The 102,461-nt window shown below is 43.0% G+C and overlaps 3 protein-coding genes and 2 pseudogenes across 6 annotated transcripts; all 5 read right to left on the bottom strand.

The window, feature by feature from the left end:
- Positions 1-5,527: 5,527 nt before the first annotated feature.
- LOC146982275 (C-type isolectin Sp-CL4-like) lies at positions 5,528-8,309 on the bottom strand. The gene is made up of 5 exons (XM_085783320.1): positions 8,198-8,309; positions 7,767-7,900; positions 7,537-7,671; positions 6,461-6,569; positions 5,528-5,689 (listed from the first exon to the last, which is right to left on the bottom strand). The coding sequence occupies exons 1-5, from the start codon at positions 8,262-8,264 to the stop codon at positions 5,622-5,624; spliced, it is 513 nt and encodes a 170-aa protein (XP_085639446.1). The 5' UTR covers positions 8,265-8,309; the 3' UTR covers positions 5,528-5,621.
- Positions 8,310-11,774: 3,465 nt separating this feature from the next.
- Positions 11,775-22,647, bottom strand: LOC146982274 (NLR family CARD domain-containing protein 3-like). 2 transcript variants are annotated; one of them, XM_085783281.1, is made up of 9 exons: positions 21,585-22,647; positions 21,129-21,227; positions 20,769-20,870; positions 20,494-20,577; positions 16,200-18,027; positions 15,025-15,198; positions 14,760-14,933; positions 14,607-14,653; positions 11,775-13,908 (listed from the first exon to the last, which is right to left on the bottom strand). In XM_085783281.1, the coding sequence occupies exons 1-9, from the start codon at positions 21,892-21,894 to the stop codon at positions 13,358-13,360; spliced, it is 3,369 nt and encodes a 1,122-aa protein (XP_085639407.1). In that variant the 5' UTR covers positions 21,895-22,647; the 3' UTR covers positions 11,775-13,357. The 2 variants fall into 2 exon arrangements, with proteins under 2 accessions (XP_085639407.1, XP_085639408.1); XM_085783282.1 differs by lacking the exon at positions 20,494-20,577 and having other exon boundaries at positions 11,776-13,908; positions 21,585-22,646.
- A 4,137-nt stretch (positions 22,648-26,784) lies between these two features.
- LOC146982273 (uncharacterized) lies at positions 26,785-36,471 on the bottom strand (annotated as a pseudogene). The gene is made up of 4 exons (XR_015036371.1): positions 36,386-36,471; positions 28,386-29,124; positions 28,057-28,223; positions 26,785-26,845 (listed from the first exon to the last, which is right to left on the bottom strand). The product of XR_015036371.1 is annotated as an uncharacterized LOC146982273 (transcript).
- A 3,204-nt stretch (positions 36,472-39,675) lies between these two features.
- LOC146982272 (uncharacterized) lies at positions 39,676-51,823 on the bottom strand (annotated as a pseudogene). Its single transcript, XR_015036370.1, has 5 exons — positions 51,744-51,823; positions 48,432-49,176; positions 48,106-48,272; positions 41,425-41,619; positions 39,676-41,247 (listed from the first exon to the last, which is right to left on the bottom strand). The product of XR_015036370.1 is annotated as an uncharacterized LOC146982272 (transcript).
- A 1,451-nt stretch (positions 51,824-53,274) lies between these two features.
- On the bottom strand, positions 53,275-102,189 carry LOC146982271 (serine/threonine-protein kinase WNK4-like). Its single transcript, XM_085785492.1, has 27 exons — positions 102,025-102,189; positions 98,384-98,887; positions 90,797-90,969; positions 82,940-83,160; positions 81,147-81,304; positions 80,967-81,055; positions 77,558-77,777; positions 73,387-73,587; positions 71,041-71,218; positions 69,396-69,580; positions 65,927-66,000; positions 65,662-65,797; positions 63,684-63,800; positions 63,472-63,582; positions 62,607-62,661; positions 62,376-62,483; positions 61,252-61,484; positions 61,033-61,155; positions 59,494-59,545; positions 59,243-59,421; positions 57,718-57,751; positions 57,144-57,621; positions 56,772-56,974; positions 56,550-56,644; positions 55,066-55,170; positions 53,498-53,883; positions 53,275-53,407 (listed from the first exon to the last, which is right to left on the bottom strand). Exons 2-25 carry the CDS (start codon positions 98,795-98,797, stop codon positions 55,168-55,170), a joined length of 3,840 nt encoding a protein of 1,279 aa, XP_085641618.1. The 5' UTR covers positions 98,798-98,887; positions 102,025-102,189; the 3' UTR covers positions 53,275-53,407; positions 53,498-53,883; positions 55,066-55,167.
- Positions 102,190-102,461: the final 272 nt, after the last annotated feature.

The raw sequence follows: 102,461 nt of genomic DNA, 5'->3' as shown, positions 1-102,461 counted from the left end.
TTCACTTTATTACATGATCTCCTCCCCCTCATGTGGACTAAGGGCTGGGAGAAGTTTCAGAGTCCTCCGTGGCTTCTCTGAGTTACAGGGGGTCTCGGCGTAGCAGTGCATGTCCATATAACGGTTGCAAATGGATACCAACTGTCTTCGTAACAAAAAGACACACCAAAAAACATCCAGATACCTCCATGCTGCTCGTATGTAATGTCCCTCTTGTATTGAAGCCCTGACATGAGAAATTGTTCAGAAAAAAATTAAATAAGTCTATATTTCAAGCTTGTTTGTAGCGGAAGCTCCCAGTGTCTCAGTTCACTGCTCTTCCTGTGAGATTTGCACTGACCGGCAGAACAATTTCTCATGTCGGGGCTTCAATACCAGAGGGACATTACAGACGAGCAGCATGGAGGTATCTGGATGTTTTTTGGTGTGTCTTTTTGTTACGAAGACAGTTGGTATCCATTAGCAACCGTCATATGGACAAATACTTACCCCCCTGTAACTCAGAGAAATTTGAATTTTAGGTGAACTATCCCTTTAAGGGATTTCCCGTAAAGTTCATCAAACCTCTTCACTGAACTTCCCATAATGCAACAGGCTGCTCTGTTTACCTGATAAACATACTGACACACACACACACACACACACACACACACACACACACACACACACACTGGAGAGTAACTGTGGGTCAGTGTCGCCCTCTGCTGGAGCTCGTTTCCAGTTTTCATTTTAAAACCATTCAAATATCAATAATCACATGAATACACAATGGGTTTGTAACAAAGAAATAGAAACCATTAAAAAGTATGAAGGGAAAAGTTTTCATTGTCATTTGGTAGTGAACTTGTTACAGGATGGTTGTAAACTCGGTTTTTAGCTAAAAATGTCAGTGACTCAATGCAGTAGTATTGTTCGACCATTATGAATTATTTTCTGTAGTTCTACTGTGATTCTATGATGTTTTTTTTCTATGATGTTCTTGAATGCTGTGATTTCAGAGTTCTGCATTTTTAACAACAAAAAACACGATGTGTCATGTTTATGTTCTGTGTTTTTCATGTCATTTGAATAAAAATTCACTTCATTTTTTTCCCCATTGAAATTACATGTGACAACCAACCCCATAGCGTGTGTGGTCTGATGTGTCAGATAGATAGATAGATAGATAGATAGATAGATAGATAGATAGATAGATAGATAGATAGATAGATAGATAGATAGATAGATAGATAGATAGATAGATAGATAGATAAATACTTTATTAATCCCGAAGGAAATTCATCTGTCAGCTTCTCCAAACATTCCGAAAGAAAGCACTCGGCTAATGTAGACAGATGTAGCAATAATATAAAAGAATAAAATAAAATATAAAATATACCTATATACATATACATATACAAACTATCACCTATATATATGCATACATATATATGTACACATATACACACACACACTCTCATATAAAAGAAATACAGTTCATAAAATGTCAATTAGTGCAGATGTTGTGCCCGTCCCACCATTGTTTTTGATGATTAATAAATAAATGTTGAAATAAGCTGGAGAAATGAGCAGGATACCCATTGAAACCCAAGACTTTAAGCTGCTGCCTTGTAATGTTAGAATGACTACTCCAGGATGTTGTGATGAGGAGATATTCACACAAAACTACAGTAATATGTGTGACAACCAACCCCAGTCTCCCCCAAAGTGAGCAGGAATATCAGTTGTCATTTTTTATTGTTTTGCATTATTTATTTATAACTGCTCTTGCACTATTTATTTATTCAATGTTGTCATTTTAACTAGTGTTGTTTTTTTATTATTACTTGCTTTTTAATGTTGCCGGAGGTATCATCACGGAGTAAGAATTTCATTGTACTGTGTGACGCTGTCTTCAGTATATATGACAATAAAGATTTGAATTGAATTTAGACAGTTCCAGTAAACCTCCAGTAGATGGTAATGTTCCCCTGGTAGTGTTTTTATTCCCCGTGATGAACCTAGGCCAAGTACATGGATGTAGTAGGCCTATTATTTATATTTAAGCAATATATCACGACAGGCCGTGGTCTATGCTCATTATACCACTCTAAGGGGGAACGCCCCTTAGAGTGGTATAATGAGCATAGACCACAGACTGGAGTGATATAGGCTATTGCTTTTATAAAACGGTTACCAATAATGACAACATGAAAGAGGGATACGCAATCAATTTCATGTAGTTTTATTCAACCAGAAATACATATTATCCAATAAAATAGCCTCACTGTGAAAAAAATAGTCCCACCTCTCCAGACGTTAGCTCCTAGTAGCTCTGCATCTGGTCTTTTCCTCCGCTTTTTTTCAGGTGAAAGTCACTGCTCAGTCCCCTCGACCATTGTTAACCCCCTGGAGGTTAAAGTTCACCTTCAACATGTGAATTCAACTACTTTAGTCCATTTTTTAACATTGTAAAAACATCAACTGTCTTTGGCTACGGACTGCAACAGTCCAACTTCCATTCATACCAGTCATACGTGCCTGAGGCGGAGTGATAGCCTACGCTGTGATAAGGCTTTAGAATAGTAGCCGGATTTCACCTTTCCGTTTTATAATATCTAATAATAGACCTGTGGTCAGGTGTTGCGTGTATTGCGTTAAGTCTGCACCTGAGAGCAGACGCCATTTTCCTCTCAGACACGAGGCAGACAGCAGCAGAGCAGCAGACCGAGAGAGTCGGTGGCTAAAACAAAGCAAACACGAAGCAAAGAGAAGCAGAAAGCTGCAGAGTCAGACTGACCCGGTAGTCACCGGAGAATCCAGGTTCAACCCGATAAACCGTGAGCTGAGGAGAAAAAACCTCTGGTGAGATTAAATGCATGAGACTCCAGTGAGTTAGCACACAGTTAGCCATCAGTTAGCCTGCAGTTTGATAGCTGCTCAGACGGGGAAAATGCATTTATTGTGCCATTAACTTGGTTTAAGGTGGTCCATATCGCTTAAAATAAAGCATATGATGACTTTAAATGTTTTTTCTGTGGCTTTTGTGCATTTTCTATCATAGTTTATTGTTTGAAAAAAGATTGTTAGTTAATGCTAATGCTAATAGCAATCGCGACATGCTAATCGCTAGCTCGAAATGCTAATTTGTCTGTTGTTTATGCTTAGTTCATGCTAATCGCTATGCTAATCACTAAGCTAAAGCTAAGTTTCCATGCGGTTTGCAATGAGAAGATGTAGTTTATTTTTTGTTTATGCCATTTGAACTGCTCATTTGTGTTATTAGCCACGTACCATTCAAGGTGTGGTATATTTCGTTTTTTGATAAAGAAATTGCACATTTGTGTATAAAAACTGTAATTCATTTGATTTTTAACAGTTAAATATTAAAAAGGTGAATTAAAATAGTTAAAAACTGATGATATCAGATAAATAGAGGTTAAAAAGGATGCGTAAATTATGTGTGTGTAAAAAATACTATTAACAAAGCCCTTATAGGCTGGGCACCTTAATTGCACGACACGTAAATAAATATAAATTCAATTCAATTCAATTCATTCAATACTATTGTTGATATGATAATTCATGAATAATTGATTACATTTATGGTTAAAAGTAATTGTTTAATTCATAATAATTCATTGATTGTGTGTTAATGTATTTCCTTGATTTCTGGTAATATATTTCACGTTTGAACTGAGAAGATGATGAGATCTCATAAGAAACTGAGACAGAATCAGATTAAGTTCCTTACAACTGTGCACTTTCTGTGTAGGTTGTTTTTTCTGAACTACTGCCTGAGAAACAGAGAGAAAGAGACGGTTGAGACGGCGAGCCCAGCCCAGCGGTTCTGAGAGAGAGTTGGAGACGCGGTGTGGCCAGCTGCAGAACCTTCCTCTACGACTCCACGTCATCTGAATCTCACACTCAGAACACACGAGAACAGATAAGAACAGATAACACACACTCCTCACCTACCCGGGTTGACGTAGTAGTAATTATAGAAATTGGGGACAAAGAAACTGAATTGACATTGATACACAGAACATACACATTGGATCCTTCTTGAACTGAACTTACCAGAATACTGAGTAGGGCTGTCAATCCTCCTCTCATCATATTCGAATTTCTAATGCTTCTTATGTTAAATATTATATAACTTTATATTATATTAATATATATATAATATTTCATCCTGCTCCTTTTCATTCATGGTGAAAATGTGTACACTATGTATATGTGCAACTATGTGAGAACCATGAATGAAATAAATCTAAATGAAATGAAATGAAATATTCAAATTATATACATTTTTTTAAAATGTTTTTTAGTTTTTTAATTCTAACATTATATGCACCGATACCAGCTTATTATTAGGCCTTCGTCCTGCGTCCACTAGAGGGCACTCCAACAAAATCTGTTATTTAACATTTGCAACAAGTTTTACCAAATCAATACAAAGCTTCATGAAGGGAAATCGAAATGTTATAAGGCCAGATGCACATATATATATATATAGATATGGCCAGGAATGGATAATAAATATATATAAAAAGATAAGATATAACCAGCGCTTAATTTGTGCCGGATCCTCCAACTTATCAAAATAAACACAATTGATTTCTGATCATTTATTCCTCAGACTGCCATAACGGTCATATTGCAGCTGCTATAGACCGCCGTGGCCAGCTGTGGTTACAGGTCACATTGTTTCCATTTCGTGACTTATACTGCCGCGCTTCTATTTTTTCCTTCTCTTATTGTTTTTTTCTTTTCTTTTGCAAACGTGCACCGCGGCAGAGGTCTGTTTTGGACTTGGATTTGCGTCGTTGCTGAGGCACAAGTTCGAACGTCAGTTTCCACACTCGAATCTTCTCATTTTTTTTGACAGAGAGCACCCACTTCCTGGTGCAACTCCTACCGGACCCAGAGTGATGTGAGTATCTATCTCTTTTTCAATTCAGTTCAGTTTTATTGGATAGAGAGGGTCAATGTACATCGATACACATTTAAAAATAAAATGCAAATGCACCTAATTCTAGCTACCAAGCTAATTTCCAGTGCCAGTCCCCCTATGCTAAATTGTGTGTTTATCTAATGATAAATTTTATTCTCTTTTATTTATGATCATTCATTTTATATGTTGTTTTTAATTATACACGTTTTACTTATTTATTGTTGAAATGAATGCACTGATCTTGATCTCGAACGGTGGATGTGTGAAACATAATTTCGTTTTTATTTGACACATAAGAATGACAAATAAAACTTATCTATCTATCTATCTATCTATCTATCTATCTATCTATCTATCTATCTATCTATCTATCTATCTATCTATCTATCTATCTATCTATCTATCTATCTATCTATCTATCTATCTATCTCAAAGTCAGGACTAAAGGAGCTACACAGTGGAGTATTGATCTTCGTTCATCGGCCCTGTGGGATGATGTCGTAGTGATCGACAGACGGAGGCGTGGACGTATCAGCTGATGGTTTATTGAAGTGGCATCAGTGTGTGGTGGTGGTGGACATGAACCTGGTCCACCTGCAACTCGGGTACCTCAGGTCCCCACCCACTGATGTGACGACAGCTGATGATGATGATGATGATGATGATGATGATGATGCTGATGACATCACGATCTGCGGGCGCACACGTAGAACTTCTTCCCGGAGCAGACGGCGTTGTTCCAGTATCCCCAGGCTGGAAAACAGGAAACGTCATTAGGGCGCCGAGATAACGAGTTCACCGTGTCTCTGTGACATCACGACTGGACGTCTTTGACACAAACATTCACCTGGACTGAAGGAACGGGTCAAATTTAGTGGGTAAAGGTCAAAGGTCAAAGTCAGGGTGACCTGAAACTGAATTGTTAGCATGTGTTGGCAGTCAGTGTTGGGGAATAACAGATTACATGCATCGGCGTTACGTAATTTAGCTACAGAATTTACATAATTGTAATCCGTTACATTACTGGGGGAAAAGTGTTATTTAATTACAGTTGCTTTCGGAAATTGCCATGATTACAATTTTAGTTACGTTTGAAAAATGCTCAGATTAATCAAATAGCCACAACTTGGATTACGACGCCTCTGATTGCTAGCAGAACCAACGATACTCTGTTACTTTCTAAACCGTCTTTGGCGAAACGATCCGTCAGTCAGCAACCATGTCGGAGGTGGAGAAGAACGCGTTTCTTTGTTGGAAGATAAAAAACACTTTGCGCTATAATGTTCAGACCTTCGTCTTCAGTCTATGCAGTACAAACAGTGATTTTTATTTACACACTATTAGGTCTGAAAATGTGAAATGGGTCAACACTTTAGAGCATTCATTCAAAATTAAGAAAAGTTATCAAAATGTAATCAAATGCAGTTACTTTGAGAAAATAATTGAGATAGTTACACTACTATTACATTGTCAAAGTAATCTTCCCAACACCGGTTAGCAGCTGTTTGCCGACACTGGACTTACTCTCGTAGTTCATCTCCACACACTCCTCTCCAGACTCCTTGTCCGGCTGCAGGAAAGCCCAGCGCTCAAACTCAAACGGAGTCTTGTCGGTCCACTGGAAGCTGTGCCACTGGGAGGGAAACACACAGGTGAAGGTCATCACTGACCATAGCTCTCTGCTTGTCTGTCTGTTTCACGTATCAAAAGCTCTCGGCTACTGTGCATATACATCTGTGTGTTTGTGTGCACAGAGAAGCAAGTTAAAGGGATAGTGTCATTTTTTTAAAGTGGGGTTGTATGATCTCCAAATAGCCCCTAAGTACTTTAATTGCAGTAGAAGACTCTCTGCACTCCTCCCGTTAGCAACGCCAGCCCATAATAGCCCTGCCCAGAGATTTACAACATACAGTGTTGTGAACAGACCCAAAGAAACGGCCTATTTTCGCGGCCTAAAAGAGATTTTACCTGAAAAAAATACACAGTTCCATTGTTCGCTATAATACATTTTTTTCCAGCCCCTCAAAGTGCAGGAAAAACACAGTTTTTATTTGGACCTAACCAACTGCTGATCGGCGGGCGCTAACCCTGGGCGGAGGGATACGTGAGTTGGTTAGGTCCAAATAAAAACTGCGTTTTTCGTGCACTTTGAAGGGCTGGAAAAAATTATATTATAGTGAACAATGGAACTGTGTATTTTTTTTCAGGTAAAACCTCTTTTAGGCTGTGAAAATAGGCCGTAATATACATTTATTGATCTATATTTTGCACCTAATTTTAAACCACAACAGTGATTAGTAAATAATGTTAACTTTTGAATATTCTACAACTGAAAAACTTTTCCCCAACTACTTTTGAAATTTGAAGTTTGGATTTTGAAATTTGAAGTTTGAATTTGAACCACATGGGGAAATTCATAATATTCATAATTTCACTAGATCAGACTGATCCAATCCAACTTTGCTTTGAACAACTGGGATAAAAGTAAAACAGATTACGTGATCCTGGATAGCAAAAAAGGGGATTTCAAAATCCGGATAATTTTTATCCAGATTACACCTTTTGAACAACTGGGTGGCGTTCAGGCCGTTCCCTCTTACCAGGTATTTACTGCGCCCTCCGATCCAGAAGTGATCTTTGCGTTGATTGGCTCTGAAGGCCAAACACAGCACCTGACTGTACTCGACCACGTTGTGCATCGACACCAGGTGACCTCTCAGGCGACGGCAGTCGTTCTGAAATCAGCACAGTCGGCAGTCGTCAGTGTCAGACTGAGTTGGACTGAGTTGACAACCTGTGTGTGTGTGTGTGTGTGTGTGTGTGTCCTCACGTCTGCATCTCTAAATGTTCTGGGAGTCTTGAAGTATTTTGCGCAGCGATACACGTCGATGCGGTACCACCCGTCTCCACATGATTTGGCCGGATACAGAGTTTTACAGTTGTGACGAATCCTCTGTGTAATGTCTGTGGAGCCAGAATAAAGCCATCAGAGTAACAACAGGTCGGTGTCAGCCAATCAGAACAGAGGAGGAGGCTCTGAGCCCCTCTTCTGATTGGCTGGCTGTTTTCTAAAGTGAGCCAATAAAAACTGCAGATTTCAAAATAAAACACTCAAGAGAAATCAACAAACATCTACCTTTATACTTTATGGAGCTTTGTTACAAACGTCTACCTTTATACTTTATGGAGCTTTAACACAGGTGTGTGAACACAGGTCACGTTGTGTAAACAGGAAGTCCGGTCTGTGCTTCGGGGTCTTACCTGCCTGGACGTGAACCAGAACCAGAACCAGGATCAGAACCACAGCTGTGAGCTCAGTGGACCTCATGGCTCTGGATCACTGACGATGTTGATCCTCTGGAAAACCTCCTGAGGTTCAGAGACACAGGATGAAGAGTCAAACTCCAGACACTCATCATCATCATCAGCATCACTATAACGACCAGACGACAGACGAACCAGAACCAGAACCAGAACCAGAACCACAGGATGTTCACTGTTTCATTTCAGGCTCAAATAATCAAATTTCAAATGGATCAAAGAAGAATGTGAAGTGTGTTGAATCAGGTAAGTGTTTTTTCTTGGTTTGTTTTGAGGATTTCCCGTAAAGTTCATCAAACCTCTTCACTGAACTTCCCATGATGCAACAGGCTGCTCTGTTTACCTGGTAAACAAACACACACACACAGACCATCAGCTGGTTTCCTGTCCCTCCTGATCTCTGATGTTCTCTGAGCTGATGTTGGTGCGATTGTCAGGATCAGTTTGGCTCCGGGACATTTTCTGGTCTCCAAGTGTGAACACAGTCTGGTTTGTGATTGGCTGCTGTGAGTGTGATGTCACTGAGCACGGGGTTCCCCTCCACAGGAAACCACCGTGATGAAACCAGACCTCTGACTGTCGCTCCTCAGTGACATCACCAGCAGACCCACCTGCACTCAGCTGTTCACTGTTCTCTGGTTCCCTGTTAAAAGGGTTTTCTATGGAGTTTTTCCTCAGTGGATGTGAGGGTCTAAGGACAGAGGATGTTGTTGTGATGCCATGTAAAGCCCTTTGAGACAAACTGTTTGTAAAAACGGGCTATACAAATAAACTTGCCTTGCCTTGCCTTCCCTCGGCCCTGCTCACCCCCCCAGAGAGCAGAGAGTCCAGTCCTGGTCTCATCGGACCAGAGACTGGTTCCTCTCAGTCTCATGCAGCGTTCGAGACAACTCGGAACTCAGATCTTTCCGACCTCCAACTTGAAAAAATGCAATCGAACGCCACCTCAAGTCGAATCTCCGACTCGGAGAAGTCGGAGAAAAAAAATCTCCCCTGACTTTGCTGAGAATCAGTTGTCTGACATCACACAACAATCTGCAGCGTCAACAGTAAATCATCAATTAAAATGCATTTAAATGCCCAAATACATTAAAGCAGAAGTAAGCGATCCGGTCGTTTTGGCTGACTTTTTGTCAGCCAATGGAGTTAGCAGCCCTTGCCCTCGTCATGGATCTATTGGTCCTCGTCCCTACGTCACTACATTCACGCGCATCCATTGGCTGAACACACAGCCCTTCAGGCCGTTCTCTCTCCTCATTGGATAAAGGTTGTAGGATACAAGGAAGTATACAAGAAGTTTTCTCCTCGGCTTACAGCAGAGCAGAGTGACAGACAGACCCGTGTTTCGGACCAAACACTATATAAGTAATTGCTGTCGGAAAATAGAACTATTTAAGACTTATATTAACACAAACATTCTGCTTACTTCTGCTTTAAAATGTTTTTTTGTCCTTTGTAATGTTTTTATGTCTTAGCTACGTGAAGCATTGAATTCAAAGTTTGTCCCGGTCCAACATGTCTTTGGTTTTTCTGACCTGGTGCAACGCCAAACGCTTCGAAGTCGGAACTCTGAGTTTTCAACTGGTGAATATCCGAGTTCCGACTTGTCTCTGGTCTGGGTCTGATGTGGGTCAGTCCAGGTCCAGGTTTAGAGGAGTCCTGGACCTCTTCATGTCAGCAAATGGACACAGGTGTGTCTGTGACCTTGTACGGACAGGTGTGTGTGCAGCTGAGGGAACCCGAGTCTCAGTCACGTGAACTCATTGATCCTCAGAAACACCTGATCACCTGTCTCTCGGTGCCCAGGTGTGAAGACAAGTCCAGAGACAGACAGAGACACTCACCTGCTCTGTGGCGTCCCGGCTGCTGGTCTGCCCTCGCTCTAGGACGGACGGAGACGCTCTGTCCCTTTTATCCTGCACTCAGCTGTTTACCTGTCGGCTTGGCGGTGGCTAAACCAAACACAGAGGAGTTTAACGTAAGGATTAAAGAGCAGCTCTGGTGTTTACTGTGTTTACAGCTGCAGGTGATGCAGCCTCGGGCTCCCACTCACCTGCTTTCACTGGGACGTTCTCACGCTGCTGCACCTGGCACAGGTGACGCTGGACGCCCTGGAAACTTTACTTAAGTGATACAGCTTGGAAATCCACTGTTTCCACGGAGACTGTGTCCTTGTTAGAGCCTCACCACAATGAAAACACCTGGGCTACACCTGGATGACACCTGTGAAGCTGATGGTGTGGCCTGATCATGAACTGACTGCAGGTCAGATGTGACAACAGGAATTATAAAACGGAAAGGTGAAATCCATCAATCTGATTGGTTGTTAACTGTTTAACGAACGTATACCACAGCTACTATTCTAAAGCCTTATCACAGCGTATCACTCCGCGTCAGGGAAGTATGAAAAGAAAGCCAGTGTTCTGACAACGTTAACAAACAGACTAAATTAGTTGAATTCACATGTTTAAGGTGAACTTTCACCTTAGGGAGGGTTAACAGTGGATGAGTGGATTGAGCAGTGACTTTCTCCTAAAAAAAATAAAAGCTGGGGAAAAGATGACATGCAGAGCTAATGACCGCAGAGGTGGGACTAGTTTTTTTTTCTTTTACAGTGTGGCTATTTTATTATTTTATTTTTTAGATAATATGTATTTCTGAATAAAAACTACATGAAATTGATTTTGTAGGCTATTCCTCTTACATATCACCGTTATTGGTAACTCTTAAGTGCTCTGCTGCACTTTGATGAATACGAGCCCAAACAGGAAATGACCGTCTAATTTGAAGGGGTCCTGGGTCAGGTCACCAGGTAATTGACAGCAGCTGATCGACTGTTTGCTCAGACTTAACAAACTGTTGACACTGTGCTGCATGTTGCTGTGATCCTCAGGCCGTTGAACTGTGACACAATGTGTGTGTACAAACACACCACACACACACACACACACTGTACGGTGGCCCTAAAGGCTCAAACCACCACAGCAGATGAAAAAGACAAAACACAAACAGATTCAGAAAACTTCTTCATCTGTGTCACAACATGTGCCGTGTGATGATGACACGAGGAAAGTTCCACTGAAGGACCTGAACGAGGCACCAACATGAAACAGGAAGTTGCTGTAACTGTTTACATGTTTGATAGGTACTCATCAGTTTGATCACAGCGCCCCTTCGTGGTGACGGGAGGTGTAATGTAATCCCACACAGAAAGAGTGTCAAATATTTTTTATTAGAGCATGTTGTTTATACCGTTACATATTTACAGCATACACGTCTGTGTGTGCAGTGCACATCCATACAGAAATGTGTGCAGTCAGGTCATAGTGCCCTCTTTTTATTTTTTTTTAGAACGTATAACAATAGTAGATGAAAGAACAGATATAAATGTAAGATACAGGATACAAATGAAAAAAAAAACGAAATACCCGCCCCCCCCACTCCACCCCTTCAAAGTATGGGAGTTTATCCATAAGAGTAGGCTATATCTTATTCTTTCTAAGTGGAGTGTATTAGTAAGGTCACTATGCCTCATCTTTGTGGTGGGTGTTTCTTTGTTTTTCCAATGCATGTGCAGTAATTTCTTTTCAATGATGAGACTATAGGAGAGGAAACCTTACTGGGAAGTGTTTAGCTTTTTAACATCATCTGACATTCCCAGAATAATGAGTGGCTCAGGCTCTAACTGTATGTGAAGTACGGTTAGATAATAACTAATAATACTCGCTTGCTCACACTAACCCATAGACTGTATAAAGCATGGACGTAGCACCGTGACATCACTCATTGGTTTGGAGGAGTCTGTTTAGTGATCTTACTACGGGCATTTGAACTGCGCCATCTTAGATTTTAGTGGGAGTATACTTTACATATTTGGAGGAGAGGCGGTAACTCAGCCGGCTGAGAACCCGCCCATTGAACTGGAAGCAACCAGCAAACGACCGGTAACTGTCTGTGAACCTGTCACTCAACATAACCACGTCCCCATTTATGTAAGAATTTTAAGCCTGGTACAGGTTGTGGTACAGAAAAAATCTGGAAACTATCGGTAGAGCTGTAAATTAGGCTATTTTAACATGGAGGTCTCTTCTGGTCCCAGCCCCCTGCGGCCGCCGAGGAACTGCAGTTTTTTTGAACACGGAAGTGGTATTCACCTGTAAAACACACAACTCCCCCCCTTGCACCCCCCCCTTCTGTCGGCAAAGTGACGGTGGCCTCCGAGGACAAAACAACGTGTTTACCAGGACTGTGACGACTGGGTGTATTTCAGGAGCATGGAGCGATGAGGTAAAGATCTAACCCATTTTACCACATGTCTGCTGTTTCTTTACTCCTTCTTCTTCCTTGGTTTATTTATGAACGTGAAACTCTTGAAACGTGCTCTCTGATTGGCTGGATTTTCCCTTCAGGCTGCCGTACAAACATGGCGGCGCAAGATGGCGACTCTCTCTAAAGCAAGACCCTTGTTATGTGTAGATATAAAAGAAGAATTATAAGGTTACGAAAACCAAACTAACTTTATTTTATAGTGATTATACACTTATAATATTTGCCATGAATTGGGTTTTCTGTTAGTTAAGGTTAAGGGTTGTTTTGGTGTTGTTTATTTAGAGTATGATTTAGTTTGTTATTATTATAGTAGTGCGTCATGTCATTATGGGCGGAGTTTAGAAAATATGTTCACCTGTTGCTTTTCCTTTGTTTCAGAGAGAGAGGGGGGTGAGCGTGTGTTGCCGTACTTTTTGTTGACCGCTATATTTTCGCTATTTTTGTTGATTTTCGTTGATCACTGTGATTACTGCGCTTTAGTTTGTACACTTTATTATGAGTTAACCTTTTTTGTTTGGTTAATAAACACTTAGATCTTTAGTTGAGAAATCTCAGTGAGTTTCTCTGGATAGAGCGTCTGATATCCGGGGCCATGCTTAGCCTCTCAGCGGCTCTTTTTGCTGAAGTCGCTACAATTTTCATGGGTAGATATTAGTATATTCAGATTTTAACAATAAACCTTGACAATTATTACACACTGGACCTAACTAACTAAAGAAATTAAACCAAAATCTGTTCATATTTATGTCCATCACTCCGAGACGCTGCCCCCTAGAGACGACACAGAGACATTGAGGACTCAATTACAAAGTGATGAAGTTCAAGGTAAAACCCAAACCCAGGATACAGAGGGTCAGTGAAGGTGGTGTTGAAGGTGTAGATGTGGATCAATGAGTCAGAGGAGACTCTGTAGAAGGACAGAGAGCCAGCAGGACAGTCCACATACACTGCTACTCTGTTAGAGACAGAGGAGAAAGAGGAGGAGAAGATCTGACGATTATTGTGCCAGACAGAGTACTTGCAGTCGTTGCACCTCAGAGTCCAGGACTGATCATTGTGTCCAAACCCACAGTCCAGACTGTCTCCTCTCCTACTGATGTCTCCATAAGCCACTGCGATGTCCACCACTCCTCTCCACTTCACCTCCCAGTAACAGCGACCAGTCAGCTGGTTTCGACACAGCACCTGAAGCCAGACGTTGAACCTGTCCGGATGTTGAGGATACGGCTGCTCCTCCTCCACTGCTGTCACCTCCCTGTTGTTGCTGGACACTTTGAGGTTTTTATGAACAGTGTTTGTGTCCAGCTCCAGTTCACAGGCGTCTATGGAGACAAGAAGACGAGCAGTGTGAGTATGGGCCTGACACCATGTGACCTCCACAGATCATCCATGAGGTTGTTTAGGGTGAAGCTGTAACACAGTTTGTGTTTCTGAGGCTTCAGTACCATGAACATCTACAGGAGTTATCGGGAAGGTTCACTGTCGCTGCATGGCTAACATTATCATTAACAATGTAGAAGAAATACTATGAGATCAGGCTTCTTTTTGTCTAACATGTCTATTCTCTTAACCTACAAGAAAACCCAGGAGAGAGTGAAGGGAAATGATCTGCAGCAAAGGGTGGCGAATTGGAATCAAACCTGGGTTGCTGGACAATCCTTAATGGTCAGCAGAGTACAAAGTGAGCAAATTAGTTATCGTGGTTTGCTCCAATGTCCAAGTTTTTTTTTGCACCACTTTGAAGTCTTTGTATGTTTTCTTTAGCTGCAGTGCATTGAGCTCTCAGGGCCACCGTAGGTTAGCTCGCCAACAGCTAGCGCTTGCCCATTAGCCTATGTCACTTTCCAGGAGCGACTCACTGCAGCATCCAGCCTGAAGACAAAGCCACTCAGAGGATACAAGCTTCACCTGTAGCTTGTACAATCACCTGGACTCACCTGGACAGGGCCTGTTTGAACTCTGGTGTGTGAAATCTGCTGCTCGTGAATCAAATCAAATCAAAGTGAATAAAAACACTCACACTTCTGCAGACCAGGTTTCAGCCTCTGCTCTCCACAAAAGTCCAACCTGCAAGAAGAGGCACAGTCAGTGACACTGAGTTTGACCAGCCAGTCTACATGCGTTATGTGGACATGGAGAAGACTCATTCCATTGTGTGTTCATCTGTCTGTACCTGAGAGAGTCCAGTCTCCAGTCTGGATCCTCCAGCCCAGCAGACAGCAGCTTCACTCCTGAGGCTCCTGGATGATTGTAGCTCAGGTCCAGCTCTCTCAGATGGGAGGGGTTGGAGCTCAGAGCTGAGGCCAGAGAAGCACAGCCTTCCTCTGTGATCAGACATCCTGACAGACTGAACACATACAACAACACACGGGAACCCTCTGTCAACACCTGCTGCTGTGTTCAAGTGGTATCAGATAAATAGCTGGATGGATCCTCACCTGAGAGTCTCCAGTCTACAGTGTGGACTCTCCAGTCCACCACACAGCAGCTTCACTCCTGAGTCATGCAGATCGTTGTTACTCAGGTCCAGGTGTCTCAGACTGGAGGACTGGGAGCTGAGGACTGAGGACAGAGCTTCACAGCTTCTCTCTGAGAGGTTACAGCCGCTCAGGCTGAAGAGATAACAATAAACTCTATTTATATAGCACCTTTCAAAAACAAATGTTACAAAGTGCTGCACAACAAAGTGACAACCAATAAAATGACCAAACAATTAAATAAAATCAGATATAATCAGGAAAATCTCTCCAATAAAAATGAGTTTTAAAGAGAGATTTAAAACATGACACAGATGAAGCAGACCTAATGCCCTTTGGCAGGTCCAAACTGAGGCCTTTGGCAGGCCCAAACTGAGAATGCTTTGTCCCCCTAAGTTATCAGTCGGGCCCCAGGGACAGCTAAAAGACCTGTATCTGAAGATCGCAGATTGTGAGCAGAAGTGTAAAAAGATAAAAGGTCTGCAATACAGGACTAAGACCGTTTGAAAGTAATCAATACGATCTTAAAATCAATCCTAAAACGTACTGGTAGCCAGTGTAGGGAAGCTAAAACAGGCGTTAATATGCTCATGTTTGTTAGTTCTAGTCACTATAAAAGCCTGGCAGCAGAAATCTGCACCAATTGGAGCCGGTCCAAGGATTCATGATTAAGATAAGTTAAAAGACTTTTACAGTAATCCAGTCGTGATTAAATAAAATCATGTAAAATCGTTTCTTTGTCTTTAAAAGATAAAACAAAAAAAATAATCTTTGAAAGGTTTCTAAGATGTTAAAAGCAAGACTGTACAAGTTTTTCGTATGCTGTTCAAAGCTCAGATTGCTATCAAACCAGATGCCAGGGTTTTTCGTGGAGGGATTGATGCCGTAAACTAACTGCCCAGGAGATGACAGAATTTGTTTAGTCATCTGCTGGGACCCAATTACCAAAACCTCAGTTTTGCTGTGATTAAGCTGAAGAAAAATTGATGTGTGACACAGTCTAATAAAGCACTCAACTTCCCAGGGTCAGATGATCGTGAGGAATTAAAGAATACAAGAGTTTATTTTCTGTCCTGTTGAAAACACAGAAGTATCTTTATACAACGATGAATAAATCCAACTATCTCTATACTTACAGAGCTTTGTTGGAGGCTTTGACCACTGGCAGCAGCCTCAGAAGAGCCTCCTCTGAAGCAGAGTATTTCTTCAGGTCAAACTCGTCCAAAACTTCTCCTGATGACAGTAAGATGAAGGCCAGAGCTGATAACTGATCAGGAGACAGTTTATCTGTGGAGAGACGTCCTGATCTCAGGTACTGTTGGATCTCCTCCACTAGAGAACAATCATTCAGTTCATTCAGACAGTGGAACAGAAGGATGGTTCTTTTTGGAGAGGAGTTCTCCCTCATCTTCTTCTTGATGTATTGGACTGTGTTCTGGTTGCAGTAGCAACGTCCTCCTGTCAGTGTCAGGATGCCTTGTAGGAGAGTCTGATTAGTTGGCAGTGACAGACCCAGCAGAAAGCGAAGGAACAGGTCCAGGTGTCCATTCGGACTCTGTAAGGCCTTGTTCACAGCGCTCTTGTGGACGTTGGTTGCAGAGGTGTTGTTGAAACATGTCAGCAGGCTGCGGACCTTCACTCTGCGCCCAGACATTACATTTTTATTGTAGATGAAGAGCGAAATGTTCACGTGAACAGCTGCCAGAAACTCATGGATGCTCAGGTGAGTGAAGCAGAAGACGTTTTTCTGGTCGTCACCCCTCTGCCCACACACCTGTGTGAAGATCTGTGTGAACAGGCCTGAATACTTTGACGCTGCTCTGGTGTTGATGCCTCTGTGTGTCAGGTCGTCCTCGTTGAAGATCGTGCTGCTCTTCAGTAGCTGGTGAAAAGCCAGCTTGGCCAGACACTGAATGTACTGTAAGCACTTCTCTGAGATGTACTTCTCCTTTGCTTTGTTGATCTGAACCACCAGGAAGTGGATGTACATCTCAGTCAGGGTCTTGGGCAGCTCTCCTCCCTCCCTGGTCTTCAACAGCTCCTCCAGAACTGTAGCAGTGATCCAGCAGAAGACTGGGATGTGGCACATGATGTGGAGGCTTCGTGAGGTCTTGATGTGGGAGATGATCTCTCTGGCCTGCTCCTCATCTCTGAACCTCTTCCTGAAGTACTCCTCCTTCTGTGGGTCAGTGAACCCTCTGACCTCTGTCACCATGTCAACACACTGAGGAGGGATCTGATTGGCTGCTGCAGGTCGTGTGGTTATCCAGAGGCGAGCAGAGGGAAGCAGTTTTCCCCTGATGAGGTTGGTCAGCAGCACCTCCACTCGTGTCGCCTTGGTCACGTCAACGGTCTTGTTTGTCCAGAGGTCCAGTTGAAGGTGGCTCTCGTCCAGCCCATCGAACACAAACAGAAGTTTGAAGTCACTTCCTTCAAAGCTGAACTTCTGTACAGTTGTGAAGATGTCATTCAGAGTCTCCTCGTTGATGCACTTGGTTTCTGGGATGCATGTGTGAATCAGCTCTGCCAGTCGAAACCTTTCTTCCCACCATAAGTTTAGCTGCTGGGCAGTGAAAGGAAATACCAGGTGCAAATCTTGACTGGTTTGTTTTTCAGCCCAGTCCAATAAAAACTTTTGTACGAGGAAGGTTTTGCCAATACCTGCGGCCCCACTGGTCAGGACGGTTCTGATGGATGGGTGCTGGAAGATGTTGCTGGGTTGAATTTGTCTCTGTGATTCTGCTGGTTTTCCTGATTGCGTCTCCACCTTCCTGAACTGATGCTGCCCCTTATCCAAACCGTCTTTGACCAGCAGCTCCAGGTTTATATCACACAACAGTCCCTGATGCTGCGTCTCCATCCAGCCTCCCCGCGCACACTTGAACATGCTCTGGAGGTCGGCCTGCACCGCGAGCTGCAGCAAAGTGTTGGGTTGTGGAGGTTGTGATACTGACACCATCAGGTCTGTGGAGAACAAAATGACACACCTGAGAATGTGAAGCATAAAACCAACCCAACCGCTGTGTCAGACCTGCTCCCCGGGGCAAATAGTGAACTGGGGAACCAGAACCAGAGCTGAAATTTCCCCGGGTTTCTTAAAGGTAGGGTTGGAAATCCTATTCTGGAGCATCTTTTACAAAACTGTTTTAAATCCTCTTAACACCCCGATTGCAATCAATTACTTAAATGCTTCTTCACAAAAATGAAAAAAGTCAGTCCCCTGTGGGACAGACAATCCTGTAAAAACACTATCCAATCATCGTGAACGTGTCAATCAAGCTGCCATCTCTCTCCCTCCTCTGCACGTACCACTCTACCGCACTAATCAGAGTTAAGAGTTACGACCGTAGAAAAGACAACAGTGATTGTACCACACTGAAGTCTGGTAGGTGGTGATGTAGCTCTGAGCTGGATGCTGGGTGGTTTATTATGTCAGGTGTTTTCTTTCACCTGAATGAGCCGTGAGAAAAGCTGGTGGAAAGTTAGCGATGCTGTGCAGTGATATGTGACATTATCGTGTTGCTCAAATTGGGATTACACTGGATCGCGCCATGAGCACAATACCATCGCAGCTTCACCTTGATGTGAACCCAACGCTGAAAAAGTGCTGAGTGTTCCTGAGCTTGGTTCCAGTGCGCTATTCCGAATGTTTACTTTAATTATTTGAAAAAGGGGCGCCATTCCGAACCTGAAAAAAGGTTTGCCATTTCAAAAGGTTGGTTAAGTGTGCTGCTGGGTCAAGCTTATTAAGTGCTTGCTGCAATAGTATAGTGGGTAGAGCAGTTGCCTATGGCATGGGTGGCTCGGGATTGAATCCCAGGAGGGGTGCATGCTGGTACTTTTTTGTCATTTGATTATTAGCCAGCCTGGAACACACTGGACGTGGAATCGCCGCAAATAGTCGCGAAGCAGCGGCAGTTTCTTTCCGGTGCCCATAACCGATTGTGTCGTTCACACCAGATGCGCTGTGGCGCGCACCTCCGTGGCCGGCTCACACCCTGCAGCGATCGTTTCAGTGTCTGGTCTATTTGCCGCAAGCGAAGCCAGGCAGGAAGTCAAACAAAGAAACATGAGAGAATCCGGTCAATTTTCAAAATAAAACACTGCGATTGACACCTTTGGAATGGCAGCCCCCCGGAAATTCAGAATGACGGACCTTCGGAAATTTTCGGAATGGCGGTCGCCCCCCGCTGAGCTCTGGAGGCTTCACTTTAGGAAAGTGGATTTTTATCACTTTTTTTAAAAATTTTTTTTTTACATCATCTAAATGCTATTTGTATAGTTTTTCGATGAGAAAAATATAACGAAACGGTCGTCAGGGCGATCCTCTTGTCAGCTCCAAACTCACCCTCAGTCACAGACCACAGCTGGTTTTCCACACAGCATCATTTACAGTAACAAGTGACGAGATCAGCTGGGGCCGCTGCCGTTGTGTTTTTAAAATTACAGAACTACTACAGTAGTGCCGCAGTTTCTCATTCCCCACCTTGTTTGATTGAGAGGATGATTTTCATGAATGAACAGGCAATAGCCTATGTCACTGTCAGACCGGGTACGACGGGGGGGGGGGTCGCACTGCTGTCATGCAGTGATAAAAAGAGCCTATGCAGAGATGAACGGAACGAGCCAAAAGCCGAAAATGTATTCGTGACGTCCGCGGTCGATATAAAGTGGATATGTTTCATTCATCCATGTTTTGACAGACAACACAACAGCCAGTGATAATGAGTTGCGCCGCACCGACAGTCATGTGGCTCAGCAGCCAGGTGATGCACACAGCACAAGAGTCAAGACACAGCGCAGCAACATGTGCAGGCTGTTGCAGCAGTGCACGTCAAAGGGACACCGCCGAAAATAAAATAAATAGGCTACACGTAGTTTTGAAATAGTTTTTGCGCATGTTTTCATCCATAAAATGACAAAAAATGAACACTATAAGCGGATTTCTTGATAACGAATTATTTAAACAGCATTTGTATAGAAATGATTCCGTCCAAAGCCTTTTGATCCATAAGCGGTTTCCACTGTATTTTGATTGGTTAAAACAGCCTTCCACACGTGCATTGCGTCACTTGGTAGCGGATTCCACGGTTGCGTGTGTTTTTATTACACCACTCGTGTGGACGCGGAGCAAAACTCCGGTTTCAAAAATACCCGGGCTCGTGTGGACAAGGCCAGAGAGAAGTTTGAGGAAAGGGGCTTGGACGGGGCCTTTTAGCCGTTTTTCCAGGATCTCCAACCCCACCTTTAACTGATTTTAAAATCATGGGACAGACACACAAGGTCAGTTGGTCCTTGTGTGTAAAAAGGCTGCGACTTGTTTAGGAGCAGTAAAACAATCACGACCCTGAAGGACTGTTACTGGACTGATGAAGCTTCCGTGAGAAACATGAATCTGAAGCTGCCCATTTTCATTTCAGAGCAGGTTACCTGCAATCTGTGGCCCAACAGATGAAGACTCTCCACCATCGTCATCATCGTCCTCATCATCATTGTCTTCATCAGCTGCCTCCTCTGACGGACACAGATCAGCAGGTCACATGGTTGTGTCACATAATTGATGTGTTTATCTGTGCTGTGGAACTTCTGTAGTTCTGCCTCATGCTGGAGACACTGTGATACTGACACAAGTCTGAGTCTAGACTCACAAAAATCAATCAATCAATCAATCAATCAATCAATCAATCACCAGAGGAGCATGTTACCTTCAGAGAGGTCAGGGCGCGGAGCAACCTGTGGCCCAACAGATGAAGACTCTCCATCATCATCATCGCCCTCATCATCATTGTCTTCATCAGCTGCCTCCTCTGACAGACACAGATCAGCAGGTCACATGGTTGTGTGATCAATTATTACTACTATTATTATTGTTTATCTGTGCTGTGGATATTCTGATTAGTTCATCATTCAATAATCTACTAATTAATACAGTTCTGCTTCATGCTGGAGACACTGTGATACTGACACAAGTCTGAGTCTAGACAATCAATCAATCAATCAATCAATCAATCAATCAATCAATCAATCAATCAATCAATCAATCAATCACCAGAGTAGCAGGTTACCTTCAGCGAGGTCAAAGCGCGGAGCAACCTGTGGCCCAACAGATGAAGACTCTCCTCCACCACCACCATCATCATCATCATCTTCCTCAGCTGCCTCCACTGAGACAGAGACACATCAAACTGTTACTGTTCATTGTTTTTGTTGAAAAACTATTTCTGGTTTCTAACTATTATTAGGTGCCATGATGTGTTCAGTGTCTGTGAGATGATGTGTTTAATGTCTAAACAAAGGAACCAGTAAAGAATCAATCTCAACCTGAACTAAAGGATTTGATTTGTGATTTTCGATTATCTTTATGATTAGTTTTCTGATGATTTGCTAGAGCTCCAGTAATTCACTTCAAGCTGTGTCATCAGAGACTAGTTAGTGGTCAATAACATCATTACTGTGTTTAGTTGTGATATGTTTGGAGATGTTCTCGTCACTGTCAGATTAATACTGAGTTGAGCACTCACCTGTTCCAGATGCTGCACCCGCCTCGCCACCTGCAGATGTAAACACTGAGCCGATGTTTGACAAACGCTCCACCAGGTCGTTCCTCCTCATCCTCTTCAACACCCGCGTGGCCACGTCCAGACACTGATGGCTGTAGGTCTCCACCATCACGTCCACTGTGTCTGGCCGGTCTGCCTTCTCCAGCTGGCTCTTCGGGACGGAGGGAACGTCTTTCAGGAAGTCCGGCTGCTGCAGGTACCACTTGAATTTTTTCAGGTCTCTATCTCCCAGATCCTCCAGAGCCTCCAGCAGCTCGATGGCCACCGCCATGATCCTGCTGAGCGTCCTGTAGCCTGGTCTCGACCTCAGTTCTTCAGTGACCTCATGTTTCTGCAGGCGAGAGCTCTGCTGCTGGCTCTCCTGCAGCTCTCAAGCAGCTCACATGAACTAATGTAGAAATACTGTAACCACAGAGACTTTGTCTCATCTGAGCAGGTCATGTCCCACATGAAAAGAAACACAACATCACAACACACACTACACAATGTGTCTGTGAACCACTGTACTGACCCAGTTGAGACGTCAGAGCAGGACTTTGTCCATCAGAGAGACAGAGAGAGAGGTTTCACCCGCTGCTGCTCCTCCATCTTGTTTCAGGAAATTGCAAATGAAAGCAAACCACATCCTGTTGTTACAGCAACACACAGCCAGTGGTGTACTCTTAAGTTTCTAATTGTTCACCATCAGTACAAGTGTTAAAGATTCAGGAGACGTTCAAGTGACTGAGGCTGGACTTGAATCAAAGTTCTGTAAAACCTGCTTTAGAATGAGATGGTCCTGGTTTAAAATGAAGCTGAGCTCTGTTGCACCATTTCACCGGTGGAATAAGAAACAAGAACATTTATTCACAAAACCTCACATTGTTGCTAGCAGCTAAAAGCTAATATGTTGCTAATTTAACAGCAGTAGCAATGACTCAACGGAGTCCTGAGAAAAACAAAACAACTATAAACTAAAGTCCAACACAACACCCAATACAAGCACAACTAACAATACATCACAGAACAAAGGACAGAAAACAGGAGAAAAATAAAGAAAAGTCTCCAACCCTTTCACTCTTACTCCTCTCACCAGAGGCGGGTCTACCGTGGTGGCACGGGGGGGCATGTGCCACCCCTGCAATCTGATTGGCCACCCCGTGTGCCCCCCCAATGGTCATTGTCCTCTCGTAATGTCAATCACTGCCGCCGCTGACAGGTTTCTACAACGTTTTTTATAAATTACCGTAAATCTTAGACTGTTGGCGCAATCAAAAAAAAAGGAAAACAGTTTCTGAAAGCAGACATTCTGCACTTTTCAGTGATATACTGGTCATTACGGTAATCCCAGGCACAGCGTCACAGCAGCCCCGAGAAAGCCGAGCTTTGAATGAGGAAGGAGAGAGTGACTGAATGTGACGGAGCTGTGCTGACAAGTGAGATTCTATCGCACTTTATTATTTATCGCGTGCACCTTAAAACAACGTGTGGGCTGGCTTGACCAAGGATTTCAAAGTGTGGGCTGGCTTGACTTCAGTGCACTTTACATGTATTTTAGTGTGTTTTTCACTGTGTGTTTTATCCATGTGTTCTTGCTGTGTTATTTTCCATGGGTTTGCCTTTTTGAACCGTGTTTTTACCGTGTTTACTTGTTTTTTTCGCCATGTTTTTCTTTTTTTTTTTTTCTCTCACTCCGGACATTTTGAGGAGGTCGTCCGGGAAGATAATAATACCCAGCACGTTCAGAGATGGAGGAAATTCATCAGAATTTGGGTGAGTAGTATGTTTGTTTGTTTTGCTGTTTCAATTTCTGTTTCTTTCTTTGTTTTGTTTTTATAAATATATATATATATATAGGCTATATCTCTGCTGCATCACTAAACACTTAATTTCAATATTCTACTTAGTGGCTGTTGCAATATTATCCTGCTAGTTTCAAACAATGTGGAATAGTAGTTTTGTTTATTTTACTGAAGGTGTCTTACTTTTATCTTTATTGTGGACACTGCTGTCATGTTTATTACTTTTTTTTATTCTACTGCTGATCAAGTATTTTCTTTGAGATGAATCTGATCTTTTTTACTTTCAGGATGTCTTCTGAAGAACAGCCATCAACAACACTACAGGTCTTTGCCAGCTGTCCCTACTTGCACTGGAGAGATGGAGAAAGCAGTAGCCTACAGTGTCTACAAAAGAAACACTCAATGGAAATGTCAGCAGTGCAGTATAGGTCTCTGCTTACAGCTGGACAGGCATTGCTGTTTGCAGTAAGTTACCAGCAGGGCCAAAAATGTCCTGGACCCACTTAGGAAAAATGAGACCTAAAACAAACAACTACTGGTTCAAAATTGACATAATTGTTGTTTCTAGTGTATTTTAGTTCAAAGTTCATTTTGTACATTCAAATTATTTTATCCATGTATATTCTCAGTTCCTTATTGAGTAAAAACCACTAAAAATTCAATTTTGTTTTTTGTGTTTTTCTGTTATTACACCCTGTTATAACACTTATATCACACAGTAGAGAAAAACAACTGCCAGATGTTGAAATAAGAAGTTGTCCTGAAAAAAGGGAGAAAAGCACATACTCATATCAGACTGTATGACACTTTTACAGCTAAAAAAACAAAATAAGTCCAGGTGGACTGGTTAATATTATATAGGAGATAAAGGCACTGCTATGTTTACTGTAGGCTCTTAATCAACTCTGTACAGCAAACATCCTATAGTGTTCTGTATAGTAAATATATAAAATGGTGTAAGATTGTTATTGCTCTCAATTTTCACCATTTGAGTAATGTTCATGCTAAGACTTCATATTTACAAGACAGAGTTGATTATTGATTGACTATCATTTTAATATTGACAAGTGGAAAATGAGAAGGTCACACAGGCATCTTCCTTACAAGTTGAAAGATTTAATGTGGCCAATAAAAGCAAGATGAAGACATGTGTAACTGTACAATATAAACATTCAAGACACGATCAGTGGCAGCCTTAATTTTTGTTACTTTTGGGCGGCCCCCCCAGATTCACTGTTGGTACCCCCTGTGCCACCCCTCAGAAAATATTCTGGACCCGGCCCTGCACAGCGTCAGGTGAGCAGAACCTGCCTCGGTGCTGTTGTGTTCACGGTGCGACACCACCAACCTGTAGATCAGCAGCTCTGTCAAACACTGCTGATCGCTGTGTGGCTGAAACGCTGATGACCAGTGAGTTGAACGAGCCAAACAGCCGCCGACACGGATCACTAACTAAAGAGTCCCTCTATATTCATTTATGAGTGACGGGCCGCGGTTCCTAAATCCTACCCGCTGCTCCTTCAATTTTTTATTTTTCTTATGTTTCTTATTGGCATTCACACAGAGAGAGAGAGAGAGAGAGAAGCACGCATGCATGACAGCAGCCCTCCCTCTCACCCCACACACAGTCGACGATCCGGTCGCAAAATAAACTTCAGTATCAAAGCTTTGTCCTCAGACTGTCCTAACTGTCCCTGAACATCACACAGGAACAACATGGAGCTTTCTTGTGTGATTGGTTACTGAGTTTCATATCAACGTTTACATCAGGTTTATCTGTCAGAGCTTTGTTATGTTGTCATGATAATTAATATGCAACACGCCTGTAAAAAAAAAAAAACCTTCAGGAAAAGACCAACCAATGTTTAATGAATCAAATATTGTGTTGGTCATTATATAGAACAGTTATTGTTTCTGTCTGTTGAATAAGGAAAATAATCGCATATTAAATCGCAATCGCAATATTGGTCCAAAAAATCACAATTAGATTAATTTCCCTACTCCTAACCTAGCCTCGTAAACCAGCCTCTCGCGGAAGTGCATTTCATTTCATTCCGAGGGAGAGTCTGGCCTCATCCCCCCTCTAAGCGTTTGGTGTGGGCGGCAGCAGGGCGGGAGTAGTAGCAAAGACGGTTTAATATCTTTGGTAGTAGCGTTGACAGACAATCCCATTCAGCCAATCAGCAAGTTGGTGTAGTGACGGGGCTTTGCACCAGTCGGTCCCTGATTGGCCAACGTGCTGTGTCAATCACAGCGGGCGACGCTGATTGGCTCGGCCTTCTGAGGGTTTCAGTCCAAACGCTTAGAATGGGGATGAGGCCAGACTCTCCCGAGAAATGAAATGAAATGAAATGCATTTCCGCGAGAGGCTGGTTTACGAGGCTACTCCTAACCCCCCACAACAGAAAAACTTGGCCGTGTTTAACAGTGGTCAAGTCTGCTGTTCAGGCCTGAACCACAGTGTGTTGGCACATCACATAACAACTCAGCTGAGGGTTCAACTGTTCACCTGTTCTCATTTTATTGATGCTCTGACCAAAAGAAGCAACTCCAATCTCACCATATACCTGATGTACATTGGTAATAAACACATTCTGGTCTATTCTCTTGACCTGGTTGAACTAATTTCAGGATGGTGTAGATGATAAAACTGAGCTCAGTCCTTGAGAAAATCGATGGCATATCTGACTTCACAAAATCTTCACAAATACATGAAATGAGGCAGTTTTGAAGAATCATGATACTTTATTAATTTTTTTTTTAAAGATTATTATTAAAATGAAATAATACAAAAACAAGTATTGGCACTGTCACTGATATGATTAAAAATTAAATGATTAATTCATGAAATGATTACATTATATATGATTAAAGATTAAATGATTACTGAAGATTAAATGATAGAGATTAAATGATTAAAGATTAAATTAGATTAAAGACTGGAGTAAAGACTGACAGCTAAGGATGAAATGAAGGCTGTTTGTGGATGTTCTTCTGTTCAGTGTTAACCCAGGGGTTCCAGCTGCTGTGTCCCGTCAGGTCCAGCAGGGGGCAGCACAGTGACACAGTTCAGCCTGTGGCTCTTCCACCTGAGTAGGTCTCATATTCGCTTTCAGCTGAACAGGACTCAGTGTTTCAGTGGTTAGCTAATTACAACATTACAAAAGTGTTTGATTTGTTCTTAAACGTAACTCAGGGGCGGTGCGTGGCGCAGTGGTTAAGACGGCCGCCCCATGTAGAGGCTACAGTCCTCAACGCAGGCGTCCAGGCAAAAAAGCCAAAAAATATACTTAAAAAAATAAAATAAAAATGTGACTCATTACTGTGTTCTTGTGTGTTCATGCAGTGTCGGTCATCTGATGGTGATATCAGAGGAGGTTCTACTGAAGAACATGATGTTCCTCTTCTCATCGTCTTCTGTCCATCTGCTGCAGCATCCTCCTGTGAGACCCACAGAGAAGGAACAGTTAAAGGGATAGTTCACTCAAAATTCAAATTTCACTCATTATCTTTTTTTTTCTTCTTCTTTTTTAAAATTTTTTTTATTTAACCGGGACGATACATACAACATTGTCACAAAAAATGAAAAATGCGATGCATACAAGACGTCTAGCTTCAGCTAATTTGCGGTCTTTGTCCCTGGTCAGGCTAGAGAAGGATAAAAGATACTGAATACACCCTCATGTGGACTAAGGGCTGGGAGAAGTTTCAGAGTCCTCCGTGGCTTCTCTGAGTTACAGCGGGGCTCCGTGCAGCACTGCATGTCCATATGACGGTTGAGAACGGAGCTCACTTTTCTTTGTCCAAAAAGACACACCAAAAAACATCCAAATCACACAAGATTTGCTCTTACACAGGAAGAGCAGTGAACCGAGACACTGGGAGCTTCTGCTACAAACAAGCTTAAAATATAGACTTATTTAATTTTTTTCGGAACAATTTCTCATGTCGGGGCTTCAATACCAGAGGGACATTACAGACGAGCAGCATGGAGGTATTTGGATGTTTTTTGGTGTGAGCTCCGTTCTCAACCGTCAAATGGACATGCAGTGCTGCACGGAGCCCCGCTGTAACTCAGAGAAGCCACGGAGGACTCTGAAACTTCTCCCAGCCCTTAGTCCACATGAGGGGGGGGGGGGATAATGAGGGAAATTTCAATTTATCCCTTTAACAAAACGGAATAAACAAACAGGTTTGTGACAGCTTGATCTATAGAGGAGGATGCAACATCAGTGTATTCTGTCATGATATTACACCTCCAGTGTCAAAAGGTCCAACCCGCACAGGGAAGTTACATAGTGCAGTTTCAGCCGACGCGACCCAACTCAGGCTGCAGCACCATTCATCCTATTAACCATTTTTCTACCATTGCAATGAGTCTGGAAACATTATTTTAAGGACGATAAACTCCACAGTGTTGCTTTAAAAACATTTAGAGCTTTTAAATAAGTTCAATGACCAGAATTTTTTTCTTTTACTGTATATATTAAACATTAAATATAATATTTAATATTAAACTGTAGTATAACCTTAGAGTTCAACAGCACACTGTTTAGCACTTTGTTCATGAATCCAGACTGAAGCTGCTGCTGTCAGACCTACATAAGAGACTCACTGAGACAGAATAAACCCATAACTCCTCACAAACATACCAGATATCGTCAAACTGGTTCTTCACAGCCCTGTTCACCTCTCGGATCTCATCGGCTTTGGCTCGTATTGATCTGCTGGCTTCAGTCTCGTTATTTTTCTTGATCACATCTGTCCAGTTGTCAATCGCCTCACGAAGCGTCAGCACCATTCCAACAGCTGCCGCAATCTGATCACCAATAAGAACAGATAGATAACAATAGATTTGTTATCAGTCCTCCTGACTCACAGTACTTACAGTCATAAATAACAAAGTTGGAATATGTTGTTCAATAAGAATGAGTCTGGATGATTGACTGTTGTTATCTTTAGTATCATTAGTGAATCTCACCTTGGCAGCACTTTTTCCAGCAGTTGAAGACATAGCTCTGCTGAGCTGCTCTGCTCCTCTTCGATACAGATTCATTAATCTGGCCCCACCGAGTTTAAGAGCAAAAACTGCTAAAATGCTGAGTGTTGCTGCACAGATCATTTGGAGGTTTTTGTCATTATAGATACTTCTGACAGTAAAACATGTGAAGTCCAAGTGAGGGCCATATCCTCTTCGTCTTGCGATGCCTCTCACAATTTCTAACACGACGTATTGGTCCAGGTGGTCCAGGTCTGCAGAGGGATTCTTCCTCCTCTGCTCCAGCTTCAGTTTCTCATAGAGTTGCTGGATTTTCTTTTCAATTCCAGCGCTCTTCTCTGCTGCTTCCTTCGCCTCTTTCATGGTGCCACTGGACAAGATCATCTCAATGACCTCAGTTGACAGAGAGATGGCGCCACCTACACCTGCATACACTGCTCCTAAGCCTAACAATGGAGCAGCTGCTCCAGCGGTCAACAGTGTAGCCACACCTCCTGCGATCGTACATGCAGCTCCCACCACAGCCACGCTGCTGCCCACACATTGGCCGGCGTTAGATTTCTCCCTGAGTGACTCCAGTTCCTGGGACAGTTTCCTCAGCTTCTGCTCACAGCGCTCGTTCTTCTCCAACCAGGAGAATATCTGATCCAGCAGCTGGTCAGCAGTAGCCATGATGGAGGTCTGTGTGTCCTCAGTGAACCGTCTCTGAGATCAACCAGAACTGAAACAACAAAGTTGGGATGGATTAGACTCTGTGACAACTGTCCTCGGAGGAGGAAGAACATAACAGTTGAATCTACGTCAGCTGGACTTGGCTGTATCCTTGAAGACGTTTCACATTTCATTAAATTGAATTGAATTGAATTCCTTTATTATTAGGGATCCATGATAACTATCAGGTTCAATAAGTTGTCATTGTTTTTTGTGGAAAATTACAGCATTTTGTATTGCTCCCTAATGAAATTTAATTTGATAAATAGATCTGGTATTCCTGGAAAACAAATCTCAGTTGTCGTGCTCAAAATGCCAGTTGCTTCACCTGAGTACTGTGCCCATGTGTGCAGAGCTGCATGACTTCTCTTGCCTGGTTGTTTTTCTCAGTGGCAGTGGACGACAACAGCAGTGAAAACTGCAAAACCTGTTTGGTGCAGATTCCAAGAGGAGGAAAAAGACGGCACACGTCAACCCTGCTGCAGGTCACAGCTCAGCTCACGGAGACAAAGAGAAGTGAAGTGAAACACAACGCTCAGCTCCAACTTTTATAGAGCTGGAGTTTCCCTCGGCCCTGGTTTTCTTTTTTTTTTTTTTAAAGTATATTTTTCGGCTTTTTGCCTTTATTTGATAGTGATGACAGTAGAGATAGACAGGAAATGGGGAGGCAGAGAGAGGGGGAATGACACGCAGGAAAGGTCTGCCCGACGCGGGATTCGAACCGGGGACGCCTGCGGCGAGGACTGTAGCCTCTACATGGGGCGGCCGCTCTACCCACTGCGCCACGCACCACCCTTCGGCCCTGGTTTTCTATTGGCTGATTCAAACGTAAACAAGGTAAGCAAACATTTGAAGGTGAAAGTGAAAGTAGAGAGGGGAAAACATCTGTCCCCATCCCAAAATCCTTTTTAGTTATTTTTAAACAGAACAGAAATAGCATTGATGAATAATTGTTAAAAGCAATTGTTAAAATAAACGGTGTTACTAACGGCGTTATTTTTTTCAGTAACGAGTAATCTAACTAATTACTATTTCCACCGTTACAACGCCGTTACCGTTACCGACAATTAAATGAGGCGCGTTACAAACTACTCAGTGAAGCCGTTGTCCTCCGACTTGGCCACAGAAGCTGCAAAACTGTTTTTTTTTCCTTCTCTCCTTTGGTGAGGGGAGGGGGGAGGAGGGAGGGACGAGACAACCACATAAGTGATGATGATTGGTTGAGGCAGAGTAAGGTTTCATGCTAAGCCAATCAGAGGCAGTGTTCAGTTTGTACACAAACCACACACGCACGCACGCACGCACGCACAGAAACTAGCGGAGGGAAGCTGCCGAGTTCGGAGGGAAAGTTGGCGTTTTCAAAGTGGAAGTACAGACACTACTTTAATCTCCTTGAGGTAAAAGGCAAGAACATACATGTGAGGTGTAGCTACATTATGTCCCGGAGCGAAGTGTTTGTCCACGTCCGTTGTAAGCAACTCCAATCTACTGAAGCATCTCTCAGCGGCACACGCTTCTACAAAACTAGTGGCCCAAAACACCGTTGTTGACTCTGTACCGCTGACAGAACGGAGCATTTGATCCGCTGCTGTTTACTTTCTCTCTGATGGTACAGACACACCAACTCCGGCAACGGACGTCAAGTCAACGGATCCCATTCATTGTCTATGTAGAGCAGGAGCTCCAGCCGCGCAGTGCATCATGGACACAGCACTGAATTTGCATAAAGTTCGATAGATTGAACTTTATGCAAATGACGTCCGTCCAACGCAATGCGGCCGGCTCAGAAACTCCGTTCAAACTATCAAACTAGGCCGTGTTGATCAGATATGAATCAAGATTCTGTTACTGCACTACACATTTCCCGCCTCAAATGTTTTCAGAAACATACTTTAGTGGGTTGTTTAACTGTAAAATGAGATCGTTTGTGACCCGGCCGCCATGTTGGAAACGGCAGAGCCAAACTCAAGCTCCGCACCACGTCACACAGACCCGCCCACTCCCCGGTGCGCTCGGCGATCCGTTGCGTCGGGATCCGTCGCCGGCGGAGTTGGTGTGTCTGCACCATGAGCGTCTCCGCCTGCAGACGTTCAGCTGAGGGGATACGCTGCTCAGCTGTTGATCCGACTCGCAGACTATAGCCTATATATTTCACTTTTATCACCGCTGAAAGAAGTTGTGCGCTCGCAGCAGGACAGATAATCAGATGGATAATCGGTAAAGTTAATAATTTCACTTAATGTGGCCATGAATAAATTCATTTCGATGTTTCGCCTGTTATATCAGTGTTGCCTAAACGCAAATCTTGAATAGGTCTCCACTGTTTTCACACTTAAAAAGGTCTTAGTTGTCTTTGTACAGAGACAATATGAGATTTGCTTGTAGCTACAGCAAAAAAAACACACTGTAACCTATTTTCATACACACACCAGCCTCGCTTTCAATAAAACACACACTCGCATTTCACAATTGCGATCAGTGAAATATAAGAAAACAATAAAATACAATTTAAAAATTAGGAAAAAAAATCCGAATTCTTCGACATATTTAAACTTAAAAAAAAAAAAAAAAAGGAACGCAATAGTTACTTTCCCTGGTAACTAGTTACTATTATAGTGAAGTAGTGGAGTTACTAACTCAGTTACTAATGTCAGGCTCACCCGCCGCCTATATGTCTAGAGCAGCGTTTCTCAAACTTTTTTCAGTCAGGGCACCTTTCAAAAGTGAATAAAATCTCAGGGCACCCCTGTGTAAAATGTAATTCAAAATAACACTGCATAGCCTAAATGTAAATGTCCTGTTTATTTAGATGAGACAGTATTATTTAACAGAGCATAATACAAACTGTAAATGCAGGGTGTATAGGTGCCTCTGTAGCCTACATATGCACACACACGCACACGCACACAATAATCCGCAATGTGAGAGGAAGAGAGAAAGGTCTACATGCGCGCAGCGCGCAGTCACGCGCTCAAATGAATCCACCGGCGTCTCCGCTCCGTTCTGACTCTCTCAATCAGAGAGTTTCTACCGTGTCACTGCAGAGTGTTTTTATACATCAAACGCACCGGAGTCGGAACAGAGCGGACACAGATCCACTGGAGAGAGGAGGGGGGGTGACTCGTGATGTGTGCCTGTCTGTACGACGCATTTTTTTCATAGCGTCCTGTGTCCGGTGGACACGGCCCCTACTGCTCTGAGCGCCCGTGACCAACGGCTGTGTCCACGGAGCGGTCTCTCTCTCTCTCTCCCTCCCTTTCCCTCTCTCTCTCTGAACGCTGCTGAAACGAGCCGCCTCACGTCCGAGCCGCTTGATAAGTGCGGCGCTGTTCCAAAAGTTGATTATTTCAACTCTGAGCGCTCTGAGCGCCGCGACAAAAAAAGAGAAGCCCCGAGCCGAGAGCTTCTTTTCCGCCGAGGGCGGGTTAAAAGGGCGTCCGGTGGACACGGCCCCTTTGCATAGGCCTATATGTAAAAAGAATGTATTCTATGAAATGTCAGAAGTTTTTTTCACGGCACCCCTGACGCAGTCAGACGGCACCCCAGGGTGCCGCGGCACCCACTTTGAGAAAGGCTGGTCTAGAGAGTATAACAATTTGGCTTGGACTTTCAACTTGGAGTGAATGATTGTGACAGTGGCATTAGGCTAGATAAAAATTAAACATTACAGTCTTGTTCAGTGACACTAAACTCTCCTGTAGCAGTGGATAGTAATTCAATGATGTCACATATTTATTTCAATGACGTCACAGATTTGGTATGTATTTGGCGTCCACCCAGTAAAAAAATCACCACTACACCACTGCATGTTACAATAACATCGGCTGTTTCTCTCTTGTCCTCCTACATTAGTTTATATACAGTGCAATCACAGGGTTATCTGGAGTTCATCCTGTCATCTTCACCTCAGACCGAAGGTTCAACAGATGGGTAAAAAAGGGTAACAATCATTCTAACACACTTCAACAGAATAACACAACACTTTATTTATTGCTGTTTATTATCTTTATTCTATAATTCGTTCACTGTTATCTGCTGCTGTACTGTAACCTTGTAGAAGACTCTCTGGTCTTCCTAAAAAGAGCATGTACAATTTACAATTATAACAGAACGAGGACCAGAGGGCGGGAGCATATTACACCTGTTTTAAAATCGCTGCATTGGCTCCCCGTGCGTTTCAGGATTGATTTTAAGGTTCTTTTACTAGTTTTTAAGTGTCTTAATGGTCTTGGGCCTTCTTATTTATCTGCATTACTTTTACCCTATCAACCCTCGCGGACCCTGAGGTCCTCCAGCGCTGGCCTTTTAACAATACCACAAGTTAGAACTAGAGCACACGGGGAGGCGGCTTTCAGTTATTATGGCCCCGACTGTGGAACAGCCTCCCGGAGAACCTCAGGGCCGCAGAGAATGTTGATGTTTTTAAAAAGAGGCTCAAGACCCATCTTTTTAATCAGGCTTTTAACTGACTCGTTTAACTCTTTATCACTTTTAAGCTCACCCCTATTCTTACATTTTTTATTATTATTCTATTTTATATTAATTTTTAGTTTAGTTTATCCTGTTTTATTATTTTATTGTTTTATTTCAATGTTTTAGTCATTATTTATGGTCTATTTTATACATTCTATTGTTTTATTCCTTCAGTTTGGGCTTCTATACCTTTTATCTTATTTTACTGTTTTAGCCCCTCGATTTTCCAGTGTTTCCTCCTGGGGGCCTACCACACCGGGAGTTGTTTCTGGTCCACCGATGGGGGTGACGACGGCCCAGGAGCCTCATTTATCATTGTGGATACACCTTTTTTTACACCCTTTTTCCCCCGTTTTGTGCGTACGCACTTTTCTCCGCCAAATTTGGGATTTATCAAACCAAAACCTGACGGGAAAAAGTGCGGACATTTACACCCATTTTGACCCTGGCGTACCGTGATTTACGCCTTTTTTGAGGAACAGGAGGAATTGGCGACACCGTTGCTGAGTTAGAGAACTGCAGTGTGAGAGGGAGAGAGGAGCGGAGTACATTTAGAAGAGCACAGAGGATTTTATGAAGTAATTGTGGTAGTGGTGGACCGTTGATGCTGGCAATCCAACCCGCTCTATAATAACACTAGGCTATATGTTCATTGATAAACAGAGCGGATTGAGGATTTTGCTTTTTTGATTAGGCTATATGTGACGTCTGACAAGGATCAAACCATCCAAGTTTAAAAACACACCGGCAGCAGCGCACACTGATCTGCAGCTACTGAGACTGTTATTATTCTGTCACCTGAGTTAACGAGGTGCACGTGTGTTTGGAGCTGACGAGAGAATAAAGAGTGAGACAACGTAACGTTAATGGAAAATGACCTAAACCGAGTCCAGTAGAGCTGTAACTGTGTAGTGGAAAGGCGTTCAAAGTAATGGTAACTATCGTTAATTTAGCCTACATTGTTTTAACATCTAGGTGTAAAAAAAAAAAAAAAAAAAAGATTTTCTGGGATAAAGGGGCAGATTAGGAAGATTCTTCTTCTTTCTGCTCCCTTTTGTTGAGATTTGGGAGGTTTTGGTTTTTATTGTAGCTTATTAAAATGCAAGATCATTTTTCTGACTGAGTTATTGCCCGATATCGCCGTGTATGTGCTTTCGGAGAAGTTCCGCTTCTTTCCCCCGTCCGTTGTCTCCGTTGTCACTTTGTTGTCACTTTGTTGTCACTTTGTAGCCGCTCCACACAGAGCACATGGCTAATTAATATGCACGTGCTGACCATATATGGCGTTCTGGGGGTGGAGTAAGAGGTGTGTTCACGTGTGCACCATTCTTGGGTCCGGTGTGATTTACCAAAGGCAAATTGCGGAGAGTTGTGCGTACGCACAGTTTGATTGATCTGAAAAAGGTGTAAATATTTTGAGTGTATCCAATTTTCGTCTTTTCACCGTACGCAAAAATGTAGTAGCAGTTTTACACCCTCTTTGATAAATGAGGCCCCTGGCCCGGATGGCTAGAGAGCTCTACACCTTGGTGTGGAGCCTCCTGTCTGCCTGGGCTGGGGGGGGGGGGGGGCGGTCCCTGTGGCGGTGCCTCTGCAGTCATGGACCATGATTCCTCTCGGTGTGCGCGGCCCCCAAAGGGAGCTTCTTCCTCACCTCAGATCTCGGTGCCCAGCCACCATGTCTCCTCAGCGACAGATAGTGTACAGTATGTGTGTGGGTGTGTGTATGTTTGTGTGTGTGGGTATGTATGTATGTCCGTATGTCTATGTATGTGCGTGAGTGTGTATGTAATTGTGTATCTGTGTGTATATTTGTGGGGGTGGGAGGTTTGGGGTTTTCACTGTGTTTTGAATTGTTTTGTTTTGTTTTGTTTTTATCCTCTGTGAGGCACTTTGTGTTACATTGTATGAAAAGTGCCATATAAATAAAGTTGATTTGATTTGATTTGATTTGATTTACCCAACGTAAGACAAACAAAAGACTATTGTACCTTATCTGTTATAGGTATGGGCCTCAGAGGCAGTTGGAAGACAGAGAACTTTTATGAACCATGGAAAACAGAGAGCCTTAGAGGGCGGTCCCATCTGAGCTCACTTGTTGTAAGTCATGTGACTTACAGTAAAGGAGGCTCCAGGCTCAGCTATCCTGTCTGTTCCTGCTGAACACAAACCCTGGTCTCTCTGTGCTTCACATGGACCTTTGTAACTGACACACAACTTTTAGAGAAGTCAGTGGAGTGTAAAAGAGAGATGGACCAAAGACCAGAAACAACAGAAAAGACAATGTGGGAACATTACAAGTCTCATCCTCTGTCAGACTGAACATTCAGACCAGAACAGTCCGTCCTCAATGATGCAAACATCAGTTGATATATGATGATGTCAGCAACTTTCAAGAGGGTCTGGCTGCAGACCTCCACTGTCAGGGCGCTTCCTTGCAGACCTCCACTGTGAGGCCACCTCCACTGTGGGGACGGAAGTTGATTGAACACATAAATCATATTTACATTATTAAGCCCCAAGAAATAAAGTATGGTCATATGGGAAACTAGAAAATATATAGGTTCCTCCTGGTATACTCGCTTTTAAATTATATTTACCTACATTATATAAAATAAAGCCCCAAAAAATAAAGTATATTGTTCTGTGCCCTGCCCTGAACGGGATTCGAACCCTGGTCTCCAACACCGCGGGCGACAATGCTAACCATTTTGCCTTAAAATATCAGGTGTTAGTCAGATTAGAGTTTGGAGTCTAAACCCTGACAGTGTGAGCTGGAAATGAAGGTGTGGTCTTACCTGCTGCAGGTCACAGCTCAGCTCACGGAGACAAAGAGAAGTGAAGTGAAGCACAACGCTCAGCTCCAACTTTTATAGAGCTGGAGTTTCCCTCTGCCCTGGTTTTCTACTGGCTGATTAAACAATTCAAGGTGAAAGTGAAAGTAGAGAGGGGGAAACACCTGTTAACCCTAAAGTTGGAGCTGAGACAGTGAAGTGATCAGGTTGTGATGGTGAAACTACACTACACTTATTAGCTACACCCACTCAACTTCCCTGATTCAGTTTGATTGAACCACGGCAAATGAAGAACTCTTGTGTCTATGAACCAAAATAAAATCAACGAGCTGATGTTTCACCTCTGCTGCAGCCAGGGCCGGATTAATACTTTTCTGTGCCCTGGGCAACAAGACTCAAGGGCACCCCCTTAAAGCAATGATCACGAAGTTGTTGTCATCATCAAGAGCATACGTACGTATATTTCTACACTAACAAATCGGGCCTCTGCATCGATCAGTACAGAAGGACGTTTACAGAACAAGGGCCTTGTTATGGACAGATGCACAAATGTTTAACATAGCTTTGTGTAATAGATCTGTCACTGAACTTACAGTCAAATCATTACTTATGTGAAATGAAGAAGACAGTGCTAGTCTATTGAGCATGCAAACATCATCATAGGGGAGACTTAACATCAAAGCAGACATTAACTGTGTTACAATCTGAAATGATTGAATATCACCACCATTGCCTTAAAGGGATAGTTCACCCAAAATTGAAATTTCACTCATTATCTCCTCCCCCTCATGTGGACTAAGGGCTGGGAGAAGTTTCAGAGTCCTCCGTGGCTTCTCTGAGTTACAGCGAGGCTCCGTGCAGCACTGCATGTCCATATGATGGTTGTGAACGGAGCTCACTTTTCTTCGTCCAAAAAGACACACCAAAAAACATCCAAATACCTCCATGCTGCTCGTCTGTAATGTCCCTCTTGTATTGAAGCTCCGAAATGCGAAATTGTCCCGAAAAAAATTAAATAAGTCTATATTTCAAGCTTGTTTGTAGCGGAAGCTTTGGAAAATTTGGACAAACCAAGGTCCGTCCTCTTCCCAGTTTGTCCAGATATGATGAACCGGGAAGAGGAGCTTTGAGAAGCTTCCGCTACAAAACAAGCTTGAAATATAGACTTAGACTATAGACGCATTTCGGAGCTTTAATACAAGACGGACATTACATACGAGCAGCATGGAGGTATTTGGATATTTTTTGGTGTGTCTTCTTGTTACGAAGACAGTTGGTATCCATTTGCAACCGTCATATGGACATGCACTGCTACGCCGAGACCCCCTGTAACTCAGAGAAGCCACGGAGGACTCTGAAACTTCTCCCAGCCCTTAGTCCACATGAGGGGGAGGAGATAATGAGGGAAATTTCAATCTTGGGTGAACTATCCCTTTAAGTAGCAGGGATTTACTGTGAATGGAAGAACAGTAAACCAGGTTACACTGTGGCATGCAATGTAAAGTCAGCCCCAACAATTTATGCTGATGTACAACTATTATTTCCTACATTCTTTTCCTTTAATAAATGGGCCTTACAACTGGCCTCCTTTAACGACTATGTGAACTTGTACACAACATTATACTAACTACGGTTTTCCCTGGGGTTTTCTGAGAGCACGCTGGCAAAGGCCTCTAAGTGTGAAGCTGTACAAGTCCAGTGCCCCATTTCTGATATGGTTAACCCAGGCTGCAGCAGACTTTGTTCTTCACTGGTGGGTTCCTGTCGCTCACTTCCTGTAATTATTGTAACTTCCTGTGAGACATTTTCTGTAAGTCAGGGCTCCTCCTCATTTCAGTTGCATCCTGTTTATCCAGAGTCATATAAACTGCAACTTCTTGTTATTTTTTCAAAATGTTGTGTATGAATAGAAACAGTTTGATGTACAGCATAGTAAAAATAGACTGGTTCCAAGTTGAGCTAATTTAGATACTGACTGTGTAGTGACAATGTGAAAACTCCAGAAATGCTAGGACATGAACATACTGTCATCCAGAAACAAACCATGATCCTGAACAGAACCAACCCCAAACCCCCCTCCCCACCTTAAGGAGCACAGATTGTCCCAGTTTACATGACGGTAAGAAGAGAAGCTTCACTGGAGACAGGTGGAGCCCTCCAATCATTTGATTGAGCGGACAAACAGAAGAGAGGGAGATGCAGCCTATTCAGCAGATCAAGACAGTTTTAGTTTAGTTTAGTTTATTTATTTATTTCATTCATTTATTGAGCATAAAAACAAAAATAAAACTCATAAAAAATGACAATACTGTAACTCTTGAATGAAAGGGGGCAGAAAGAAGCAAACTTATATTGTCTAACCCTTGTTACAAGAAATTAATTCACAAATTAGATAATATGCATCCAAGCAAAGAAGAAATGGAAGTAGAAGAAGAAAAACATCAACAAACAATGTCTACAACAAACATGACATAAAATAAGTTGAAGTAACGGCCGTTATCTCTGGTTTCCTCTGATCCAAACAACATGGTGTCACCAGTAGAAGAAGAGGAGCTGGTTTCTGTAGTGGATCACTCAGCTCAGTCTGAACTAGTTCACACAAAGCTCTCTCATAGTGAGGTGGCACGGCACGGCACAGAATGGCACGGCACGGTCTGGTCGGAGGAGGAAACTCTGCTCCAATTAAAAACTGGGTAAAGGATAGTGTCACCCTCTGGCAGGAAGGAGAACAACAAAAACCAATTATCAAAGAGTAAAGGCCAATCCTGATTGGTCGTCTCTAGGGCTCTCAAATAACTTTTTTGATCATCAGCCAAGAGTTTAAAATGTGGCTGGTAAATTTTTAAAGTTAGAATGTAGGAATAGTGGATCTGCTGCCAGGAAGACAGAGCTGTGGAGAGAGTGTTTACATTGATACCTGTCAAAGTGAATTTCAACATGCATTTGGTTGGTTAGTGGGTGGTAAAGACCCCCTCCGGTGAAAATTTGTCTTTTTCATGTTCTCATGTTCCTGTGGCGTTTTTTCTGATGTTAGAGGACATACTGTTTTCTTGTCTGTAACAACATCTATTGCACGTCTGTCTGTCCTGGGTGAGGGATCCCTCCTCTGTTGCTCACCCTGAGGTTTCTCCGATTTTTTCCCTGTTAAAAGGGTTTTCCATGGAGTTTTTCCTCAGTCGATGTGAGGGTCTAAGGACAGAGGATGTTGTTACGATGCCATGTAAAGCCCTTTGAGACAAACTGTTTGTAAAAACGGGCTATACAAATAAAATTGCCTTGCCTTGCCTTACTGTATCAGCAGAAAAGTAAGTGAAAATTTGCATTTCTGAGTATTTCTGCCTTCAAATTGCTGTGAACCAACGGCAGACGCAAACTGGTAGTTTCAGGGAGACTGGGGTTGACGGCGTCATAACCCCAGGGCGGGGCAAAGTGTTTACAAGCTCCTGCCCCGCTCTTCATCTGGCTCAAAACTAAAAGGCCGGACAGCTCTGTGCAAGGCGGCCCACCGTAGTCTCATTTGGGTCTGTCATATAATCTCCCACCGAAAAAAAAACGAACAAACATTTTTTTCAACAGCATTTCACCGTCTTTCATCCCTGTCAGTCAGGTCCTCGTCCAGCTGGTCTATCTCTGGTGCATGGGAAAACGCACTGAATGGGCAATTGTGCAGTGTCCAGCTCTCAGCGAAGTGGGGAGCGGGGGGGTTACACTTTTTGAAAAAGGGTGAAGTCCGCACACTGTTGTAGCTCCCCAGATGTTTATTGTAGGCTAAAAGATCAACGTTTCCATCACGTAGATCTTCGTCAGGACAAAGTGATGGAAAAGTTGATCTTTTAGCCTTCACCCTTTTTCAAAACAGTCTACTTGTTTGTTAGTCCTGCACCTGTAACACTTTGTGTGTTGTGTGTGCTCTATCCCAGCCTTGTTCATCACACACGTCTAGTGTTAAACACAGCTTGTAAGGCCGTGTACAGCATCTGCAGCTCAGTGTCTCGGGCAGGAAACATGTCTTCTGAACACGTCATTACTGAGTTGTCGATGGTGTAGGAATACTGACGTTCCAGAAACCTCCTGTTGAAGCTACTGCTAAACTCTGAAGATATGTCATCCAGACAGGCAGCGAGATGGACGGTGGCTTCATACCCAGAGACGGAGAGGGCGATAGACAAGGCCAAGGTGACGACGTAGAACGGGACTCTTATTATTTGATCTTTTTTTGGAGAGAGGAATGGGATGACGATGCGGCTTATGTCTGGTCCACCATATTTTTCAGTGAGATCTATATAAGTTTCCCAGACTTCGTCAGGCTGTTCGAGAGACTGAACCATGATCTTGGGAATGGAACAATATCCAGCTCTCTGCATCGAGTTCCAGTCATTAGGCGGTTTCCTGGGACGATGTTCTTCATCACATTCGTCTTCACACACACACACAGAAAAACTCGGTGCTTAGGCTGAATGCATCCTGTAGCTATACCATAGGCTACATTAGCATCGATGGCACAGTTCCATGGAGAGTAGAGGAGCACGTCCTTGATGTTGGACCGAGGTAGCAGACAGGCCGCTGGGTGCTTCTCGTCTTTAATCCACCCATGAGCCACAAAGATGGTGTCGATCATCCCCTTTTTCTTTTTCTTTTCCTTTTTTTCTTTCTTTTTTTCTTTTCCCGTATCAATGTGTTTTCTAACTAAATCAAACACCGTGGTGAGAAGGAAGAAAGCAGCAGAATTCTCTCTCAACCACCGTTGAATGCTTTTATCATCACATTTTTCTATTGCAAACTCGAACAAATCTTTCTTTTGAGCTGAGCTCCTCTTGGTGGTTTCAATGGCGAGTTTCACCCTGGCCAATCTCTCAATCAGCTTCCTGTAAGAAGAATAAAACAAGAGAAACATTTAGATGCACCATTTCAACCATAATAACAGTCTGGTCCTGTTTCAGTTTGACTCCTGGACAGAGAAGCTCAGACACACACACCTCAAATGAACCTTTGATCTGTTCATTTCTAACATCACACTGTAAAATGTTGATGAGCAGACTCACTGAATTTTATCAAGGTTCTTTTTAAACTCTTCAGCGGCCTTCTGTATGGCTTCAGCGTTCTTTCTCAGTCTCTGACTGACTTCTGTCTCACAGTTTTTCAGGTCTTTACAGCTGATGACCAACTCAGGAATTGAAATTGCAAGTCCAACTACTCCTCCTGCAATCTGAAGAAGAAAACAGTGTTTACAACCAGACCTGGATGGATCCTCTCAGTGATTGGACAGGTGCTGTTTCCTGCTTCATCCTTTGACACTGCATCACAACCTTTGAACAAGTGCACATAATCCATTTTACTTTCATCCCAGTTGTTCAAAGCAAAGTTGGATTGGATCAGTCTGATCCAGATCCAAACTTTTCAACATGACCAAATCTAGATAATGAGTACTCTAAATAGGACTGTGACACACTGAAGGCTGATTGGTCTGTAAACAACAGGTAGAACACCAGCATGGAGACACTTAAGGCACTTTTCCACTACACAGGCAGGGCACGGCACAGCTCGGCTCGGTAAAGGTGCTTTTCCACTACAGCTGAGTTCTTCTAGTTCCTCCTCAGCGGGGCGGGGTCGGCATGGAGGCGATCGCGGGGCCACATTGTCCGTCTTTGTTTTTTCGATCCGCTCGTCAGCTCCAAACTCACTGGTCTGCAGCTCGTTAACAGACCACAGTGGTTTTAGACACAGCAACATTTAACTCAGGTGAAGGAATAACAACAGTCTGGTACAGATCAGCTGCTGTTGCCGCTCTGTTTTTGAAATTTCCGGGTTTGATTCTCATGTGGGACGTAGCGCTGCACTCTTCCAGTGACGACGCTCTGTCCAATCAGTGGAAGGCAGTCAGCTGACATCACGACGCTCTGTCCAATCAGTGGAAGGCAGTCGGCTGACGTCACGTTATAGTTTTGCTTCGGCTGCTGGGAACCAGGAGGAGGAACTAAAATAGTTCCTGGTACCAGGTACTAGGGCTAGTGGAAAAGAAAAAAAAGCGGGCCATGCCACGCTGTGCCGTGCCAGTGAAAAAGCGCCATTAGAGTGAATTTATTTCAAAATGGGGTGTATGTATAGTTTTCTGTGCTATTGTTTGTTTCTTCTGATCTGACCCACAACAATTGAATAAAAAACATATTTACAGTACATTAGTCAAATACATTGTGAATATTTTTCCATGTGCTTCAAATTCAAACTTCAAAATTCAAAATACAGATTTTAATATTAATTTAATTATCCAGTAGTTGGGGAAAATATATTTTTTTCTGAAATAATCAAAAGTCAACTTAATTTACTTTAACCCTCTGGTGACCTTAAAAAAACTCCCTTTCGCTACCGAAGAACTTAGAAGTTAAAACAGCCACTAAAAACAACGGCTGTAAAAATGTCAGAAGAAAATATAGGAATATAGAAATATAGAAAAATATTTTTTTTTTACTTGTTTTGCACAGATCTTTCAATCTACCTCTGTTGTTTTCAAAAATACCAAACATTATATTCTTTTGGATTTTAATATTTTTACAAGTAGTTCCGACCAAGCAATCTGATTGGTCAATAAGACGTTGAGAACGTGCTCAAATCAGCATTAAGACTGGCAAGTAGGGATGGGTACCGAAATTCGGTACTTTTTTGGTACCGACCGAATTCCCACCAAAGTACCGAGTATCGATTCACATAAAGTCAATCGGTACCACATTTCGGTCCTTGTCACGTAATGAGAGCACATCTATGATCTAAACGAGGATGAAGTCTCCCCCTCTCCTCTCGTCAAAACGTGAAGTCCACATGTTGCAGAGTTTGCTCTGCAGTTTCAGTTGTTTTTTTTTATTTGACAAAGTTTCACACAGAGATTTTTTTAGAAAAACAGAAATGCCCCCCTTTTCTACCTTGCGACCCTGAGAAAAGTTTTTGCCCTACAAACATTTAATGCACATCAATGTGCTCAGGAAGGTCTCCTTGCCCCAGTAGTCATGGCCACATTCTGATAAGAGGTATGGTTCTCTTTTACTGGGCTGTTTTGGGAAGCTGCACAGAGCTCAAATCTCTCTGCTCTGCTCTGCTCTGTGTAGTGCAGTGGCCAGCTGTAGCGGCCAGCTCGTTATCATGTCTATAAATAGAACAGGTCAGGTGCAGCCTGGCCGCTCGTTAAGATGTTTTTAAACACAGCCCCACACACACACATGATAAACCAGACTGACAGAGGATGTCCACGCACAAACACAGGCATCACACTCACACAGACAGACACACACAGACACTCACACACAGTCACACATGCACACATACACAAACAAACAATTCCATTCCATTCTTCATTCTTCCATTCTTAGATAATAATTTAAAATATTTTTTAAATGCAGCCAGGGAGCTCTCTGCTCTCATTCAGCCCAATGCATTTTTTTCACAGCAGCAGGAGAAGAAGCTCAACTTTGTAACTTGCTGTTAAGTGCTTTTAAATTCATTTTAATTCGCCAAAAAATAGTCACAGGTCACAAAAAAGTCCTCTTCTTGCTTGGTGTGGCTAATTTCTGCACTTTCCTTACTTTTTTTTTAAGCATCATTGAAAAATCTCACATTCATCAAAGTCTCAACCTCTTTTGCACAACTCCACTGTAGTGTAGGGGGTAGGGTGGATGCTTGCCAACCCCAAGGTCACTGGTTCGAATCCAAGGGAAGAACTCTTGTTATGTTATGTTGAATTCTGCTCTCCTCCCCCGCCTTCAATTGGTTACAGGTGTTTGTTATCTCCTTGATTACTCATACCAGTTTGCAGCACATCATCACATTACAATGAATGACAACAGTCTTGAGAGCAGTGTGCTCTCTGTCGCCGAGTGGCAGAGTAAAGGCTTAATGATCATAAGGTCATGGGTTCGATTCCTACCTCAGTCATTTCACATCATTGCTTGACTTTTGATTCCAATTATTCAGCTGTCATTGGACAGTCTTTGATTCCTCATAGTATAAAGCTCATTGTAACTCAGGTCCTCTGTGGCCATATGGTTAGTGTGTTATGTTACCACTCATGAAGTTGTGGGTTCAATTCCTTCCATGTACATGTTTCTTGTATGCCATTCCGCATGTCTTTGTCAATTTATTCTGCTAATTCAGCATGGTTCAGCATTGGGTTTCAGCATTCACACGCATGTTCCGTTAGGAAATGCTGTTTCTAGTTATGAATTCCTATTTTAACACAAATACAACAGCACTTACAGTTTGTTGCATGTAGCCTACAGAGAGCATCACAACTTGTCTCTCACCTTCACAGAAACTGTCCTAGTTTTGCCGCCGGGAGTTTGAACCAACGTGACGTCACTGACAGGCCCTTTGTGTGTTTCACTAATTAAGCTCCCCCGTGCTACAACAGCTGGAACTTTGGAATAGAAACTGATATAAAACGATGCACAGGAATCTGGACCTTTTTTATAGTATGTCTTTGGCCTTTTATTTTTATTGCCTTTAATCGATAGCACAGTCGAGAGAGAGACAGGAAATGGGGAGGCAGAGAGGGGGAATGACATGCAGGAAAGGGCTGCCTGATGCGGGATTCGAACCAGGGCCGCCCGCCTGCAGTGAGGACTGCAGCCTCAACATGGGGCGGCCGCTCTACCTAGTGAGCTAAAGGCAGCCCCAGGAATCTGAACCTTTTGACAAAGTTTCATTCAAGTGCTTCAATCAAATAATGGTGGTGCATGAAATAATAATAATATCTACCAGCTGATTTATTTTCATTTGCAAGCAACCAAAAGTAAGAATAAAAATAAATAAATTAAAAATCGATTATATGATAAGATTATTGAACATGAAAGTTAGCAAATGTGTTGTTGTTGTGTGACGATGCTAGTGCGTTCATGCTCAGGTGTTTGCTAGTGGATGGAGGTAAAGGTATAGGGGGCAGAGCTTGCAGCGTTGCGACCACCCCCCTCCCAGTTGTGTGTTGGTAGCGCCCATGTAGCGAGGCTCCGACGACGCTGCAGGAGCTCTGATGTCAACAGACGGAGAGTAAGGATCAGTCCAGCTTTAGCTAAAAAGCAGGACCAGCAGGCAGCAGACAGTAGGCTACTAGATCTATAAATAGTAGTGTGTGACCACGATCATTTTTGAATGAATGTGAAATATTTATCGCGTCACAAACGGCCCAGTTTTAAAGCTAAAGTGAACATACATACAGACATCATATGAAACCAGGAGACAGGAGGCATCTGTTGGTACCAACCATGTCGTGATAGCTAAATGAGTGGTGTAAAACCTCAATCCCCTCTCCCTGCTCTCTCACAGCTACATCAATAAGGATCAATCACCCATTTATTAACATCACATTTATACATTGTAATTAGATCTGTAGTTCAAACATCAGAGGGAATTGTTATCGTACTATGAAGGCATGAAATGAACAGTATGTAAGGGTTGATAAACATCTTTCACTTTATTGTGGATCAAGTGTTTTTGATGGTAAGTCCACACTGTTTTCCAGTTAATTCAATCAAAAAGATCATTCCAATAACTTTTGCCATGAGAATTTGTAGAGCATTGCAATATATGTCTAAACAGCCTGTTATTGCTTTTTTAGGGTCCGGGCATGGGCAGCATCAGCTTCTTTCTTCTTCCAAGGAAGTCCTACTTCCCATGCATGAAAAAAACATAAAATTAAATTTAAATCTTTAGAAAAAGGGTTCTATGTTCCCCGGTCCCATACAAAGTGGGGAACATAGGGATGATCCCAACAGCAGTAGACGCCAAAAAAGATGGAAATCTAAGTCCCCGGGGGTAGTAGCTCTGATGTTCATAAGCTCTTCCCTGGAGTAGGAGCCACCAGAACGATGGCAAAATACAGAATTAAAACACCAAACAAGACAGAAAAGAGTGCGCCAAAACCCCGAGGGAGCCATCCGTGGCGCCATCTTGGAAATTGATGTAACATCTTCCTGTGAGATCCACAGAGAGGGAACAGTTAGGAGGGAACAGTTAGCAGGACATAATAAACACACAGGTAACAAGTTACATTCTTTACTCTAAACATAGATTTTGAGTTATTTTTTATTTTAACTTCTTAACTCAAGTATTTCTGTCATCAAACTCTACAAAACAAAAGTCATGTGATGACCATAAATCAGCAGCTGCTGCTGATTGGAGGAACCAAGCCAGTGTCACATGACCAGCAGGTGCATGCTGGGTGTTGCTAACAATAGGTGCGTTCGAGATGAGCCAGGCGTGTGCAGAATCGATCGCCGGTGACCAGCGCACAATGCATGCCGGTTAGATTTGTGTCCGACTTGATCCCGACTTGCTCTGACGTCATGCACGCGCCTGCAACGATAACCTCACGAGATCAAGGCGGCCGCAGCTTTTAGAGCCAGGCGCCGCAGTTGCTCTCCACCGACTGCAACCGCCTGCAAGCCTCAGGGCATGATGGGAAACGCACCGGATCATGAGCTGATTGGCTCTTAGTTGGGACAGCAAACACTACGTGTTGTTGTATAATGCTAGATTATATGAATTTCATGTTGTAGGCCTATACTGCTTAAAAAAATATTCACACTGAATCAAACTTATATCCTGAGAAATATATTGGTTATTTATTGGACAATTGCAGTACAGCATAAGAAATATATACTTTGGTGACTTCCTGTTTGTATTGACGGCGGCTGGAAACTGTCCGACTTGACTGCAGCTTTCTGTCACCGCCCCCTGCTGCTGCCGCCTGCTCTCGCCGACTGTCCAGGCGAGGCGCAGTTCATCTCCAACGAGCCTATTAACTGCTAAAATGCTGATGGTGGCCCTCCAGCTGCTGAAAACAGCAGCAACGCAGAGTGATGTAGTGCATGTGTGTGTGCAACACTGTTCAGCATCAACTACTACTGCGTTAACTAACTGTTAATAGACTGTCAATGCACTGTTAATGCATTGTTTACGATACGATACGATATGATACGATAAACTTTATTGTCCCATTCAGGGATTTTTGTCTAGGACACTGTAGCTGCGCCATAAAGGCCTTGATGGCCACAATGACAAAAAACTATACACCTCAGCCATATCAACCCAGCAAACACAAGACATAACAGCATTGCACACACAACACAACACAACACAACACAACACAACACAACACAACACAACACAACACAACACAACACAACACAACACAACACAACACAACACAACACAACACATATTGCACATTTTTATAGACTGTTAATAGACTGTCAATGCACTGTTATTGCACTGTTAATGCCAACATTTAACACTGAGTTCCTGCCAAAGAAAACAAACCTTTACATTACTTTAGAATAATAATGGCTCCTTTCCGGAGAAGCCTGCGGTCAGTTTATTGTGCTAGTATCCCACTTGCCATAGCTTGCCTTGTTATTAAACAAGGACTGCAGCTCGGTGGGAGGTCAGAGTTGGTTCCTTGTATGTTTCTCTGTGGTGTTTATGGTTGTCTGGTATGTAGCTTGTTAATAAGTGGTAGTTGGAGTATTTTGGGCTAAAAACATTTAGACTTTTTAAATAAGTTCAATGAGCAGAAAATGTTCTGCTGATTTATTCATATTAAGCTGCAGTATAACCTGAGAGTTCAACAGCACAGTGTTTAGCACTGTGTTCATGAATGCATACTGAAGCTGCTGCTGTCAGACCTACGTAAGAGACTCACTGAGACAGAATAAACCCATAACATCCCCTTACAAACATACCCGATGTCGTCAAACTGCTTCTTCAGACCCCTGTTCACCTCTCGGATCTCATCGGCTTTGGCTCGTATTGATCTGCTGGCTTCAGTCTCGTTATTATTCTTGATCACATCTGTCCAGTTGTCAATCGCCTCACGAAGCGTCAGCACCATTCCAACAGCTGCCGCAATCTGATCACCAATAAGAACAGATAGATAACAATAGATTTGTTATCAGTCCTGACTCACAGTACTTACAGTCATAAATAACAAAGTTGGAATATGTTGTTCAATAAGAATGAGTCTGGATGATTGACTGTTGTTATCTTTAGTATCATTAGTGAATCTCACCTTGGCAGCACTTTTTCCAGCAGTTGAAGACATGACTCTGCTGAGTTTCTCTGCCCCTTTTTGATACAGATTCATTAATCTGGCCCCATGGAGTTTAAGAGCAAAAACTGCTAAAATGCCAAGTGTTGCTTTATAGATCATTTTGAGGTTTTTGTCATTATAGATATATTTGATGGCAGAACACGTCAAGTCCAAGTGGTGGCCATATCCTCTTCGTCTTGCGATGGCTCTCACAATTTCTAACACGACGTTTTGGTCCAGGTGGTCCAGATCTGCAGAGGGATTCTTCCTCCTCTGCTCCAGCTTCAGTTTCTCATAGTGCTGCTGGATTTTCTTTTCAATTCCAGCGCTCTTCTCTGCTGCTTCCTTCGCCTCTTTCATGGGGCCGCTGGACAAGATGATCTCAATGACCTCAGTTGACAGAGAGATGGCGCCACCTGTAACTGCATACGCTGTTCCTAACGCGCCTAAGAACGGAGCAGCTGCTCCAGCGGTCGCCACAGTGGTCAACACACCTCCTATGATCGTACATGCAACTCCCACCACAGCCACGCTGTTGCCCACACATTGGCCGGCGTTACATTTCTCCCTGAGTGACTCCAGTTCATCAGCCAGTTTCCTCAGCTGCCTTTCACAGCGCTCGTTCTCCTCCATCCAGGAGTCAATCAGGTCCAGCAGCTGGTCAGCAGTAGCCATGATGGAGGTCTGTGTGTCCTCAGTGAACCGTCTCTGAGATCAACCAGAACTGAAACAACAAAGTTGGGATGGATTAGACTCCGTGACAACTGTCCTCGGAGGAGGAAGAACATGACATACTCAGAGAAAGTTGAATCTACATCAGCTGGACTTCATCATTGAAGACGTTTCACATTTCACTTTTTTTTGTGGAAAATTACAGCATTTTGTATTGCTCCCATAATGGAATTTAATTTGATAAATAGATCTGGTATTCATGGAAAACAAATCTCAGTTGTCGTGCTCAAAATGCCAGTTGCTTCACCTGAGTACTTTGCCCCATGGGGACAGCTCTCCATTCCGACACACTCCGACACCCCACTGTTCCGAAATACCCCCACTTCTAAACACTGCTGTTCCGACACCCTCCCCCCCGCAGCTGTCCAATGTCCAAGGTGCTGAACCGCGTGACGTTGTTTACACTCTGTGTTGTGGCTTGTCTGTGAAACGTGCGCTGCTCAGGGACTGGGCAGATCTGTCCCACTTGCTTTCTCCCCGACTCCGTTGTTGGAGATCTCCCACACAGTAAAATAAATACACTTTTTTTCTCCCCCCTGCTCCACTCGAGCGCGGTTGAAGCCGGCTTGAGCTCACAGGGGCGCGAGGCTGCTGCAGCCGCTGCTCGTGCTGACAGCTGACTGAGGGAGATGCTTTGGTTGGGCTTAGGCAATGCAGAAAGGAGTTGGTTAAGTTTAGTAAAAAGACCAGGTAGAGGCTAGACAGGCTAGAAGCAGAATGAACATTATAAGTCATTAATATGAAGTATTTGCTTGTTTTGCAGTTAATTATGCACATGATCCGTTTGACCCCTAAAAGGAAAAAAGGATCAATGCGCACTGCGCACTGGGGGTTTCCCCAATAGCCTTTTCAGAATAGCGGGGTCTTTAGAAAAAATAGAAAACCCCGCTATTACGATGAATGGAAGTCTATTGTCGGAAAGGCGGGGCTTCGGAAAGGCGGGGTGTAACCTTTGCCCATGTGTGCAGAGCTGCATGACTTCTCTTGCCTGGTTGTTTTTCTCAGTGGCAGTGGACGACAACAGCAGTGAAAACTGCAAAACATGTTTGGTGTAGATTCCAAGAGGAGGAAAAAGACGGCACGCCTCAACAACAGATTCACCTAAACAACTGTCATTGCAAAGTGGTGGTAATCTCAGGGCCATGACACAGAGAACAAGAAGACCTTTTTTAAATATGAAAATATAAACGTATATTTGTATGTTTCATATTCATATTTTTCTTCTTATATATTTCCTTACAAATGCTGCTTACTGAAGTCCAGACACAACAGGAAAGAAGGAAAGACAATGTCAAAGGTGTGGGAACATTACAAGTTTCATCCTCTGCAGTGATGGGAACTGACTAACTGGGCAACTCTTTCCCCCGTTATAACGCTGTTCCCGTTACTGACAATAATAATAGTAATAGTAATAATAATGATAATAATACATTTTATTGTAACACTTTACAATAAGGATCCCTTAATTAATGTTAGTTAGTGCATTATTAAGCATTAATATATAAACTGTTCATTAATGCTGAGTAATGCATACATATTGTTAAAGCAGAAGTAAGTGATATATTTGTGTTAATATAAGTCTTAAATAGTTATATCTTCCGACAGCAATCACTTCTATAGAGTGTTTGGACTGAAACACGGGTCTGTCAGTCACTCTGCTCTGCTCTGAGCCCAGGAGAAAACTTTTCTCGTATCCTACAGTTTTTATCCAATGAGGAGAGAGAACGGCATAAAGGGGCAGTCCTCTCTGTGTGTGCAGCCAAGGGACGCCGTGAATGTGGTGACGTAGGGACGAGGACTGTTATGGTGCGTTCAAGGAAACTCGTATTTTTCCGACGTGAAGTCATACCAGTTCGATCTGGTACGAGTTCACCGGTCAGAAGTTACGAGTGGCCGTTATAGTGACTTTCACCGGTAAAACAGGTCGGAAAAACACGAGTGGGTTGCCTGGAACGCTACAAAGTCGTAAGTCGTGACTTGAAGCTGTAATTTACGATTTCAAAAGCCTGCCTGGAACGCAGCATTAGCGAAAACGACCGGACCACTTACTTCTGCTTTAACTAATCACATTATTCAACTTTTATTATTGCGTAATAATGTATTAACTAACTTTGAGTAGTAAACATTAATTAAGTGCTTACTAATTGTTTCCTAATCCTAAGTAATACATAATAATGATTGTTAATATATCTGTAAACTGTTTATTAATGCTTAATAATGAACTAACTAATGTTAATTAAGGGACCCTTATTGTAAAGTGTTACCAATAACAATAAAAATACTTGGAACGAAAACAAATCTGCAGTCTTCAATTATGTGAAATGCAGAGGGTGAGCAAAGCGAGTTGGAGGGAGTATAGGCCTGTTGTCAGATAGGAATGAGTCAGTGTGCTCCATTACTTGACTCAAGAAGTCCCATACACACACGCATGCACGCACGCACGCACGCACGCACGCACGCACGCACACACACACACACACACACACACGTGGTTAGTCAGATTAGACTTTGGAGTCTAAACCCTGACAGTGTGAGCTGGAAATGAAGGTGTGGTCTTACCTGCTGCAGGTCACAGCTCAGCTCACTGAGACAAAGAGAAGTGTTTGAAACGCTCAGCTCCAACTTTTATAGAGCTGGAGTTTCCCTCTGCCCTGGTTTTCTATTGGCTGATTCTATAGGCAAACACTTGAAGGTGAAAGTGCAGCAGACTTTGCTCTTCACTGGTGGTTCCCTGTAGCTCACTTCTTCTAAGTCATGTGACTTATTGTAAAGGAGCAGTTAGCCTACACCCTGCTTATGAACTGTGACTTTTTTAATTTGTAATTTTCAAAAATCTTGTACAGACAGAATATAAATAGCATTGATGCACAGCATGGTAAAAAAAAAAAAAAGGAATAAGAATGAAAACTGACAATCAACAGTTCAACACGACATGATCTCTAAAACACTAAAGCCAGAATAATGTTCAAGTGAAGCGATGACATCATCGGTGATGGATTTGACCCTTTCTCTCTGTCTTTCAACGTGATGCTACAACATCCACAACACCAGCACCCACACTGGTAACTATGATGTGAAACCTGCAGCTGGGCTGTCTGTAAAGTGACGGTGTGGACCGCACACAGCTCTGTCCCTTCTTTGGCTGGATTCTCCATGTTACTCAAATCTCACATTACTTTCTTTTGTTTGATGGAGTGATTTTAGGATTTTACATTACAGTTTACACCGGTTACTAGTTGATCTAAAGTTTGCACAAAATGTAGAAAAAATTGGGACACAACACAGAACCACACGGCAGTCTAGTGGCTCAGGGTTGTGCCCCCTGACCAGTGGTTGCAGCTCCTACTGACTTCTAGGCCTCTGGCAACCTCATCACCAGTCACAGGACAAGATACTTCAGTTGAGACAGTAATCATGGTACAATTACATTGGCTGTTGTTCTATAATTCTATCACTGTTATCTGCTGCTGTACTGTAACCTTGTAGATTTACCCAACGTAAGACAAATAAAAGATTATTCTACCTTATCTGTTATTGGTATGGGCCATCAGAGGCAGTTAGTTATGGGTTATTGGTATGAAGGTTTTTTCATCGTGCATGACCTAGATTCAACTTTCTCAGAGAACCATGACCTGGATGACAGAGAACTTTCATGGACCATGGAAAACAGATTCACAGGTTCACACCGGCTGCCGAAGCGCCGCGCGAGCCGCGGCCCTCCTGTTCACACCAGACGGCAATTTCTCCGTGCTGGTCGACAAGCGCTTCCACCCCTCAGCTGTGTGTGTGTGTAGCCTCTGTGTATGCGTGTACGTGTGTGTGTGTGTGTTCCCCTCTCGCGCTCTGTTTATAGGCTACAAACCTACACACTTCTCTGCTCTGGTGTCAGTGAAGTCGTCTGTGCAACCCCAAGTAGGCACTCTGTGATTTATAAAGGGAACTTTGCTTACAAGTGTGCATACACAAGGTTTTATAAATCTGAATATTTTTTTGGTAAATGCAAAATTTGGCATTTGGGGCGTACGTAGTTTTACAAATGAGGCCCCAGGACATTTCCTTTACAGCATCAGAGTCAAACTTTTATGAGACGGAAACTTTCACACAAGACGTTTAATGTTCAAACAAACAAACTTTACAAACTGAGATGAATGAATCCTGAGTTTGACTGTGATGTCTCTGGTGTCTTTGGGGACTTTGTCCTTCTGTCTGTCCTCCACCTGGACCTGGTCCTGGACCTGGTCCTGGACCTGGACCTGGACCTGGACCTGGACCTGGACCTGGACCTGGACCTGGACCTGGTCCTCCACCTGGACAACAAGTCCTCCGTCAGGTGGATCCGTCCTGACCCAACACACCCCACCATCCACTGCACCAGTCTGAGGACACAGCGCTCCCTCTGCTGGACGCCTCTGTCTCTGCACTTCAGACATCATCAAGACCTGGACCTAGGCCTGGACCTGGGCCTGGACCTGGACTGTAAAAAGCTTCACACTCACAAACAGCAGCTGCAGCAGTTTTGATTGACAGCTGTCAATCATCACACACATCAAATGAGAACAACGAGCTCAGGGATCTGAAGCAGCAGGTCTACAACCAGAACCAGGTCTACAACCAGAACCAGGTCTGACTCCAGAACCAGGTCTACAACCAGAACCAGGTCTACAACCAGAACCAGGTCTGACTCTAGAACCAGGTCTGACTCCAGAACCAGGGGCCAGATTCACAAAACGTTCTTAAGAAAAAAAATCTTCTTAAGTGTAATTTTTTTCTCAACTTCTGTCTTAAGAAGAAAAAAGAGAAGAAGTCATATTCTCCAAAAAAGTTCTTAAGTATTTTCTCAACTTTGTTCTTAAGTTTCTTCTTAAGAAAAAACTTAAGAACAAATGGTATTCTTGAAATCAAAGTTCTCAAATTTGTTCTTTACTTTTTTCTTAACTTTAAGACAACCCTGACCTGTCTTAAATTCCCACGGTGTATAGGTAAACTTCTAAAATCGCCTTTTTCAACAAATTTTAGACAAGTTTAGACTAGTAGCTATAGGTCATATTTGTGCCCAAAAATAAATGTTAGACTTATACATATGAAATCCGTTTTAATTATCACGTAATGGGCTTCTAGTCCTGTGTGGTGTTGCTTTGTTTTGTTGTGCACAGGGTCGTTTCTGGGTGAAGAGCGAGAGTTGATGACAGAGCTCAGGTGGAGCAGAGTAGGAGGCTGAGGGCTGCTAGCTGCACTAACTTAGCTATCTCTGATGCTGCTGAGTGCTAGCACGTCTCTCTCTATTCGCAGCAGCAGTCAGGACTGCAAAGAAAAAGAAATACAGTCTGAATGAAGCGCTAGAGCCGCGGACCGATTCCCGACCGACACAGGGTACTTGTAGTGAGCTAGCTCGATGCTAACTAGCGGTTAGCATCCGCCGCTAACACCGTCTTCCCAGCTCACCGCGATGGCATAACTACATAACGCCGGAGGCTCCTGTGACGGTCGGTTATCGGCCCACGGCTCCAGCGCTTCAGACTGTATTTCCTTTCCTTTGCAGTCCTGACAACTGCTGCTGTCTGGGGCAAGAGGCTACACAGCTTAGCCCCAGAGGAGGGGCTGAGTTTCAATGTTTTGTTTACAAACTGCAACGAACAAAACTCCACACTCTACCTGCTATGCTGCTGATGGTGCATACAATGCAATGCAATACGTATTTTAAGAAGTTCTTAAGTAGGAAAAATAATAAATTCGTAAGAAATGACTGTTCTTAAGACAGTTCTTAAGAAAATATTGAGGAATTGCACTTAAGAACTTTCTTATGAACTTCTTAATTTTCTTCTTAAGACATTTCTTAAGATCTTTCTTAAGAACATATTGGTGAATCCGGCCCCAGGTCTACAACCAGAACCAGGTCTGAGTGAGAAGCTGCAGTCAGGTCATGAATCACTGTGTCTTCTTCCTCCTCCTCTTCCTCACAGGTCGTCTTCATGTCTCCTTTCTGTCACTGGGGGGAAAGGTCAGAGGTCAGGGGTCAGGAGTCAGAGGTGGATCTCTCCGGTGGCAGAAACACTAAAACCTGGTTCGCACATAAAGATAAAACATCACTGATCAGTTTGGATCAGTCTTGATGGTGTTGTGTGAGGTGAGCTCAGATATTAGATGAGTCTGTCGCCACAGATCACACGTGATCAAACGTGATCTGACGTAGTTTGAATTTTGCTTTGTTGATGGTAGCCATGGAGACGGCAGCCACACTGGTTTGTTACGCTCCTTTAATGTCTAAAGTCGTGCGTTTTCAGATTTTCCTTCTCTGGGACCTGTTTCCAAAAAATACTGTTTTCATCACCTGAAAATGCTGTTTCTGTCTGGACGGGTTACATGCTGTCATTCCGACATCCCACCATTTAGACATCTCACCACTCCGACATCCCACCATTTAGACATCCCACCACTCCGACATCCCACCATTTAGACATCCCACCACTCCGACATCCCACCATTTAGACATCCCACCACTCCGACATCCCACCACTCCGACATCCCACCATTTAGACATCCCACCACTCCGACATCCCACCATTTAGACATCCCACCACTCCGACATCCCACCATTTAGACATCCCACCACTCCGACATCCCACCATTTAGACATCCCACCACTCCGACATCCCACCACTCCGACATCCCACCACTCCGACATCCCACCACTCAGACATCCCACCATTTAGACATCCCACCACTCCGACATCCCACCACTCCGACATCCCACCATTTAGACATCCCACCACTCCGACATCCCACCATTTAGACATCCCACCACTCAGACACCCCACCACTCCGATATCCCACCATTTAGACATCCCACCACTCAGACACCCCACCACTCCGATATCCCACCATTTAGACATCCCACCACTCAGACACCCCACCACTCCGACATCCCACCATTTAGACATCCCACCACTCCGACATCCCACCATTTAGACATCCCACCATTTAGACATCCCACCACTCTGACATCCCACCACTCTGACATCCCACCATTCCGACGTCCACTCCGACATCCCACCATTTAGACATCCCACCACTCCAACATCCCATCATTTTGACATACCGCTATTCTGACATGCGAACGTCCCACAACTCCGATCATAGGAGGCAAAAATTGTCGGAATGATGGGATGTTTGATAGAAAATTAAGTGTTGCCATTTAGACAATTAGAGGCCTATGTCAGACTGGTGGGATGTTGCCCCCCCGTCTGGACGAGATGCCGAAACGATAAAATACTTATATACGGATTCAATAAACCTGTATTCGTATGGACGGGCTCTGAGTTGTACAGGTGTGTGTGTGTAGGTGTGTGTGTGTGTGTGTGAACTCACCATGCAGGTGTGTTCGGGGGCAAAGGTCACTCCTTTCCCTGCTCTCTCCTGAGAGCCGCTGCTGCTGCCGCTGACCGAGCTCTTCCTCATGATACCTGAGCCACAAACACAACCTCAGCTCACTGTTGGTGTGTGTGTGTATGTGTGTGTGTGTGTGTGTGTGTGTGTGTGTGTGCGTGTGTGCGTGTTTGTGTGTGTGTGTGTGTGTGTGTGTCTTCCCACCTGCGAGAGGCGCCACCTCCAGTCTCTGCAGACTGTTTTTGCGAACAGGAGGGAAGTTCCCGCTCTTTGAGAGGCGGCGGCGATGGTTCAACATGGCGGCCGGGGAGACGACGCCGGGGGGCGGAGCTTTACCCATCCTCACGTACAACTCCTCGATCTCTCGCTTCTGATTGGCCTGTAGGTCCTGCACTTCAGACAGGTGTCTGAGGGAGAGACAGGATTCAGGTTTTTGGTAACAAAGCACTACTTTCTCTTCTGAAATCCCTCCACCCAGCAGAACCAGAACCAGAACCAGAACCAGGTTTGGTTTCATTGTTTTTATTTTGAATTCTCCCTCTCTCTGATTGGGCCGATCACTTCTCCACCAATCACCTTTCACGCAGCTCTAGTAGCTCCTCCCACGTCTCCTCAGTGTCGCTCTCTGATTCGTCGGAGCTGACGGACAGCGCAGAGCGGCTCCGTGATTGGCTGAATGTGGGGCTGCTTGCTGACTCCTCCCACTCGCTGATGCTCAGCCTGCTCTTCCTCTTCCTCTTCTTCCCCTCCCGCTCCTCCTCCTCGCCCTCGCCCCGGTTGTCATGGTAACCACGGGCCGGGGAGACCGTCACCACGGGGACGGGGACCCTGCTCTCCGATTCGCTCTGTTCCTCCGTGCTGCTCCCCGAGCTTCCCGATTGGCTCTGCCTGGAGGGGGGCGGGGAGTGGGCGGTGGGCGTGGCCTGGCTGAGGGGGCGGGGCTCCGGCTGAGCGGTGGGCGTGGCCTGGCTGAGGGGGCGGGGCTCTGGCTGAGCGACGACACCCGAGGGCGTGACCTGGAAACGCCCCACGGTGACGACTGGTGGTCTGTTGGCTGAGAGAAGACAGGAGAAGAAGAAGAAGAAGAGCGGCTGAATGACCTGTAGGTGGCGCCATGGCAACGGCCTGGACCGAGGTGACTGAGTCTTACCCTGCACAGGTGGAGACGGCTGGGGGGGGGGCACCTGGACCGGAGGAAGAACATCATCATCGTCGTCATCATCATCATAAACACGGATGAAAGGAACTAATGAACGGTTGTTAGACCGGCCTGCCCTCTCTTCCCATGAACCAGTCTGCCATCCAGTCCTCCCATTAAGCTGGTCTGCCCTCTCTTCCTATGAACCAGTCTGCCATCCAGTCCTCCATTAAGCTGGTCTGTCCTCTCTTCCTATGAACCAGTCTGCCATCCAGTCCTCCATTAAGCTGGTCTGTCCTCTATGAACCAGTCTGCCATCCAGTCCTCCCATTAAGCTGGTCTGTCCTCTCTTCCCATGAACCAGTCTGCCATCCAGTCCTCCATTAAGCTGGTCTGTCCTCTATGAACCAGTCTGCCATCCAGTCCTCCCATTAAGCTGGTCTGTCCTCTCTTCCCATGAACCAGTCTGCCATCCAGTCCTCCCATTAAGCTGGTCTGCCCTCTATGAACCAGTCTGCCATCCAGTCCTCCCATTAAGCTGGTCTGTCCTCTCTTCCTATGAACCAGTCTGCCATCCAGTCCTCCCATTAAGCTGGTCTGTCCTCTATGAACCAGTCTGCCATCCAGTCCTCCCATTAAGCTGGTCTGTCCTCTATGAACCAGTCTGCCATCCAGTCCTCCCATTAGGTTGGTCTGCCCTCTCTTCCTATGAACCAGTCTGCCATCCAGTCCTCCCATTAGGTTGGTCTGCCCTCTCTATGAACCAGTCTGCCATCCAGTCCTCCCATTAGGTTGGTCTGCCCTCTCTATGAACCAGTCTGCCATCCAGTCCTCCCATTAGGTTGGTCTGCCCTCTCTTCCTATGAACCAGTCTGCCATCCAGTCCTCCCATTAAGCTGGTCTGTCCTCTCTTCCTATGAACCAGTCTGCCATCCAGTCCTCCCATTAGGTTGGTCTGCCCTCTCTTCCTATGAACCAGTCTGCCATCCAGTCCTCCCATTAAGCTGGTCTGTCCTCTCTTCCTATGAACCAGTCTGCCATCCAGTCCTCCCATTAAGCTGGTCTGTCCTCTATGAACCAGTCTGCCATCCAGTCCTCCCATTAAGCTGGTCTGCCCTCTCTTCCCATGGACCAGTCTGCCATCCAGTCCTCCCATTAAGCTGGTCTGCCCTCTCTTCCTATGAACCAGTCTGCCATCCAGTCCTCCCATTAAGCTGGTCTGCCCTCCCTTCCCATGAACCAGTCTGCCATCCAGTCCTCCCATTAAGCTGGTCTGCCCTCTCTTCCTATGAACCAGTCTGCCATCCAGTCCTCCCATTAAGCTGGTCTGTCCTCTCTTCCTATGAACCAGTCTGCCATCCAGTCCTCCCATTAAGCTGGTCTGCCCTCTCTTCCTATGAACCAGTCTGCCATCCAGTCCTCCCATTAAGCTGGTCTGCTAACCCTAACCCTAGTCTTCATTCAACATCCAGAAAACAGAGTTCTTTGTAGGGGCTTTAATAAAAACAACAGGAAGTGACATCACATCCTGTCTCACCTTCTGAGGACTGGGAGGACGGGCACTGGGATGGGCACCGGGACTGGGACTGGGACCAGGACTGGGACCGGGACCGGGACCAGGACCAGGACCAGGCCCGGGACCGGGACCGGGACCAGGACCAGGACCAGGACCAGGACCAGGACCAGGACCAGGACCGGGACTGGTGGTCTCTGAACCTGTAGACCACATCAGAGATCAGTGACTGCTCGAACAGCTGTGATGTCATGTTGTGATGTCATCAGACTCACCATGAGGGGGCGGAGCCAAGTCCACTTTCACCTGGACCGGACTGTGATGCAGCTGAATGAATGAATGAATGAATGAATGAATGAGAATGATTGAATGAATGAACAGGACCTGGACCAGTCTAGTCCTGGACCAGGTCAGTGAGCACAAGGTTGTGTTCTCTCGCCTATCCTCTTTTCCATCTACACCAATGAACTCACCTGCAACGCCAAAAATCTGATGCTTCTGAAGTACGCTGACGACATGGCCCTGGTGGCCTGTCTGACAGATGACTATTCCCTGTTCATATACAGGCAGTATGTGGACTTCATGACCACCTGGCTCTGGGACAGCAGAATATTTGTCTCATTTCCAGTCAAAATGTCTAATTTCTAGTCAAAACAAATCTCATTCTACTTAAAATAAGACTCATCACATAAAAAGTAGCTTGTTTTTAGGCACTTCTTACTTCTTTCAAGCATATTTTCACTTGAAATAAGAAGAAAAATCTGACAGTGGATCTAGTTTTTCTTTCTTATTACAATCACAAACAACTTGCTTTCACTGGCAGATTTTTCTACTTATTTCAAGTGAAAATTAGTTTGAAACAAGTGAAAATGATCTAAAAATAAGTAAATTTTTAGGTGATGAGTCTTATTTTAAGTGGAAAGAGATTAGTTTTGACTAGAAATGAGACATTTTGACAAGAAATAAGACAAATATTCTTGGAAAGATTTTGAGTTTTTGCAGTGTGGTCCTAAACATCTCAAAGACCAAGGAGCTGTGTTGTGACAACCCCCACCCCCTCTTTGAGCCTCTCATGCTAGAGGGGCAGGCGGTGGAGCAGGTCAATGTTTTTAGGTACTTGGGCACTGATATCGATCACCACCTGTCCTTTCTCCAACATGCAGATGGAGTTTACAAAAAAGCCCAGCAGTGTATGTTTCTTTTGAGGAGGCTGAAAGGTTTTAATGTAAAACAGGACATTTTAACAGTAGTGTACCGGTCACTCATCAAGTCAGCCCTCACTTTCAACATTGCATCCTGGTACAACTTCCTAACTGAAAAAAGCAAGAAAAAACTTTCAAGAATCATAAAACAAGCTGTGAAAATCACTGGTACACCTCAGTTACAACTCCCAGATCTCTACAGACGCGCAGTACAGAGGAAAGCGCTCTTGATCACTACGGACCCCTCACATCCCCTCCACGGCTCCTTTCAGCTTTTACCATCAGGCAGCCGGTTCAGAGTAGCCTACCCCTGGCCAAAAAAAAGACCTACAAGAACTCTTTTATCCCTACTGCAGTGCGTATTTTAAACGAAAAGAAATAGGTACCTGCTTTTAGGGCAAGATTTATCTGCTGTTGCAGCTTTTATGTGAGCGCCACAGGAGTTTTAGGGTTTTTATGGTTTTTATGTGAGATTTTTTAATGTGAGTTTTTATGTTGGTGTCTGTTAATTATGTTTAACTGAGCCCAAACTGATGACAATTTTCTGTCCCTGTGACAGACAATAAAGTTTTTTGAATTGAATTGAATTGAATTGAATTGAATTGAACTCACCTGTGCGGCGGCGGCCCAGCCGGGCGGCCCCCGCTGCTGGCTGTCGGGGGCGGGGCCTGTGGGGGGGAAGTGGTGGCCTGTGAAAGGGGGGGCAGGAAAGGAGGGGTGTGTTGGTGGGTGGGGCTTATGGCCGAGGGAGGGGGGGGACATGGGGGGAGAGAGGGGGGTGTGGGGGGGGGGCATGGGGGGAGAGAGGGGGGTGTGGGGGGGGGTGAAGGCGGGGGACAGCGGCTGGGTGTGGGGGAGGAGCTGGGCCATGCTCATGGCCAGAGACAACATGTTGTTGAGGGAGAAGAAGGGCTGGTCGGGGGGGGGCCAGTGAGGGGCGGGAGGGGCGGAGGGGGAGTAGGGGGGGGAGGGGAGGTGATACTGAGGGGGAGGAGGGGGGAGGGGGGAGGAGGAGAGGGCGGGGGGGTATTTGTAGGGGTAGAGGGGGGGCTGAGGGGGCGGAGCTGGGGATGGGGGGGGGTAAACAAAACAGAGTCAGTTCCATCCGTCAATCATAAACATGATGTCATTAGAATATGTTAGGCCCCGCCCCCCTTGCTCTGCTGATTCGTTTTCCCGCCCAGTTCAGATGAAGCCACGCCCACTTCTGTGGAAAAACCTCTTAAAGGGATAGTTCAACATTTAGTCAAATTGTCCCATTGCCATAATCCCTATAGTCATAGCAGTAGGTTTGTTACCTTTAATTGTCGGTGCAAGCTATTTTTAGAACGGCGGAGCAGAGCCGTGAGCTGCTCAGAGCTACGCTACAGAGGCTCATTATGGGATTTCTTCCTTTCCCTCATCAAACTCATCAAATACACAATCCAACAACTCCACAACGCTCTGGTGGACAAGTTGTGAGCTGCACATTCACCACGCTATGAGATAATAACACAACGATACCACACAGAGTTGTTTTAGAGGGAAATACAGAGACTGTTGATGAAAAACTGTCCCTGAAGGCAACGTGCATCAGTGGTTTAGCATGAATTTCCCTCTACAACAACTCTGTGTGGTAACGTTGTGTTATTATCTCATAGCGTGGTGAATGTGCAGCTCACAACTTGTCCACCAGAGCGTTGTGGAGTTGTTGGATTGTGTATTTGATGATTTTGATGATGAGGGAAACCAAGAAATCCCATAATGAGCCTCCGTAGCGTAGCTCTGAGCAGCTCACGGCTCTGCTCCGCCGTTCTAAAAACAGCTTGCACCGACAATTAAAGGTAACGAACCTACTGCTATGACTATAGGGGTTATGGGCAATGGGTCAGTTTGACTAAATGTTGAACTACCCCTTTAAGAGGTTTTTCTACGGAAGTGGGCGTGGCTTCATCTGAACTGGGCAGCTCATTCACCTGAGGACGTGTGGAAGGACTGTGACCTCAGCGGCCGCACGGTGGGCGTGGCCTCAGGGTCCACGTGGAAGTCCACGCCCTTCGAGGGGGCGGAGTCAGCGTCAATGTCTGGCGGGAAAACACAACGACAGAGGAGTTAATTCACACACAGACACACACACACACACACACACACACACACACACAGACACACACAGACACACACCCCCCTCCCTGTGTCTCCTTGGTTACCTGGCAGCGAGGACGAGGACAGCGCTCTGACGAGGCCCGAGGTCGACCGCTGAGGCTGCAAGAGTCCACACACACACACACCGTCAGTAATCCATTACACCCGGAAACGATACACAACACATTACACAACACAGACACACACACACACTGTCAGTAATCCATTACATTGTTCAATGTACCAGTCTCTTCACTTCCCTTCTCTTCATACTCGACGACAGACACACTGGTTTCAATTTATATTTAAATGTATTTATTATGATTAGCTACCCGCCTCATTTAAAACAGTATTTTGTACAACTTACATCCAACTATCAAACCAGGCGATCTACTTCTCCCTACTTTGCCTCACAATAGGAAATCAATAGGTAGAAAAGCATTCATGTTTAAAGGTCCAAACGACTGGAACCATCTACCTGTAGTTATCAGATCATCTCCATCACTAATCTGTTTTAATCAAGTCCTATCCACCCACCTCGAAACACCCTGCTCCTGCTTTCATTAACTCTGTCACCATATTTTTATTTATTTTTATCTTTATTTTCTCATCTAATATTTGTTCAAACTCTGGTTGCAATTTTGTCTAAGTGATTTTTGTATATGTCTGTCTTGTCTGTTCTTTTGGTTTGTTTGTTTGTTTGTTTGTTTTGTTTTAGTGTCTGTATTGTATTGTTTTGTCTTGTTTCCTTTCATTGTATTGTGCTGAGTTGTGTTATGTTATATTGATGTTTTTTGTGTAGGACCCCCTCGTAAACGAGTTGTTACAACTCAAGGGGCTTATCCTGCTATAAATAAACAACTTCAACAACAACACCAGGAAACGATACACAACACACACACACACACAGACACACACACAGACACACACCGTGGAGTCGGGCGGCTGCTGATGCATCAGAGACTCCACCTTCTTGATGATGTCATACATGCGGAGGATGAATCCCTCGCGCTCCGACGGCAGGAGGAAGTCCCTGTGGAGCTGCACACACACACACACACAGACACACACAGGTGTAGTGATTACGTCACAGTTCGGTTCGGTTTGGTTGTGCTGCCCTCTGATTGGCCGCCGCTCCTCACCATCACCGAGGCGATGTCCTCTGGGTTGTCTCCGTCCAGGTCGAACTTGAACGTGACCATCTTACTGTTGTGAGTCTGCAGCTGGCACTCCACCACGCGGTCCACCATGTCCGACACCTTCGGACGCACACACAGAGACACACACACACACACACACGCACACACACGCACACACACACACACACACACACACACACACACACACACACACACACACACACACACAGAGAGAGTCAGTGTGTGCAGGGTTGTGTTGGTGAAGGCAAGGCAATTTTATCTGTGTAGCCCGTTCTTACCACCAGTTTGTCTCAAAGGGCTTTACATCCCATCATAACAACATCCTCTGTCCTTAGACCCTCACATCCACTGAGGAAAAACTCCATGGAAAACCCTTTTAACAGGGAAAACCAGGAGAAAGCTCAGGGTGAGCAACAGAGGAGGGATCATCACCCAGGATGGACAGACGGGACAGAGATGTTGTTACAGACAAGACAACAGTTTACGACAGAGAATGTGAGAAACATGTTGGAAATGTTAACAACAGCTGAAGGAGGAAGCTGCTGGTAGGGGGAGGCAGGGAGAGCAGACTAGAGCACTGGAAAAGAGAGTAAGGACACCACCATTGACTCCCGTGGTTAAAGCCTCATGCCCCCTAGTGGCAGGATATGGGTGTTGCAAAAGCGCCCAGAAAACCCATTCACTCCAATGTATGTGTGTTGCCCACTGGCTGGTAAATTGATGAAAACGGCCGTGTTTTTGTTTTTAGGTGTCTTGGTCATATCAAATTATACTTAGAATTAGTTTATTACAAAATGTAGATTGAAACATTAAAGCAGAAGTAAGTGGTCCGGTCGTTTTCGCCAATGCTGCGTTCCAGGCAGGCTTTTGAAATCGTAAATTACAGCTTCAAGTCACAACTTACGACTTTGTAGCGTTCCAGACAACCCACTCGTGTTTTTCCGACCTGTTTTACCGGTGAAAGTCACTATAACGGCCACTCGTAACTTCTGACCCGTGAACTCGTACCAGATCGAACTGGTACCACTTCACAGGTCGGAAAAATACGAGTTTCCTTGAACGCACCATAACAGTCCTCGTCCCTACGTCGCCACATTCACGGCGTTCCTTGGCTGCACACACAGCCCTGCATGCCGTTCTCTCTCCTCATTGGATAAAAACTGTAGGATACGATAAATGTTTTCTCCTCGACTCAGAGCAGAGCAGAGTGACTGACAGACCCGTGTTTCAGTCCAAACACTCTATAGAAGTGATTGCTGTCGGAAGATACAACTATTTAAGACTTAGATTAACACAAATATATCACTTACTTCTGCTTTAATATAAGTCTTAAATAGTTCACTTAGAATCACAATCACTTCTATAGAGTGTTTGGTCTGAAACACGGGTCTGTCAGTCACTCTGCTCTGCTCTGAGCCCAGGAGAAAACTTTCCTTGTATCCTACAACCTTTATCCAATGAGGAGAGAGAACGGCATGCAGGGGCAGTCCTCTCTGTGTGTGCAGCCAAGGGATGCGCCTGAATGTGGTGACGTAGGGACGAGGGCCAATAGATCCATGACGAGGGCGGGGGCTGCTAACTCCATCTGCTGACAGGAAGTTAGACAAAACCACCGGATCGCTTACTGATAGCTTTAATGTAGACAACTGTTGTTTTTTTACTCTCCTATGTGTTAATATTTATCTGTAAAGGATCCTCAATGATGCTATTAACGTGAGTGATCTATAAATGTCCTAAAATTATTGAAAACACCACACTGCTCATTCACCAACAATGCAGATATGTCAGTTCTTTTGCAAAACCCATATTCCTCCACCAGGAGGCGCTGCCATTGGACCAATGCTGTCCTTACAGAGCTCTAGTTCAGACCGGCTCAATGGGAGGACTGGATGGCAGACTGGTTTAACAACAGGGGGGGGGGGGGGGGGGGGGGGGTTACAGTCTCAGGTTGTGTTTTCACCCCAGTGATCCTCAGGCGAGCCCTCGCTCTCCTCCTGAACTGCCTCGTCGCCGCCCGCCTCAGCGCTTCCTGGTTGCTCTTCTCTGATTGGCCGTCGTTGGCGTCACTCAAACCCGAGGTCACGTCGGAGGTGCAGCTGCAGACGACACAGACGGGACGAGACAGAGAGAGAGGGTTAGGGACGTTCAAATGAGACGTCAAGACCTTAGAGTGTGTGTGTGTGTGTGTGTGTGTGTGTGTGTGCTTGTGTGTGTGTGTGCGCTACCTGTCGACAGGTGAGGAGAATCCACCGACGGATCTGGATGACGGTCGTTCTGCAGCGTTAAACACAGCGATGCTCTGGAGACACGAGGACAAAGCGTCAGACTGGTCCTCATCCTCGTTCTCATTCTCATTCTGACTCAGGCGCTTTTACACCTAATACAGGGTTCTTACTGATCCTTAAAAAGTCTTAAAAGGCATTGAATTAATTAATCTAAAAACAAGGCCTTAATTGGCATTAAAATGTCTTAAATCAATTTTTCAAAAGTCGTAAAATGGTAAGTGGTATTTTATGATTGTAATTAGTCTCAAATCTCAAAATAATTGGTAACATTCTGACATAGAGAAGTTAGTGGCGGCCGTCAACGTTAAATCTCTCACCGCCTCCAGCTCCCGAGTCACTGTTTTATTTTTCCGGACTTTTATGCATTTATTTTGAAAGGACAGCTGGAAAGAGACACAATCCAATGTTCATGTAGCAGTCACTTTACCTTGGACCACATAGGAAAGTGGGTCAAATTGTCCCTAACCCTATTATGTAATTGATGTGGTGTTTTTTTTTCTTTTTTCTGCATTTGTGTTTAAAATGAAGTCGGTCTTAAATTTCATTTCAAGTGGCTTTAAAAAAGTCTTAAAAAGTCTTAAATTTAACTTGGCTTAAGCTGTAGGAACCCTGTAATAGTCCGGACCAAGGTCCAGACTTAATTCTTTTTTTTGTGACATTGTTTCCTTATAGTCCAGTAAAGTTGCTTTCACACTGCTATTATGCCAGCGGACTAAAGGATCTACCTACGTCAAGACGTCATTACCCACAAGGGCTGCGCCTGCTTATAATGGTCAGTGATTGGCTTGTGGATGAGCGTGCGTCTGACGTTAGTGCATAGGAAGTGCTCTGAAAAAATAAATAAAATACAAATATGTGTAAAAAATAAAAAAATAGTGCTGGAAAGCACGCTGTGGTTTGTAATCGCGGTGCAGAAGAGTGAGTTTGGAGCTGATGAAAGGAGAGAAAAAAGAGGGTCGTGCTGCGGCGAAAATGCTCTCATTGATGAGAGCGGCAGCGATCAGCGATCAGCTGTAACTGTGTCGTGGAGGGGAACACACACACACGCGTGATCCTCCTCAGATGCAGCTGCAGGTCTCTTGTGTGTGTGTGAGTGTTATGTCAAAATGTCATAAATAAAGAAAATGTTATGTCAAAATGTAAAAAGCAAAAGAAAAGAAAAGATTTTATTCTGTGGGTAATGGGGGCGGGACTAGATCAGCTTTTGCTTCTCCCGCTTTTTCCCTTTCGGCCATGTGTATTACATTACTTGAACTAAGATGAAGTGTGATGATGATGATTTAATTGACATGCCCGAAATAAACAAATTGATTGATTGATTGATTGATTGATTGATTGATTGATTGATTGATTGATTGATTGAGTGAGAGAAATAAAAGCTCTGACTTGCTGGGGCAGACGTTGTTTGGTGTCACTGATGCCGCTGATAAATATCCGTCTTTTTCAGACTTTTTTCAACGGAAAAAATATATTCGGGTCAATGTATAAAAAAATAGGCTATATGAAAAAAATGCATGTATGGTTTGGGGATTTATATTAAACACTCTACTGTTTAATTCCTATTCCAAGTGTACATTGACACACCCATCCCCCTGACCAAATCTGGATATAATATTTGATCTCCTCCTCTCCCCAAGTGTCGCTGCGGCTCATCTTTCCTTTTTTTCTGTTTATTTACTTTTTTCGGCACGAGCGAATCTGACGTGACTTCCTGTATTTGGTCTGATAGTTCGAACTAGAGCACTGGAAAAGAGAGTAAGGACACCACCATTGACTCCCGTGGTAAGGGTTTAAGGGTTTAAGGGTTTAAGGGTTTAAGGGTTTAAGGGTTTAAGGGTTTCGCCCCCCCTAGTGGCAGGATGTGGGTATTGCAACAGCGCCCAGAAAACCCATTCACTCCAATGTATGTGTGTTGCCCACTTGCTGGTAAATTGATGAAAACGGGTGTTTTTGTTTTTAGGTGTCTTGGTCATATCAGATTATACTTAGAATTTGTTTATTATAAAATGTAGATTGAAACATTCATGTAGACAACTGTTTTTTTTTTTACTCTCCTATGTGTTAATGTTTATCTGTAAAGGATCCTCAATGATGCTATTAACGTGGGTGATCTATAAATGTCCTTAAATTATTGAAAACACCACACTGCTCATTCACCAACAATGCAGAGATGTCAGTTCTTTAGTAAAACCCATATTCCTCCACCAGGAGGCGCTGCCATTGGACCAATGCTGTCACTACTCTCTTTTACAGAGCTCTAGTTCGAACCTTCCAAAAAAATGCTTTCACACTACGCAGCAGCGGACCTTGGTCCAGGATAGTCCGGACCGAGACCGAAGACTCGGTCTTTAGGACCAGACGATGTGGTGTGAACAGTGTTGGGTAGTAACACGTTATTAGTAACGGCGTTACGTAACGCCGTTACTTTTTTCAGTAACTAATAACGTAACGCGTTGTTTTTTCAAATCAGTAACTCCGTTACCGTTACCAAACGCTGCGTTACTCCGTTCCTTCCCGTTCCTTCTGGTGAGGTTTTACAGCGGCACACACGTCCCATAACATCCTAGCAATCAATAAAGTTTCATTGAATTGAAAGAAAGACAGAGCGCAATGTGACACTGTGAAAAACAAAGCATTTTGCGGCCGCCGTTTAGCGTCCTACACGCAGAGCGATAGATATAACAGCTCTGCCCACACGTAATCAAACCTGAATCAAACACGCTCCCATGAAGAGGACTGGACAGGTCAGGTCAGGGCATGACGGCGAGCTAAGGTAACGTAGCTAACGTAGCATCTGAGACCGAAGCTGTGTGTCAGTTCAGGCTGCAGCCCCTGAACTGGGACACAGCTCCAGAGTCACAGCGAGACACAAGCAGCCACTCCACCGAGCAGCAGCGGTTCGAGTCCGACAGACGGACTCCAATTATGACACATGAAACGGTAAACACAGCTGATCGATCGATAAAAAATTACCACCGGAGTGAATTTATTTCCGTCATTGAAAACAGGTTCTTGAATGTAACTCAGTCAAAGTAAGACGTATCCTCAAGATTTTTTTGCAGTTCTGTTGTGTATGCTGACATCATGCAGCATGATGGTAAAATTTTACAGATAAAAATACGTTTTTTCATCAGCATATAGGTACAAAACTGAAATGACAGTTAGAGGGGATTCAATCAACCTTTAGCCTATTTAATGGGAGCATTGGAAAAAAAACGTTTTAAAGTAACGAAAAAGTTACTTTTTCAGTAACGCATTACTTTTTGGTTTAAGTAACTGAGTTACTTTTTGGTTTAAGTAACTGAGTTACTAACTGAGTTACTTTTTTAATGAAGTAACTAGTAACTGTAACTAGTTACTATTTTTCAGTAACTAGCACAACACTGGGTGTGAAAGCTCTGACTCTGACCTTTGGGAAGCGCAGCACGGGAAGGGGCGGAGCCTTGGAGGGGGCGCGGGCCACGGGCCGCGGGGTTTCCTGGGCCACTGGAGCAGGGGCAGAGAGGGGTGCCGTGGGGGCGGGGCTAGTGACAGGAGGGGGCGTGGCCTCGACCTTCTCTATGACGCCGGAGGAGCTGTCCAGGTCCCAGTCCGCTGCCATGGCAACCAGAGGAGAGAGAGAGAGAGAGAGAGAGAGAGAGGTTTCAGTATAAAGGTGAAGATGACGGACGGACAAATATGGACACATGTGCAGACACACAATCTGCACTGCAAAAACTCTACATCTTTCCAAGAATATTTGTCTCATTTCTAGTCAAAACTAATCTCTTTCCACTTAAAATAAGACTCATCACCTAAAAGTTAACTTGTTTTTAGATCATTTTCACTTGTTTCAAACTAATTTTCACTTGAAATAAGTAGAAAAATCTGCCAGTGAAAACAAGTGTTTTGTGCTTGTAATAAGAAATAAAAACTTGCTCCACTATCAGATTTTTCTACTTATTTCAAGTGAAAATCAGCTTGAAAGAAGTAAAAAGTGTCTAAAAACAAGCTGCTTTTAATGTGATGTGTCTTATTTTAAGTAGAATGAGATTTGTTTTGACTAGAAATAAGACAAATATTCTTGGTAAGACTTTGAGTTTTTGCAGTGTGTATGTACTGTCGAGCTAGACTTCAGCTCTGTATACTACCTACTGCTGTAACATGTTATGTCAAAATGTCATAAGTAAAGAAAATGTTTTGTCAAAATGTAAAAAGCAAAAGAAAAGAAAAGATTATGATGAAGATTTTATTCTGTGGGTAATGGGGGCGGGACTAGATAAACTTTTGCTTCTCCCGCTTTTTCCCTTTCGGCCATGTGTATTATTGTATTATTTGAACTAAGATGAAGTGTGATGATGATGATTTAATTCAGGGCTTCTCCACTAGTTTCACTCTGGGCTCCACATCTTCCCATGGTCATTAAGTCTCGACCCACTTTTATAGAATTCAAACCAAGATTATTTTTTTAAAGCCTTTAAAAACTCATTTAGCTCTTTATTGAGCAAAGTGCATTTCAGAGCACATGAATGAAACTGAGGAGTTACCATGACAACTGCATGTACGGAAGTGAATAAAAAAATATCAAACTGCACAAAATGGAGACCAACAAAACGATATATTTGACTTCTAATGCATCTCTGCATTCAGAGCATGTTCACTAAAGTGAATAAATATCAAACTGCACAAAATAAAGACCCACAAAACAAAACCAGATTCACTGCATCAGGCCACATTAATAAGAAACTGATATCTTTGCATTCAGAGCAAATGGAGCAAATAATCAGAAAGTGAGGAGGAGCATTACAACTGCATGTGTTCACGTGTCTCGTGCCTTTCAATATAAGTTATTTTTCAAAATAAAAGACATGTCCAACATCAGATGTGCATTAAATATTATTTACTTTTTTTGACCAGCTGTCCACGACCCATCCAGAACGGGTCTAGACCCACTTCTGGGTCCTGACCCACCAGTTGAGAACCACTGATTTAATTGACATGCCCGAAATAAACAAATAAATAAATAAAAGATTTCAAAATAAAAGCGCAGAGAGGACACAGGAAGTGAGACTGACATGCAGCAGAGGAGTACGAGGTGCGTTTGGTCATCTTGTCACCCTCGTCTCCGTCTCCGTCTGCTCTGAACGCGCCGCCGATCCCAGAATCCACCTGGCTGCTGCTCGACGACGGCCACGATGATGTCACGGTTGCCGTGGGAGGAGCTTGTATCCAGGGAGCAGCTGCTTCTTCCTGCTGCGACACAAACACATGGATTCACATCATCGTCAGAGTGGAACAACGAACGGTCTGGGGCAACTAGTTACTTTAAACAGAGAGTAACTTACTTTACTCTCTGTAATGGATTCATTCATTCATCCATTTTTCATGGATCATCCATTAGTGGTCTGTTAATGCCTGTGTGGTGTTATTTTTTTAAATTTTCAACATTTTTTAATAGTTATTCATAAAATAAAAAGCTTCTATCAACCAAAACACAAGCCCAGTTGGAACTTTGATGCTCAATATCTCGGAACGACCCAAAACGGAGAGAGAACCTTATAATTCTGAGCTCACGATGGTCAAGTAGCTCAGTCCACATGTTACTCCAGTAAGAGTACAAAAGTACTTGCTTTTAAAGGTACTTAAAGGGATAGTTCACCCTAGAATGATATTTCGCTCATTATCTACTCACCCTCATGTTGACTAAGGGCTGGAAGAAGTTTCAGAGTCCTCCGTGGCTTCTCTGAGTTACAGGGGGTCTTGGCGTAGCAGTGCATGTCCATATGGTTGCAAAGCGACACCAGAGCTCTTCGTAAAAAAACACACACAAAAAAACATCCAAATACCTCCATGATGCTCGTATGTAATGTCCGTCTTGTGCTGAAGCCCCAAATTGCGTAATTGTCCCGAAAAAAATTAAATAAGTCTATATTTTAAGCTTGTTTGTAGCGGAAGCTTCTCGAAGCTCCTCTTCCTGGTCCGTCCAAATCTCGCGTGATTTGCGCCGGCGTCAGTATGCGTCAGTGCGGTTACTGCGAATCACGCGAGATTTGGACGGACAAGCTTAAAATATAGACTTATTTAATTTTTTTCGGGACAATTACGCAATTTGGGGCTTCAGCACAAGACGGACATTACATACGAGCAGCATGGAGGTATTTGGATGTTTTTTTGTGTGTGTTTTTTTACGAAGAGCTCCGGTGTCCCTTTACAACCGTTATATGGACATGCACTGCTACGCTGAGACCCCCTGTAACTCAGAGAAGCCACGGAGGAATCTGAAACTTCTTCCAGCCCTTAGTCAACATGAGGGTGAGTAGATAATGAGCGAAATATCATTCTAGGGTGAACTATCCCTTTAAGTATCCAAAAGTACATGCTTTTAAATGTACTGTAAGTCAAAGTAGAGTCAGAGTAAATGTCTTATTGTCCACATCAATGAATGACTCTAATAGTTTGTAAATGAATGTAAGGAGCTTTTAACTCTTGTTAGTGAGAATGAACTCTTTGCTGCTCAGCTGCACTGATGTGCTGCTTTTAGGGGTTAGGGTTTCCTTCACAGACAAACACAGCTTGTGTCCAATAGGATTTTAGAAAAAGACCTCAAAGTAACCAGTACTTTTCAGCCTTCCTACTAATTAAAGCAGAAGTAAGCGATATATTTGTGTTAATCTAAGTCTTAAATAGTTGTATCTTCCGACAGCAATCACTTCTATAGAGTGTTTGGTCTGAAACACGGGTCTGTCAGTCACTCTGCTCTGCTCTGAGCCCAGGAGAAAACTTTCCTTGTATCCTACAACCTTTATCCAATGAGGAGAGAGAACGGCATAAAGGGGCAGTCCTCTCTGTGTGTGCAGCCAAGGGATGCGCCTGAATGTGGTGACGTAGGGACGAGGACTGTTATGGTGCGTTCAAGGCAACCCGTAACTGGTGTTTTTCCGACCTGTGAAGTGGTACCAGTTCGATCTGGTACGACTTCACGGGTCAGAAGTTACGAGTGGCCGTTATAGTGACTTTCACAGGTAAAACAGGTCGGAGAAACACGAGTGGGTTGCCTGGAACGCTACAAAGTCGTAAGTCGTGACTTGAAGCTGTAATTTACGGTTTCAAAAGCCTGCCTGGAACGCAGCATTAGCCAAAACCACCGGATCGCTTACTTCTGCTTTAACTCCAGTAAAAGTACAAATATTTGTCTTGGAAATGTATTCAAGTAAGAGTAATAAGTACCAAAGAAATCTAATACTCAAGTAAAGTACAAATCCTCTAGACTTTGTAGTAAATTTACTCCGTTACTGTCCACCGCTGCTGTTAGCTTAGCATTAGCCTTTATCCTGGTCCGTCTCTTTGTTGCGTCCTCCAGAAACACTTCCTGTTTTGGAGTCTCTGGCTTGTTGTTACCACAGCAACGGGCTCCAACTCACCCTGCCGGAAGAAGACGCTGGTCTCTGATTGGCCGGTGGAGGGCGTTGGGGGGCGGAGTCGGGCTCCTCCTCGACGACGGCGTCGCTCTGTCGGGTCAGGCGTCGCTGTTTGTCCCGCTGCCGCTTGATGACTGTCACGCGGTTTCTGATCGCCCTGGCAACCAGCTTGTAGTCCGCCTCGCACACGAAACCCAGCACCACCTGAGAGACAGCGTGAGGTCATCGGTGTGAGGTCATCAGTGTGAGGTCATCATTTTTTTTCATTTTATCTGGTAAATATTTTATTCATAAGCAAAAATGTTCATCCTCCAAACCAAACCCTTTTCTCAGTTTTTAATTGAATTCACTTCACTTCATAAATCCCTACTAGTCTTAGTCAAAAACAAAAAGAATACAACATTTTTAGACAACTATGAAAAGACATTTGATATACTGCCCTGTCTACGAAAGGAACTGCAATCTGGAACACACTACCCTTACCCATAAAGGAATACCCTACCTTGACTACTTTTAAGAGCCACATGAAGGTATGGCTTAGAGCCAACCAAACATGTAATCACCTTTAATGTTCTAACTGCATGCTTCTAATGTACTGATTTGTCTGTCTCTAATGTACTGGCCTAAATGCTGCTCGTAGCCTACTCTGTCCTCTCCTATATTTATTCAGGTTGCTATCTGTTTTCTTATTGTTGTAACTGCTGCTGTAACTGCTGCTAATACTATGTTTCTCCATACTTATGCAGGTAGCTTCCTATTGTTATCTTTTTGTATGGTAGTCTGTCCGTCTTTTAATGTGAGGACTACGGATGGAAATTAGCGTTGAGCTAAATCCGGCATATTTACATGACGTGATGTCGCATCACAAATTGTACATTAGTATGCACTGTCCTGTTCAAATAAACAATAAAATAAAAATAAAAAACTCCCTGGCTGCTATCCTCCTGGGCCAAGGAAGGAAGGACGAAAGGAAGGAAAGAAGGTAGTTAGGAAGGAAGGAAGGACAAAGGGAAAGAAGGAAGGAAGGAAGGAAGGATGAAGGGAAAGAAAGAAGGAAGGAAGGCAGGAAAGACGAAGGGAGGGAGGCAAAAAGGATTGTGGAAAGAAGGAAGGGAAAAGGGAAGGAAAGATAGATGGAGGTAGGGAACAGATCAGGTCAACGGGATCAAAAGAGGAAGGAAGAAGAAGTAAGGACAAAAGGAAGGAAGGAAGCAAAGAAGGAAGGATGGAGGAAGTGAACAGGACAACACAACAGGAGGGTTATGAAATGTATGATAACAGAGATTATTACATACATCTATGTATCGACATGACAATGTTTATTGATTTATTGATTTTTTATTTTATATGAGATCCTTGCTGTATTTATTTTTTCTATTCATTGTCTTTTTGAACGTGAAAAAGCTCTCGAGTGTTGTGTTATGTAGATTGTGACCTTGCAGCGGAGCAGCGGAGCAGCAAGCAGCAACAGAGCGCCAGAGCGTAACAGAGCCAAGTTTTTTGAGATAACTTGCTCTAAAACCCTACAAAAACTCTAAAAGAGTGAGAAAATGCCGAGAGGCAACAGAGCCAATGCCAGATATGATGAGAGCTTCGACAATGAGTCCAGGTGGGACTCACTGAACGAAAGCCTGCTGGAGATCAAAGAAGAACTAAGAGCCCAGCTGAAAGCCTTAAACAAAAAGGTGGAACCTCTTCAAGAGGCACTGGCTGAAATCAAACGACTCCGGGCCAAAAAAGAGCACTGAGGATCTTACATTATGCCAATTATAGGGCACACACAAATCAGTTATTTATTAAATCTAATATTCTCAAACTATATGATTTAATAAACTATCGCACCATGCAAATTATGTACAAAGCTGCCAGCAACAGCCTCCCCCTCAACCTGCAAAAGCTATTCATGAACAGAGAAGGGAGACACAATCTTAGAGGGGAAAACATCTTTAAGCTGAGGAGGGCACGAACCACACTAAGATCCTTTTCCTTATCGGTCGCAGGCGTCAAAATATGGAATGTGCTAGAGGATGAAGTAAAAAAATTACCAACATTTAACGTCTTCAAGAAAAAGTATGTAAACTCAACGATTGACCGGTACAGATTGACACATGAGAGCTGATAAAGGTCAGAGAGGCTAACGGCAGACACAGTATCGAGACTACAAGGGGTAAAAACAAAAAGCAATGTGTTCCCAAAACAATGTGATGAACCAGAGAAACTTGTGTGGCCAGAGGCCAATGTCAGTTTGTACGTAGAATGTTATTATATTACGTAGTATGTTATTATAATGAGTATCAACAGGGTGATGATAAATTGGGGCACAAATGCAACTGTGATTTAATTGTGAGAAATCAGTCAAGTGAAGAACTCAACTAACTGCTAATCGACACACCAACGCCAATCAACTGGTCCACGATGGAGTTGCTGAGCTGGTCACTGAATGCGATTGACAGAGTGTTCTCAACAAGGCGTGCGGCCTCTGGTGAGCCAAGATGCCCGGACGGAACCTTCATGTCCGGCTACATGCTGGATGGATGGGAGAAGTGGAGAGTCCTTTGCCTTGCCCCACTGGATGTGGAGGATGTGGAGGACGTGTACATCTTCACGTTCATGACAATTGGAATGATCGCCCTGGGTTTTGGCGCCTACATGCAGTATCGTAAGATGAGAAAGATCGCCACCGAGCAGACCGACGCGAGGGAGGATAACGCAACAACTCGGAGTGCTGTGGTCGGGATACGGTCCGACATATCCGCAATCCGAGAGTATGTGTCACTGATGCGAGCTGACATAGCCAAAACTCGGGAGGAAATCGAGAGAAATGGCGACGAAAACCGCAGAGAATGAGTAAAAAGAAGAAAGGGCTCCTACACCATCCCACCATCCCAACTAAAAATCAATACACTGGACTTTTGCTCTCTGTCAATTGGACCACACCAGACTTTGCTCTCTGTCAATTGGACCATCTTGTGACTTTGTGACTTTTGTGACATGCCTGGCAACAAGAAGAGACTGTTGTTCGCTCATGACGGTTGGACACATGTGCAGACACACACGTAATCCTTATGCTCTATCTAGAGCTGGACTTCAATTTCTTCAACTCTACATACTGCCTAATGCTGCAACACATTATGTCAAAATGTCAAATGTTGAAAAAAAAAAAAAAAAATTGAGAAATGTCATGTTAAAAAAAAAAAAAAAAAAAAATGTCAAATTGTTAAATTGTTAAATTTTGAAAATACTGGAAGAATGTTATGTCAAAAATGTAACATGCAGAAAAAATGAATATGTGAGTATTGGGGGCGGGACTAGATAAGCTTTTGCTTCTCCCGCTTTCCCTTTCGGTCATGTGTATTGTATTAATTGGATTGAGATGATGTGTGATGATGATGACTAATTGACATGCCCGAAATGAACCAAATAAATAAATAAATAAATAAATATGTGTTAGTGTTTGACACTTTTTGTATAAATTGAATATTTAAAGCAGAAGTCAGGTGAATGTTTGTGTTAATCTAAGTCTTAAATAGTTGTATCTTCCGACAGCAATCACTTCTATAGAGTGTTTGGTCTGAAACACGGGTCTGTCAGTCACTCTGCTCTGCTCTGAGCCCAGGAGAAAACTTTCCTTGTATCCTACAACCTTTATCCAATGAGGAGAGAGAACGGCATAAAGGGGCAGTCCTCTCTGTGTGTGCAGCCAAGGGATGCGCCTGAATGTGGTGACGTAGGGACGAGGACCAATAGATCCATGACGAGGGCGGGGGCTGCTAACTCCATCTGCTGACAAGACGTTATGGTGCGTTCAAGGCAACTCGTAACTGGTGTTTTTCCGACCTGTGAAGTGGTACCAGTTCGATCTGGTACGAGTTCACGGGTCAGAAGTTACGAGTGGCCGTTATAGTGACTTTCACAGGTAAAACAGGTCGGAGAAACACGAGTGGGTTGCCTGGAACGCTACAAAGTCGTAAGTTGTGACTTGAAGCTGTAATTTACGATTTCAAAAGCCTGCCTGGAACGCAGCATTAGCTAAAACCACCGTATCGCTTACTTCTGCTTTAAATAAAGAGAAAAAAAAGGTCATCAGTGTGATGTCATCGGTGTGATGTCATCAGTGTGATGTCATCAGTGTGATGTCATCAGTGTGAGGTCATCAGTGTGAGGTCATCTCTACCATCTCCTGCGCCACCTCCTCAGGAACGTCCTTGTAGAGCTCGAACAGGAACTCGATGGCGTTGTTGTCCTTGTACTTCCCGTGCAGCTTCTTGTTGCCGCCCATCCGCAGCCACAGCTTCAGCGCCGCCGCCGAGCCGTCGTCGTCCTCGGCCAGCTCCACGTTGACGCCCAGCTCCTCCTCGAAGAAGCGGTGGTCCAGCAGGTCCTGCACCGTGAACCTGCAGAGGAGGGGGCAACAAGCAGCTTCTTTACTCTGAGCTCATAGTCCAGGCCATCCAGCCCATTCTGGACCCAAAAATAGAACTAATTGTAACAGAAGGTTTTTCACCATACATCATCTCTATGAGGTGCCCAGAACAACATACTAAAAGTCCTAAGAAATCCTAGTTGGGGAAATATGTTTAATTTGCATCATTATACCATAGACGAATGGTGGGAGTAAAGGAAGAAAAGAAGCCTATTCGGGTGTATTTTGGCCATACAGTATTAACATTAGTGTTTTGCTCATTTGCATATTAAAATTCATTTTCCAAGAAACATGTAATACAAAAAATGTTACTTTTAAAGGCCCCATGGCATGAAAAATGTGATTTTGGTTATTTTTTCATGCTTGGGGAGGTCTCTGGGCCACATATATACTGTCCCTTGCATCAAACTGGTCATAAACGGAGAGACACACACCGCCCATTTGTAGGAACATTCCCTTTAAGACGAGCAGATAGCACTTCCTCCTTTCTGTGATGTCACACACAAGGTAACTCCGCCCACCGTGACCAGTTGTTATTTTTCAATTTCTATGAATGCAGCTTAGGTTTCAGTTACTTGCCTGTGATTGGCCCGACCACATGCCACTCTAAAACAGTCAGCCAATCAGAGGAGAGGTTCTCATTCTCTCTTCTGATTGGCCAAATGACCTGTGCCTGTTAGAACTCCAGAAAGAGGCAACAGAAAGGGGCAATATAGACGATATTAAGCAGATCACAGGTACTCAAAACCAATGATACATCTTGTTAGGGATATCAGCAGGTAAATAAACCCAGAGAAAAGTGCACAGCATGGGGCCTTTAATGTCTACTTTCATTGTGTAAAGTTTCATTGTGGTAGCAGTAAAGGAAAAAAATAAGCCTATTCGGGTGTATTTTGGGCGTATTTGATTAGTGTAAGGCTCATTTGCATATTCAAATTCATTTTCAAAGAAACTTGAAATACAAAAAAATTTTACTTTTCATGTCTACTTTCATTGTGTAAAGTTTCATTGTGGTAGGAGTAAAGGAAAAAAACAGCCCCACTGAGGTGTATTGTATTGGCACCATAGACTTTATAGTCCAGGCAAAATAGCGTTTTACGACAGACTAATTGTAACAGAATGTTTTTCACCATAAATCATTTCTATGAGGTGTCTAGAACAACATACTAAAAGTCCTAAGAAATCCTAGTTGGGGAAATATGTTTAATTTGCATCATTATTTACTGTATAAAGTCTATGGTGCTGACAACAATACACCCAAATAGGCTTTTCCTTTACTCCTATCACAATGAAACTTTACATGATGAAAGTATCCATGAAATGTAACATTTTTTATATTACAAGTTTCTTTGAAAATGAATTTGAATATGCAAATGAGCCTTACACTAAATACACCCGAATAGGCTTATTTTTTTCCTTTACTTCTACCACAATGAAACAAGTTTCTTGGAAAATGAATTTGAATATGCAAATGAGCAAAACACTAATGGAATATGCCCAAAATACACCCGAAAATGTTTTTTTTTTCTTCCTTTACTCCTACCACAATCACACTTCACACAGTAAAAGTATACATGAAAAGTAACATTTCTGTATTTCAAGTTTCTTGGAAAATTAATTTTAAATATGTAAATGAGCTCAACACTAATTGACTTGAAGTCGCTACAACTAGAGAAGCTTGTAGATCTCTGGACGGGGTTCGACTGGTTCTACTGGTTCCACTGGTTCGACTGGTTCTACTGGTTCTGATGCACCATTAGACCAGGGGTTAACCCTCCTGTTGTCCTTCTGGGTCAAATTGACCCAATCTGTTTCCTTCGTCCCTCCTTCCTTCTTTCTTTTCTTCCTTTTCTTCCTTCCTTCCTTCACCCAGGAGGACAACAGGAGGGTTAAAGGACAATTCCGGGCAAATTCAACTGGGGGCTGTATGTTCCTAACATTTTAGGTCTAAAAGAAGGAATCTGGTAGCCTATAACTCTCTCTGCCCCCTAGCAGCAGCAGATCTCTTTGCTCCGTAGGTGGGTCTAGAAACGAGCCATAGGAACTTTTTGAGTCTGGAACACCGTTTGTGTTGACCAATCACAGCGCTCTATCTGTTCAGAGAGTCGTTGGGCGGCTTAACGCCATGACGACATACATTTTAATTGGCTCGTCAGGCTAACGTCATCCTGCTCTTTGCTCTGATTGGTCGTAGCGCTACCCTAGGTCTACCGGTCGTTGCCAGACTAGACATGTTCATGATGTAGTCTGGATGGTCAAGCTAGGAATCTGAAGATGTCCAGTTTAATGTCTCCTGTTTTGCGGTAGTTGCGTCTGTCCCTGCGTCGCCACGGCAGCAATGAATGGGAGTGGATGTAAGTTCTGCTGTTTAGGCTGTTTCCATCCCTCAAAGCCACAGACAGCGTCAGATGGAGACTCAAACATGCAGCCAGAAGTTTATTTACTTCAACAAGCCGACATGTTTGTAAAACTAGATCTAATTCAAAGTCTGGCGGAGTCGAGACCCAAGTTGACGCTCGGTGTGTTCAGGTGCAGTGGGAAGCTCCCGTTTGTGTCATAAACACAGGAATATCAACTCTGGACTTGCTTCAAGTAAAAAAACTTCTGGGTGCATGTTTGAGTCTCCATCTGATGCTGTCTGTGGCTTTGAGGGATGGAAACAGCCTAAGCAGCAGAACTTCAATCTGCTCCCATTCATCGCTGCCGTGGCGACGCGGGGACAGACACAACTACAACAACTACTTATATAACACTTGTTAAAATGTTTTTTGTGTTCATCTTTTTTGTGTCATTGTTGTGTGAGCTACTGGACTAACTTGAATTTCCCTGCTAGGGATGAATTAAGTATTCTCTATCTATCTATCTATCTATCTATCTATCTATCTATCTATCTATCTATCTATCTATCTATCTATCTATCTATCTATCTATCTATCTATCTATCTATCTATCTATCTATCTATCTATCTATCTATCTATCTATCTATCTATCTATCTCTAACTACCACAAAACAGGAGACATTAAACTGAAAATCTTCAGATTCCTTCTGTTAGACCTAAAATGTTAGGAAAATACAGCCTGAGGTGAATTTGCCCGGAATTGTCCTTTAAACTTCCAGAGGAATATCCCTTTAAATGCGTTCTGTGATGTCATCATTACCTCTCGCTGCTGTCGGTCCGGATGCAGCCGTCGATGATCTCCTTCAGCTCCGGCACGGTGACTTTGTGGAAACTGTCCGGTTTGATTCCCTGATGGACAAACACAGACTTCAACACCTCAACAAACCAAACCAACCAACCAATCAGGAAGCAGCAGGCGCTCAGGGGGGCGGAGCCTCACGTTGGTGACTTTGCGGTAGATCTGGGCGGCGTTGTGGCACTCGGAGTACGGGTACTCGGAGGTGGCCATCTCCAGGATGCACATGCCGAAGGCGTAGATGTCCACGGCCTCGTCGTACTTCTCCTCGTACATCTCTGGAGCCATGAACTCCGGGGTCCCTGAACGCACCACGGGTCACATGTCACATGAGGCACAACGACACAACGACTAAACGACAAAACTCAAACAACCTGATGCATCTGAGGTCGCTTTCACACCTGAAAGTCTGAACCACGGTCCGGACCAGAGGGAAGAGATGACACATTGTTGCAATGAAGTTTTGGTTTGGTCTGTGTTTGGTCAAAACCTTTTTGTAAACAAATGACACGTGGTCTGCAGGTCGTTCAGCTATTGGTCAGAACATTTGTGAGGGAAAATCACTTTCTGTCATTTTTTTCCTTCATCAACAACGGGGAGCAGCAGCTTTGACAGTTCTCCTTTGCAAGGAGACCGTGGCATGCACACTCTCGCTCTGAGGACATGAATGAATGAAACGATATTGCGTTGGTCGAGCCAAAAGCCGAAAAATCTATTCGTGGTTGACGTAGTTTATTATGGGAAACACTGCTGTTTTGGTTTGCTTCCTGTATTAAAAGTCCGATTACGTTCTCACCTGAAGCGAACCGGACCATGGTTCACTTTGAACCGGACCGAGTCCTGACTGTTTAGGGGGACCATGGTCCACTTGTTTGGTCCGACAAAAGTCCAGGGGAGTGTTCACACCTGAAATTTTGGTTCGGACCAAACTGAAAAGTCCTAAAGTCCGGACCAAACGAGGCTAGTGTGAAAGCGACCTCCCCCTGGACCACGGTCCGGACAATAGCTGAATGACCTGTAGACCACGTGTCATTTGTTTACAAAAAAAGCTGCGTTTAGCCCTGGTTGTCTGTAACTCTTTTCCTTTATTTTCTCTCCTTTATTTTATTTTTTATTTTTTCTCACATTTCTTATGAGAATTGTACTATTTATGTGTATATGTACATATATGTGTGCGTGCAATGCATGTATGCATGTGTATGTATGTACATATATCTGTAATTTTTCTGAATACCACTGGTAAGACAAGACTGTGCTGTGGGATCTGTTCTGGAGTTGGGGTGTGTGTGTGTGTGTGTGTGTGGGGGGGGGGGTCATAAATGGGAAAAAGAAAGAAACTGTAATATGTGACATGTGAATGTTTAAAGGGACAACGAGGAGTTTCTAATCGGTTATGAAAAAGTCTCACGTTAATGTGGATGAATCTCCGTTACCACTTGTTAATGGTCCATTTTCGATAAATATATCGTTCTGTCTCTATGGTTATTTTATTATTATTAGTGGTGGCGGAGATGCTGGTCGAGCCGACCAGCGTTACTTTTACTTTCGAGTCATGAGAATAACGTAGCTGAATCGCCGTTTATGGTCGGAACTACGACGGTAACTGAACCTCTTTGAACCTCTGCCTTTAATTATTGATGAATGAAAACATGAGTCTGTCTTGCGCCGGTCAAAAGAATTTTACGGTGCGCGCGGAGGCTCATAAATGTAGTGTGAAAACGCTTCGCTTTTCCAAAACTCCTCGTTGTCCCTTTAAATATCAATAAAGATACGTTCAAAAAAAAAAAAAAAAGCTGCGTTTTGACAAGGGACAGTGTGAAAACCGACCGGACCAAGACTTCATTGCAACAACATATCATCTCTTCCCTCTGGTCCGGACCGTGGTGTCCAGACTCTCGGGTGTGAAATCGACCTTAAACTTCTCCTCGGTCCCGTACCGATGACGCTCTTGGCGAACGAGGCCTTCTTGAGCGTGGCGAGGCCCAGGTCTCCGATCTTGACGGACGCCGACGGCCCCGTGATGAAGATGTTGTCGCACTTGAGGTCTCGGTGCAGGATGGGAGGAGAGCGCGTGTGCAGGAACTGGAGCCCCTTCAGGATCTGGAAGCTCCAACGCTGAAGCAGCTTCAGCTTCATCTGACGAAACCGCCGCAGGTAGCTGCACCGAGACACAGGGGGAATGTACCTTTATACTGAAGGAGCTTTAAGACATCTACCTTTATACTGAAGGAGCTTTAACACAAACATCTACCTTTATTCTGAAGGAGCTTTAACACAAACATCTACCTTTATTCTGAAGGAGCTTTAATACATCTACCTTTATACTGAAGGAGCTTTAACACATCTACCTTTATTCTGAAGGAGCTTTAACACAAACATCTACCTTTATTCTGAAGGAGCTTTAATACACATCTACCTTTATTCTGAAGGAGCTTTAAGACAGACGTCTACCTTTATTTTGAAGGAGCTTTAATACAAACATCTACCTTTATACTGAAGGAGCTTTAATACAAACATCTACCTTTATTCTGAAGGAGCTTTAAGACAAACATCTACCTTTATTCTGAAGGAGCTTTAACACAAACATCTACCTTTATTCTGAAGGAGCTTTAATACAAACATCTACCTTTATTCTGAAGGAGCTTTAATACAAACATCTACCTTTATACTGAAGGAGCTTTAAGACAAACATCTGCCTTTATTCTGAAGGAGCTTCAACACATCTACCTTTATTCTGAAGGAGCTTTAAGACAGACGTCTACCTTTATTCTGAAGGAGCTTTAACACAAACATCTACCTTTATTCTGAAGGAGCTTTAAGACATCTACCTTTATACTGAAGGAGCTTTAATACACATCTACCTTTATTCTGAAGGAGCTTTAACACATCTACCTTTATTCTGAAGGAGCTTTAAGACAGACGTCTACCTTTATTCTGAAGGAGCTTTAAGACAAACATCTACCTTTATTCTGAAGGAGCTTTAATACAAACATCTACCTTTATTCTGAAGGAGCGTTAAGACAGAGGTCTACCTTTATTCTGAAGGAGCTTTAACACAAACATCTACCTTTATACTGAAGGAGCTTTAAGACAAACATCTACCTTTATTGTGAAGGAGCTTTAAGACAAACATCTACCTTTATTCTGAAGGAGCTTTAAGACAAACATCTACCTTTATTCTGAAGGAGCTTTAATACAAACATCTACCTTTATTCTGAAGGAGCTTTAACACATCTACCTTTATTCTGAAGGAGCTTTAATACATCTACCTTTATTCTGAAGGAGCTTTAATACATCTACCTTTATACTGAAGGAGCTTTAACACAAACATCTACCTTTATTGTGAAGGAGCTTTAATACAAACATCTACCTTTATACTGAAGGAGCTTTAATACATCTACCTTTATACTGAAGGAGCTTTAATAAACATCTACCTTTATTCTGAAGGAGCTTTAATACAGACATCTACCTTTATTCTGAAGGAGCTTTAACACAAACATCTACCTTTATACTGAAGGAGCTTTAATAAACATCTACCTTTATTCTGAAGGAGCTTTAATAAACGTCTACCTTTATTCTGAAGGAGCTTAAAGACAGACGTCTACCTTTATTCTGAAGGAGCTTTAACACATCTACCTTTATACTGAAGGAGCTTTAACACAAACATCTACCTTTATTCTGAAGGAGCTTTAACACAAACATCTACCTTTATTCTGAAGGAGCTTTAACACATCTACCTTTATACTGAAGGAGCTTTAACACAAACATCTACCTTTATTCTGAAGGAGCTTTAACACATCTACCTTTATTCTGAAGGAGCTTTAACACATCTACCTTTATTCTGAAGGAGCTTTAACACAAACATCTACCTTTATTCTGAAGGAGCTTTAACACAAACATCTACCTTTATTCTGAAGGAGCTTTAACACAAACATCTACCTTTATTCTGAAGGAGCTTTAACACACGCTACCTTTATTCTGAAGGAGCTTTAAGACAGACGTCTACCTTTATTCTGAAGGAGCTTTAAGACAGACCTTTATTCTGAAGGAGCTTTAAGACAGACGTCTACCTTTATACTGAAGGAGCTTTAACACAAACATCTACCTTTATTCTGAAGGAGCTTTAAGACAGACGTCTACCTTTATTTTGAAGGAGCGTTAAGACAGACGTGGACCTTTATTCTGAAGGAGCGTTAAGACAGACGTGGACCTTTATTCTGAAGGAGCGTTAAGACAGACGTGGACCTTTATTCTGAAGGAGCTTTAATACAAACATCTACCTTTATTCTGAAGGAGCTTTAATACAAACATCTACCTTTATTCTGAAGGAGCTTTAAGACAGACGTCTACCTTTATTTTGAAGGAGCTTTAATACAAACATCTACCTTTATACTGAAGGAGCTTTAATACACATCTACCTTTATTCTGAAGGAGCTTTAATACACATCTACCTTTATTCTGAAGGAGCTTTAAGACAAACATCTACCTTTATTCTGAAGGAGCTTTAATACAAACATCTACCTTTATTCTGAAGGAGCTTTAACACAAACATCTACCTTTATACTGAAGGAGCTTTAAGACAAACATCTACCTTTATTGTGAAGGAGCTTTAAGACAAACATCTACCTTTATTCTGAAGGAGCTTTAAGACACATCTACCTTTATTCTGAAGGAGCATTAATAAACATCTACCTTTATTCTGAAGGAGCTTTAATACATCTACCTTTATTCTGAAGGAGCTTTAATACATCTACCTTTATACTGAAGGAGCTCTAACACAAACATCTACCTTTATTTTGAAGGAGCTTTAACACAAACATCTACCTTTATACTGAAGGAGCTTTAACACAAACATCTACCTTTATTCTGAAGGAGCTTTAAGACAAACATCTACCTTTATTCTGAAGGAGCTTTAACACAAACATCTACCTTTATTCTGAAGGAGCTTTAATACAAACATCTACCTTTATTCTGAAGGAGCTTTAATACAAACATCTACCTTTATACTGAAGGAGCTTTAAGACAAACATCTGCCTTTATTCTGAAGGAGCTTCAACACAAACATCTACCTTTATTCTGAAGGAGCTTCAACACAAACATCTACCTTTATTCTGAAGGAGCTTCAACACAAACATCTACCTTTATTCTGAAGGAGCTTTAATACAAACATCTACCTTTATACTGAAGGAGCTTTAACACAAACATCTACCTTTATTCTGAAGGAGCTTCAACACAAACATCTACCTTTATTCTGAAGGAGCTTTAACACAAACATCTACCTTTATACTGAAGGAGCTTCAACACAAACATCTACCTTTATTCTGAAGGAGCTTCAACACAAACATCTACCTTTATTCTGAAGGAGCTTTAATACACATCTACCTTTATTCTGAAGGAGCTTTAATACAGACATCTACCTTTATTCTGAAGGAGCTTTAACACAAACATCTACCTTTATACTGAAGGAGCTTTAATAAACATCTACCTTTATTCTGAAGGAGCTTTAATAAACGTCTACCTTTATTCTGAAGGAGCTTAAAGACAGACGTCTACCTTTATTCTGAAGGAGCTTTAATACATCTACCTTTATACTGAAGGAGCTTTAACACATCTACCTTTATTCTGAAGGAGCTTTAACACAAACATCTACCTTTATTCTGAAGGAGCTTTAATACACATCTACCTTTATTCTGAAGGAGCTTTAAGACAGACGTCTACCTTTATTTTGAAGGAGCTTTAATACAAACATCTACCTTTATACTGAAGGAGCTTTAATACACATCTACCTTTATTCTGAAGGAGCTTTAATACACATCTACCTTTATTCTGAAGGAGCTTTAAGACAAACATCTACCTTTATTCTGAAGGAGCTTTAAGACAAACATCTACCTTTATTCTGAAGGAGCTTTAACACAAACATCTACCTTTATACTGAAGGAGCTTTAAGACAAACATCTACCTTTATTGTGAAGGAGCTTTAAGACAAACATCTACCTTTATTCTGAAGGAGCTTTAAGACACATCTACCTTTATTCTGAAGGAGCATTAATAAACATCTACCTTTATTCTGAAGGAGCTTTAATACATCTACCTTTATTCTGAAGGAGCTTTAATACATCTACCTTTATACTGAAGGAGCTCTAACACAAACATCTACCTTTATTTTGAAGGAGCTTTAACACAAACATCTACCTTTATACTGAAGGAGCTTTAACACAAACATCTACCTTTATTCTGAAGGAGCTTTAAGACAAACATCTACCTTTATTCTGAAGGAGCTTTAACACAAACATCTACCTTTATTCTGAAGGAGCTTTAATACAAACATCTACCTTTATTCTGAAGGAGCTTTAATACAAACATCTACCTTTATACTGAAGGAGCTTTAAGACAAACATCTGCCTTTATTCTGAAGGAGCTTCAACACAAACATCTACCTTTATTCTGAAGGAGCTTCAACACAAACATCTACCTTTATTCTGAAGGAGCTTCAACACAAACATCTACCTTTATTCTGAAGGAGCTTTAATACAAACATCTACCTTTATACTGAAGGAGCTTTAACACAAACATCTACCTTTATTCTGAAGGAGCTTCAACACAAACATCTACCTTTATTCTGAAGGAGCTTTAATACAAACATCTACCTTTATACTGAAGGAGCTTCAACACAAACATCTACCTTTATTCTGAAGGAGCTTCAACACAAACATCTACCTTTATTCTGAAGGAGCTTTAATACATCTACCTTTATACTGAAGGAGCTTTAAGACAGACGTGTACCTTTATTCTGAAGGAGCGTTAAGACAGACGTCTACCTTTATTCTGAAGGAGCTTTAATACATCTACCTTTATACTGAAGGAGCTTTAAGACAAACATCTACCTTTATTCTGAAGGAGCTCTAACACAAACATCTACCTTTATTGTGAAGGAGCTTTAAGACAGACGTCTACCTTTATTCTGAAGGAGCTTTAACACAAACATCTACCTTTATTCTGAAGGAGCTTTAAGACAAACATCTACCTTTATTCTGAAGGAGCGTTAAGACAAACATCTACCTTTATTCTGAAGGAGCTTTAATACATCTACCTTTATACTGAAGGAGCTTTAATACAAACATCTACCTTTATTCTGAAGGAGCTTTAACGCAAACATCTACCTTTATTCTGAAGGAGCTTTAAGACAAACATCTACCTTTATTCTGAAGGAGCATTAAGACAAACATCTACCTTTATTCTGAAGGAGCTTTAAGACAAACATCTACCTTTATTCTGAAGGAGCTTTAACACAAACATCTACCTTTATTCTGAAGGAGCTTTAACACAAACATCTACCTTTATTCTGAAGGAGCTTTAAGACAAACATCTACCTTTATTCTGAAGGAGCTTTAATACAAACATCTACCTTTATTCTGAAGGAGCTTTAACACAAACATCTACCTTTATTCTGAAGGAGCTTTAATACAAACATCTACCTTTATTCTGAAGGAGCTTTAATACATCTACCTTTATACTGTATGGAGCTTTAACACAAACATCTACCTTTATTCTGAAGGAGCTTTAATACAAACATCTACCTTTATTCTGAAGGAGCTTTAATACATCTACCTTTATACTGAAGGAGCTTTAATACAAACATCTACCTTTATTCTGAAGGAGCTTTAACGCAAACATCTACCTTTATTCTGAAGGAGCTTTAAGACAAACATCTACCTTTATTCTGAAGGAGCGTTAAGACAAACATCTACCTTTATTCTGAAGGAGCTTTAAGACAAACATCTACCTTTATTCTGAAGGAGCTTTAACACAAACATCTACCTTTATTCTGAAGGAGCTTTAATACAAACATCTACCTTCATTCTGAAGGAGCTTTAACGCAAACATCTACCTTTATTCTGAAGGAGCTTTAATACAAACATCTACCTTTATTCTGAAGGAGCTTTAATACATCTACCTTTATACTGAAGGAGCTTTAATACAAACATCTACCTTTATTCTGAAGGAGCTTTAACACAAACATCTACCTTTATTCTGAAGGAGCGTTAAGACAAACATCTACCTTTATTCTGAAGGAGCGTTAAGACAAACATCTACCTTTATTCTGAAGGAGCTTTAAGACAAACATCTACCTTTATTCTGAAGGAGCTTTAACACAAACATCTACCTTTATTCTGAAGGAGCTTTAATACAAACATCTACCTTCATTCTGAAGGAGCTTTAACGCAAACATCTACCTTTATTCTGAAGGAGCTTTAATACAAACATCTACCTTTATTCTGAAGGAGCTTTAATACATCTACCTTTATACTGAAGGAGCTTTAATACAAACATCTACCTTTATTCTGAAGGAGCTTTAACACAAACATCTACCTTTATTCTGAAGGAGCGTTAAGACAAACATCTACCTTTATTCTGAAGGAGCTTTAAGACAAACATCTACCTTTATTCTGAAGGAGCTTTAACACAAACATCTACCTTTATTCTGAAGGAGCTTTAACACAAACATCTACCTTTATTCTGAAGGAGCTTTAACACAAACATCTACCTTTATTCTGAAGGAGCTTTAACGCAAACATCTACCTTTATACTGAAGGAGCTTTAATACAAACATCTACCTTTATTCTGAAGGAGCTTTAATACATCTACCTTTATACTGTATGGAGCTTTAACACAAACATCTACCTTTATTCTGAAGGAGCTTTAATACAAACATCTACCTTTATTCTGAAGGAGCTTTAATACATCTACCTTTATACTGAAGGAGCTTTAATACAAACATCTACCTTTATTCTGAAGGAGCTTTAACGCAAACATCTACCTTTATTCTGAAGGAGCTTTAAGACAAACATCTACCTTTATTCTGAAGGAGCGTTAAGACAAACATCTACCTTTATTCTGAAGGAGCTTTAAGACAAACATCTACCTTTATTCTGAAGGAGCTTTAACACAAACATCTACCTTTATTCTGAAGGAGCTTTAATACAAACATCTACCTTCATTCTGAAGGAGCTTTAACGCAAACATCTACCTTTATTCTGAAGGAGCTTTAATACAAACATCTACCTTTATTCTGAAGGAGCTTTAATACATCTACCTTTATACTGAAGGAGCTTTAATACAAACATCTACCTTTATTCTGAAGGAGCTTTAACACAAACATCTACCTTTATTCTGAAGGAGCGTTAAGACAAACATCTACCTTTATTCTGAAGGAGCGTTAAGACAAACATCTACCTTTATTCTGAAGGAGCTTTAAGACAAACATCTACCTTTATTCTGAAGGAGCTTTAACACAAACATCTACCTTTATTCTGAAGGAGCTTTAATACAAACATCTACCTTCATTCTGAAGGAGCTTTAACGCAAACATCTACCTTTATTCTGAAGGAGCTTTAATACAAACATCTACCTTTATTCTGAAGGAGCTTTAATACATCTACCTTTATACTGAAGGAGCTTTAATACAAACATCTACCTTTATTCTGAAGGAGCTTTAACACAAACATCTACCTTTATTCTGAAGGAGCGTTAAGACAAACATCTACCTTTATTCTGAAGGAGCTTTAAGACAAACATCTACCTTTATTCTGAAGGAGCTTTAACACAAACATCTACCTTTATTCTGAAGGAGCTTTAACACAAACATCTACCTTTATTCTGAAGGAGCTTTAACACAAACATCTACCTTTATTCTGAAGGAGCTTTAACGCAAACATCTACCTTTATTCTGAAGGAGCTTTAAGACAGCCGTGGACCTTTATTCTGAAGGAGCGTTAAGACAGCCGTGGACCTACGTTTTGAGCGTGCCAGACGTCATGAGCTCCGTCACCAGGATGGTTGCTCTGTGGCCCCTCAGCGTGGACTTCCAGGAGTCGTAGAAGCGGACGATGTTGGGATGCTGCAGAGCTTTCAGCATCTCCACCTCCTCACAGAACCGCTGCCGCTCCAACTTGTTCAGACGGTGGGTCTGGGGTCAGAGGTCAGAGGTCAGAGGTCAGGGGTCAGAGGTCAGGGGTCAGAGATCAGAGGTCAGAGGGCAGAGGTCAGGGGTCAGAGGATAGAGGACAGAATGTAGTGCAGACTAGAGCGCTGTAAAAGAGAGTAAGGACACCACCACTGACTCCCGTGGTAAGGGTTTAAGGGTTTAAGGGTTTAAGGGTTTAAGGGTTTAAGGGTTTAAGAGTTTAAGGGTTTAAGGGTTTAAGGGTTTAAGGGTTTAAGAGTTTAAGGGTTTAAGGGTTTAAGGGTTTAAGGGTTTAAGGGTTTAAGAGTTTAAGGGTTTAAGGGTTTAAGGGTTTAAGGGTTTAAGGGTTTAAGAGTTTAAGGGTTTAAGGGTTTAAGGGTTTAAGGGTTTAAGGGTTTAAGAGTTTAAGGGTTTAAGGGTTTAAGGGTTTAAGGGTTTTGCCCCCTAGTGGCAGGATATGGGTATTGCAAAAGTGCCCAGAAAACCCATTCACTCCAATGTATGTGTGTTGCCCACTTGCTGGTAAATGGATGAAAACGGCCGTGTTTTTGTTTTTAGGTGTCTTGGTCATATCAGATTATACTTATAATTTGTTTATTACAAAATGTAGATTGAAACATTCATGTAGACAACTGTTTTTTTACTCTCCTATGTGTTAATGTTTATCTGTAAAGGATCCTCAATGATGCTATTAACGTGGGTGATCTATAAATGTCCTTAAATTATTGAAAACACCACACTGCTCATTCACCAACAATGCAGAGATGTCAGTTCTTTAGCAAAACCCATATTCCTCCACCAGGAGGCGCTGCCATCGGACCAATGCTGTCACTACTCTCTTTTACAGGGCTCTAGTGCAGACAAACTTACAGTACATTTCAAGGAAACTTTACAAAGAAACAGGAGCATAGAACTCCAGCTGTGTTCTCTCTGCACCGGCTTAAAGGTAAGGTATTAAGGGTTTATTAAGAGTTAAGAAATTAAGAGTTAAGGTGGAAATCCTACAGACTTAATGTGGAATCCAGGTTTAACTAATTCAGGTTAAACTAATTGAGGTGTTAAGGTGGAAATCCTACAGAGTTCCTCTTCAACAGAGTCCTCCATATGGGGGACTGGCAGACATGCAGAACAACCACAGAGCCTCTACAGCACTAATTATGAAAGAATATAGTCATATTTTACATTAAATTAAACAGCAGAAGCTGGGCTACAACCTGTAAAAACCATGTTTATATGACCCAAACACTACTCAAACAAACTTCATGAAGCTCCTCTGTGTGGACCCAGTCGCCACATTTCTGCAATTGCAATTTATATATGCAATTTTCAAGAAAAGGCCTAAAAAATAGGCTTGGTTTTAAATGCGTTAAAACTCTTTTTTTCTCCCAGGTTTTCAGACCGGTGTGAAACTAAAGTTGTTCTATGCGCTGAATGTTTCTGTGTTTATCTCTGTTCTTGCTGAAATTGTCTTTTTTTAAAAAATGTATCATATTATTTTATTTCTATTTGTTTAATGTGAAGCATCTTGGTCAGCTGAGGTTGTTGTTTATAAGCTGACCTGCATCCACACACGACCAACGCTGTTCTACCCAACGCTGCCTCCTAGTGGCGCTCCAACACTACAGCATCACAGAGGTCAGAGGTCAGAGGTCAGACTGTCACTACCCGATATGTGACAGCTACGTACGGCAACTCCACTTGGACAAACTTAGTTGAATTGACTTGTGTGCGTCGCCAGAGACGCTTTATCTTTTTATTTAAAAAAAAAAAAAAAACTTTATTAGTAATGTAAACTGAGGGTTGGTTGTGGTGGTCTGGATCTTGATGCTCAGAAAACAGGAACAGAGGTAGAGACTTTTAGTGTTTACTCTCGTCTTTTCTCACCGGCCTCATCACCATGACAACCACAAACAATCACAACTACCACAACAACGCGGCTGTCTTGTGACGGACGTCCGCGATTTTTTATTTTTATTTTTTAAATCATTTTCACAGTACCGTATTTTACGTAAATGTACAGAACTTTAAGCAGACTTCCGCTTGTACGCAAATCAGGCAGCGGCCTGATGAAGTTTGTCCAAGTGGAGTTGCCGTAGACAGCGGTCCAAGATGGCGGCCGGTCTGCACATGCGCAGAAATATAATACATCCATGGCGCAGACCAGTATTTACACAAATCGGGCAGCGATACAGAGGTCAGAGGTCAAAGGTCGTCACGTGAATGAACTCCCAGATGAAGAGTGTGAGAACCTGCTGACGACTCCTCGTGTGACATCATCACAACAACACAGGGTGTGTGTCTGTGTGTGTGTGTGTGTCTGTGTGTGTGTGTGTGTGTGTGTGTGTGTGTGTGTGTGTGTGTGTGTGTGTGTGTGTGCAGACTGAAGGAGCGGCTCCGACCAATAGGAGCGAAGGACAGGCGACAGGTTTTAACGACCGTAAACACACAACAGGAAGATCAACACAGAGCCGACCTTTGACCTCATTAACTATCTGTGTGTGTGTGTGTGAGTGTGTGTGTGTGTGTGTGTGTGTGTGTGTGTGTGTGTGTGTGTGTGTGTGTGTGTGTATGTCGGTGTGTGTGTGTGTGTGTGTGTGAGCTCTTATCAGCAGCGACCAGCAGCCTTCTGACAGATACTGTGTACAGAACAACAAACTGCTGAGTCACCACTTTCACTTTATCACACACTCACACACAGACACACACACACACACACACACACACAAACACACACACACTCTCTTAAGTGGAATCAGCTCGTGTGTCTGAAGCCCCGCCCCCCCGGAGCGAAGCTGAGCTGTGATTGGTTCTCGTCAGTGAACTTTGATCAGGATCAGCTGACCAGGTCGACCTCTGACCTCGCTGTCAGTGAATGAGGTTTCTTTACTAAAACAGTTAAAGGGGTAGTTCAACATTTAGTCAAATTGGCCCATTGCCATATAATCCCTATATAGTCCAGGCAATTTAGCTCATTCTGGACCCAAAAATAGAACTAATTGTAACAGAATGTTTTTCACCATAAATCATTTCTATGAGGTGTCTAGAACAACATACTAAAAGTCCTAAGAAATCCTAGTTGGGGAAATAGTTTCTTGGAAAATGAATTTGAATATGCAAATGAGCAATACACTAATGGAATATGCCCAAAATACACCCGAAAAGACTTATTTTCTTCCTTTACTCCTACCACAATCACACTTCACACAATAAAAGTATACATGAAAAGAAACGTTTCTGTATTTCAAGTTTCTTGGAAAATTAATTTTATATATGTAAATGAGCTCAACACTAATTGACTTATGGACAAGAAGCCATAAAGCCGCAAGCAGCAAAAACCGGGGCAGAATAACTTAGTTCTTAGTCCCGCTCATATGTTGTTGAACATAACAGCATATTTAATATAACATCACACACAGTCGTTCAAACGACTTTGATGAATTCTGATGTTCTCTGCAAACTGGGAGGAAAGTCGTTAGGTAAGGCTTGTTCGCTAATAAAAAAAAAAAGAATTTAGAAAGCAACTGGAGACAAGACTGTGCAATTAATTCTTAAGGTCAATATAGGTCTTTTAAGTGGCAAGTGACATGTGTGTATGCATAAGTCAAGTGTGGCAAGTGACAGCACTCAGTGCATAGGTTAACTTATTGAATGGACATGAATGTGTTAGTTATTTGGCCCCTGTTGCTGCTTGTGGCTTTATGGCTTCTTGACCATAAGTCAATTAGTGTTGAGCTCATTTACATATTTAAAATTAATTTTCCAAGAAACTTGAAATACAGAAACGTTACTTTTCATGTATATTTTTATTGTGTGGAGTGTGATTGTGGTAGGAAGAAAATAAGTCTTTTCGGGTGTATTTTGGCCATACAGTATTCCATTAGTGTATTGCTCATTTGCATATTCAAATTCATTTTCCAAGAAACATGTAATACAAAAAATGTTACTTTTAATGTCTATTTTCATTGTGTAAAGTTTCATTGTGGTAGGAGTAAAGGAAAAAAAAAAGCCTATTCGGGTGTATTTTGGGCATATTTGATTAGTGTAAGGCTCATTTGCATATTCAAATTAATTTTCAAAGAAACTTGTAATATAAAAAATGTTACATTTCATGGATACTTTCATCATGTAAAGTTTCATTGTGGTAGGAGTAAAGGGAAAAAATAGCCCCATTGGGGTGTATTGTTGTCAGCACCATAGACTTTATACAGTAAATAATGATGAGAATTAAACATATTTCCCCAACTAGGATTTCTTAGGACTTTTAGTATGTTGTTCTGGACACCTCATAGAAATGATGTATGGTGAAAAACATTCTGTTACAATTAGTCTGTCGGAAAACACTATTTTGCCTGGACTAAAAGTCATAGCAGTACGTTCGTTACCTTTAATTGTCGGTGCAAGCTATTTTTAGAACGGCGGAGCAGAGCCGTGAGCTGCTCAGAGCTACGCTATGAGATAACTAGAAAATTTCCTCTGGGGAAATTTTGAAAGGCCCACGGGGCTACTGCCGGTTTTGCCATCTCTGTCAACATGGGAATCAAACCCACGATCTTAAGGTCAAGACAGAGCTGATCAGACACATGATCATCTTTCTATAAGCACTGATATGGAGGAGCTGTAACCACATTAGGTTACCTGTGTGTGTGTGTGTGTGTGTGTGTGTGTGTGTGTGTGTGTGTGTGTGTGACTATGAGCTGCATCCTGCCAGGTGGATTGTTTATGAAGTTAACGAGCTCTGGCCTGAGGATCAAAGAGGTTACCACGGCGATAGGGGCCCCCGCAGGCTGAGACAGACAGAAACGTGGAGAAAAAGAGACATTTTCTGCCTCTGCACCGGTCTCACATTTAGGCTTAGGGTGAGAAAACGGTAACTCCTATCAGTGAATCGAAAATCGTCCGGAAGATGAAAAATAAAAATAAAAACTAGGAAAAAATCCACACAATAACAGTATTTCATAGCTGTTGGGACCAGTGCCCGGTGCGATGGACCGTGGCCCTAATAACACAACGTTAGTTGTTTTAGAGGGAAATTCATGTAAAACCACTGATGCATGTTGCCTTCAGGGACAGTTTTTCATCATCAGTCTCTGTATTTCCCTCTACAACAACTCTGTGTGGTAACGTTGTGTTATTATCTCATAGCGTGGTGAATGTGCAGCTCACAACTTGTCCACCAGAGCGTTGTGGAGTTGTTGGATTGTGTATTTGATGAGTTTGTTGTGTAGTGTAGCTACCTGCAGCTCGCACCAGGCCACCTCCACCGTGGTCTCCGTGTCCAGACCTCTGTGTGTAGTGTAGTGTAGTGTAGTGTAGTGTAGTGTAGTGTAGTAGTGTAGTAGTGTAGTGTAGTGTAGTATAGTGTAGTGTAGTGTAGTGTAGTGTAGTGTAGTGTAGTGTAGTGTAGTGTAGTGTAGTGTAGTGTAGTGTAGTAGTGTAGTAGTGTAGTGTAGTGTAGTGTAGTGTAGTGTAGTGTAGTGTAGTGTAGTGTAGTAGTGTAGTGTAGTGTAGTAGTGTAGTGTAGTAGTGTAGTGTAGTGTATCTACCTGCAGCTCGCACCAGGCCACCTCCACCGTGGTCTCCGTGTCCAGACCTCTGTGTGTAGTGTAGTGTAGTGTAGTGTAGTGTAGTGTAGTAGTGTAGTGTAGTATAGTGTAGTGTAGTGTAGTGTAGTGTAGTGTAGTGTAGTGTAGTAGTGTAGTGTAGTAGTGTAGTGTAGTGTAGTAGTGTAGTGTAGTGTAGTGTAGTGTAGTGTAGTGTAGTGTAGTGTAGTAGTGTAGTGTAGTGTAGTGTAGTGTAGTGTAGTGTAGTGTAGTGTAGTGTAGTAGTGTAGTGTAGTAGTGTAGTGTATCTACCTGCAGCTCGCACCAGGCCACCTCCACCGTGGTCTCCGTGTCCAGACCTCTGTGTGTAGTGTAGTGTAGTGTAGTGTAGTGTAGTGTAGTAGTGTAGTGTAGTGTAGTGTAGTGTAGTGTAGTGTAGTGTAGTAGTGTAGTGTAGTAGTGTAGTGTAGTGTAGTGTAGTGTAGCTACCTGCAGCTCGCACCAGGCCACCTCCACCGTGGTCTCCGTGTCCAGACCTCTGTGTGTAGTGTAGTGTAGTGTAGTGTAGTGTAGTGTAGTAGTGTAGTGTAGTGTAGTATAGTGTAGTGTAGTGTAGTAGTGTAGTGTATCTACCTGCAGCTCGCACCAGGCCACCTCCACCGTGGTCTCCGTGTCCAGACCTCTGTGTGTAGTGTAGTGTAGTGTAGTGTAGTGTAGTGTAGTAGTGTAGTGTAGTGTAGTATAGTGTAGTGTAGTAGTGTAGTGTAGTAGTGTAGTGTAGTGTAGTGTAGTGTAGCTACCTGCAGCTCGCACCAGGCCACCTCCACCGTGGTCTCCGTGTCCAGACCTCTGTGTGTAGTGTAGTGTAGTGTAGTGTAGTGTAGTAGTGTAGTAGTGTAGTGTAGTGTAGTGTAGTAGTGTAGTGTAGCTACCTGCAGCTCGCACCAGGCCACCTCCACCGTGGTCTCCGTGTCCAGACCTCTGTGTGTAGTGTAGTGTAGTGTAGTGTAGTAGTGTAGTAGTGTAGTGTAGTGTAGTGTAGTAGTGTAGTGTAGCTACCTGCAGCTCGCACCAGGCCACCTCCACCGTGGTCTCCGTGTCCAGACCTCTGTGTGTAGTGTAGTGTAGTGTAGTGTAGTAGTGTAGTAGTGTAGTGTAGTGTAGTGTAGTAGTGTAGTGTAGCTACCTGCAGCTCGCACCAGGCCACCTCCACCGTGGTCTCCGTGTCCAGACCTCTGTGTGTAGTGTAGTGTAGTGTAGTGTAGTAGTGTAGTGTAGTGTAGTGTAGTAGTGTAGTGTAGTGTAGTGTAGTTGTGTAGCTACCTGCAGCTCGCACCAGGCCACCTCCACCGTGGTCTCTGTGTCCAGACCTCTGTGTGTAGTGTAGTGTAGTGTAGTGTAGTGTAGTAGTGTAGTGTAGTGTAGTGTAGTGTAGTAGTGTAGTGTAGTGTAGTGTAGTGTAGTGTAGTGTAGTAGTGTAGTGTATCTACCTGCAGCTCGCACCAGGCCACCTCCACCGTGGTCTCCGTGTCCAGACCTCTGTGTGTAGTGTAGTGTAGTGTAGTGTAGTGTAGTGTAGTGTAGTGTAGTGTAGTGTAGTAGTGTAGTGTAGTGTAGTGTATAGTGTAGTATAGTATAGTGTAGTATAGTGTAGTGTAGTGTAGTATAGTGTAGTAGTGTAGTAGTGTAGTGTAGTAGTGTAGTGTAGTGTAGTGTAGTGTAGTGTAGTGTAGCTACCTGCAGCTCGCACCAGGCCACCTCCACCGTGGTCTCCGTGTCCAGACCTCTGTGTGTAGTGTAGTGTAGTGTAGTGTAGTAGTGTAGTGTAGTGTAGTGTAGTAGTGTAGTGTAGTAGTGTAGTGTAGTAGTGTAGCTACCTGCAGCTCGCACCAGGCCACCTCCACCGTGGTCTCCGTGTCCAGACCTCTGTAAACCGTCTTGAATGAACCTCGTCCGATCTCGATGTTGAACTTGAGGAATCGTCCGTCGGGCGACGCCGCCACGGCCCGGGTCTCCACCTCCTCCTCCTCCTCTTCCTCCTCCTTTGGCTCCTCCCCCTCCCCCTCCTCGCTGCGTTGCCACGGCAACCCCTCCCTGGCGACGGGCTCGGACAGCAGCGTCTCTACCGCCGCCGTCGTTTCCTCCCCAGAGTCCCAGTCGCCGGCCGAGCGTCTCATCGTCGTCGTCGCCGTCGTCAGGGCAGCAGGGGGGTTGTCCTCCGAGGTCGTCATGGTAACCTCCTCCTCCTCCTCCCCCTCCTCCTCCTCCTCCGCTGGTCTCCACGGCAACATCCTCTCGTCTTCCTCACCTGGGCGAGGTTCTTGTTCATCCGTCCCTCTGGCTGTGATGTCACAGGAGGGGGCGGAGCTTGGCAAGTCTGCCTGAAAACATCACACACACACACACGCACACACACACACACACACACACACACACACACACACACACACACACACACACACACACACACACACAGTTTCAGTCTACAAATACTTGGGATTTTACTTGGATGAAAACCTGTCTTTTAAATACCATATTGAGTGTCTTACAAAGAAACTCAGGGTTAAACTTGGTTTCTATTATAGAAACAAAAGTTGTTTCTCCTTTAATGCCAGAAAAAGACTCATTCAGGCAACTTTTGTATCAATACTTGACCATGGTGACATCTTATACATGCATGCAAATCTCTCCTCTCTGAAAATGCTGGACTCGGTGTATCATCATGCAGGGTTAAGATTTGTATCAGATTCAGGTTTTCGTACTCATCACTGTCGTCTTTATGAGAGTGTTGCCTGGTATGGAGACCTGACTCTGGCCAATAAAAACAGGCTCGCCAACCTTGTTAAAGTGGCCAGTAAGGTTACAGGGAGGAGTCAAATGCAGCTTACTGATATGTACAGCAGGCAAGTTCTTAGGAAGGCCTCCTTGATTCTGGAGTGTGTGGATCACCCCCTCCAGTCTGAGTTTATATTGTTGCCCTCAGGCCGTCGGTGGAAGGTGCCTGCTCTTCGCACCAAGAGATTTAAAGGGATAGTTCACCCTAGAATGATATTTCGCTCATTATCTACTCACCCTCATGTTGACTAAGGGCTGGAAGAATTTTCAGAGTCCTCCGTGGCTTCTCTGAGTTACAGGGGGTCTCGGCATAGCAGTGCATGTCCATATAATGGTTGTAAAGGGACACCGGAGCTCTTCGTAAAAAAACACACACAAAAAAACATCCAAATACCTCCATGATGCTCGTATGTAATGTCCGTCTTGTGCTGAAGCCCCAAATTGCGTAATTGTCCCGAAAAAAATGAAATAAGTCTATATTTTAAGCTTGTTTGTAGCGGAAGCTTCTCGAAGCTCCTCTTCCTGGTCCGTCCAAATCTCGCGTGATTCGCAGTAACCGCACTGACGCCGGCGCAAATCACGCGAGATTTGGACGGACCAGGAAGAGGAGCTTCGAGAAGCTTCCGCTACAAACAAGCTTAAAATATAGACTTATTTCATTTTTTTCGGGACAATTACGCAATTTGGGGCTTCAGCACAAGACGGACATTACATACGAGCATCATGGAGGTATTTGGATGTTTTTTTGTGTGTGTTTTTTTACGAAGAGCTCTGGTGTCCCTTTGCAACCGTTATATGGACATGCACTGCTACGCCAAGACCCCCTGTAACTCAGAGAAGGGACGGTGGACTCTGAAACTTCTTCCAGCCCTTAGTCCACATGAGGGTGAGTAGATAATGAGCGAAATATCATTCTAGGGTGAACTATCCCTTTAAGGTTTCCTTTGTCCCCACGGCCATTCAGTTGCTAAACAGTAGATAATTAATTGTATGTATATACAGACTGTTTATGGCTGTGTAACCTGTTGCATTTGCACTTTAGGCCCCTTGCTGTTTATTATTTATTTGTTTGTACAGTGTACATTATTGGCACTTTTTAATTTTATCTTGCAGTAGGTCCTTTTAATCTGCCCACGATGACACGTTATATGTTACATGTTATCTGGTGTTGTCTATGTGTGTATGTGTTTGAATGTGCGGATCTTCCTGGCTGCAAATCAATTTTCCCTGTTTGGGACAAATAAAGACACTTTGACTTTGACACTTTGAGTGTTGGCTGCCTTCTCTGTACAGTCGTAGATGGGAACACTGGTATTGTTTTCTTTATAAGGCGATTATCCTGTGTGACTTCTCCTCCTTATTCATGTTCTCTCTTGGTTCCTAAAGTCAACACCAGAAGCTGTCGTCTCAGGCTCATAGATTGATAATGTATCTTCTATTCCTCGTACACGGACTGTCTTTAGGGAAAGTTCCTTAAAGCATTCACACCCTCGTCCTGGTATAAATTACACAGTCATCTTAAACTGGATTATCTCCCAAGTATGGAAGATTTTAAAGCTAGGATCAAGGACTATTTGACTGCTGCTGCACATGTTCTCTCACCGAACGCAGCTGGTGATTATAATGTAGTGATGTGATTGTTTTAGCTGTTTTTATGTTTGTTTTGTTGATGTTGTCCAAACGTGTACTTGATGTGGATGTACTGTGCTGCTCTCTGGGCCAGGAGTCAGGACCCCCTTGCAAAAGAGATTCTGAATCTCAATGGGATTATTCCTGGTTAAATAAAGGTTCAATAAAAAAAACACACATTCACACACACGCGCATGTCGCCTGTGACATCACTGATGAAGAACTGATCAGCTGTGATGAAACAACTAATCAATAAATGATCGATAACTAATAACCAGACTGAAACCGGCGTCTTTCATCAGTTACACTACTAGCCTATATGATATTTAATATATTACATTACATTCCACTATATTACATTACATTATATTATGTTATATTATATTACATTATATTATATTAGATTACATTACATTATGTTATATTATATTACATTATATTATATTACATTACATTATATTATATTATATTATATTATATTACATTATAGTACATTACATTATATTATATTACATTATATTACATTATGTTATATTATATTACATTCCATTATATTACATTACATTACATTATATTATATTATATTATATTACATTATAGTACATTACATTACATTACAATATTATGTTGTTATATTATATCATATCATATTATATTACGTTACATGATGTTATGTTATGTTGTGATTTGTTATTTCATGTTATGTTGTATTGTATTGTGTTATGTTGTGTTATAATATAATACGATATATACATTATGTTATATTATATTATGTCATGCAATGTGATGTTGTATTGTCTTGTATTATATTATATCATATTAACATTATATTATATTATGTTGTATTATATGATATTATAGCCTATTGTCTTATGTTTATATTAGGCTACATTATATTATATAATAGCCTGTAATATAATATAATATTGTATTATATATTATGTTATGTTTTGTTATGTTGTGTTGTGTTATAGCTATTGTGTTAGTCTATATTGTATTGTGTAGTTACATTGTGTTGTGTTATTATTACATTGTGTTGTGACCGTGTTCTCACCGTGGCAGCAGCGGTGCAGTGGTTTACTGACGTCACAGTCCACCTTCAGGTTCGAGTCCGCGGTCCGGTCCGGTCCAGTGCGGTTCAGTCCCGGACCCAACACACACACAGACCCACACACACAGACACACACAGACACACACCGACCCTCCTGCTTCTTCTTCTCCTCCTGAGAAGTTGTGCAGAGCCTCACACGGCGCGAGCTCTATCAGCGCTGAGCAGCTGCACGCGCTGCTCCAGGCCCCGCCCCCCGGACACCTGTCACCTGCCTGATAGACACACACACACACACACACACACACACACACACACACACACACACACACACACACACACTCTGGTGTTTCTCTTCATAGTTTTTACTCTACATCGATTATATTTCTTAATTCTGATCAATATTAAATCAGGTTTTCCAATAGAGCCAATAAATAATAAAT

The sequence above is a fragment of the Trachurus japonicus genome, chromosome 8 (genome assembly GCF_045865225.1).
Source record: "Trachurus japonicus isolate A0001 chromosome 8, Traja_1.0".
Classification (NCBI taxonomy): Eukaryota; Metazoa; Chordata; class Actinopteri; order Carangiformes; family Carangidae; genus Trachurus; species Trachurus japonicus.
This window is presented reverse-complemented; position numbering and strand designations above follow the sequence as displayed.

Coding starts and splice junctions, on each gene's coding strand:
- LOC146982275 (XM_085783320.1), bottom strand. CDS start 8,264: ATGAGGTCCACTGAGCTCACAGCTGTGGTTCTGATCCTGGTTCTGGTT. Junction 7,901..8,197: donor TCTGGTTCACGTCCAGGCAG/GTAAGACCCCGA, acceptor CTGGCTCCACAG/ACATTACACAGAGGATTCGT. Junction 7,672..7,766: donor GAACATTTAGAGATGCAGAC/GTGAGGACACAC, acceptor TGCTGATTTCAG/AACGACTGCCGTCGCCTGAG.
- LOC146982274 (XM_085783281.1), bottom strand. CDS start 21,894: ATGGCGGTGGCCATCGAGCTGCTGGAGGCTCTGGAGGATCTGGGAGAT. Junction 21,228..21,584: donor GGGTGCAGCATCTGGAACAG/GTGAGTGCTCAA, acceptor TCTCTGTCTCAG/TGGAGGCAGCTGAGGAAGAT. Junction 14,654..14,759: donor TGGAGACTGGACTCTCTCAG/GTACAGACAGAT, acceptor CTCTTCTTGCAG/GTTGGACTTTTGTGGAGAGC.
- LOC146982271 (XM_085785492.1), bottom strand. CDS start 98,797: ATGTTGCCGTGGAGACCAGCGGAGGAGGAGGAGGAGGGGGAGGAGGAG. Junction 65,798..65,926: donor TTCTCCTCACCTGTCGACAG/GTAGCGCACACA, acceptor TGTCGTCTGCAG/CTGCACCTCCGACGTGACCT. Junction 56,975..57,143: donor CTACTAGAGCTGCGTGAAAG/GTGATTGGTGGA, acceptor TCTCTCCCTCAG/ACACCTGTCTGAAGTGCAGG.